The following is a 131,646-nucleotide window of genomic DNA, read 5'->3' as shown; positions in this document are numbered from 1 at the left end:
ACCATTTATTGAAGAGACTGTCTTTTTCCACTGTATATTTTTTCCTGTTTTGTCAAGATTATTTGCCCATAGAGTTGAGGGTCCATATCTGGGCTCTCTACTCTGTTCCACTGGTCTATGTGTCTGTTTTTATGCCAGTACCATGCTGTCTTGGTGATCACAGCTTTGTAAAAAAGCTTGAAGTCGGGTAATGTGAAGCGCCCCAGCTTTATTTTTTTGTTTTTCAACATTTCCTTAGCGATTCGGGGCCTCTTCTGATTCCATACAAATTTTTTGATTCTTTGCTCCAGCTCTTTGAAGAATACTGGTGGAATTTTGATCGGAATGGCATTAAAAGTATATATTGCTCTAGGCAGTATAGACATTTTAACAATGTTTATTCTTCCGATCCAAGAGCAGGAATGGTCTTCCATCTTTTTGTGTCTTCTTCAATTTCTTTCATGAGTGTTCTGTAGTTCCTCGAGTACAGATCCTTTACCTCTTTGGTTAGGTTTATTCCCAGGTATCTTATGGTTCTTGGTGCTATAGTAAATGCAATCGATTCTCAAATTTCCCTTTCTGTATTTTCATTGTTAGTGTTTAAGAAAGCCACTGATTTCTGCACATTGACTTTGTATCCTGCCACGTTGCTGAATTGCTGTATGAGTTCTAATAGTTTGGGGGTGGAGTCTTTTGGATTTTCCATATAGAGAATCATGTCATCTGCGAATAAAGAGAGAGTTTGACTTCTTCAATGCCAATTTGGATATCTTTTATTTCTCTTTGTTGTCTGATTGCTGTTGCTAGGATTTCTAATACTATGTTGAACAAGAGTGGTGAAAGTGGGCATCCTTGTCTTGTTCCTGATCTCAATGGGAAGGATGCAAGCTTTTTCCCATTGAGGATGATATTTGCTGTGGGTCATTCATAGATAGATTTGATGAGGTTCAGGAATGTTCCCTCTATCCCTATACTTTGAAGCGTTTTAATCAGCAACGGATGCTGGATTTTGTTAAATGCTTTTTCTGCATCAATTGAGAGGACCATGTGGTTCTTCTCTCTTCTCATATTTATTTGTTGTATCACATTGATTGATTTTTGAATGTGAACCATCCTTGTAGCCCAGGGATGAATGCCACCTGATCATGGTGGATAATATTTTTAATGTGCTGTTGGATCCTGTTGGCTAGGATCTTGTTGAGAATCTTAGCATCCATATTCATCAGTGGTATTGGTCTGAAATTCTCCTTTTTCGTAAGGTCTTTGCCTGGTTTGGGGATCAGGGTAACGCTGGCTTCATAGAAAGAATCTGGAAGTTTTCCTTCTGCTTCAATTTTTTGAAACAGCTTCAGGAGAATAGGTGTTATTTCTTCTTTGAAAGTTTGGTAGAATTCCCCAGGGAATCCTTCAAGTCCTGGGCTCTTGTTTTTTGGGAGGTTTTTGATCACTGCTCCAATCTCGTTATTAGATATTGGTCTATTCAGGTTGTCAATTTCTTCCTGGTTCAATTTTGGTAGTTTATAGTTTTTCAGGAATGCATCCATTTCATCTAGGTTGCTAAGCTTATTGGCATATAACTGTTGATAATAACTTCTGATGATTGTTTCTACTTCCTTGGTGTTAGTTGTGCTCTCTCCCTTTTCATTCATAATTTTATGAATTTGGGCTTTCTCTCTTTTCTTTTGGATTAGTGTGGCCAATGATTTATCGATCTTATTGATTCTTTCAAAAAAACCAGCTTCTAGTTTCATACGTTCTACTGTATCTCTGGTGTCTACCTCATTGATCTCAGCTCTAATCTTGATGATTTCCCTTCTTATGTGTGGAGTTGGTTTGATTTGTTGTTGATTCTCCAGTTCTTTAAGGTGTAGAGATAGCTGGTGTATTCTTGATTTTTCAATTTTTCTGAGGGAGGCTTGGATGGCTATGTATTTCCCCCTTAGGACCGCCTTTGCTGTATCCCATAGGTTTGGGGCCAAAGTGTCTTCATTCTTATTGGTTTCCATGAATTGTTTCAGTTCTTCTTTGATCTCCTGGTTGATCCAACCATTCTTAAGCAAGGGGGTCTTTCGCTTCCAGGTGTTTGAGTTCCTTCTGAACTTTTCCTTGTGATTGAGCTCCAGTTTCAAAGCATTGTGATCTGAGAATATGCAGGGAATAATCTCAGTCTTTTGGTATCCGTTGAGTCCCGATTTGTGACCCAGTATGTGGTCTATTCTGGAGAAAGTTCCGTGTGCACTTGAGAAGAATGAGTATTCTGTTGTTTTAGGGTGGAATGTTCTGTATATATCTATGAGGTCCATCTGGTCCAATGTGTCATTCAATGCTCTTGTTTCTTTATTGATTTTCTGCTTCGATGATCTGTCTATTTCTGAGAGAGGTGTGTTAAGATCTCCTACGATTAGTGTACTCATATCAATATGACTCTTTATCTTGATAAACAGTTTTCTTAAGTAATTGGCTGCTCCCATTTTGGGAGCATAGATATTTACAATTGTTAGATCATCTTGGTGGATAGTCCCTTTAAGGATTAGGTAGTGTCCTTCTGTATCTCTGACCACAGTCTTTAGTTTGAAGTCTAATTTATCTGATATGAGAATCATTACCCCAGCCTTCTTTTGAGGCCCATTGGCATGAAAGATGCTTCTCCATCCCTTCACTTTCAGTCTGGGTGTATCTTTAGGTTCAAAATGGGTCTCTTGTAGACAACATATGGATGGGTCCTGTCGTTTTATCCTATCTGCAACCCTGTGCCATTTTATGGGTGCATTTAGGCCATTCATATTGAGAGTGATTATTGATAGATACGTTTTTATTGACATCGAGTTACCTTTGAAGTCTTTCTTTCTGTAGACTGTCTCTATATTTCTGTTCAATGCTATTCTTGGGATTTTTCCTCTTTTATAGAACCCCCCTTAATATTTCCTGCAGTGTCAGCTTGGTGGTTGCATAGTCTTTTAAGCCTTGCCGGTCTTGAAAACTCTTTATCTCTCCATCCATTTTGAATGTCAGTCTTGCTGGATAAAGTATTCTTGGCTGCATGTTCTTCTCATTTAGTGCCCTGAATATATCTTGCCAGCCTCTTCTGGCTTGCCAGGTGTCTGTGGACAGGTCTGACGTTATTCTGATGGGCTTCCCTCTGTAAGTAAGGACCTTTCTTTGCCCTGGCAGCTTTCAAGAGATTATACCTACAATTATAATTCCTCAATTTGACTATCAGTGTCGTGATTTTTTTTTGGAATGTATAATCTTGGGTGGAGACCGTTCAGCCTCTAGTACATGAACGCTGGTTCCATTCACAAGATTGGGAAAATTTTCATGAAGGACTTGTTCCACTATATCTTCTAGACTTCTTTCTTTCTCCTCCCCTTCAGGGATTCCAATAATTCTGACGTTGGAAGGCTTCATGGCATCATTTATTTCCCTGATTCTGTTTTCGTGGTTTCTAAGCTGTTTGTTCCAGGCTTCCTCCTGATCCTTTCTCTCTATCTGTTTGTCTTCCAGATCACTAATTCTATCTTCTGTCTCAGTTACCCTAGCTTTGAGAGAGTTTAGATTAGATTGGAACTCATTGAGAGCATTGTGAACCTCACCCTGGTAGCTTTAAGCTCCGCCCTAACATTGTGAACATCCTGTCTGGTCGCTTTCAGTTCGGCCCTAATCAATTCCGTTTGGTCATCCATGGCTTTCTCCAACCTAGCTATTGCCTGGATAATTGTTAGTCTGAATTCTCTTTCCACATATTGTCTATGTTGATAGCCGTTAGATCTGTTGCAGAAGGTCCATCCTCTGTATTTTTCTTCTGTTGGGCGTTCCCCCTCCTAGTCATTTTGGTGGGAGATGACTAAACAGATGTAGCTGGATGTATCAACTGTGGTGCAGTCAAGGTGCACCCTGGAACACTTCTGAGCAATCAGGATTCCCCACCCAAAGGAGAGACAAAAGAAAAGAAAAAGAAAAAGAAAAAAAGAAAAGAAGAAAAACAGAGAGAGAAAGAGACAGGAAAGAAAGAGAAGATGAAAAAGAAGGTTCAGCCCAGATGGGCCCCAAGGTAAGATTTATGAAGTAGACAAATAAAAAGAGATAAAAAGTCTGATACAAGTATATGACAAGAGAAAATATATATATATATATATATATATATATATATATATATGCAAATAAACAAAGAACCTCGTCAAAAAGAACCCCAAGTGTAAAATTTATATGCTATCAGGACAAACACAACAAACACAGAAACACTGGTGGAAGAAGATGGGAGAGTTCTTATAAATTCTCAGTGTGTGTGAGGAATGTTGTTTTGATTCTTCCTGGGTGTATCTTGATATCTTTGTTAAAGGACTCAACTTTCCTAAGATAAAGGGGATTAAAAATTGGTTTACCTATAGGGGTAGTATTGATTGGGGAAAGGGGATTACTTTGAAGTTTAACTCTATATGAATATTAGAGGATAAAAATAAAAAGGAATAAACTAGACTAAACTAAACTAAAATTTAAAAAAAGGAATTCAAAAAATAAAAATGCAAAAGTATAACATAGGTGTATGTATCAAAAAGTTCAGGTTAGAAAGGTATTATGGAATTTGATGTACTGTACAGCTCCCTGTAATGGTAAATAGGTTAAAAAAATTACCTATGTGTAAAAAAAAAAAAAAAATGAACCGGAATAGTGGTAACGAGTAAACAATACAGGTTTTCCTATGAAGTAGTGGTTGTTCTCTTGTAGTCCTTTTTTCTTTCTTTCTCTCTCTTTTTTTTTTTTTTCTTTCTTGGTTGGATTTCTGGGGGAGGGGCCTGCCACGTGGGTTGTCAGTCAATGATGTTTCCTGAGTTAAGTCCTCCCGCCCCCCTCAAGGGGTGGGCTCTGAGGAAACTGCTTTTTTTCAGGCTTTTGTTCTCTGGCAGTTTTTATGTTTGTTCACTTTTATTTTTCTCTCACCTTGACCGCCTCTGATGGTTTTTGTAGTTTTAGAGGAAAACAAACCGCACCCTGATCTCCCTCTCAGAGAGAAGCCTCAGTCTGGGTGCAGAGCCTAAATAAGTTCCCCCTTGGCCGCTGGCAGAGCAGGTTCCAAGTTGCAGACCCTGGGGGCGCAGGATCTTTTGCTTGTACCCAAAGCCAAGGCAGTGGCGGCTGTCTGGGAGCTCCCAACCACCAGAGAGGTTCCAAGTAGCAATCGCACACTGAGATTTTGCCGCTGGCCTGGGCTGGGAGTGCCCGGCTTGCGCGCACCTCTTTCAGGGGCGGCTATGGGTCGCGTGCATGTTTCAGGCACTGAGAACGGGGCACAGGTCCGAAAGGACCAGGCTGGGCTTTTGCACACCTCTGTCAGGGGAGAGTTTGGGGCGCGTGGCTTAGGCTTTGAAACAATGGCGCGGGTCAAAGAGCGCCGGCCTGGCCTTTGTTACTCTCTCAAGGGAGCATGAAGGACGTGCGCGCGTATCTCAAGCTTTGTAGTAGGGCTCCCACGTTCTGCCCACCGGCGTGGCTCCCATCCCCTCACAGGAGCCAGAACCCACGTATTCCCTGGCGCGCTGGCGGCTTAGGGACCAAGACCTGGTTTCTCCGCCGCACTCATTCTGCCTTAGCGCAGGGGAGGCTGTCCTGGGACCAGGGACTTAAGCTCCTGTCCCTAGCCGCCCCGATTCCCATAATTTACCCCCGTGATCCTTTGCTCTTTTGGAGTGTTTTCAACCAGTCTCCGAGTTAATGCTGGTCCCCAGATGCAGGGCACTCTCGCTCATATTGGGGTATTACTTTCCAACCGGTCATCTCTGGTGGCTCCCTCCCCCTTTTGTTTATCTTCTGATATCAGTCCGCAGTTCCCACTCCGCTTTACCTGCCCACTGGCGTCTTCTGCCCCGTAGAGATCCAGACGTGTATAATTCTGATCTCAGGCTGATTTCATGGGTGATCGGAGTTCTTTGGTAGGTAATCAGCTCACTTTGGGGTGCCGGCTGAAAAGGCGCCTCCTCCTACTCCCCCGCCATCTTGTCCTATCTATTTTATATCTCTTAATAAGACTCTGTGTTTTTCATTTAGATCCCGCCCATTTTTGTTACATTTTTTCCTAGTTACTTGATACTAACCAGTTCAGCTATCATACAGGAAAACCAGCTACTAGCATTGTAATTTTACTTTGTAACTGATAATCCAAAGGCTGAATCCAAACTAAAAGAAGATATTTTATTTTGAATTTTTTTTAATTTCAAAAACACTAATTAGCAAGGTTTTAACTTCTTTTGAAAAATTAAGAGATCTGTCCTATTCCCGCTAGTTACTGATTGGCTGCAGTTACATTGCTGCATCCCTTTTCCATAGAGAATAACCTTTCCAAGTTAGTTTCATCTCCACTATTCTTTTTATTGAAAAACTAAGGCTGAGTACGAAGAGACAAACATGACTGTTCTTGTTGAAAGGCTGGTGTATTTACCCACATCAGCAGGGGGCTGCACCTAGGGACGCTTCTGACCCACCCTCACCCCCCAACTCTAGGGCAGAATCCCAGGCTGCCAGGGCTTTAGGTAAATAAAAGAGCTAACGGATACAGATGGCACTTGAAGTGGGAATCAAGGGATCTCCACTAGATCACAGCCAAAATCAAAGGTGGACAGAGAGGAAGTGGCTAGAGGCACGTATGGCATTTCCCAAAGCATTTCTTTGTCAAAAGTGGGAAAATAAAGAAAAAATCCAAATGGAATGCATATTTGAATAAAGCATCTCTGTGTCAAAAAAGATACAACTTAAGACTCCATTATGAAATGAACCATAATGACAGCTACAACTGTGGTACAAAAATATCCAAGTTATAAAAGTTAATGTACCAGGAAAAAGACCGAAATTGCCACTGTTTTTAAAATGCAAATAAAATATGTGATATTGCTATAAAACGGAGTGATTAATTAAATGAAACATTGTCCCAGGTTCAGAATCCTTTTACAGACAGTAAATTGGTTTTAAAAAGTGCCAGGAAGTACAGCAGAAATTGGATGCCCCGAATGAAGACAAGCATTCATCAAGATAGTCCTCTTGGAAACACTGGTGCTTAGATTATTGAACGCAAGGAGGTTAAATCACAAAACACCTTTCAGTTCACATAAAAACAAATAGTAAATCATTTATGTCTTCTAATGCGGTTAATGAGCATTCAGTTATAAATCAGAGCACTTGGTGACCTATAGCTATTTGTGGTGTCAATGTGTACTTTGATATGACTAAAGGCATTTAGGGCATACTGTTCAAAACAATTAAAAGAAAGTAGTTTTATAGGTTTATTTTTGTGCTGAGAAAATTCTGAACATCTCAATATAGTCTGTGCAAAAGTAGTACAAAGGATTACAAATGATGTTGCTACAACTGTTGGGGTTAACACTGAGCTAGTTAGAAGACAAAATAGAGAACAATTATATACCACTCTATGCTAGGCATTTTACTGAGCAATGTGTGTGTGCATATGTGTGTATACATATATTTAGATCTATTCATTTTATATCTTTTCAATGTATACAGCCCTATGGGGTAGTTACCATTATTACTCAGTTTTACAGACAAGGAAAATGAGATCCTTGCTCCTGATTACCTAAATTGTAGAGCCTGGGTCCCGTCTAGTCATTTTTTTCTCCAGACCTCATGACCTTAACTATTAATACATTTGTCTTTGTTCATTCTACAAGTATCTAATAAACATACCATACAGTTAAACTTTGTTTTATTATATGATCCCAATTGCTTACAAATTCTGTTTACCATTCTTTCAATCATGGTGGGATTATTTTGATCTGAAGTAATGACTCTGACTTTGTCTCAGAGACTACGTTTTATATACCTCATCTCTTTTCTGGAATTCACCCTTAACCCCCTTCCCTTCTTTTTGTCATTCTATCTAATCTATCCATTATTGTCCTTCTTGATCGCATGCTAGTCTAGACCCATTCTTTTTCATTCTGAGTCAATCAATCTTAATGCTATCACGGAAAGCGTATGAGTTCAGGTATAAGTTCCTGACCTTACCATTTATAATCTGTGTAGTTTGGCAGGCTCAGTGTGTTCATGTTCATAACGTAGATTTTACCCCTGGAGTTGAATCATTCTTTTCCATCTTTCTCTGCCCTAATCTATGCCCCAGTAGGCTGACATCAACGGTCTGCATCCAGAGACTTTCCTCGTAGTGTAACCTAACGATAGAAGATCAGAGGGCAGGAAAAGAGAGATGTTGGAGTATTTCTTCCCTATCTCTCCCGCATTTGTATCAGGAAGTTCAGGCAGTCACCAAATCTCTCAGGACTTCAGCTTCTGCCAGTTGCACCTTCTTGTATGGCTCCGGCTCTCCTTGGACTCTGGGGATATCCCCTTTTCCCTTCTAGCCTCCTCAACTCATAACCATTTACCACTGTTGCTGGGCTACCAACCCCCTCAGCACCATGCATTAGTTCCCTTAACCCTGTCCCCACCCTTGTTAAAGTCTTTTCAGTAGAATTATCTAGGTGGAATTCTATTTTCCATCAAGACTCTCACTGATACAGGACGATTAACTATAACAAAAGCATATAACATGTAGCTATTAGTAACAGCTATTATCATGGAAAGCTATTATATCACCTTTCCAAAGTTTTCAGTAGAGCCAAATATTTACCCAGAAGTAGGCTTTGAAACTCACTCTCTTCCTGCAGAGTTGAAATACACTTGCCACATCAGAAGTAACTAGATGCAGCCCTAATAGTTCATGGTAGTTAGCTATTTTTAATACACACTTCTAAGATGACATCTAGGTCAGTTTAATGGGACTATATACACACAGCACTTTAGCACTGAGATAAATATTATTTACAAAAGCTTTTAGGATAAGAAAAAGGTTAGATGTCTTTTATTCTACTGGAATATAAAAATTTGAATGGCATTTATTAGAATATTAGTTGTGAAGCAAGCTAAAGTTAAATAAACACATCCTCCAAATATTTACTGTGGTTTCCCAGTGATTGAGTGCCCTAAATTACACAGTTTTGCAAGTCTTAAGAATGCCAGTTAGTTGAACAAACTGCTGCATGACCTCTGGTTGATAATAATCCCACATAACCATCCAGTACATCTAATGTACAAAACTGAAAATCACTTCCCATGTGTTCTAACTTACCATATCCCGTTTTACTTCTTTCTCTCACTCTATGGCTTACCACACTCCTCACTCACCCCAGCCTTCATGTGTGCATGAGCATGTGTGCAAACATACACGGTGACTATTTAGATGAGGTACCCAACACAGAATAGCGAGATAGTAAGAATCTGGAAGGCTGTTGAGTGACAGAATACCTGGGTGTCTCAGTTGTGTAAGCGTCTGACTCTTGGTTTCGACTCAGGTCATGATCTCAAGGTCTTGGGAATAAGCCCACATCAGGCTCTGTTGAATGCCATGAGATTTTTTTTTTTTTAACTGCTTGTGTTAACTCTGTAACTATACCAAGCACAATCTTTTTGGACAAACCAATGAATATGCTGATATTTACGAAGTACCTACTATGTTTGGGGCACATTCTATGCCACACACGTAGTTTTGTTTAGTTCCATGAAAATCCAAAGTGGCAAGAATTAGTCTACTTACCTCACAGATGAAGAGATCAGCTCACAGAAGTCAACAGAGCATATGTCTGCTGCCCATTCATCTGTTCAACTTCTGCATCACAAATGAATTAAGCTCTAAGCCCAAATGTTCAGAACTTTATAAAAGAACATTTGTGATAAAACTGTACTTGCCTAGCATTGAGGCCACGTGGTCAAGTCTAAACTCTCCTCCTGCTGCCATTTCTCCTCAAAAGTGCTACACTTTGTCCAATAATCAATTCTTGATGGAATTGGTTCAAGGTCATGGCATATTAAGCGCAGGCTGCCTTTATTGCTGACTTTTCCAGCTGAATTCACTGTGTGTTTGTATTCCTCTGACTAGATATATTAGTGTACTCACATGTACTAAGGTGAGTATAAATTATGTTTTAGGTTAAATTCTGGCCAAAATATTGAAATGCCTCCAGCAGTATCAGTTGGATGATGGGAGTTGGACATGATTTTCTGTTTAAATAACAAGTTTATAAACAAAATAAATTTGAACTCAAGCAAAATACTTGAGTATTTTCATAATACTCAAAACAGGCTGTCGGGCTTGTTTTTATGAAATATAACTTATATCCCTTCATTCAGCAAATACTTCTGAACTTGTAAGGGCCAGCTGTGCTTCTGGCCACCAGGGATACAACAGAACAAAGTTCCTGTTCTAATGGGACCTAACTTTTAGAGTGATGAACTGATGTGGGAAAAGCAAACGAACTAATAAACAAGACAGCAGAGGAATAAGTTCCATGGCAATACTAAACAACACGTCTGACCGCACAGAGGCACGAGAGTGGGTGGACAACAGTATTTCAGTCAGACTGATCAAGGAAGTCCTGTCTGGGAAGGGGGCATTTAACCAGAGATCTGATTTAAGAAAACTAAAACAACTCTCACTTACAGATCTGGGAAACGGTCCTTCCAGGAGAGAGCCAAGCCACTGGAACTAACAAGTCTGGCTTGTTTAAGCGACAGAAAGGCGGCCAGTGCCGCTCAATATGGTGAGCTGAGGTCAGAGGATACATCAGGGGGGCCTTGTTAGGACTGTAATTATCCTTTTAAAAAGAATATTTTCACATATTTTTGGATTTGTGGCCATGTTCCGGAAGGTTTGGAATATGGGAAGTCTAACTATCAAGCAATAGAAAATTCCTGACCTAGTTATTTGGGGAATTTTTTTTTTTTTTTTGGTTGTTGTTCTTATTTATTTATTTATTTATTTGAGAAAGGGGGAGAGAGAGAGAGAAAGATAGAGCGAGCACAAGTGGTGGGAGGTGGGAAGCAGAGAGAGAAGCAGGCTGAGCAGCGAGCCTTACATGGGGCTTAAACCCAGGACCCTGGGATCATGACATGAGCCAAAGGCAGATGCTTAATCAACTGAGCCATCCAGGTGCCCATACCTGTAGTATGTTATTCATTGTGATACACACGATCTATTTATTTTTTTCTGGGTAAGGGAACAACTTCCTGGTGAGATCTCATTTTTATCCACACATAAAAGGTTGATTCATCCATGCCCTCTCCATTGCTTCAACTTTCTGAAAAGTAAATCTTGATTACCTCCAAGGAAGACGCAATCCTTTGACACAGCTCCTCCTCAGGGCAAAATATCTTTTGTGACTCAGAAGTGATTTGTACTCCCAAAGGCAACAGGAAGGTTACCAGGAGTTGTCACTGATTGGACCCAAAATGGAGCACACTATTGTAAGGTTCCCTAAAACATCCCACTACATGCAAATACCATGTGCTTGGCATTCTTGCAGAAAAATGAGAAGCCAGAGTGCTCCACCTTCTTCCAGTAGCATTATAATGGATTGTTCCATGAGGAGAGCATTCACGATTTGCTCTATGAAGTCTAGAATCTCTGCAGGCAGGGAGTGGGGGAGGTGGTTTTTGTTTTTGATTTTGGTTTTGTTTTGTTTTGTGAGCAATAAAACCCCAGTACCTAAAATAGTGCCTTACCACAGAATGGATGCATACTAAATATTTGAATGAAAGTTGACAGGGTACTCTGCTACTTATATTCAGATTAGATTAGTTATTTGTATACAAATTAGAAATTCCCATTCAAGATTTTAACATGAACTGAAAAAAATTTTTATGATCAACATATCTCTGGATCTCTTCACTGCATTTGAATTGCTAAGTTTTGCTAATCAGTCTTGGTATGAAAATTCCAAAATGCCTATTTGTTTTGAATGTGCACTAAGAATAGCGAGCCATGCTGAGCTAGCAGCACTAAAGCAATTTGCAGGAAAAGAAAACTCAGTTTCTCCAGATGAATGCAGAGGAAAGTTTCTGTAAGTGTTGAAACTCAAACTTTATATCAGAGTTCTTAATGCATAATGAATCATTGAAAAGCTATTTGAAGCTGGAATGGTTTGCACAAAATGATTTATCATGAGACTCAAGTTATTATCATTTGCTCTTCTTGCAAAGGATCCATTGATGTTTTAACAGCCACAAGAACACAGTTGTTGATTTGTCAACAGCCCTACCATCTCCCCAACTGCTGAACAGCACCTTCGAGTGGTAAGAACCAATTCAACATGGGGGTGATAGGCACGACTTCTGCAGCCACACTACTTCCTTACCAAGCTCAGAAACTTGTATGAGGCTCTCCATGCTTCGGTTTACTAATCTCTAAAAATGTAAATAATAGTGCACATTGCTCTTATTGGGAGTCTGCACCCAAAGTTCATTTTCTTTCATTAAGAGCCAATTTACAGAAAACTTTGTTTTTAAATCTTACATTAAAACAATTCATAAAATCATCCTAATGTTTTATATACTTCAAATAATTTCTTCTTTGCTACTGAATTGAAACTGCTTCATTTGTTGGCCATTTGTTCATAAAAAGCTTCAGTTAATCTGAATATCTGAAGATTAATTCCAGTAAATGACTACTATTAAAGCATCCCCCTGAGTCTCAATGATTAAACCAAAAGAAGTTTATTCTCGGCTCATGTAACAGTCCAGTACATAGTAGCGGGGGGACTGGAGGAAGAGTGTCCCTCTACTAAGCAGTCATGCAGGCGCCCAAGCTGGCAAAGCCTCGGCCATCTTCAACACATGGCTCCTAAGGTTGCCCTTAAAATAGGCACTCCCAGCACTTGAGGAAGAAAGACACACAGCATTATATGAGAGGTTTTAGGAGCCAACCTTGGAAGAGTATATGTAGCTTCCAGCTACATTTCATTTATTCCATTGCCAGAATGTATTTTCCACTCCTAACTGCAATGGTTAAAAATCTAGTCTTTGGTTGAAAAATCTAGTCTTCCCCTAATGGCCAGGACAAAATGAAATAAATGTAATGAACATGTAGCATTGTAATTACCATAATGTCCTTTCAGGGCCTCTACTATCTTGCTATGATGTTATGATCTATATCTTGATGTGACTGTAAAGAAATATGGCTGGGGGAAGTTGCTACCCTCACGTTCTCGATAGCATTTCAAAATGTAAAAAGCTCTTGTTACTCTGTCAACAGGAAGAATAAATAGTATTTAAAATATGGTCAGTAAAACAGTCGAGGTAGAAAACAAATATAGCAAAAATCTTCAGTGAAAACTAAAATTTACAAACCACTAAAAGTAGTACAATCCATGAGCTGGCACCACAGCAGTTTTGGCTAGTAAGTTTTTTCCTACATGGAAAATAGTTAAGACCTTCAAATGAAAATAAAAATGAACCTCGGGGCACCTGGGTAGCTCAGTCAGTTAAGTGCCTGCCTTCAGCTCAGGTCATGATCTCAAAGTCTCAGGATCAGAGCCCCGCAGAGGGCTCTCTGCTTGGCAGTGGGTCTCCTTGTCCCTCTCCCCTCCCTTTGTGTGAGCTCTCTCTCTCTTTCTCTCTGCCTCAAATAAATAAAATCTTTAAACTATTAAAAATTAAAATGATCCCTAAGTGTGTATACCACCCTTGGTTCCTTTGTTTCCCCTATGTTTTATCTTCAATACATACAAAAGCACTAAAATAGAATTTTAAATTTCATGGTTTTTTTTTTTTTTTCCCCTTCTGGACTATCAGTGAAAAGAAGCTAAGCGATTTTAATTAGATTTTATAATTTTTGTCCAGTAAGTCTCTATGTTAAAAATTATTAAGAATTTCAAAACTGACAGCAGAGCATAAGCCAAGCATGGAATTTTCTGAAGGCAGGGACCTGTCTAACACCCATAAAGCCAGCCCTGTATACATGTGTATTTTCTCACTCATACCACACCACCCAGTCTTCTTTACTGTCACTTTACACTAATTACATCAGCAAGTCTTAAATTCACATCATGTTAGTCCTTCAACTATGATCTTGTTCTTCAGAACTGTTTGGCCACTCTAATTCCTTCACTTTTCCATGTAATTTTAAAATTAATTTGTCAATTTCTATAAGATGGCTGGCTAGGACTTTGTTTAGTATTACACTGAATCTATAGAGCAAATTGCAAAGAATTGACATCTTAATAATATTGAGTCTCCAATCCATGAACACATGGTATCTCTCCATTAATTTAAATCTTCTTTTATTTATTTTCATTAATGTTTGTAGTTTTCAGCATACAAATTGTGTTGATTTTTGTTAGCTTTTTACCTAAAGGTTAATGGTACAATTGTGAATAGTATATATTATTTTCTATGTGGAAGGCATTTTCTTTCTTTTTTTATTAATTTAAATTCTTTTTTATTTCAAATTCTAGTTGTTCATTGCCAGTATATAGAAATATTATTGACTTTTGTGTATACATTTTATATTCTGTGACCCTGCTAAATTCACCTTTTGCTTCTAAAGATTTTTTGGTATACTCTTTGGGATTTTCTATGTAGACATTCATGTCACCTGAAAATAATGGTTGTTTTATTTCTTCCTTTCCAATTTTAAATTAATATGTCCAACTATACTCCACAGGTGTTTAACTCTGTGTAGGATTTTCGCACATTATTGAAATAAAGATTGTGTCCAATATACTGCCATTCAGAACTTTAACCCATATAATTATGCTCTTCTTAAGGAAGTTAGTGATGATATTAAAGCATATTAGACTTCAACAGGTATCTGCATCTTTGCAATCCAGGTCTTAGCTCTATTTTTTTTTTAAGATTTTATTTATTTATTTGACAGAGAAAGAGAGAGAGATCATAAGTAGGCAGAGAGGCAGGCAGAGAGAGGGGGAAGCAGGCTCCCTGCTGAGCAGAGAGCCTGATGTGGGGCTCAATCCCAGGACGCTGAGATCATGACCTGAGCAGAGGCAGAGGCTTAACCCACTGAGCCACCCAGGTGCCCCAACTCTATTTTAATATAGCACTAGTCTTCTTTTTTTATATATATTTATACAATAGTCAATAAATTTTAATGTCCTTCTTCATATCCAAATTTTTATTTAATTAAATTTTTTAAATCATGAGGTTAGCTCCCAATTAGACATTGAAATTGTCCCTATAAATCTTTATATTGTTTGAAGAAACCAGATAGCTTCCTAATAACCAGCCATAATTTGCAATAGGAACCCCTAGTTGTATCTTCTAACTGAATGGGATTTTCCACCTCTTTTGTTGTTGCTAATACAAGTTTACATAAACCCAGCCATCCATATCTCCAGGTGAGTTATCATTTTAATGGATAAATAATAAGAGAAGTGATCGATTTCTTTCAGGTTGACCTGATGACCAGTTCACCAGGTAGCTGGTTAGCAATTCTTCCCAGACCTGGCCTCCCTGAACCTAACTAAGAATAAAAGCACACTACTTAGATTATGCTATAAGAGTAAGTTATAGAGAACTTGAGAGGGAACTAACTGTCTGAGTTCCCTTCCTCCTCTGCAAGTCTCTTTCAATTGAACTAGTCATATAATTGAAATAGAAGTGGTTATGTTGGCCTGATGATCAAGAAACTGTCTCGGTTCTCCATTTAATTTGCTTCCTCAGAAGATCATCTATATTTCATTTAGCCTCCTAGATCTTTTGTTAATTTTTATTATCATGACTACCACCAATGGTATTTGATGATGTTGAAAATCCAAATTGGGTTGCTTGGCTTGTTTGTTCACAGCTTCTCTTGAAATGGTTTCAGTTAGATGAGAAGAATGTAGAATCACTTGGGGGATCAATGATAAAATCTCAGGTTTGTAGATTGTTGTCAAGTAAAAAAAAGGCAAGTGAGTCAATGCCCTAGCTGAGTAAACTAATGTAAAACAAAGGAAAATCAAAATGTTAAACACTATTGAGTGCATGGTATTGCATCACTATATGAAGGAAGCTTTTCAGTATAAAGAACTCACTCTTCTGGTTGTCATAAAATTATAAATATATTAGAGATCATAAATGCACTGGAAAATCCCTCACACCCACTCTCAGCCCATGAGGGTTGAGAGGACAATGTAAGTCTTACCTATCTTCTAATCAATTTCCTGACTCAGTCATTAATTACTCAGCAGTTTCTGATCAAGCCATTTCAAACGGTATCTGAGGCTAATGTTTTGTCCGATAGCTTACATCATTTGCAAGAGATGCTCTGAATTGATGTTGCTGTTCTTTTGGTGCCAAAAATATAAACAAAGACTGTAATAAAGGGACAAAAACAAGCCAAAACATAATATGGTGCTTCAGAAGGAGTAATCAAATGAATGCTTTTTTAACCTAGCAATTAATTATGAGACTCGTTTCTAATATTTAGAAAAACATTTTGTTATTTTTCATTAAAATATGGTCACTCCCTCTATCACCTCTTTTCCCATCTGTAATTTAATGTTAATCCTGACCTCTCATTTAGGAAAAACAAAACAAAACAAATCTCTCTTAAAGGTAATAGTCACCATTTTTTTCTATCCAAACTCAAGTCTTGTTCATGATATCTACCTTTCAGAAATCTCTCTTTCTATCCTTATCATCTTCTGGTTCAACATTCTCAAGAGTCAGATAATCTACATACCTTTTGTACAATATTAATAAAAGTGGAAATTTTTTTGTCATTTGTAAGATAGGATTTGTCACCACATATTTGGCTTCTGATTAAAATTATCCAGAATAAAAGAATGATCGAGGTGGGGGAGCAACTTTATACATTTCTCTTTCTTTACTGCGCTCAATAAATATTTATTGAATGAGTGAAATCTATCTTTAAAAATATGTTTAAATTCCAAGAAAGTATTAGAAATCAGTTTGTCTCTTCCTCCCCAGATTACTTGGATAACAAGTAAGTCAGCTTTGTAGGAAATGAACTTGAGTCCCTGCTAAAGCTTAGACCTTCAAAAGAGAGAAGAAATCTGTGTGGGGGGAAAAAAATCCACGTGGCAAAGGAGTCAACAAGAAAACACGTATGACTCCCCTGCAGTTGCAGGTGGGAAAAATAAAAGCCATCTGTAGAGTATTCCAGGAACAGCAAGTGTAGAAGAACTTAGCGTTTTCAAGGAGCAAGGAGGTCGAGATGAATATAGGTGGTCAGGATAGAATTCACCTTGAGATACAGCAGTGCTGTGACCCCCTGCTACGAAGCAAATTCCCCTGGGTCAAAAGGGACATATTCACACATACCAAAATACAGTGTTGATGGTTCAGTTGCGTATTAGAAAGCCAACAATTTCCCAGGTCCAGTAGAACAAATGAAACATAACAGGAGAAGGAAGAGAGAAGTGAAAAGTGGGACAAGGGAGGGAGCTTAAAGGACTCATTCCCAAGTACAGGAAAATAATAGTGAAAAGGTGAGGGCCCTGAAAAGGTAGACCCTAAGAACAAGGCTCACTTGACTGAAACACCAAATGGCCAGAGGGCAAGAGCACCATCCTGAGCGCAGAGATGCCTGAGGCGGGCCTGTGTGTCTACGGGTGCTTCGCTTCGCTCTCTGCAGCTCCATTTTCTTACCTGTAAAATGAGGGCATCAATTATTCCAGTATTTCATCATATCTAAGGATCATAAGTCTTTCTTTTTAAAATTTTATTTATTTTTTATTATTTCAGCGTTCCAGTATTCATCATATTTAAGGATCATAAGTCTTTCCTTGTTCTTTAAATTTTATTTTATTTCATATTATTTTAGTGTTCCAAAATTCATTGCTTAGGCACCACATCCACTGTTCCATGCAATATGTGCCCTCCTTAATACCCACCACCAGGCTCACCCAACCCCTCCCTTCCAAAAGCCTGTTCCTCAGAGTCCACAGTCTCTCATGGTTTGTCTCCCCACTCCATTTCCCCCAACTCACTTCTCCTCTCCATCTCCCAATGTCTTTCTTTTAAGCTGAAAACATTTCTCTTGCATCCACATGATACAGGAGTACTTTCATATACTCAATGACCAGGAAAATAAATAGCAAAAAGTTAATAATAGGAAATAATAATTTAAAATAAATTATCTTATTAGCCATTTGTCTAAACTTGGGGGCAAAAAAACTTTTTCAATATATAGAGGTATATTATGTATACTGCTGACAGAGTATGGATGAATTGTATGAATATAGATTTCTTCACACCTCCGCCTAGCCTTCCCAGAAATCAGAAAGCAGCTCCCATGTCACAAACCATAAGACAATCAGCCCATATTTGTTCTACGCTTTTTTCACCAGCCTTTGGGTGGATGACTTCTCTCTAAATTGAAATGAGATCATCCCAAGATAATAACAGAGTTGAATAATTTTTTTCAATAAATATTTTGGAAGTACGCCTTGCGATTATGATGATACACTATATCAGAATAAATTAATTTGAAGTCTTCAAGTAAAAGTCACAGTTAATTTCTTCACACAACAAAAATGGATATGCACATTTAAAAAAGAAAAGGAAAAAAACATTTATTATCTGAGCCATTCATCCATTTTGGTAAATCTGGAATGCTGAAATTGAACTTTGCGTTTTCACCTCAATAAGAAAGTTATTGAAAAGTAAAAAATATATATATAAAAGTACTATTGGGGGAGAAATGTAAGTGAAGTTAAAAAAAAATAAGGGCCAGGGCACCTGGATGGCTCAGTGGGTTAAGCCTCTGACCTCCGGCTCAGGTCATGATCTCAGGGTCCTGGGATCGAGCCCCACATCGAGCCCCACATCGGGCTTTCTGCTCGGTGGGGAGCCTGCTTCTCCCTCTCTCTCTGCCTTCCTTTCTGCCTATCTGTGATCTCTCTCTATCAAATAAATAAATAAAATCTTTTAAAAAAAATAAGGGCCGCTTTCTGCAATATTACTAACCATATCAGAGTAGGAAGCAATCTAACATTTGCATATATGATGACTGTCTGGAACTGACGTGACTCACGGAAACAAGTGAGTGGAGACAGCATGCAGGCAAGTAATCAGTAAACCTAGCCTCTCTTAATCGCCAGCTATAATGACAGACTTGGGCCCTTGAACAAACATTTAACTTGTCTGGGTCCCTACATAGTACCAGTAAAGAATAGTCTTTGCCCTACTTAGTTCAGGCTTATTGTCTATATTGCTTCTGTTGTCATCCTCAGTCACCTTTCATTCAGTAAACACATACTGAGCTTTAAGGGGTCGGTGCTATGAAGAACCAAAGACAAATAAAGCAAGACGCTTGCCTCCAGGAGGAAAGATTCTAAAATGTATATAAACAACCAGCAAGAAAATGCAATAGATAAGCAATGAAATGATAATGTCAAGCACCGTAGGCATTCGAAGGATGGAGAACTTACACCTGTAAGTGGGCATTGTAAGGGACTTCAAGGCGATGGTTGTGCCACCTGGAGAATGCATAGGCTTTAAATGGGTGGAAAAGCGAAGACGAAGTTTGAGGTAAAAGGAAGTGCTTGGGCAAAATCACAGTGATAATAAAATTTTTGTTGTGTTTGGCAAGTTTAAGAAATGGTGACTAAACAAATTTACTCAGATATGTAAGGAAGACAGGTGAGGAAACACCCTCAAATGGTTGAAAACCACGTTCCACAGACTTGCCAGGTCCTGAGTGAACTAGAGAGCCCATGTGCCATGTAAAGGCTCACAGATTTAATTCTAAAAAGAAAAAAGAAGTACAGCGTGACCTAACTCAACTACCCACAATCTATATCGACTTCACAGAATTTTCCGAGTTAGAAAGCAAAGGCTGGTGGAGGGCTGCCTGGGTGGCGCAGTCAGTTATGTGTCTGCCTTCAGCTCCAGGCCATGATCTCAGCGTCCTGGGATGGAGCCCCATGTTGGGCTCCCTGCTCAGCAGGGGGTCTGTTTCTTTCTCTTTCTCTCTCTCATTCAAATAAATCTTTTTTAAAAATGAATGAATGAAAAGGCAGTTGAGGAGATATTAAAGCAGAAAGGAAGAGAATTTGTGCAATCCCACACAAACTTGAGTGGCATATTGAGGAATTTTCTGCTTAAACAACCTCTTAGAATGGGAGAAGCAGTTAATCCCCTATCAGTCAGGTCGTACCTACTATATGCCAAAGACTGCTCCGGGTACTGGGGATACAGTAGTGAACAAAACCTCTGAAGTCTTTGTCCTTGTGGAGCTCCCATTCAAATGGGCAGAGAAAAGTGACAAGTATACAACGCCAGTAGCATGATGAAGGAAACTAAAGCCACATGAGGAGCTGGAAGTATTGAGGGGAGAGACTGTTTTGGGTTAAGTGGTTCTGGAAGGTATCTTAGATGAGGTGACATTTGAACAGAGATGGGAAAGCAAGCAGTGAAAATACCTATGGGAAGAATTCATGAAGCGGAAGAAACATCAAGAGCAAAAGTCCTGGGGCAGCATCTTGCACAGACAGTGACTGAATAGCAAAGAAGGCAGTACTGCACCATCTGTGCAGAGAAGCACAGATGAGGGGGAAGAAATAGCCAGGGTCCATGCCAGGCAGAGCCTTGTAGGTCACGGTAAAGACTGGGGTTTATTCAGTAAGCAGATGCTCATTGAAGGGTTTAGGGCCAGTGAGTGACATTTTCAAATACTCATTTTACTTGCTATGTGGGATAATGAATGATGGTAGGAATGATGACAGTGGAAGCAGAGGGGCAGTGAGGTACTATTGTACTATTCCAGGTAAGTTGGTTTTTTTTTTTTTTTAAGTATTATTTATTTCTTTTGAGAGAGTGATTCAGGGAGGGGCAGAGGGAGAAAACCTATCATGCACCCTCCCCACTAAGTGAGGAGCCCAAGACAAGTCTCCATTCCACAGCCCATGAGATCATGACCTGAGTAAAAACCAAGAGCTGGTTGCTTAACTGACTGAGCCACTCAGGTGTCCCTGCAGGTGAGTTTAAAAGCAACTATTAAGCCCATATGTCTATATGATAGACAGTGCAAGCCTAAAGACTTTAAAATGAAAAAATAATAATAAAAAAGTGTTTCTGGCCTCTAAAGCAGGACTTTGGGATAGAGTACAGATGACAAAAAAGATGTCACACAGATGGGGAAAAATCATAATACTTAAACCCTTTCCATCTTGAGAGGATAAAATTATAGGGTCAGTGAAAATTATAAAAAGGGAGGTTATGAAGAGATTTCATTGGATAGAGCTCTACTATGTGTCCCATATCTCCAAAAGGCAGTACTTTCTTTTTTACTTCAAGCCTAGCGACATGGTTTTTGTTATGGTCTGAAAGTGTGTATCCCTATAAAATTCATATGTTGAAGCCCTAACCCCCAACGTGCTCTTATGTATTAGGAATTGTTACATCGTAGTAGAAGGTGGGAATTTTGGGAGTTGATTAGTTTTAAATGAAGTCATGAAGGTGGAGCCCCCATGATGGGATTAGTATCTTTGTAAGAAGAGGAGGAGTCACCAGATTCCCCTTCTCCCTCTCTCTGATTCTCCCCCCCACCTTCTTCTCTCTTCCCTCCTCTCTCTATCCCTTTCCCTCTCCCTCTCTCTTCCCCCTTCTCCCGTCATGTGAGGATACACTGAGATGGAGGACCTCTACAAGCGAGGAACGGGGCCCTCACCAAAGACTGAATTTGCAGACACCTTGATCTTGGACTTCCCAGCCTCCAGGACTGTGAAAAATAATTGTCTGTTGTTTAGTCCACTTGGTGTTTTGTTATTGTAGCTCAAGTTATGACAGTTTTCAGTCTCCTCTGGGAACTTAATTTGTTTCTCTGGCAATTAGGAGGTATAATAGAGTGATGCCTGATGTCTTACAATTTTAAGACAAAGGAAAACTGATTAAATCTGGTAGAAAATTCAAAGGAGAAGTGGGTCATTGGTAATGGCTGGGTGTTGTCAGGGGCAAAGTTTGCTTAAGTGTTCATGGTGACCAGATGGAGGCCCTGTAAGAGTGAGCCTGTGTGAAACCATATTTAGAATTAGAGGGGGGAAACCCTCAGAAAAAAAGAAGTCTTGCTTAAATTTCACTTCTAATGGCCCCAAATTGTTTCCATCAACTCTCAGTGCAGATATTTTGAGGAATAATAGTGTATAACATGTCCTCTTCAATTATTCTGTGTCATTGTTGTATGAATCTTAGGTCAGCAAAATTAGACTGATACAACCTGTCCTCAGTTCACAACATATTTCTCAATTTGTCTAGACCTGGTCCCTCATCTTTGGTCTCCTTTATCTTCCCTTGTCTTCCTCTCCACCACCTCTCATGCCCACCCAGTGTAGTGAATTTACTCTTTCCCTCAAAAACTATGCTTTTGAAATGTTGATATCTTTCAGTTTTGTTCAACCATTCCCTATTCTATTCATTGGAATAGTTGTTTCTAAATCTTCGTTATTTCAAACATTCCTATGTGTGTCTCTTTAGGCATATATGAAAGAATTTCTCTGGTAATGTGCCCAGTCAGAGAACTTCTGGGTCTTTAGAGTATGAACCTGCTTATACTGTTAAACAATTTCTCGCTGTCTCCAGATTTTTAAAAAATTCAAAAATTTTGCTTCACACTAACAGTTTAGAGTTCTCATTTCCCTCATATTGTTGCCTCTACTTGGTATTATTAACTTTTTATTTTTGTTGTTTTAGTAGGTATAACACTCTAGCTCACCACCTCTTGCTGGGGATATACAAATGCATCTTAATAGTCTTTGAAAATAGCCAATTCTCAAGCTACAGAAGAGGAAATAATGGTGTCTACCACGTACGAGGCACTCTACAACGAACTTGTCTTATTCATCACTCACTTAAAACTTAAAATCCATGAAAATAGTTTCTGATTTTTATCTCTATCTTTTAGGTGACGAAACAGAGACTGAAATTGTTATACAAAAATATGACAGCACAAAATAGTGAAACGGGATTCAAACTCTTGCTTTGTTTACAAACGCATGCTTTCCTCCCAACTGCCTCTAAACATGAATATACACAAAGCAGGAAAGAGGATGCAATGTATGTGATTTTTTGTTTTGTTCACTTTTAAAGTTGCAAGCTCATTTACCACAGTAAAAACGAAGCATTCTTTATGAGCTTACTTTAGAACTAAGCTCAAGCTATTTTAGACCATGAAAAAGGAACACTCTGGGTTAAATCAGTTCTCTAAAACGGAAGGTACAAACAAAACGATAAAAGGGAAAGATAAATCATCACGAAGTGCTCACAACAATCTGAGGAAGCAATGACCCGTTTTCCTGGCAACATCAGCCGTTCATCCTTCAGTTATTATTCATAAAAGGACTGGTGGATTTGGATAAAATGCGAAAGCATGGTACACATCTTGAGAAGACCCTTAATTTCTGGCCCGAGTACTTATTTCACCCTCCTGGAGTTCCAGTAATCCTTCACGCAGCGCCTATGCCAAGTAGCCCAGTGAGTGTAGGGCTCTTAGAGGAGTAGTGGGAAAGAAGTTTCCCAGATAGGCTTTTTCCCTAAACACCAGATCAGGAGTGCGCATGTGCGTTCCCATGTTCCTGATTGGGAATGTCACTCTGCCGGGGCCTGAGAGGCTGGTTCACTCTCTACTTCCTATCCAGGAAAGCACATGCTTAACTCTTTGAAGACCTTGGAAGGCAAACTATCGTCAATCTCTTTAATTCACGCCAGTAAATTTTCTGGATGTTTTGCAATCTCTTTAATATTGAGGAAAACAAGCTCTCTCTTTTTCTGGGTGGAGGCAAGATAGCATACTTGTGATGGAAGTGGGACCTGGCGTCACAGCGCCGAGGGCCCCTTGCTCACTCAATTTCTCATTGGTGGACTAAAGACAACAGGAACACTGACTTCATAAGTTTGCTATGAAGATTTGATGAGATAATAGATGTAAAAATTTGCTAGCAGTAGGAAAACAAAGAACCACAAAGCGGGGGATGGGGGAGGTGTTATACAACATTATTTTCTCACAGTTCTGGAACCTACAACTCCAGAATCAGGGTGGTCCCTTCTGAAGGCTTTGAGGGAAGGATCTGTCCCAGGACCCTCTCTGCGGCTTTATAGATGGCTGTCTTCTCCCTGGGTCTTCACATCATCCTCTTTCTATAGATGTCTCTTCCTGCCCATGTGGCATTCTTTTTAGAAGGATGCTAGTTCTATTGCATTAGGGGACCATCCAGAATGACCTCGTCTTAATTAATTACATCTGCAATGGCCCTATCTTTAAGTAAGGTCACATTTTGAAGTACTGGGGTTTAGAACTTCAACGTACAGATTTGGAGGAGATAAAATTCAACTCACAGCAATGTATATAAAGTGCCTGATTCATAATTAAACCCCATTAAACATTAGGTACTTAAACTTTTAGTATCTCTCTCTAGCCAATAGGTTCTGTAAAGTGTGGGTTATAAAAGCTATCAGCATTCCTCATTACTCTTCTTTGAGGTCTACAGGACATCGATTCTTCTCTCCAGTAGATTCTCAGTCAGCAATTGAGAAAGTAAGAACTAAAAAAGTTTGAATCTAATCATAATATTTTATCAGTTGCTCTGAAGTCAGGTAATTGAGAAAAAAAGTGTAGGGCACTGTACTCTCTCTGTAGACTACAGATGTGTGTGTGTATCTATACATATATACGTAGTGTGCATGTGCGTCCATGTTGTATGGACAATGTGTTGGGTTCACCAGCAGGCTAACCTGTGCTCAAATCCTGGTTACCCGATTTTTAACTTTTTTCAGTGTCAGGTTCATCTCTGTAAACTGCTCAACAATCCCCATCTCAGGGTGTTGCTTTAAGTATTAAATGAAATAAAATATCTAAAATACCAGCAAAGTTCTGGTGAAGATGAAGCCACTCATTAAATGGAACCTACACTAAGATAATTATTAATATTATTTCAATGGGAGCACCTAGGTGGCTCAGTCTGTGAAGCTTCTGACTCTTGATTTCAGTTCAGTCACGATCTCAGGGTCACAAAATCACATCCCTGCATCAGGCTCCAAGCTGGGCGTGAAGCCTGCTTAAAATTCTCTCTCTCTCTCCCTCTCCTTATGCCCCCACCATAAATAAACAAATAAATAAAATAGTATTTAATTTGAAAAGTTAACCTGAGATTGAACTGCCTGCTTGGTAAAAAAAAAAAAAAAAGGAAAAAGTGTGTAAATAGCGATGAGGATTGTTCTGCCTATTAGTCTTCTTTATTCTGAAGTTCTATATTCATTATGTATACATATTACACTGTATTATTGTATACACAAAACCTCATATACTGGGCTTCATAAATGATACAACACTTTGTCAGGAATAATTCTCCCTCATTACCACATGTGCTGACTTCAGAAACTAACCAGCCCTTCCCAAGCCACCACTTCATGTTATTACCATCATGATATCAGACTCTATGCCATTGTTTGCCAAGTCTCTGAGTTTTCTCCCCATTTGAGAGTAAACACTTGAAGAAATAAGGAATAATCCTGGGCTTGGTTTTGCTCACTCCTGCCTTTCACTGGAGTCTTAAATATCATCAAATTTGGTGAAAGCCCTGGATTAACATAATCCCCAACACTGGCTGAGGTAAGGCACTCTCCTTTCCTGCTTCAAGTCCTATTTCTCTCACCTTCATTAATTCATGCTGGGGGTGGGGGGGTGTCCTCATCACTCCTTCTGGGGCCCAGACTGTCCTCCCAGAGCACAAATAGGTTGAATTCTTTAATCTGCTGGATTTATGAAATTTTCCACATAATTGAATTTGATACATTTCTGTGTTAATTTCAGAGATGGTTCCAGTTCTAGCTTTGCAGACACAAGATCCTAACCATAGTTTAAGATTTAATAAATACTTATGTTTATCCAAACAGCTTGAGTTTCTCCCAACTGCAACAGCATCCCTGGCCTAAACTGTTAAATAATTATTATTCTTTGGTTTTTATTTATCTTATCAATGCACAAGACTGCCAGTTTGTAAATAAAAAGCATATTTCAAATGAATTTGCTGCCTTCAATCCCACTTTTAAGATTTTCCACATTGATTTCTAAAGTTCTCAGTATAATACTTTCTACCTAGTGAGTTCTATAATGCACTGGGATGATTAATTGATATTGGAGAGGTACACACCAACAAGATTGGGTTGATTTTTTTACTGATTAATGTACTCAGTTACTCTGTAAAGCATACACCTGCTGGGACCCTGGTATTTTTAAAACTTCTTCAAAACATCACTAGCATAGTCAATATCTCAAAAATACCAACAACTGTGATTCCAAGAACATATTACTGAGACATTTAACAGATGAGTGGCCAATGACTAAAAATCTTTAACAAAATATCCTTCATAACAGATTTTATTTAGCCAACTCCAGGGACACAAGGGAGAAAAAATAAAATCTTCTGTTTGCTAAAAGCACCTCATAAAGTCAATTGCCTTAGAAGTTCATGATAAAAACTGTAAGACTAAAGCAGATTTTCTTCAAATATTACTTGCAGGATAAACAGGCTGTAAGAGTTGAAGAAATAACATGTTTAACCACACATTGCAGTTTTTTTCTTTCTCCTAGCAGTGTACATTATCTGAGGATTCAACCAAGACCAAAAAAGGTATCTTAAGGAAAATGAAGAACAAGGATATAAAAAAGAAAGATACAAAAAGAGAACAAGGAGGCACTTTTGTTTTTCTTCTAGAGTTGGAGGGGGTAAAGAGAGCAGAAAGGCTGAAAAGTTGGAAATAGGTAATGGGCAGACCAAAGTCGTCAGAACGGAGCCCCTCACCATGCAAGTCAAAAAGGTCAGGCCTAAAGCAACATTCTCACTACAGCCCAGCTTCAATCCTGGAATCTTGTAAATCTGAAATTTTTTTCATCCTTTGTTTTTACTTCACTTGATATTCTATCAACCTTCTTACTTCACTGGTTTTTCCAGTATCTTTGACAAGTACCAGGCTTTTTTCCTCAAACTATGAATATCTTTTGGAACAAAAGCAGATCTCTGGAGAGAGATCAAGCTTTTTTTTTTTAAATTTTTTATTTAATATTTTATTTTTTATAAACATATATTTTTATCCCCAGGGGTACAGGTCTGTGAATCGCCAGGTTTACACACTTCACAGCACTCACCAAAGCACATAACCTTCCCAATGTCCATAACCCAGCCCCCCCTTCTCCCAACCCCCCTCCCCCCAGCAACCCTCAGTTTGTTTTGTGAGATTAAGAGTCACTTATAGTTTGTCTCCCTCCCAATCCCATCTTGTTTCATTGATTCTTCTTCTACCCACTTAAGCCCCCATGTTGCATCACCACTTCCTCATATCAGGGAGATCACATGATAGTTGTCTTTCTCTGCTTGACTTATTTCGCTAAGCATGATACGCTCTAGTTCCATCCATGTTGTCGCAAATGGCAAGATTTCATTTCTTTGGATGGCTGCATAGTATTCCATTGTGTATATATACCACATCTTCTTTATCCATTCATCTGTTGATGGACATCTAGGTTCTTTCCATAGTTTGCCTATTGTGGACATTGCTGCTATAAACATTTGGGTGCACGTGCCCCTTTGGATCACTACGTTTGTATGAAAATCTTTTGAATGGTATATTTGATTTCTGTGAATTTATTTTTCAGCAAATGCATTTGATCCATATTCTTTCTAGAAAGAGGAAAAAAATTACTAGTTTGTTGATACTATTTAATCTTCTGGTAAATATCTCTGCCCAGACACCTGGTGCCTTGAAGGTCCATGCAGACGTTTTGTTTTCTACTTCACGGGAGGCATGGGAACAACATGATACCTAATCGTGTTTCCAGGACAATTCTGAAACCCTAACTCAGAATCTTTCAATCCATGGAGGACTATCTTGTGTTTTAGCAAAGATATGCTGCACCTGCAGTTTCTCCTTTGCGAATTCCCATGACCGATACAACAACGCAAAATTGCGGCTATAGTCACCCTGCACCCTACTAACCAGACATGACTCTAGTTGGAATCTTTGTTTGAAATATGGGTTAAGTTGTGTTTAAAAATGTTCTGTCATGAGTCAATAAAGTCACTATTCCTTCAAAATTCCTCTGTGACTCGTATTGAGTGACAGCAGGGTGAGGTACTGTGGAATTACTGGTAGACCACCACAACTACGAAGACAAACGCCCTTGTCTTTCAGTCACAAAGAAACCTACTCCGATAGTTGACTGAAATTTCCCACTGGGCAGGGAAAAAATTTTCTCATCTTCAGTCATCATTGGACTAGTGGCCCGCTTCTGAAACTCTCAGTCGCATGGGTTTACCCATCAATGTGATGACGACACTGTATCCATTCCCATTTTCTCTTTCTGCTTCAGCCTCATAGAGCAGAGTCAGTGATTAAGTCAGAAACAGCAATAACCATTTCTAGGAAACAGTACAGAACTTCCTTCAAAAACCTCGAGTGATAAAATAGGCTCCAATCCACCATTCTACGGCTCTAAGTAACTGACATAGCAACATGACAAATTACAATCAAGATGGAGATTTTATTTTGTCTGCTCTAGATGATTTTCACACATTTCCAACATCCTGTAAAATTTAATCTGCAGTATCTCCAGGGGTTCATATCCTAAAAGAAATCAAATAGATTTATAAGAGAAACCAGTTAGCCTGAGAGAAACATATTACACCCAAAATGCTCTTCCCATTCCCTTTGTTCTACTTGCTATTTTATTGGTTAAAGACACATTGAATACCCTGCACCTTTCTGCTGGGCTATCCTTGATTATGACTAATCTTAGGAACCTAATTTCATGGACTAATTCTACATTTCTCACTGCTAACTAATGCTTGCATTTACTTTGCTGTAGGAAGAACACTGGAAGAATTAGGGATGGCTAAGAGTCAACCATGGATTGTACAGATTTGGTACTGGATGAAAGTGTGCTACAGGCCAGAAGAAATTTCTTAAAATCCATGTCAAACTTTTCCTTCTCAGCTAACTTCTATTTAACACCTTCTCACTTAGTTAATAACTGTCGGAGACATTAAAGAATGAAACCACATCAAACATTGCTTTGGAATGTGAGAGCAGAAATATTTCTATCTTGGAACAAGCAAGTAAACACTGGAAAATAAGGCAACAATGTAAGCATTACTTCATCTAGTCCCAAGGGACTACACTTGATCCTTTCTAGTCATCTTCTTTTACAATAAATATGAATGTTCAGAAGGCAGTAAGCCATCTGATTTATTATACAAAAGATCAAGAATACATAGTGGTCAGGCTCTGTGTTCTCTACTTGAGAATCCTCCTCTCTCTCTCTCTTCATGTCTGCCCCTCCTCCTGCATGCACAATCATGTTCTCTCTAAAAATAAATAAATAAATCTTTTTTTTTTTTTAAAGAGAGAATACATAGTAGTATTGATGATTCTTGGAATTTTTATTTTATGGCTTTCTGCTCTAGAATTTTCCATATAAAGCTAATAGTACTCAGAGGAAGTTCACGAAGTATAGCTAAGAATAGCAAGAAACTGTGTTCTTCTTATCAAGAACCGTGCTTTTCAAAATGGTTTCAAGGGGTTCCTGTAAGGTTCCATGCAGTTTTTGTCCTAGTTAATACATTTTAAAAACCATTAAACTAATTAAATAGGTTTTTAATCTTATTGTAGATTTTGGCATGCCTACTAATTAAATAGGTTTTTAATCTTATTGTAGATTTTGGCATGCCTTGGAAAAGATTTAGAGTAGGTTTCTCAAATGCATTCTACCAAGGAAAACTTTGTTTAAGCAACATCAATTAACAGTTGATCTGTTATACATTACAGTTTTGAAAGAAGTTGGTATAGAAACACGGAAATCCTGAAGGTACAAAATACCAAAGTCAAAGAGAAAACATAACCATTGCACCACACCCCTATTCTAGTGTACCAAAAACTTCCCAAATGTATAGCATGGAGTGATTTCCTGCAGCTATATCTTCTGCTGCCTGCCCCAGTACAGAACTAATCCCTTCTTCCTGATTTTTCCTTAGATGACCTTCTTTATCTACACCAGAAAAAGAAAGTGATACAGATAACTGGTAAAACTGAGGGTTTAACAATTTCTAGGATCACATTTGCTTGCTACAGATTGGCAATTCTCGGAGTAAAGTCATTTCACATTCCCATGACCAAATGAAACTTAGATCTCACCGGAGAGATGGACTGTCTTAGATTTTCTCTTCTCCTGCCAACCAAAACCCTATCAGAGCAATTGTCCTAACAGATTTTTTTTTAGATTTGGGTGGAACTTTTTTCCCCGACATAATCCTCTACAACATTTAATATTTAACAGTATGGTTGTGATATGATAAACAAAGCCTTTTAGAAACCTACAAAGTACTTTTTCTTTACTTCAGTTTCATTGTAAAATAATGAAAATAGTACATGCCTCATGGAGTTTCTTGAAGATTCAGAAATGTGTATCAAGTACAATGACTAGGATAGAGTACACTCAAAAAATGTATTTCTCCTTTTCTGCCCTATTGACGCATATATTCCTCCTTTCCCAGCTGGTCTTTTGCAACTGGTGTAGAAATACATGAGCATCAGGAATGCCAAGTGACTGTATTGCCTCCTAATTTTTTAAACCCAATTATCAATTGGAAATAAATATTTCTTTTAAAAATTTACATTCATTCTGAGTATTCATTTATTAAATATACTCAAAATCAAAATAAAAATGGTTAGGCATAGTTCTGGAAAAACAGAAAATTTATTTTTTTAAGATTTATTTATTTTAGAGAGGGGGAGAGAGCTTGTGCATGCATGCGTGAGCAGGGGAAGGGACAGAGGAAGAGGAAGAGAGAATCTTCAAGTAGACTTCCTGCTGAGTGTGGAGCCTGACATAGGGCTTGATCTCATGACCCTCAGATCATGACCTGAGCCAAAACCAAGAGTCCAGACACCCAACCAACTGAGCCACCCAAGTTTCCCAAAACAAAAATTTAATGAGTAGTATTTGAGATAGATATACAAAACATAGAATTTTTTTTACTGTTTTTCAAAATTTTGTTATTTTAAGTTTTTATTTTAATTCCAGTTAGTTCACATACAGTGTTATATTAGTTTCAGGTGTACAATATGGCGACTCAACCCTTCCATACAATATCCAGAGCTCATCGCAGCAAGTGCCCTCCTTTATCCCCATCACCTATTCCATACATCCTCCCACCCCCCTCCTCTCTCCAAACCATCTAATTAAGAGTCTGTTTCTTGTTTTCTCTCTCTCTCTCTTTCTCTCTCATGTTTTACCCCTTTGCTCATTTGTTTTGTTTCTTAAATTCCACATACTTATTTCACTTAGCATTATACTCTTTAGCTCCATCTGTGTCATCTCAAATAGCAAGATTTTATTCTTCCTATGGCTGGGTAATATTCTATTGTGTATGTATATACACATCTTCTTTATCCATTCATCAATCAGTGAATACTTCAGCTGCCTCCATATCTTGGTTACTGTAAATAATGCTGTTATAAACATAAGGGTGCATGCATCCCTTAGGATTAGTGATTTTGTATTTTTTGGGTAAATACCCAGTAGTGTGATTGCCAGATCATAGAGTAGGTCTATTTTTAATTTTTTGAGGAACCCCCATACTAGTTCCTCAGTGACTACACTAGTTTGTATACCACCAACAACGTAAGAGGGTTCCTTTTTCTCCACATTCTCACCAATACTTCTTGTTTCTTGCATTTTTATTTTAACCATTCTAACAGGGGTGAAGTGATATCCCATTGTGATTTGATTTGCATTTCCCTGATGTTGAGTGATCTTGAGCATCTTTCATGTGTCTGTTGGCCATCTGGATGTCTTCTTTGGAGAAATATCTGTTCATGTTCCTTTAACCATTGTTAAATAACATTAGACAAATGGCATCCTCACTAACGATTCTTATGTCCAGTCTTTCAAATTAGGTAATCTATGTAGCATTGTAATTATACAAATGCATTTAAAATTTTTCTCATGGCAGCAATGTAACCTGGATTATAAGAGACCGGTGTTTTAATCTTCTCTATGAGCTTTTTTTTTAATTTAAGATTTTAGTTATTTATTTGTCAGAGAGAGAGAGACAGAGGCAGGCAAGGGGAGAAGTAGGCTCCCTGCCAAACAAGGAGCTTGATGGGGGACTCAGTCCCAGGACCCTGGGATCATGACCTGAGCCGAAAGTGGACACTTAACCAGCTGAGCCACCCAGGAATCCCTGTCTATGGGCTTTTAAGCAAACAGCTTCTTCAAACTATAGATTGTGTCTATTTAAAATAATATAATAATATAATGGAATAATAATATCACAGTAAGGATCAAATTATATAATTAATAAGCTCCATGAATCTAAAAATTCCACTCAAAAGAATCTGACTTTCACAACTTGATAAAGAGAACTACTCATGATGAAATACAGTAGTTCTTAAGATACAAACATAGTTATTGGTAAATAAGTGCCCTTGATAATGATAGAAAGAGATTTAGAAATTTCGAGAAGGGATGATAGAATGCTGCTCAGACTTTCGAGAGAGGATCCACCACAGACAAGACAATGAAGAACTTTGTCATGCTGAATAGTTTGGATCTGATTTTGTTTTTTTGTTTTTGTTTTTGTATTATGTTAGTCACCATACAGTACATCATTAGTTTTTTTTTTATTTTTTTATTTTTTATAAACATATATTTTTATCCCCAGGGGTACAGGTCTGTGAATCACCAGGTTTACACACTTCACAGCACTATATGCCCTCCTTAATATCCATCAACAGACTCACCCTTCCTCCCACCCCCCTTCCCTTCTAAAACTCTCAGTTTGTTTTCCCTCAGTCCATAGTCTCTCATGGTTCCTCTCCCATTCCATTTTCCACCCCCTACATTTTTCCCTTCCTTCTCCTGATGTCCTCCATGTTATTCCTTATGTTCCACAAATAAGTGAAACCATGTGATAATTTACTTCCTCTGTTTGACTTATTTCACTCAGCATTATCTCCTCCAGTCCCACACATGTTGATACAAAAGTTGGGTATTCAATCTTTTTTTTTTAAGATTTTATTTATTTATTTGACAGACAGAGATCAAACGTAGACAAGAGAGGCTGGACGGGGATGGGAGGAGGCTCCCTGCTGAGCAGAGAGCCCGATGCAGGGCTCAATCCCAGGACCCTGGGATCATGACCTGAGCTGAAGGCAGAGGCCTCAACCAACTGAGCCACCCAGGCGTCCCGGGTATTCCACCTTTCTGATGGCTGAGTAATAGTCCATTGTGTATACAGACCACATCTTCTTTATCCATTCATCCAATGAAAGGCATCTCGCCTCTTTCCATAGTTTGGCTATTGTGGACATTGCTGCTATGAACATTGGGGCGCCTATGTCCCTTCTTTTCACTACATCTGTATCTTTGGGGTAAATACCCAGTAGTGCAATTGCTGGGTCATAGGGTAACTCAATTTTTAATTTTTTGAGGAACATCCACACTATTTTCCAAAGTAGTTGTACCAACCTGAATTCCCACCAACAGTGTAAGAGGGTTCCCCTTTTGCCACCACTTCTTCAACACTTGTTGTTTCTTGCCTTGTCAATTTTTGCTTTTCTAACTGGTGTAAGATAGTATCTCAATGTGGTTTGATTTGAATTTCCCTTAATGCTAATGATAATAAACTTTTTTCTCATATGTTATTATTGACAGCTATACAACAATAAATTTAGCAACCTGGAAGAAATGGATGCATTCCTGGAAACCTATAAACTACCAAGTCTGAAACAGGAAAAAATTGACAACCTGAATAGACCAATAGCCAGTAATGAGATTGAAGCAGTGATCAAAAACCTCCCAAAAAACTAGAGTCCAGGGCCTGATGGATTCCCTGAAGAATTCTACCAAACATTCAAAGAAGAAATAATACCTATTCTTCTGAAACTGTTTCAAAAAATAGAAATAGGAAGGAAACTTCCAGACTCTTTCTATGAGGCCAGCATTATCTTGATCCCCAAACCAGGCAAAGACCCCATCAAAAAGGAGCACTTCATACCAATATCCATGATGAATGTGGATGCCAAAATTCTCAACAAGATCTTGGCTAATAGGATCTAACAGTAAATTAAAAGGATTATTCACAACGACCAGGTGGGATTTATCCCTGGGATTGCAAGAGTGGTTCAACATTCACAAATCAATCTGTGTGATAGAAGACATAAATAAGAGAAGAGACAAGAACCACATGGTCCTTTCAACTGATGCAGAAAAATCATTTGACAAAATATAGCATCTTTTCCTGATTAAAACTCTTCAGAGTATAGGGATAGAGGGAACAGTCCTCAATATCATAAAATCCATCTATGAAAAACCCACAGTGAATATCATTCTCAATGAGGAAAGGTGAGAGCCTTTCCCTTAAGATCAGGAACATGACAAAGATGATCCCCTCACCACTATTGTTCAACATAGAACTGATTTTGGAAAGGAATAATTTGAAAGCAGTTACATAAATTCATCATAATTATTTTTTAGGAAGAAAATTACAAATTCATTATGAAGAGGCAAAATGTGACCCTTTGCTAAACAAAGTGATGAAAAAGAAAAACACTTAAGCAGGTACACATCAGGAAAAGCTGATGGTGCTTGACCTGCAGTGGCAATTACAAAGAAAGCAAAATCATTAAGTTTACACACTGGGACTCAACAGCCATGTGCCATCTCTTAATCATCAGAGCAAGAAATGACTTCTATTCCATTAAAAAAAAAATGTGTCTTATTTCGCTAAGCATGATACGCTCTAGTTCCATCCACGTCGTTGCAAATGGCAAGATTTCATTTCTTTTGATGGCTGCATAGTATTCCATTGTGTATATATACCACATCTTCTTGATCCATTCATCTGTTGATGGACATCTAGGTTCTTTCCATAAGTCAAGCAGAGAAAGACAACTATCATATGATCTCCCTGATATGAGGAAGTGGTGATGCAACATGGAGGCTTAAGTGGGTAGAAGAAGAATAAATGAAACAAGATGGGATTGGGAGGGAGACAAACCATAAGTGACTCTTAATCTCACAAAACAAACTGAGGGTTGCCGGGGGGAGGGGGTTTGGGAGAAGGGGGTGGGATTATGGACATTGGGGAGGGTATGTGATCTGGTGAGTGCTGTGAAGTGTGTAAACCTGGTGATTCACAGACCTGTACCCCTGGGGATAAAAATATATGTTTATAAAAAATAAAAAATTAAAAAAAAAAAAAAGTGTCATTAGGCAACTGAAGGTCAAACCACAAGCTTTTGCTCAGATGGTAGTAAGAGTTACAAATTTAATAATGACACTCTTACCTACTTGCAAAACTTACTCAGAAATCCAACTGAAATGTGGAATTTCAGAGTGTGGTTATAATCTTGTAAGGAATTACTGGTAATTCTTATAAGAGTTGAAGTATTTCCAAGAGCAATACTGTAGTGTGATGGTACATCATCTTCCATCCTTGAAATCTGCAGAGATTTTTCTTCTGAGGCTAGAGATGCTAAAATCATTCCCTCTTAATACCACTCCATGATTACTCCTCACAAATCAGGAATGTGGAAAGTTCTTAAATACATGTACAAGTGAATGACAGAAGTGCCAGCCCATAGGCTACTCTTGATAATGCTTCATTAGGTCAATATTAACTGCTGCCTCCATTCTGGACTGAATCATGATCCACAATGGGTTCTTTTCACACATAAAGGCGAACTGGTCTAAAATACATTTATATTTTTGTTGGACATAAGCAATAATGGGCTTATAGGGGACCAACAACCTATCTTCACAGGCCTGAAGGATGGGCTAGTGTGTTGAGGGAATGTAGGAGACAGTAATCAGCTGATACCTGTTTATTATTTAGCACAAAACCACAACCACCACAAAAATTAAGCTCCTTTTTACCTCAAAACCTTGGCACATGGGGTTCTTTTAGAAAATTCTTCCCAGTGATTATAAGTTGATGATTAGTGCAATTAATAAAGGCTTAGGGGGTATGTACCACAAATCAGAAAAAGGGTAAAATCCAAAGAGCTATACCTAAATCTTCTGGAGAATTCTACTTCATGGAAAATGCCATTATTTTCCAAGGCATCACTAGAAACATCACTACAGGACAATTTTAATATCAGCCTAACCACAATTAGAAAGCAAATAGCTATGTAGTACTTCTAATTTTAGCTTCTTTAATTCTCAGAACATTTTTGAGCTCTCTGTTTTGCATTTTCTTGTGAGTATTGCTTTGAGGAAATCACTAATCTTATAAAACCATAATCATAAGTGATGACAAATATGACAATCATCAGGAAACTATATCCTGTTTCTGTTTTCAACTCTTCTAATAGTTGAAATTTTACAAACTGATATATTTTACTCTGAGATTTTGGAACGATATATTTAAGTAATTGACTACTTGGGTGCTGGGTGGCTCAGTTGGTTAAGTGCCTGTCTTCAGCTCAGTTCAAGATCCAAGAAGGAGCCCTGCATTGTGCCCCCTGCTTAGTGGGGAGTCTGCTTCTCCCTCTGACCCAACCCCCTCTCATGCTCTCTCTCACTCATTCTCTCTCAAATAAATAAAATCTTTGATTAAAAAAATGATCAACTACTTACAACATTTTTATCTGTGTTTATGTTTGATATCCTTTGTAAGCTTCCCAGAGAACAACAACACACTCTTCATAAAAGGGAAAAGAATTTTCCTGAGTGGAACCATGTCTTTAAAAACCTCAGCCTGGGCTTTTTCTTCTGTAATTTTTCCCCCCCTGAACTTAGAAATGCCACTTACTTGGATTTATACAAATGATGCTGTATTTTTAATGTCTTTAAGAATGAAATTTTGAGTTCAAGTATTTTTATTTAGTTTGGGTCCTTTTATTCTCTACTGTCATTCTAATTGTTTTGAATAAAATCCACTATAATAATTTACTTTTCCCAAAAGTATTAGTATTACATTTTATTTGGAAACTGAAAAAGTTGCATTATTCCCTCCTCCCCTTGGAAGCCAACAACCGACTCAAGATTTATTTTACTGAAGTAGGAAATTATTTTAAGACAAAGTAGGCTCAAATAAGAATGGAAAACATAATCAAAGAAGATTACAAATATTGGAAATATAAGGGAGGAAAATGTAAAGTTAATCCAAATAGCCTTGTTCTTTTTCTAGAAAAAAAAAAGAGGGGGGTTGGTTAATGGTAAGACATCAGCAGTATTTCCAGATGACCATAGGAATGTTGTCGGTCTATATGACAACAAAAGTCTTTTAGACATCAGTAAGAGGTATGTGACCAGCTAAACTCGAATTTCACTTACATCTGTTTTGTCTTTTTGTATGTGACTCTTACTGTCATTCTATAACATCCTGCATTCTAGTGTCTTCCTGCACAGCTCTGACATTTTTCAGGTCCAATTTGTTTCAGGTCAGAGCAAAAACAGTCCTTAGGGAAGGAATTAAATTGCCAATACCAAAATAGTGGTACAATTTTGCATAGTCTAAAAGTTGCACTTTTCTTTGTATGTTTCATATCATGCCATCTGTAGCTGGTTAACATGGTTGATTAATGGTTCTCAAAGTGTGTTCCTCAGATTGGCAGTGCCTGGGACCTTCCCTGGGACCTTGTTAGAAATACGAATTTTCCAACCCTACTAAGGACTGACTGACTCACTCCCTGCGGTGGGGCCCAGCAGCAATCTCATTTAGTAAGTCTTTCATGTAAAACAGATGCATGGTAATATTTTTTTTTTTTTATTTGACAGATAGAGATCACAAGTAGGCAGAGAGGCAGGCAAAGAGAGAGGAAGCAGGCTCCCTGCTGAGCAGAGAGCCCGATGCGGAGCTGATCCCAGGACCCTGGGATCATGACCTGAGCCAAAGGCAGAGGCTTTAACCCACTGAGCCACCCAGGCGCCCCTGCATGGTAATATTTGAGAACCGCTGGATAATAATAAACCTGTGATAATAAGCTCAATCCCCAAGTGGGTCAGTTACTTTAACTGTATCTCAGTATTTATCTCAGTATTGCAGACTACACTCTTGTTAGGGCTGAATCATGTCTCTCCAAAATTAATATGTTCAAGTCCTAATCCCCCAGTTCCACTGAAGGCCACTGGATTAGAGATAGGGTCTTCAAGGGGCAATTAGCGTTAAAGGAGGTCACCCCTTTAACTCTTGTTATCACAACTCTTGGGCCTTCGTCCAGTGTAACTGGTGTCCTTATAAGAAGATGAGATTAGATATTGATGAAAGGCCAATTGAAGACAAAGGGAGAAGACAGTCGCCTACAGACAGGGAGAAGGGCCTCAGAAGAAATCAACCTTACCACCATCTTGATTTCAGACTTCCAGCCTCCAGAATCGTGAGGAAATAAATCTGTTTTTTAAGCCACCTAGTCTGTGGTACTTTGTTACAGCAGCCCTAGCAGATTAATACAACTCGTAATTAACCCATTTAACCATCTGGAAACTGTTGGTCACAGCAGACATCAAGCAGACATCAGCAGGCAAAAAGGGAAATAGCATTCCATAAAATTATGTGGCATACACATAAAATTTCTTTACTAAAAAAAAGCATTTCAAATCCAATGTCCTACTGGTGATAGGTCTTAGGGTCATTGGTGATCCCAGGAGTAGTATTACTTTTATAATTGTGTGGTGTAGATTAGTATTACCAAACTGAATTAGTAACAGGCCAGGTGAGCTAAGCTCAATATTTCAAAAAGCCTAATATAGAGGTACCCCAGATAAGGTTCCAAGAATATAATGAAAAAAACTTTTTTGTAAAACTGCTGTCATGATGTTGGGTCTATTTGTTACACATTCAATATTTAAAAAAAAAAAAAAATGTTAGGTCCTTATCTTACATGGTACCAAAAAATAAATAAACTCTATGACAGCTACAACATCTAAAGTTAAAAAACAAAACTCTAAGTGTAGAAAATGACATAGGGGGATATATTTGTAATCTTTGAAGACAGAAAGTCTTTCTAAACAAGAAACAAAATAAAGAACCCATTCAAAGTTATTTCTGCCTAAGTAAAAAAGTAGAACTCATCTAATATGGTGAAAGACACCTTCAGCATAGAAGAAAATGGCAGCCTTGGAAGAAAATTATTTGTAACATTCATAAAAAATAAAGTCTGGTATGGACTAAATTGTGTCCCTCCTCAAAATTCATGTGTTTAAGCCCTATTCCTCAGTGTGATGGTATTTGAAGATGGGATCTTTGGGAAGTAACTAGATTTAGATGATGTCTTGAGGGCTGAGATCTTCGTGATGGGATTTGTGCCTTTGGGATGAAAGAGAGTTCTCTCTCCCATTCTTTCTCCTTTCCCTTCTATCTTTTCCCCCTTCTCCACCCCCCATCCCCCATCTCTTTCTCCACCATGTGAGGAAACATCTAGAAGAGGGCTATGAAGAGAGCTCCCACCAGGTCCCTAATTGGCTGACACCTTGATCTTGGACTTCGAACCTCCAGAACTTTGAAGCATCAATTTCTCTTGTTTAAGCACCCAGTCTGTGGTATTTTTTGATAGCTGCCCAAGCTAACTAAGACAATATCCTTAATATACACAGTCCTCCTGAAAGTCAGTAAGAAAAAATTAACATTAAAAATAGATAAAGGTCAGGAACAGAAAATTTACAAAGGAAGTGGAAATGACTAATAAAGGTATAAAAAGTTGCTTGGCCTCATTACTGATGGGAAATACAAGTAACATAACAAAGCTAATATTAAATACAATTTATTTTGCCAATCATGTGGCTCACAATAAAAAGATTGCTGAAATAAACATAGGAATAGGGCCTTTTCTTAAGAAGAGAAGCCAAGTATACATGTAACAGTGGGGCAGTTTCTATGGATATTGAAAATGTGCGTGCCCTTAACCCAACAATCCCACAGAACACAAGAAGGGATAAGGATGTGTATATTGAAATAACATAATTGGAAAGAGAGAAATGACCAAAAACAAAACCAGCTCTGTTTCAGTAAGAAAATTATTATTTAAATTATAGTATACTTCTTATATGTAAGAGTATTTAGTTGTTAAAAGGAATGCTCTGCATGTACCAACATGGGTTATTGAAGAACGAAAGTTTTACAACACAACAGTATGTCTAGTAGAATCTCCTTTTCTTAAACTAAAATTATTTCTGTGTATACTGGTATAGGATCGCCTTATTTAACACGGGAAAGTTAGCACTACGCCAACAGAAAGCATTTTGTTAATTTGGGGTTTTACCAATTGGATATGTAAAGAACTCAAATAGTATTAAATACAAAACTCTAGGAGCACCTGCGTGGCTCAGTGGTTTGGGGCCTCTGCCTTCGGCTCAGGTCATGATCCCAGGGTCCTGGGATCAAGCCCCACATCAGACTCTCTGCTCAGCAGGGAGCCTGCTTCCTCCTCTCTCTGCCTGCCTCTCTGCCTACTTGTGATCTCTGTCTGTCCAATAAATAAATAAAATCTTTTAAATAAATAAATACAAAACTCTAAGAGTTCATATGCTTGTATAAGTGAAAATGTAAAGCACACTTTATTTTTTTAAAAGATTTTATTTATTTATTTGAGAGAGAAAGAGAGTGAGAAAGAGTATGAAAAGGAAGAAGGTCAGAGAGAGAAGCAGACTCCCCACGGAGCTGGGAGCCCAATGAGGGACTCGATTCCCAGACTCCAGGATCATGAGCTGAGTTGAAGGCAGTTGCTTAACCAACTGAGCCACCCAGGAGCCAGTAAAGCACACTTTAAAGCCAAAACACAGTTTCTTTATATTTCGGCCATTCTGCCTCTACTTTGCTATGAATAAGGATATACATAAAATGGTATTTTCGGGACACCTGGGTGGCATAGTTTAAGCATCCAACTCTTAGCTTCAGCTCAAGTCATGATCTCAGGGTTGTGAGATTGAGCCCCATGTCGGGCTCGGTATGGGAGCAGAGGCGGCTTGGGATCCTCCCCCTCTGCCCCTTCCCCTGCTCATGTGTGCACATGCTCTCTCCCCCTCCCTCTCTCAAATTAAAAAAAAAAAGAAAGAAAAAAGAGAACAAGTTTTTTCACTTCTTATTCTATATTGACTTTTTAATCTTCCAAAATTCCTATTAATTGCAAACAGCGTATGTGGCATTTATTCTGTCTTATAATCTTACTGATTATAGGCTAGTTAGAAGAATGAATTCTAAATGCTTTCATTCCATGATTTTCTTAAATAAATAAAAACTTTAAAAGAAAGAGTTCTAGTTTGAATTATGTTAGAAAGGCAAGCACAAAAATATTTGACCTAATAGGGAAATCTTTCATGCTGTCCAATTATTTTCAATTCTCCTCAAAGGCATATCATAGTATTATACTAGCCTGCTTCCTTGAAGGTAGTAGGCCATTCGATTGCTTTGGCCAGAGATGTGTGAGCAAAAAGAATATGTCTTAACTCCAGGTGGAAGCTCTAAGAGCCAGTTCATGATTTACCATGCTTTTTTCCCTGTAGCAAGGCAAAAAGCAACATAGAAGACGGTGGGGGCTTTGTCACCTAAAGTCTGAGTGATTACAAGGGGCAGAGCTCCCCTTCTGAGTGGACATGAGCCATGGGTGAGATGTAAGCCCTTTGAGGGTTCACGGCATGAAGACTTGGGCGGCCATTTGTTATCACAGATATGTCTCTGCTATCCTGACACATCTAGGCCAGTGTGTTTTGGAAATTATCAGATTCCCATTAAAATTTATGACCTGCCTAGGTGACCCACAACAACAAGAAAAAGAATCAGGAAACAGATACCAAAGGTAATAAAAGAAAACAAGTGGAAATTTTTCCCACCGAAGATATAAAAATGGAAGTTTAGGTTCAAGTTCCAAGCTTTATACGACCTTCCTAAAAACAGCCACTCTTGGTTAACACTAGTCCAAGTTTATTGTAAATCATTTGTTGGAAGTTTTAAACTAGTCAAAACACTAAAATTCCATGAGTTGCACATTGATACAAGCCACAAAATATACATATCACTGTTTAATTTCATACAGTCCAGCAAGTATGAAGAACACAAAATATATTTATTCACATAACACATTGTATCTACCATTAAAATACCTCAGTAATAAGCTGAAGTCCAACATTATTTACCACGTGGTAAAATATTTGACACCCAGATGAAGAAGTGAGAAAATGTGTATACCCATCCCATGTTTCATATTCTGACCTTTGTTTATTAATTTGTAGCAATGGTGGTGATACAGGCAAAGCTAGCAGCAAGTTTCAAAAAGTTCATCTATGTGTTTAGCAAGTGCTCTTACCTGGGGTCTAAATTCAGATTAGACACAAAACTAAAGCAAGTTTTTCTTTTAAAGACTGAAAATGAGCAAACAAGACTATTTATTTCATAAGACAGATGCGTATGTGTGTGTGTGTGTGTGTGCGTGTGTGTGTGTATGTGTGAGTTAACTTTTAGGTATTTTGTACTTCAGCAATGCAAATAATTACACGGAACTTTCAGCCTTTAGGAAAAAATTTAGAATATTTGTGTCACTTAGTTAAATCCTCAGGAAAAAGTGTGAAACAGTAGGAAGTACCTACAACTAATTATGAGTCAGCATTTCCTGTCTTTGTTTATAATTCGAAAAAACCCATTTGCTGTTAGCTTTTGTCTCAGTTTTTAAATTCACCAACAAAAGAAAAAAAACCTGCATTTACAAGTCATTTGCTTAGAATAATCAATTTCCCCAGAAGTAATATGATCAGATAGTATGTGAAGTTGCTCAGATACTACTTTACTCAATGAGAAGGATAATTCAGTTGCTCTGATGGTCTAATTATAAATTTTAAAACAGACCTTAAAATTCCAAAATTGGTTAACCTGGTGAACACTATTTGTGCTACTCATTTCTAATAATCGGAACAAAGTAATTTTCACTTTAAACATTTCTGTGAAATATGTTGCTGGCAGCTACACTCTATTATTCAACATACAAGATGCCAAACTACGCTGAGATATATATAATAACAGAAATAAAATTCTGAAGTCAGATGTATGTATATTGTGTTCACTTTATTTTCCTTGGACAAAAGGTCTAACACAATGTAAACACATATTCTTCTATTACATTTTTTTTTTTCAATTTTTGGTGTCTACTTCTTGGGTTTAACCTCATTATAAAACCACCTTAGTTGCCCTAAACCTGTGCTCAGATAATGAAGTGAATCCCTCCAGGACATGCAGAGACTGACTGTCCTGTCGTTCCCTAATACCTCACATGCCCATGCATTCCCACATACGGTAAGGTCACAGTATCTCCTCGATATAGATGCTCATGGCCAGAGTGACGTCTTAAAAACCATGACATCAGAAAAACCATGATGCTATTTACCTAAAAGCCTCAAGGAGAAGAGGTCTGGAGCCCTGAATGAGAGTTTCTCTGCACACCTCTCCCACGTCACAGTACATGGAAATTTTGCTGCAATATCCTATCCAGTCTAAGGAGAAAGGATGAAGCTATGGTTCCTTGTGCCTCAGCTCCCAGGACACCAACACTCCCTTAAGTAGCTGTGGGAAATAAATGTCTCCTCTAAGCCAACTAAATGTTCTGGGTTTTAAGTGCCTTTGAAACACATGAGAGCATTCATGTAATGTAACAGCAATCAGAAATTGCAATGGCTTTTTTTAAAAGTATATACATTGGATATTTAAATATACATATACACACATATACATATCAAAATAACCAATATGTAATTGCCATTTTAAATAAAAATGCAAAAGACTTTGCAATTCCATGCTCATTTTGCACCAAAAAAAAAAAAAAAAAAAAAAATCTTGTCTGTAACTCAATTTGGCAAGTATATCATGAGCATCCACTATGTGTTCTATATATGAGAATAGCCTAACTTTGTGTGACTCATCATTTACTGTTCTTAAATTAAGAATATCATGTGTCCCTGTGTGTGTGTGCTCTTTAAATTCACTGGGAAAAGTGTTTCCTTTAAAATCTTCAATGAGGTTATTTGCTTAACTTCTTTTTATTTGTTCATAAGAATTTACCAAAATTCACAAAAGTGGACAACTTCCAATGTGTATTACCAGTCAAAAGCAAAAATTTGTGAATGTAATAATTTAAGTCTAGCTGAAACACAGAGATTTCCTGAAGAATGTGAAATCAGTCTCACAGAGAAGGTTAATTTTTTAAAATGGACCACAGGTAATGAAAGCAAAAATTCTTTGACAGAGGCAGAACTACCTACCCTATGTTCTGATGGCCCCGGAACATTTTCAATGATCATGAAAATTGGGCGGTTGGATTATACAAAGAAGCAAAGAAGTCTAAAGTATTACTGGAAATTTGGGGAGAGATCATTATCCCCTGATCTCTTGTACCCATAATAATGATCGCCAAGTGCCTGACTAATTGCCAATTTTCCCCTTGACACAGGTAGCATAGGCTCTAGAAGATGATATCATACAGATTTAATGAACTAGCTTTCAATAGAAATTTTTGATATGTGTATGTGTCTATGCATGTGTGTGTATGCATGTGTGAAGAAAGCACAAACACACTAGCTACAGATAGTCTTGGAATATTATATATAGACTGTGTTTCTTTTGTTCTCTAATACAGCAATGGCAGTTCAGAGTAGAGCTCCTTTGCCAACATGCTTTGTACCTATCACGGGGGTTTAAGCTCTGTCTGTTCGCATTATCCTTGGCATGCTTCACAGGAACTGCTACCAGGCAAATTCCCCTATGTAGTAGAGTCTTGGTTTCTCTAAAAATCGTTTACTGAATTTTCAGAGGAAGATATTATGTGAGAACGGTAAATCTATGACTCACACAAGGAAACCTTCAAACAATCTGCCATCACAATAATACAAGCAAGAAGTCATATTTGTCAAAATGACAAGAATAGGCTCATTCTAAGGAGGCTCGTGAGGTCAGGCAACCTGATGTCCACATCTGGTGTCATGGAGGTCATTGTAACAAGCCACAGTGAACCCCATGAGACAGGACCATTCATACATTGATTGAAGGCACATACTGAGCGGTGTAATAGACCAGACCCAACAGTGAGGCCGCTCCCCTTCACTGAGCCTCGTTTATCAGGAACAGTTGCAGGGCAATGACCCCCAAACAGCTATTTCATGTGCAGGTTAAGTATTAAGATGCTGTTGGACAAATAAGACACACAAAGGCTTTAGGCCTCAACAGAGTCACTCATTGCAAAAGCGTGAATAACACAAAGAAGCCCAAAACACTTTTTCAGTGTGACTCCCATGGCATTATCATACTATGTTTACCTCCAGTTGAAATAATAATAATAATAAGGGAAAATAGAATTGCACAGCGAATTTCACAAATATCAACAGCTGAATCCGACAAAAGTGCCTCCAAACTAACTGCTGAGGTCTGAATTTTCCAGTTAGGCTGTCTCCATCCAATTAACTGAAATATTGACAAAACTTTCCTAAATGTTGCCCTAGACCTACACTGCCTTACTGTCCTATTAAACCAGGTGCTGGCTGATTTATTTTCTCTGCAACTGGGGACTCAGAAATAGCAGCAACCTTTAAGGAATTTTTAATGGAGCTAAGCTCCCACATGTGCAAGCTAATGACATGGACCCCACAGCAGCGCCGGGAGAGTTTGTAGAGATTCTTCAAGACCGCCTTCCGCAGCAGAATATACACCCAGGGATCTAAGATTTGATTCCACGTTGCCATTCGGAGAGCGAAAATTGTTGTTTCACAGGTCTCCCGAGAATGATCTCCGTTTATTCCAATGTTGGCCATTGTCACCTGCAGAACAAGCAAAATAACAAAATCCATTGATACAGATAATTTCTCAGTGCCAGAGTTGTTTAACTTAACTAGCTAGGCTACAAGGTATCCATTTCACTTTCCACAAAGTGATGTTATTTTGCAAAACACTGACATAAAGAAATGAACAGTAGCAGCAACAATGACGTAGATATCTGATTCCTTTGAGTTTATATTGACATTAAAACTACAAAAATTATAACTTACATGGCAAGTCAAATGTGCACAAATAGAATGACCCAAGAGAGGACAAACACTGATATAAGTAACTGACTTTTTCTTACTTTTGGGAATGGTAAATTGAAAGCCAACACATGTGTGTGTTTCCATGAAAAAAACACTTAAGTTTATTTGTAAATAAAAGTACAGATAAACTATAGATAAGAGGTTTTTAGAATGAATTCAGAGCATCTGATACAACTTGCACATAGAAATGGTATTGTTCCAGAATGTCACTTTTAGAGTTTTCTGCTTGGTAACTACAATACCAATTTCTTCTTATTTCATAGTCCCTTCTCAGCATCCCTCACCCTTGCCTCAACTTGCCTAGAATATTCCAAAAATGCAATGGAATTTTCTAAGGGTTTTGAGGAAATGATTCCCCTTTACAGTACCCTGGAGTTAACAATAACAATGCATATTTTGGTCCCATGTATCCATTTCCTGATCACTCATGATGTTAAAAAGGAATAATTTTGTGGAATAAGTTCCGTAAGAGGTCCCAGCTACAACTTAAAACTGGCCTAATCACTGAGCCTAGCTTTGTGAAAACAAACAGTTGCAGAACAGACATACAAGAAGGCTTTGAAAACACCTTGGCTATAAATAAATAAATAAATAAATGAAAAGTAAGAATAAATGAACAAAAGGTGAAACTGAAAAATTAAGGGAGGTTTGGACCATTACACCACCAGCCTTAAGAGAGGATATAACGAAGCCTAAAATCCAAATGAAAAGAAAATCAAGTCTTTCTTGTCTTCTTAATGGACCATTATGAGAAGGAAATGTCTTAATTTGGCCTGTTGATATTAGTGGCTGAAGGATGAAGGTCCCTTATCAAAACCTTCATTATCTACAGAACAAAGTACCAGCTCCTTAGCTGGTTCCTGGATGATACATCTGAGGTCTGCCACAATCTCATCTCCCCTGCACATACCCGATGCTCCAGCCTGCCCTGAAGGCCCTCACCTGTCCCAGATGCACTGTGCCCTTCTCAGCTTCGGCTTTATTTTGAATGCCTATTCCCCCTTCCTCTGCCTGGTAAATGCCTGTCCACACCTCAAGCCCCATGTAAAAATGGGCTCATCACCATGAAAGTTTCCCCAGCTTTACCAACAGGGATTAGCAAGTTGCTCTCTCCTCTGTGTCACCACAGCCCCCTGTCCACAGCCAGTTACATCACATCCCACACTGTATGATAATTATGCATTTGTCTCTATATCTATACGCATCTCTTTTTTTTTTAACATCCAGTACAAAAGTTGACACCTAAGATGTACTCAATAAGTGTTGGAATGAATAAAACTATATTATTTTCTATTCATTGAGACCATTTCTAGAAGCATAGGAACTAGTCATCAGAGGAACATCTGATCATCCACCATAACTGTCTAATATTTTGAGGCTTAAAATGTTTCTGAAAGCTTTAATACAATGCCACCCACTAGTAAAGGATTCCAAAGTTGTTTATTATCACTCAAAAAAACAAAACAAAACAAAACAAAGGATCTTGCAATCCATGCAAGAAATGGTTGGGAAATGGTTCTTTGCTTCAGGGTTCATTTCCTAGGGAAATAATGTATCAAACTGCAAGTCTAAACATTCTGAGCTCAGTAAAACCAACCAAGTTTCAACACAGAAAAAAACAAACAAACAAACAAACAAAAAACGCAGTCCTCACCCAATAGTACCTGGGTCAGGTATAGACACTATGTCCCTGTTCCCCAAGTTAACCATTAGGATAGAATAAATAAACCTATATAGCCCAGTTTCTCTTAGAAGAAAGCACCCAATGAGATATTTTCATTTTATATTTTTCTTTACTCATCAAATTTACTCATCAAATATATATTATCTATTCTTTTATTCTGAATGATTGTCTTGCTGGATGGAGTATTCTTTATTTATTTATTTATTTTCAGCATAACAGTATCATTATTTTTTCACCACACCCAGTGCTCCATGCAATTGATGCCCTCTCTAATACCTACCACCTGGTTCCCCAATCTCCCACCCCCCACCCCCGCCACTTCAAACCCCTCAGATTGTTTTTCAGAGTCCATAGTCTCTCATGATTCACCTCCCCTTCCAATTTCCCCCAATTCCCTTCTCCTCTCTAACTCCCCTTGTCCTCCATGCTATTTGTTATGCTCCACAAATAAGTGAAACCATATGATAATTGACTCTCTCTGCTTGACTTATTTCACTCAGCATAATCTCTTCCAGTCCCGTCCATGTTGCTACAAAAGTTGGGTATTCATCCTTTCTGATGGAGGCATAATACTCCATAGTGTATATGGACCACATCATCCTTATCCATTCGTCCGTTGAAGGGCATCTTGGTTCTTTCCACAGTTTGGCGACTGTGGCCATTGCTGCTATAAACATTGGGGTACAGATAGCCCTTCTTTTCACTACATCTGTATCTTTGGGGTAAATACCCAGGAGTGCAATGGCAGGGTCATAGGGAAGTTCTATTTTTAATTTCTTGAGGAATCTCCACACTGTTCTCCAAAGAGGCTGCACCAACTTGCATTCCCACCAACAGTGGAAGAGGGTTCCCCTTTCTCCACATCCCCTCCAACACATGTTGTTTCTTGTCTTGCTAATTTTGGCCATTCTAACTGGTGTAAGGTGATATCTCAATGTAGTCATTTTGTTTTTTTAAGGAACTTATGTATTCATTTGAGAGAGAGAGAGCACATGAGCAAGGAGGTGGGGGCAGAAGAGGCAGAAGGAGAGGCAGACTCCCCGCTGAGCAGGGAGCATAATCTGGGACTCAGTCCCAGGACCCTGAGATGATGACCTGAGCCAAAGGCAGATGCTTAACCAACTGAGCCACCCAGGAGCCCTGAGAAATTCCATTTTAATTGAATTGCAATGGCAGTTTTAGAAAAGGAATCTTATGTAAGTTACTGAATCCATCCCCAATAAACAGGTGACTTTTAGAGTCAAATATATTTGTGGTGATTGAACCGTACAGCATTTGTGAAATAGAATATTTTATCTCTGCAATAGTGACTGCAAAAAAACTTCAGGAGGAAAAAATTACTCTTATGCAAATCCAAAAATATAGGTTTAAAAAAAATGTAAAAATTGAAATATAGAGGCTCTAAGAGGATACTTCTTTATAACTATTTTTCCATATTTAAATTATATAAATGTCTAATCCATTAAATATAAGCGGTAACAATATTTCAGTCATTTTCCACTTACTGACTACTCATTAAGATTTTTAAAACAGCATTTTGAGCATGGTAGATGATTTAGAGATAAGTAAGACAAAAATACTACAATGGGAGGAAGACAAGAGCGTATGGTATTTCTTTTTTCTTTTTTTCTTTTTTTTTTTTTTTTTGTATGGTATTTCTTATACCCCAGCTGTAGAAAAGCTGCAAAATATTGCCACAAAATACAAACATTTGTACAGAGTAACTTTTTATTTTCTACTGGGTATATTGATAGAAGACTAACCAATGACCCAATTGACAGCACATTCCTGCCTCTGCTGAAAGACTCTGAGTTGCAAAGAAATGAGAAAAGTTGAAAGAAATGAGAAAATGGGACATGCTGGGTAGATTCCTTCCCCTTTGGAATGGGACAATACCAACCATATGTGCATCTTTGCTCCTTCACACCAGCTGAAGAAATGATGTGTAAAACAAGCAGTGGGGAAAATTTTAAACTAAATAGCACATAGAGAAGAAAAAATGTATTATACCTGAAAAATCAAAAAGTTCACCAGGATCAAGAAGGTTCATTCGTAGAATCCATGTATTTTCATTTGCTAATCCAGTCTCTTCCCCCCAGGATGGCATTGTTTTTGTTTTTGGGTTTGGGTTTTTTTTTTTTTTTTTAAGTCTTTTTAGTGAGAAGATTTATGCCAGAACTCGTAGGAATAACCGTTCATATGGTTCTCAGCTACTAGACTTACCAAATAATGGCATAACTTCCTTTTCTGACACTTTTTAAGGCAATAAAATATAGCCATTTATTCTGAGATACCAAATATAACAAAATGTAAAATAAATAAAATGTATATATGCTATGTCACATGTGATCACTTCTTTAAGAAAAACTACAGAAAATGTAAAATAAATACAATCAAAAGATATACACTAGAGACCAAGTAGAGAAAGTACTAAGTCACAATAAAGATAAATTATTCCTAACTGAATGAGCAACTACACAATTAAGAAAACATCCTTATGACAAACCACAGACCCCTCAAAGAACTTGATCTCTATGAAAACACAGGCCAGCATGAGTCCAGAGAACTGGTCATTCCCGTAGTTATGGGATCCTGAGTCATGTGAAAGGCAGAAAGTCTCCTGTAAACCAGAACGTGCCACATGGGAGTGAGACACAGCCAATAATACTAACAACAGAAAATAGAGCTGAGTATTCCCTGTGCTAGGAAGCCCCTTCCTACCTGTAGGTCAAATAATCATCCTAGCAACTCTGGGACATTTGCCTTGTTATCTGCATCTTACAGATAAGCAAAGTCTGGTTCAGCAAGATAAGGGACCAGTCCATAGGAAACATCAGAGCCTGTCCAGGGCCTGTCCTTCTAATGACCTCTCTACTGCCTCTAGGCCCTGAGGTGCTCAAACTGCCTACCAAATGACACCCAGAAAGAGTAGAGAAAGCCTTCTGAGGAGTGGGAGATACGATGGGAAGCAGTTGCCTGAAGGAACAGAGACTTCAACAGCAACCACACCGAGGGAAGGACACCTTTAGAATCTGTTTCAGCACAAGAAATGGGCATTTCCTGGCCCTGTGTTCTTGCCACTTCTCCTGCCAACATCCCCACCCACCCTGAGGCAATGCTGGGATGGAAAGTGAAAACAATGCAGAATGGAGGCCCTGTTCCTACCATAAAAATGCCTGAAGAAGCCTTTCTCTTTCTCCCTTTAGATTAACACAGATACACACCCCTCACCCCTAAGACAGGCCAAGGATGACAAGACAGGGGCAACTAACCAGGATTTAGGACTGATGTCTCCTAGTCAGGGGGACCCAGGGAATTCTGTTCAAGTTTCTTAGCCCAAAGCTAGAGATGATATCAAGTAAACAATTATGTGTTCATGTGATCACTACTACCAAGATACAAGTTCATACCTCAGAAAGTGAAGCAGGAATGTAACTAAACAGATTCTAAGAGCAAAGAGAGACAAAATATGATTCACTGATCATAAACACACAGAAGTCCACATCGCCTCACATGAGAAGACAGGATCACCATATATCTTAGAGAAAGCAAGGAAGTTTCCATTACCCAGTCCAGTCCTCTTTATAAAACAGAATTCCTTACAGCTGTCTTTGTGTATCTGATGGAAAAGATTCAGCACGATCCATGGGACAATCTCTTCCATTTAAACTGTGTGAGTTATTGGGGCTCCTGGATGGCCCCACCAGTTAAGCATCCAACTCTTGATTTCAGGTCCAGTCATGATCTCAGGGTCATGAGATCAAGCCCTGAGTAGACTTCATGCTGATCATGGAGCCTGCTTAATATTCTCCCTCTTCCTCTTCGCTGCCCCTCCCCTCCCCATGTCTGCAAACGCACTCTCTCTCTCTAAAAATAACTTAAAAACTGTGTGAGTGGTTGAACATTCTCTTGTATCATGAGCTGAAATTTACATATTCTAGTTTTGGCCTCCAGAGCATCCTGGATTAAGTGCTGTAAGCTTTTCACATACTTTAAAAATAACACTAACTTCTATCTATTTCTCCATTTCTTCTACTGCTTGTCATAAAACATGGCTTGCAAATGCCTGGCTGTCCACTGGTTTCTTGATCTTCCTTTAAAAAATGCACTTGTCGGAAATAAAATTTACACTCTCTATATAGTCAATTAAGGACAGAGCTCAGTGTATAAATCATTGCTTAAAACCCATTCAAACCACTTCTATCTGTGCCTCCAGGATTACCTCAGGTAGTTTCTCCTTTGAATAAATCCTAACTCCTAAGACATTATAGGAAATAAGCTTCTCACTTATGAGATGTACTTCTAGTGAAGCGAGACAGCCTTCACATTTCCCTGCTTTTTTCCAAAATTTTTTTCCAAATTATTTACTTCCAAATAATTTCCAAATTATTCAGAATTATATGTATGGATATATAAATATTTAGACATAACTATGCATGGTTAAAGTCCCATATCTGTGATTCGATCTTAATTGATTTGCATTGTGGTATAAATATCCAATTCTGGGGGCGCCTGGGTGGCTTAGTGGGCTAAGCCTCTGCCTTCAGCTCAGGTCGTGATCTCAGGGTACTGGGATCAAGCCTCACGGCGGCCTCTCTGCTCAGTGGGGAGCCTGCTTCCCCATTGCTCCCTGCCTGCCTGCCTCTCTGCCTACGGTGATCTCTCTCTCTCTCTCTCTATCTGTCAAATAAATAAATAAAATCTCTTAAATAAATAAATAAATAAATATCCAATTCTGGAGCCTCAGATATGGAACCAAGGGCAGGACCTTGTACACTGGATCCACTCGCAGGATGTCTCTTAAACCCACACCCTGTCCACCCAAGTTTGCTGTCTTATCACTTAAAAACCAGATCATTCTATTATGGGCTCCTAATTGTCCTCCAGACACGATTCACTTATTCACTTATCTTATTTCAACTTGTTCATTGTATTTGTCAAACATTTCATAGGTGCCACAACATGTCATTTTCCCTGTCCTTTCCTCTCCAGGAAGGACCTGTCTAAATCCTCTACCATTCCCACCCTTTCTTCCTCAGGAGGCCTTCCCTAACCTCTCTGTAGCTCATAATCTCTCATTCTACACTTCCATCACACTTGCCACCACTCCACTAGCATTGATAGACACCATATCAGTACCGTGTGCAAAATACATTATAAGAAAAATGTCAGCATAATAGTTCTTCAATTATATTATGCCTTCTGTCTTTACCTTCTTCAGATCTTTCTCCTCTACTTTTGACAGGATAATTGGGAAAAGACTCCCACAGCTGACATGAGAAAGACAAGAACTAACATTTACTTTCAAGCACAGAATTTTGGAGGGTTAAGCAGAAAGTAGGACAGACAGCCCCAGATTCAAGAAGTCAGGAATTCAAGGTGAAAAACAAGAGAAGTAAATGAAAGTTTATGTGAACTCCTGTTTCAAAGACAGCCTCTGACTCTGAGACCATTCATCTCTAGCCTTCCCAGAGAGCGTAAGTACTTAAGATTAAAGGAGCCTGCTGCAATTAAAATTAGTTTAAAATTTTTAGTTTTTTAAGGTGAGAAACATGTATTTTTACTGTTTACAGAAAAGGGTCCCTAGTCTCTGGTCAAAACTGAGAATCCTTGTGAATGATAAAGAACAAAGGCACAGAGGCAGAGATTCTTACCTGGCCAGATCCCAGCAGGGCTTGGGGGCCTGGAAAGGGCAGGGGGCAGGGAAGAATAAGTCAAAATGCTACAACAGAGATTTCTCTGCCTTAGCGGTCCTAATCTCAGCTAAAGAGTTTCTGTCATCCCTGGACCTTTTGCGTAAGAAGTTGTTAGACTCAACAGGTAACACTGATTAGTCAATGTGTTCGATTTGACTCTAGAAGAGTTTTGGCCTAGCTACAGTTGGCCATTGACTATTCCTGTTAGTGTGTGACAGGTTCAGCCACAGAAGAGAGGCAGGAAGACCAGACCAGTCCACTGGGGCGACTTAGGCCCCGGAGGAACAATGGAATTCCTTTGCCCCAATGAGTCTTTAAGAAAGGAGAAAGGGAGGGAGAATTTCATATCCTTTAACTATTTCATCCTCACAAAACTCCCAGGGGGAGTTACTATTTTTCTGATACTGCAGATAAGAAAACACAATCACAAAGACATTAACTTGCCCAAGTTCCCACTGCTGGTAAGTGGCAACCCATCTATCTAGCTTCAGAGCTTCTGATCTTAATGGTTTACTAAACCATTCCCAGTAATGAGACCAATAATCTTATGTTAGATTTATGAACAAGATAACAAGCAGAGAATAATAACAAGCATTTATGAGTACTTCGTATGTTCCAGAGGCTGTTTTATTTATTTTTTAAAGATTTTATTTATTTATTTGACAGACAGAAAGAGCAAGCACAAGCAGGGGGAGAGACAAAGGGAGAGGCAGAAGCAAGCTTCCCTCTGAGCAGGGAGCCCCATGCAAGACTCAACCCCAGGACCCTGGGATCATGACCTGAGCCAAAGGCAAACACTTAACAGACGGAGCCACCCAGGTGCCCCCAGACACTATTTTAATATTTTACATCTATTATCATATTTAATTCTGTTAACAACTCTTCGAGGAAAGCAGTACTTTGCCTCTGTCAAAAAGAAGGAGCTGAAGCATGGAGAAAGAAGTTAAGTAATTTTCCCGAGGTCATGGAACAAAAAGTGGTGGGGTCAGGAGTTGAAGAGCTGGAGACGGTGAGTGAGGGTGCATGTATTGGCCTCTTTGGCATTAGTAGATCTCATTTTTAACTCACTAGGTTTTGTTTTTTGTTCTCGGTTTTTTATTGCTTGTTTGTTTGTTTGTTTGTTTTAGATTGTATTTATTTATTTTTTTTAATATAATTTTTTATTTTTTATAAACATGTATTTTTATCCCCAGTGGTACAGGTCTGTGAATCACCAGGTTTACACACTTCACAGCACTCACCAAAGCACATACCCTCCCCAATGTCCATAATGGAATACTATGCAGCCATCAAAAGAAATGAAATCTTGCCATTTGCGACAACATGGATGGAACTAGAGCGTATCATGCTTAGCGAAATAAGTCAGGCGGAGAAAGACAACTATCATATGATCTCCCTGATATGAGGAAGTGGTGTTGCAACATGGGGGCTTAAGTGGGTACGAGAAGTATTTATTTTTTTGACACACAGAGAGAGAGAGATCACAAGTAGGCAGAGAGGCAGGCAGAGAGAGAGGGGAAGCAGGCTCCCTGCGGAGCAGAGAGCCCAAAGCGGGGCTTGATCCCAGGACCCCGAGATCATGGACCTGAGCTGAAAGCAGAGGCTTATCCCACTGAGCCACCCAGGCACCCCAACTCACTAGGTTTTTGTTTCTTTCTGCCTATATCTGGTGTTCTTTCTAGCTGATTCTAGCACTTTTTCACCCAGTATTTCTATTAATGCACTTTCACTAAAATCTTTTGTTAAAATCAGGAATGTATGCTATTAAATATGTTGCTCCAAATCTCTCGTGTCCATAACAATAGACTTAAGTGACCGGTGAGTCAGTTGGGTCAAGTACCGCCCAGCTGAGGGGTCCTTCAGAAGCATGGCTGTCACAAAGACACAAGGGTAAAGGAAACCTACCTGTCCTGGAAGGGAAGGATTTCTTTATATTTACTAAAAGATAAAAAGTGATGCAGACAATAAGACAAAACTCAGAATCCTATTTCTTTCTTCATATCTATCCCATGAGGAATGGCATAATTTTCCTTTTAGTATCCACTTTTATCATTTGACTGGTCTTTAGATGTCCTATTGGATCCTGTTTAATTCTTTTAACCCCCACTTGTAATTGTTACCCTTATTCCGTCCTTTCTGTTCTGATGAAAATAAAAAATCAATAGGCAGAATTGTTAGATTTTACAAGAAAACATGTGTATGAGAATATATGTGTTTGTTTATATGTCCTGCCTTGTTACAAAATAGTTTGAGGCATTTTACTTTGAACTATGCTTTTAACAGTACTATAACCTCTAGTTCTTTCTAGTTGTGATTATCTATCACAAACCCATAGTTAAGCTAACAAAACACGGATTATGCCTTAAGCATTGGCAATGATAGATGCAGAAGACATTTTCATCCTAATCAAGAATTTTAACTAACATGTCATATCTAAAGTAATTATTTGCAACTCTAGGAGTTAGAGAGAAAAGAGTTAGTTGGAAATTAGTTATGGTATTTGGGTCACCCTGCTTCAGGAACAAAAGACTACTTTGTTGATGACACTGTTTCAACAGCAAAAGGAGACTGGGGAAGGTGTTTCAGTAAAACATCTGCTCTGAAACATACTATGTTTTTCCAAAGAGAAACTTCTTTAACTGGCAAAGTTCATTTATTATTACAAAAGTTCAGAAAGAATTTCTCAAGTATTCTCTCCATTCTAGGACAATAATTCATTAGTTAATGAGAATCTTCAATGAAATGAGTGTCCCTTTAAAAATAAAAAGATAACCATGATCCATTCTTCAACAGTCTCAGCAGCTGATACCACACTCCATCAACCCCATCAAGACTTTGTCTTATGGCCTCCTTTATCCTCAGTGCCGCGCTTCATACTTGGGACATAATAGACACTCAATAAATACCAAGTGAAGAAATAAATCAGTAAGAAGGAGTTTTAGGGTCCATGGAGGCCACAAACCATGGCTATTGTTTTATACTGTGCAGGGCACATGGTGGGTGCCTAACTATTAATCGGCATACAACCTTCTCTATAATGCATAAAACTATCCCAATTTACTTCAGTGGCCAATAGTCATCATAAATGAATAGCTTTCATCAAGTTCATGATACCATTATGTTCAACATCCAATAGAAGACAGATTAAGTGGGTTGTGGGATCTTAGGTGGGAGTAAGGACATCTTTTTAAATTTATTTTACTTTAATTATTTACTTCTTTATTTTCGGTAAGAGACTAAGTTATTTAAAGTGGTGAACTTGGACCTTGAAAGTTTAGCATAGGCATGCCACCAGTGTATGTTTCTGGTATGATTTTAGGGATGCAATTATGATGGCATTTTTGCATTCCTTTAATCATCACTTCCCTCAGGCTTCAAAAAGTCAATCAGATACTGTCATATCAGCATAATAATAATAATTTTAAGGATTTTTTTATTTATTCATTTGGCAGAAAGAGATCACAAGCAGGCAGAGAGGCAGGCAGAGAGAGAGGAAGGGAAACAGGCTCCCCGCTGAGCAAAGATCCCGATGCGGGGTTCAATTCCAGGACCCTGGGATCATGACCCGAGCCGAAGGCAGAGGCTTTAACCCACTGAGTCACCCAGGTGCCCCAATAATTTTAAAATAATAATAATAATAAGTTGCACTAAATTCTTTTGTTAATTAGAGTTAAGACTGAAAGACCAGCGATCATTGCCTAAAAATCAATTTTATTAGAATATAAAAACTTACAACTTTATGCCATCCAAATTTCTAAATAAAGATCCCCATATCTTTTTATAAAATGATAAAAATCAGAGTACCTGGGTGGCTCAGTGGGTTAAAGCCTCTGCCTTCGGCTCAGGTCATGATCCCAGGGTCCTGGGATCAAGCCCCACATCAGACTCTCTGCTCAGCAGGGAGCCTGCTTCCTCCTCTCTCTCTCTCTGCCTGCCTCTCTGCCTACTTGTGATCTCTGTCTGTCAAATAAAATAAATAAAATCTTTAAATAAATAAATAAAATGATAAAAATCCAATTTTAAAATAAAAAGAGAATTTCTATAATGCGAATATATAGTTATTAGGTAGAGCTGATGTTCTTTATGTAGAAAGTACTAATTGTCAGATTTCTTTCACCTAAGAACTGACAGTTGCTAATATGAATTATATCTGCTGTCAATGTAGCTGAAGCCTAGGCTTAGAGTACAGCATAAGAAAACTTCTGAGAATGTTTCAAATGGTCCACTAGAAAGGATACATCAGCCATGCTGTCACTTATCCTTAACAAGGGGTTCATGGTCCTGCCAGATCTGGCTTTTATGAAGCAGACTGAGTCCTCCATGTATTTTATGGATAAGTCGTGGTTATTTCTACAAAGAACACAAGTTCACTCCATCCCTTTTAATGAGTTACTGTAACCCATCTATGAAATGTCCTCTGACTCACTACTGACCCCATACTTTTGCTTCACAGAAGGCACCTCATTCCCATTCCTCTCACAGGTCATGATGCCGATCATGAGTACTTCCTTGTCATGCTCCTGACTGAGCTATTGCTCATTGCCTCACGCGAAGCTTGCTGAACAATATGTGGTGATCCCATTCTTTTTTTTTTTGTCCAATCTTGAGGAGCTCTATTACAAAAACCAGTGGCCTGGCTTCCTTCCAAGTAATCACTGGTGTTCTTGTTCTGCACCTTGATGTTCTGGAAGATCTGCAGGTGAAACTGTTTGGGACCCTGGATATCTGGGGCAAAGGGAGTGTTCGGGCTATATAAGTTATACATGTCAATTGACACCACACATGTCAATCACTCCTGCTGACAAATGACATCAAATAAAACAAAAGGCAAAAACACCAGCACATGCTTAATGAGCTTCAATCATCTCCTGCCGACCATCTTTAGAAAGATTTATACCTATAGAGGAGGTTCAGGAATGCTCCTGCCCCCTGGGACTTCAGTAAGGTGTTGAATTTGATGCTACATTAACCCTATACTTCAGTAGGCTCTCAGAAAAAAAAGCCTTCCATTTTCTGTCACTGAATAGGATATCACTGTGAAATAAAGGTCTAGAAATAACTTTTTAGCTCCAATGAGTAACTTAAATTGTGTATAGTTCTTGCTAGTTCTTGCAGTACAGTGGAGGACCTCGGTGGGTTTTGTTTTGTTTTGTTTTTTTAATTTTTGTTTTTTAAAGGCAAATTATCCATCTGGTATAAACAAGTTTTATTATCAGGGCACTTGGGTGGCTCAGTCTGTCAAGCACTGGACTCTTGATTGTGACTCAGGTCATGATCTCAGGGTTGTGAGATTGAGCCCCATATTAAGTTCTGTGCTATCCACCCACCCCTCTCTTTAAAACTACTACTAATAATAATAGTCTCAGTAACAAACCAACATCAACTACAGTTCTCTTCATATAATAATTATGTGACAAACTATTATATAAGCATATTACCAATTCCAGAAGACTGCTTCCAATTTTTAACAATTGAATTGGAACAGTTTCTAAGATTTCAAAGCAACACACAAAATATTGTTATATGACTTTTTATATTGTGATAGAATAAGGAATTTGGCTGGCCCTTGTCCCTGATTCCTGGGAGGGAAATTGTAAACCCTTGGAATTTCTTAAATGATAGATATGTCTTTATTACTCATGGTGGGCCCCTGGAATCACGGGCATTTGTGCTAATGAGGTGATTTCTGGTAAACCCCTAGGTAATTTCAGGATGGGGGCAGGCCAAGGTGGAAAAACCAGTCATATAATTACAGATGGTCCCTAACTTACAATGGTTCAACTTGGGATTCTTCAACTTTATGATAATATAAAAGCTGTACATTCAGCGGAAACCATACTTCAAATTTCGAATGCTAATCTTTTCCCAGGCCAGCCATATGCAGTAGGATCCTGTCCCATGTTGCTGGGCAGCAAGTGGCAATGAGACGAAGTTCCCAGGCAACTGGTCAATCACCAAGGTAAACAAATGATACATTTATAACTACCCATACAACTGTTCTGCTTTTCACTTTCAATATGGTAGTCAATAAACTACATGAGACATTGAACACTTGATTATAAAATAGGCTATGTATTAGATGATTCTACCCAACTGTAGGCTAATGTAAGTATTCTGAGCATGTTTAAGGTAGGTTGGGCCAGTTAGGTCAGTAGGTTAGATGTATTAAAAGCATCATTGACTTGTGATAGTCTCAACTTAACAGTGGGTTTATCAGGACCTAATCCCATCATGAAGTCAGGAAGATGTGTGATGGGTTGGGGTTTTGAGTCAGGAGGTGTTGGCATGAACTCCTGGAGACTGACACGGTCAACAATTCAATCAATTGAACGTAGGTAATGAAACCCAATAAAAACTCTGGGACACTCAAAGCTACTCAAAGCTCAGGTGAGCTTTCCTGGATGCTGCTACAGACGGATGAACTGGGAGGGTGAAAACATCTTGAAGACATGGAAGCTTAGTATTGGGGACCCTGCCAGGTCTCACCCCAAGGGTCTCTTCTTTTGGCTAGCCTGATGGGTATCTTTTATAATAAAGCTGTAAGCATAAGGACAGCATTTTCCTGCATCCTGAGAGTCATTCTAGAGAATTAACAAACATGAAGAAGTAGCGGGAACTCCTGATTTTGTAGCCAGTTGATCAGAAAAGCAAGGATCCTGGGAATCCTCAGGCTTGCAGTTAGAGTCTGGAGTGAGGGCAGTCTTGAGACGGTGCCCCTAATCTGTGAAATGTGAAATAACTCCAGGCATGTAGCATCGGAATTGCATTGCAGGTGGCTTGCTACATCTTTGAACATGTCAGAGTGATAGAGGTAACGTAAGGCTGGAAGTACTGCCGTAGCCCTGGATAGCTTCAGTTTAGGCATCCTGATACTGATCTTGCATGGTGGGACTGGATGCTATTTTCATACTACTAAGAAGCAGTTGGGAGGATAGACATGAACTTTTCAATTAAGCGTGATGGTTATCCCAGGTATAATGAGCAGTAGAGAATTTTCAGCGTTTTGTTCTAAGTGTAGAGTTTTGAATGGAGTTATAACACAATTCCGCCTATTGACATTGAAAACAAATATTCTATTATAGAAAAGATTAAATGTTGGAACTGGAAACGACCTTAAAAATCATGACGCCTAATTTGTTCCTATCACAGGGAAGAAAACAACCAAGGCCAGGAAGAACAGTGATTTGCCCAATAGCTACTTAACATCTGAGCTGGGACAAGAGAAGATCTGTAATATCTAAAATCATACTGTGATTCTCATGCTCCTTGTGGTAAGAACTGCTCAGGAACTAAAGCAGATAAATTCCAGTCAGGCTGTCTTGCCACTGACAGAGACAGCAAAAAATGGCCTGCTTCCTCCTCTCTCTCTGTCTGCCTCTCTGCCTACTTGTGATCTTTCTCTATCAAATAAATAAATAAAATCTTGAAAAAAAATGGCATTCAGGATATGATCAAATGTCTTGTCTTCTATTGATCATTACAGTAACACTTTCAATGTCTTCTTACATTTCTGCTGACAAAACATAATAAAAGAGGTAGCCAATGCAGATATTCATCATTCTAGAAGCATTTATAAAGCATCTATTATAAATCAGTACAGGGCATTGAGAGATGTCAAGATGAACTATTAGGCCCCCCTTTTCTAGTGGAAGGATCTTCATCCTTCATAAAAACATAAATGCAGCTGTTTGAGTTCTATGATCAAGGCCACCAGGGAGCACTGTGAAGAAAGCTGTGAGTATTGTGGAAGGGACTTCTCTGCCTAACTAAGGAATCTGGACCTTATTCTGCAGACATGTCAAGTCATTAAAAGTTTTTAGGTAATGAAAGGAAACCAAACTTCCCTGTTACATACATGGGACATGACCTTGCCAACTTGCTTGAAGCTCTTGAAAGGAAAGTTTATCCTGTTGCTTTTCTCTCTATGTGGCTCCATGCCAATAGTGACTTTTCCAAAGCTATGAAGAAGGTATACCCCTAACTTTGTATTCTTCAGCCTTTATGATAGAAGTCTTGTGATAAAGAATGTAGAATTGATTCTTCATCTGAACAATGAAAACTCAGTTCTGTCATTCCTGGCTCAAGTGATGAGCATGAAGAAACTTGAACCACAGAGAAAGAATCGGGCACCCACAGCTGAGATGTAAGCACATTCAAGGACAACGCCTCACACCTCCAGCCCCTTGAGTGGCCAAGGCACTGTCTGGAAGGAAAAGCAAGTAAGAGACCCTGGCTGCAGAAGTCTTTCCAACACGAGGCTCTCTGATTCTATAAGGAACAGCAGAGGGTGATGCTGTTGCTTGTACAAACTTCTGCTTCTCAGGATTCCAGGGACTCAAACTGATATACTCCATCAAAACATGCAAATGTAAACTAATCATACAAAAATAATATCTTCATCTAGAAGATACAACAAAATCTTTGTTGAGAGGTCTGGCAGTTAAAATATCAGTTTTATTTTCAGACAAAGCCAGACTGAGGGGCATCCTACAAAATAAAGCAAGAAGCGTCAAGGTCATGACAGACAAGGAAAGACCAAGGAGACATGACAATGACTGCTGTCATGACCATATAAAGCCGGATCTTGAACTGGACACTGGAACAGGAAAAAAGACATAAGTAGAGAAGCTGGTGATCTAAATAAAGTCTTTACCTAGGTTAATTACCTTGTTCTAACGTGATCTTTTCATTTTGATCTTCGTACTACGGTAAGACATTAAAATGTTAGTATGAGAGGAAAGTGAGTGAAGGATATCTGGGAACTCTCCACAGTAATTCTGCAAACTCTTTGGTACATCTAAAATTGCTTTTTAAAAAATTTAAAACATACTTTTTTTTTAAAGAAATACAGATTTTAGAGTCAGAATCCTGGGTTTAAAACATGGTTCTATCAGTTTCTAGCCATATAACCTTGGCAAATTCCTTAATCTCTCTGTGCCTTACTTTCTGCCAGTAAAATGAGAATTTAAAACAATTTTATAAATGAGTAAGATAGAGGAAAATATTGTCTCTAAATCCTCAGTATTGTGTCAGATACATAATAAGTCCCTAAAAAATTATATCTAGTATTTGCTTATGAACATTACTGTAATTATTATAGTTGTCATTACTATAGCTATTATTATTATTATTAGGATTTTCTGGTTCTGCAGTCACTTCAAGAACTAATAATAGCTCAACACTACTGTAGATAGTATGCATTTATCCTTTTCTTCGTTTCGTTAGAGACAGACGGAGTAACCCTGCTCCAGTACATTTTGGGACTAACTAAATCAACCAGTCTTGGGTGTGTACAGTTTGCTGAGTGTGGGGTGAGTGGGGTGGAAACCAAAAGGGACAAGTACAGAGGTGGAGAATTTTTATTAGCCTTGAAAAAGTATCCTCATCAAGTTATATCATTCTCTCTTAATGAGTAGACAATTATATACCAGCAGCAGCAAGACATCACCAACATCAAGCAACGCATACACTGCTGATTTACTGTCAGTTAGAACCAGATCTCTGTGTGCCAGAGATTTGCTCTTCAGAAATCTGGTACTGATACTTTTTCTGGATTGTATGCCACTTTTAGATATCTTAGGTAAACTTAACTATACAGTTCCCAAGAGTTAGGAATGTATCAGGACAATATGTGAACTAATGAATTACCATGAATGAAATAAATGAAATGAATCAATGAAAACCCTCTAGGTCTCTTTTTTAAACAATAACAGACAGTCCCCGATATACAAACTTTTGAAATATCACTCATTTATAAGTTACCGTCTAGAGTGCAGAATAAAGCTCACCATAATGTAGCATCTACTTATGGTGTAAACTAATTTAAAATATTGTACCACTGACATAAAAAAGTTAACTGAAGTGAAATAATTCTGTTGCAATATTAGTAAACCTCACAAAAAAAAAAGTTGTTTTCTAAATTGAACTTTATATCACATCTGAATGCTATGTAGAGTTCCAATTTCTGGAATACCTATTTCCTTGTTAGTCCAAAGGTACTCACACTTCTCTTTCACATTCTCCTTTACCCCAAAACCTGTTCTCCAAATCAGACTTCTAATCATGACCACTCCCCATGAGTTTTGAATCGAACTATTTCTCCTCCTTCCGCTGCTCTAACAGACTTACCCCTAGGACTCACCCTCAAATAGCATTATTGCATAATTTAAAAAGTGAAATTTCTGGGAGAGAGTTCAATCTTTTTGCAGGGCAATGTGGTAAAATATATCTCAAGCTTGCATCAGGTAGTTGCTCTTCAAAGTACCAATTCCATGTCTATGAATCGATTCTCATCAAGTAAACAGAAATAGTGGGCAAAAATCCACAGGACGTTCATCTCAGTGTTGTTTATAAAACAGGAAGTAGAAGCAACCCCTAACAATATTGGTTATAGTATACCTACACAACGGAATAGGGGACCTCAGATCCTCAGGATTCTGCCAACAACCTTAGTAAATGTTGAAAGGATTCTTCCCCCAAACCTCTAGGTTAGGGCCCCCGCCTGCTCATACTTTGTTTTCATTTACCTGAGCAGAGAACCCAGCTGAACACACCCGGACTTCTGACCTACAAAACTATGATATTTTATTATTTTTTTAAGATTTTATTTATTTGAGAGAAAGAGAACACCAACAAGGTGAGGGACAGAGGGAGAAGCAGACTCCCCTGCTGAGCAGGGAGCCCGACTCCCCCATCAGCCTTGATCCTGGGATTCCAGGTTTATGACCTGAGCTGAAGGCAGACACTTAACTGACTGAGCCAATCAGGTACCCCAGATCGATGATATTTTAAAGTGGGTGCTGTTTCACCCACTTTAAAATATTAGAATTTGTTATGTGTAATAAAAAGCTAACAGTATTTATGAAGGGCTTAAAATTAAGAAAAGTTCTTTATCCGATTTCAGAAGTCTACAACAGCCATTACACGTAATGGAGAAAATATAGATACATTTTAAGGTCTGGAACAAGACACGGATACCCATTAATACTACTACTGCCTAACATAACATGGCAATTCCTGGCAAATGCTTTGAGGAGAAAATGAGGCATATAAGAATCAGAAGAAAAGAGATAAACTTTTGTTATCTAGAAATGGTTAGAATCAATAAATGATTAAAACCAATCGAAGAGTTCAACAAGTTACTGAATATATGACCAACTTAGACAAACCAGACACTTCTCTAACTAACATTACCAACCATAGAACATAATAAACATACCATTCAAAACAGCATATGGGGCGCCTTCGGCTCGGGTCATGATCTCAGGGTCCTGGGATCAAGTCCCGCATCGGGCTCTCTGCTCAGCAGGCAGCCTGCTTCCTCCTCTATCTCTCTCTCTCTACCTGCCTCTCTGCCTACTTGTGATCTTTCTCTGTCAAATAAATAAATAAAATCTTTTAAAAAAATCGCATAGAGGGTGCCTGGGTGGCTCAGTGGGTTGGGCCGCTGCCTTCGGCTCAGGTCATGATCTCAGGGTCCTGGGATCGAGTCCCGCATCAGGCTCTCTGCTCAGCAGGGAGCTTGCTTCCTCCTCTCTCTCTCTCTGCCTGCCTCTCCATCTACTTGTGATTTCTCTCTGTCAAATAAATAAATAAAATCTTTAAAAAAAAATCGCATAGAAATTACAAAGGGTCGAGGAATTTACTTAAGAAATAAACAAGACCTTCTAGAAGCTATTTTTAATTTGTCTTTTTCTGTATTTTTCCAATTTAATATAATAAACATATATTACTTTGCTAATAAAAATATACCATATCAATGATGATATTCAAAATAGGTAAACCATTGGAACCAATAAATCAGAATGGCACTGTCAATAAATAAGCAGTTCAGCTTTGTACCTTATAATTGCTAATTAAGTGATTATTATATTTCTATCTCTGAATTAACTGGAAAGACAGAATACAGGCTTCTACCTTCTCCAAGGTTTTTTCTCTCAATTATTTCTCCTATAATCAGGAAAAGGGAACAGAGCACAATTAGATCAAGAAGGCAAGATAGTTTACTGAAAAGATTGCAAGCAGCAAAAAACAGCTGGCATAGAAAGGAGGGCTTGTCTCTTAGGCTGGAGGATAGAAAAGCAAAGGGAATTAGCCCATGTGATCTGCACCTGACCATTCCAGCCTGCCTGAGGAGACAGAACAAAAAAGTACGTGTAGCTCAGACTACATATCTCTGCATGATCTCTGTTCTTCCAAGAATGAGAATGCTGGGCACCCAGCCATCACCTGCTTTCAAATTATGAAATGAGGAGGTTAAATGTCAAGGTTATGACATGGCAAGTTTAAAAATCCCTCATGGAGTTGGATTCTCAGATACCACGGATAATTCAAAGATAATGATTAATGCACAACATACTTAATAAGTACCTTTATAAAATCCACCAGAGCACTGTGTAAATTTAATATTTAAAAAAACAGCTCAAGATGTTAAATTATTTCCACTTTGTAAACATAATCAATGTAAGCAATGGAGACACCATCTGTATACTTTAACCATGATCAATCCCACATTGGAGGCAAATCATCACAAATTGCACGAATGATTCACGCACATCACTAAGAAAGGTCTAAGTAAGTGAGTTGGTCTGAAAATAATCACCAAAAGCACCAAGACTATTCTCCTTCCCCTAGGAGACCATCAGCAAATGCCCAGGAAATTTCTTCCTTGCATACGATAAAACTGTGGCTCCAATTCCACTTCCTTTTTCCAGTATAAATCATGTTATTTTTCCATCAAACCATCAAGTCCTGTGCTATTGTTTGCAATACCAGAAAGCCAAGTCTTCCTCCATGGTTGTTACAGAAGACATTGTATTCTTAAAAGGTTTCACACATAATACTACAAAAATGGCCTCACTGAAAAGAACATGATTTTTCCCAGAAATAAATAAGAAGTAACAAAATAGGTAATCAACAAGAAATTAAGTTTTGCATTCAGGTGAGTGACTTGATAAAGGAAATGGGCTTACTAGCCTTCAGATTTCCCCGGTTGGATTAACCAGTGAAAGATAGAAGAGCCAAGACCTCTCTAGCCCTGAAGGTAAAGGATCAAAATCCCCAAAGGTAAAAAAGTGTCTGGCTTTAAGTTCTTCTTAAAGAAGAACTGCCCTTATTAAACACATTCATATGAAGAGGCATATCATGAAAAGAAAGGCAGAGGTATAAACCTAAAAGGGCATTTATTACAAGTCTATGGAAAAGAAATTAGTGAGGAAAAAGATGGCGCCATTTAATCCAAGGAAGAAAAGAAAACATAAAGTTTATAAACCAACAATTAAATCAAAAGACAAGAAATGCATTCCTAGGCGAGAACTCAGTCTCATGACTTATGGTTAAGAGCCTATTTCACTAAACCCAAAGACCATCAGAGACCACAATGAACCTCAACTCAAGGGGGCTTTGGTCAAGAACTCACTGCCTTTCGTCTCCTGGTGGAGACTAAACACAGACAAAGCTTCTCAGCAAAGCTGCTCCTTGGAAGGCCATGGGCACTTGCTCGCACTAGTTCTTTTGTAATAGAGCTGGTTCTACTCATGCCTCCCCAAATAAACTACAAATTCCTTGGAAGTTAAGATCCCATTTTAGTCATGTTTATATACCCATGTAGCACATGCACAAATGCCCATGCTAGGCACTCAATAAACGTTTTTCAAATTGCCACTGGGTTTTACTATGGTACCAAATAGAACAATGGTCATAACCGTAATTATAACCATCACAGCGTTTTACTAGATGCTTACCAGGTATCATGCGAAAATTCATGTTACTTGATTCAATCAGTGATGTAGTCAGTATTATTATTCATATTTTACAGAAGTTGAAAGGAGGCACACAAAGATTCTTAGTAATTTTATAAAGGACATGTGGCTGGTCTGTCCAAACTCAGTGAGAAATGCCTGCACCACACCGGGCTACAGGAGCTCCCCTAATTAGAAGTAGAGACTCAAGGAGAGGCTAAGGAACTTCAGTAGAGTCATATGCTGTGGAGACAATGCTGATGAAGATACTCATTGGTACAGACAACGTAAACTGATAGATCTTTGCATGTAATGGGTACTTGCTAAATATCTGGTCGGCAGGGGTGCCTGGGTGGCTCAGTGGGTTAAGCCTCTGCCTTTGGCTTAGGTAATGATCTCAGGGTCCTGGGATCGAGCCTCGCATCAGGCTCTCTGCTCATCACGGAGCCTGCTCCCCCCACCCCTCTGCCTGCCTCTCTGCCTACTTGTCATCTCTCTCTCTGTCAAATAAATAAATAAAATCTTAAAAAAAAAAAAAAAACCGGATCCGTGAGTGCAGCCCTGAAGTTGGAAACTCCACCAGTTTTCCAAGTTAGGGAATCCTACTGAGATCCTAATTATGCCATTCAGCTGGAAACGAAGGCTGATTCTTCCTTCCAAGTAACAGAAGGTAGAGAATAGTAGTTAAGCACCTTGACTCAGAAAGCACAGCCTCTTCTCAAGTCAGGATTTGCTAAAGTTTGTTATTTGGGGCCAGCTGTCTTTCTCTTCCCAGCAAGATTCACTTCTGCAGGGTACTCAAGGTTTAAAATATTTTAGGACCCTACAGAAAAACTCTGTAGAATAAAATCATAGGCCTTTTTCATACTTGATACAGTTTAAATGGTGGGAACCATCGTATTAAAATCAATAGCAAAAAAAAAAAAAAGGCTTTTATTCCAAAATCAAACCCTAAACCCTAAATAAACCCCAAAAATGGGATATATAAACTCTTGGTACATGGTCCATGTGGCACGTAATATACACTTTCCTATAAATGTATGTGTGTGTGTGTTCGTATTATAATCACATATGCAGTGAGTCAAGAAACAGAAAACCATTTGTAACTAAAACCTGAAGCTACCTAATCTTGTGTGCATGTGTGTGTGATGCTATGCAAAACCAGAACCAAAAATTAATAATAATAAAAGGAATTAAAAGGGAGCCAAATAACTTCATCTCAAGAACAAAATGCAGATGGATAACTACATATTCTCAGCCAAATTAATGCCCATCAAAGTGCTCTTTGCTAAACCAGCAGAGAAGATATATTGAAGTTATTAATCAAGCAAAATAGATATGGTATAATTAAATGTTTCCTTTATACTTTAAGCCTTAAGGAGAATTACTTTGAAAGTGTTTCCTTTGTTGCTCACAAGTTAATTTTATTTAATAGTGATTTATTATTTGCTTTACTTCCCCATATAAATTCTAGAAAAGTAATTTATCTATTACTTATGTGTCAAATGAAATTTCAAGCCAACAACTTTCTGCTATAGTTCTTCTCTATTGCGATCTATTTTTCATCTGGCAGCCGAAGTCGTCTTTTTAAACCATGTGTCAGATCATACCTTTCCCTTGTTAAAAAACTCTCCAAAGGGGGCATCCGGGTGGCTTAGTCTTAAGCATCTGCCTTCGGCTCAGGTCATGATCTCAGGTCTTGGAATCCAGCCACACATTGGGCTTCCTGCTCAGCAGGGAGTCTGCTTCTTCCTGTCCCTCTGCTGCCCGCCCCCACCCTTGTATTCCTCCCTCACTGTCTCTGTCAAATAAATAAATAAAATCTTAAGGAAAAAAAAAAAAAACTCTCCAAAGGTTTCCCACTGAATTTCAATCTAAAGCCAACGTGGTCCATAAGACAATCTGACCCCTGCCTTCCTCTCCATCCTCAAATCCTACCACCTTCACCAGCGCTCCCTTGGTCCAGGGAATGACCTTTGTTTTGTCCCTCATTACCACAGCTCAACCCCACCACTGGGTTTTTGTGCTGACTGTTCCCTCTGCCTGACCACCGTGCTCACATAGCTCCCCGTTCCTGGCTCCTTTTTTTCACTCAGGGCTAACCTCAGAGCAAGGCCTTCCTTAACCATCCAACCTAAGAGTCCTAGCCTCCACGTCAGTGACAGGACTTACCACTATTTGAAATCATCGCATTAATTTATATACTTATTATCTCTCCCTCTTTCTCTCTCTCTCCAAACAGCCCCTAACCTTTGGCAACCACCACTGCAAAAGAATATAACCTTCATGAGAGAGGGAATATTGCTTGTCATGTCCAACACCATAGTCTACTATCCGGAGCAGTATGTGACACTTGAAAGGCACTAAGAAAAATATTTATTGAATAAATGAATGAGCATTTCTAAACATATTATATTTATAGATGTGTTTTGATTGCTCTTTTATAGCAAATTCTCACGAAGGCTGTATCTTTGGCTCTCTTCAAAAATCAAGGACTATGGCATTCTCCGGCTACAAACATGCCTGGGTATGATTGCAAACAGTAGTGTCCTGATACCAAAACCATCAGATTTTGCAAGACATTTGGAATAAACAGGCTGTTCAGTGAAAGACGAACATATTTTCAACATAAAAGTTTGTTTTGTTGTAATCCTCATGTCACCCTCTGGTTTTAATCAAAGCCTCACTGGTCCCTCAAACATTCAGCAAAGATTTCTTTATCCTGGAAGGGGCTTTACCCTTTCAATGACAGAAGAGAAGAAAAAGAACACTTCTCAAAGGGTAAAAAAATTTCTGCCAAAATCCAGGTTATTTTTAATACTCAGTATCAACTAACAAAGCTGCCATATTTGTTTTCATTCGGAATTTTTAATTTACACAGATTAAATTAGGATGCCTTTAGGTTAGGGACAGGGACAGGTAGGAGATTAAGGACATTGTCAATGCTCTAGAAAGGAGAAGAGAAGCAAAAAAAAAGTTTTTTCAATTTTTTGAAGGCAGTCTTTTTAGCAAATTTGTTCAAAGATTTACTTTCAATTAGGTCTATGTCAGTACAAAAATAAGAGTACAAAAATAATCCTCCTTTTAATCATGTTTATGTTTTCTCCACAAATCAAGTAGAGACATTAAGACATTAAGGACATCACCTTAATGTCTTTGAATGGTCTTCCTATCAGAGCTCCTTCCCATGAATCTTGACTTAAATCTGAAGACATTTTGATTTTAACTAAAATTTCGGTTATCATGCACAACCAAGGCAGTTGTGTAACTGCTTTGGATCCTAAATGCAAGTAACATCAAGCCTTCTATGATTGCATCCTTTGGGTGAACCCACTGCACATGCAGAGTTATGTCTGAGAAAATATGCAAGCGAAAATTTAATAAGGTTTCAATGGGTTAAGATTGGTAGAATACTGAGAGCATTGCATCTGGCATATGGTAGGAATTACCGATGAAATTTTTAAATTAATTAATCCTTATACTACAAAACAAAATTTCTAAGCAAGAATGAACTTTACATTTAAAATGATCATCATGGGTGGCTCAGTTGGCTAAGTGGCTGCCTTAGGCTCAGATCATGATTCCAGGGTCCTGGGATCAAGCCCTGCATGGGCTCCCTGTTCAGCAGGGAGCCTGCTTCTCTCTCTCGCTCTGCCTGCCTCTCTGCTTACTTGAGCTCTCTCTCTATCTTTGTGCCAGATAAATAAATAAAATATTTTAAAAATAAAATGAAATAAAATAAAATGATCATCACAATTAGAGTTGTATAGTTATATTTCCAAAACTTAACTCATTTTTTAAATAACATTTAAAAAATGAAATCCTTCTGTGACATTGATACGTATTTAATAACCATAGCTATAAAGATGTTGTTTCATCACTAATTTCATTTGTGATTAAAGAATTCTAAAGATGAGTTGCATTTTCCTTGAGCCTTTCCAAGAAGTATACCAGACATCACAGGAAACAGAGCAGAAACACATGACATTGACTCTGTCACTAATGAGCTCCCTATCCAGTTAAGAGATTAGACAATCACAAAACAAACAGTGGGAATTTTATGATTATATAGAATTAGATGCTGTATTTTATCCATAGAAAGAGAGACAAATGTGGACTAGAATAATCAGAATGGATCTCCTGGGGACAATTATTACAAATGTAAACAAAACAATGAATTTCAGAATTATAATTCCTCTAATAAAAAGAAAATCAGATTTGAATCAGTGTAATGTGCTACAGTAACATATTCCTACAGAGATCATTTTAGCCACCAGGCACACACACATTTGACTACACTTTATGCTAAACTATGTAACTTTGGCAGTTTTTTTATGAAACAGCCTTTTTCAAGCCAGTTTGGAAGGAAAAATACTCAGTTACTCAATTAGCCTTTCTATATGAACATTCTGACTTTAATTATAAAACATTATTCAATGAACAGTGTGTACCTATTACTAAAGCCACAGCACATCCATCCCTCCCTCCCCTCCTCAGGCTGGGTGGGATAGTAGGTCTGTCACTGAGCAGGAAGGCCTAAGGCTGCATTTGTTCCTCCATCCACCACAAAGAGGGGCCTTCAGTAGACAGGAAAAATGAAGGTCGTTCCAAAGTAGAGATCTCCCTCTTCCAAGCTAAAATGTTTTTTAGTGTTTTGGCCTGACCAGGGAAGGGGGTAGGGAAGGGAGGCGAGCAGAAACTCCTCAGGACTCTTTGGGTTCTATTATTTTGCTCAGTACCTGAATACACAGGGCATCCCTCCCACCTTCACTGTGAGGCGTGATTTTTAATTGACTGCTTGGTTGCCCTTTTATACTCTTCTGCAGATAAATAATCCTTGCTCAAGTCAGGCAGGTTTGAACTTGAGATTTTGGCAACCATATAAAACAAACTAAGAAATTCAAAAGAAGGATAGCACCAACACTATGGCTTACATCCTAAAGTTAATTCATACACGGCGGGGGGCGGGAAAGTGTTGGAGGCAAGGGCGCCAATATAGGTAAAAGAGTTTATCCATTCATCTTTCTGGCCAAATATAAATGGTGTGCTAAATGGACCGTGTGGAAATCCACATCAATCTGAAACTATCTAAATAAGCAGAATGGCTTTGTATTACTATCATTTAGCTTATACATATAAAGCTAAAGAATGCAATTAGGAGAATGTCAATAGCACACAGAGGAAATTATTCCTAGAGAGACTACTGGATTTGCCAACATTCAGGAAACATTTAGCAAATTGGCTTCAGCACCTGTATCCACAAATCAGCCTGCTATAAGCTTTGAGGGATGAACTAAAATAACTAAGATATCTTCCAACTGCCATACATTTAGAACTGCTTGGTATGTTTCTTCTTTTGTCTCAGCAATTCTTCATACTCCTTTGAAATGAGAAACAGTCTGCCTTAGCTATCTTTGGTCTTTTCAGGAGAGAAAAGAATCATCACACACTTAGAATTATTTCAAAACCCCTCACACTATCAAAAAAAACCCTCACACTCTGGAACTGGGGCGCCTGGGTGGCTCAGTGGGTTAAAGCCTCTGCCTTCAGCTCAGGTCATGATCCCAGGGTCCTGGGATCCAGACCCGCATCAGGCTCTCTGTTCAGTGGGGAGCCTGCTTCCTCCTCTCTCTCTGCCTGCCTCTCTGCCTACTTGTGATCTCTGTCTGTCAAATAAATAAAAATAAAATCTTTAAAAAAAAAAAAAAAACGACTCTGGAACTTTAAAAAAATTTTCAGTATTTCAGGTAGTTTTTCAATTCAGAAATAGTATACAAGAGAAATACTGCAAGTGTCTGTGGCAAAAATATGTAGTTATAAAAGCACATAAAGATTAAACTATATCAGAAACTAATTCTCCATGCACCCAATGAACAAAGCATAATGATAAACATATCTGCTGCTACTTTTGTGTTACAATTTGGAAACAAACTTTTATGTTAGGAAATAAGGAGTAAGAAGGCATTCACACAGTTCTTTCTTTCTATATGCAGTTCTAGTCCAGCTTTTCTCCAAAGAATGCATCTGTAGTGTCAACAGACCCAGAGAGCATGCTAGGTTGCAGGATCATTCTCCGAAGTTTCTTCCTGGTGCATGGTGTTGGCCAATTCTAAATGGAAACCTCAAGCAGAACTGGATGAAGGATAGCCCCATTACAGATGCTGGTGACCAGGATTGTCAGGAGCAAATTCCCTGAACTAATCAGAATCAATCTGCTTTCTAAGCTGCAAATTTAACCATGTTCTTCCATTCCTTGCCTCCCTTCTGGTTTAACTTCATACTTCCTGTATCAGCAAAACTAAAGCTGCTATCAAAATACTAGTAGCCAAATATAAGAAGAAAATGTACTTCTCACATTTTTTTTTCAATATCAGAATTCTGGAGCCCAACCAAGAGGTATGAGGGTATGACAGAGAAGGGAAAAAAAATTCTATCCATTTTGTTTGACTGTTATGATGATGCTGTATTCTAATCATAAGAATGGCACTAAAAGTTCCTTAGACTGCATCAATAATAGTAAATGCACAATGAAATCCAGAATATTCAAAAAGTCTATTGCTCTTACTGTAATAATAATTGCTTATCTTAAGAAAATAGAATTGTATAAACAATAATCTTGATTCAATGCCTATGTATTGAACTTTATCACTTAAAGAAAAAGAACATAGATTGTTTTCAAATGCCCAAGAAGCATTTAAAGAATCTTATAGTAAGAAGTTAACTAATTTGAAAACATTAAGATTTACAAGTTGGTATAAGAAATTTTTAAACTATTAAACAAGACAGCTCTTGGGGCACCTGGGTGGCTTGGTGGGTTAAACTAGACAGCCCTCTAAAAATGCTAATTTAAAAAGAAAAAATGCAAATATTATAAAAATATTGATAAAATAAACAGATATAAATGTATACTTATTTTATATGCATGATAAATATAAATAAGTAATAATATCTTTAATTATAAATTCCCAGTACAAAAATGTGCTACTAAATTCATACTCTCAATGAAATTGGTTAAATTATACTAAAATATCAATGTTGGCTCAAGACAAAGTAGAAAACTCAAACCAAAAATCAGAAAATAAAACCCTGAGGCACATGTACCCCAATGTTTGTAGCAGCACTATCCACAATAGCCAAAACATGGAAAGAGCCCAAATACTCCTCAACTGATGAACGGATAAAGAAGATGTGGTGTGTATATATATAATGGAATATGTGGGGGAATATTATACAACAATCAAAAAGAATGAAATCTTGCCATTTGCAATGACATGGATGGAACTAGAGTATATCAACTAAGCAACCAGAGTATATCACTAAGCAAAGTATGTCGGAGAAAGACAGACACCATATGATTTCACTCATTTGTGAAATTTAAGAAACAAAACAGAGGAACATAGCGTAAAGAAAGGAAAAATCAAATAAGATAAAGACAGGGAAAGAGGCAAACCATAAGAGACTCTTAAATATAAGGAACAAACTGGGGGTTGCTGGAGGGGAGGTGTAAGGGGGATGGGGTAGTGGGTGATGGGCATTAAGGAGGGCACTAGATGGAATGAGCACTGGGTGTTAAAGGCAACTGATGAATCACTAAATTCTACTCCTCCTGAAACTAATACTGCACAATATGTGAACTAACTTGAATATAAATAAAATCTTGAAAGAAAGAAAAAATAAACCTCTGAAGCTCTATCAAAAAACACTGAAATGATGCCAAATCATCACAAAACAGTTCACATCCATATTATTTAAATTACTGAAGTACATAGAGATAGAACTTCCCTGTTTTTTTTAAAGTAGCACAATTCTAATATTAAAAGCAGAATACAATAAAAGAAGGAAATTATAGACCCATATAACTTTTTTAGATATAAAAATACACACAAAAGACTTCCCTGCAAAATACACAAACGCTCAATATCATTAATCAGAAAGGAAATGCAAATCAAAACTATAATGAACTACCACTGGATATCCACTGAAACAGTCATAATACAAAAAAATGTTCCAGAAGAAAATAACAAGTGTTGGCAAAAATAAAGAGATATTGGAACCTTCATACATTGCTGATGGGAAGGTATAATGGTGCAGCCATTATGGAAAGCAGATTGGTGTTACCACAAAAAGCTAGACATAATATTACTATGTGACCCAGCAAACTTCACTCCTAGTTATACACCCACAAGAATTGAAAACAGTGTTAGAACAAAACTTTGTATACAAATGTTCATAGCAGCACTTTTCACAATAGCCAAAGGTGGAAACAACCCAAATATCCAACAACTAATGAGTATATAAACAAAAGGAGCTGTATCCATAGAAATGAATATTATTCAACTACAAAAAAAAAGAATGATGTATGGATACATACCACTACATACATGAACCCTGAAAACATTATGCTAAGTGAAAGAAGCCAAACACAAAAGGCCACATATTTTAAGATTCCATTTATATGAAATACCCAACATAAGCAAATCCATAAAGACAAGAGACTAGTGGTTGCCAGGGACCTCAGGGAGTGGGAAGCAGGGAATGGGGGATGATTGCTTAATGGGTGTGGGGTTTCCTTTTAGGATGATGAAAATGTTCTAGACAAGACAGTGGTGATGGTTACACAACATTTTGAATGTAAAAAGCGTCATGGAATTGTACCCTTTAAAATGGTTAAATCACAAATTTTATGTTGTGTGAATTTTGTCACAATAAAAATAAATTATTACTCAAAAAAATGATTTAAATTATGGGAAAGCATGATAGGCATGAAAGGGAACGCTCTACATTGTAACTGATAGACTGATGCACGTCTAAATAAAATGTGAAGAAGATGGTAGTTGTACATAAAGTTAAAGACAGATCAGTAGGGTGAAATAAAAGGTCCAGAAAGAGAGGTGCCTGGGTGGCTCAGTGGGTTAAAGCCTCTGCCTTTGGCTCAGGTCATGATTTCAAGAGTCCTGGGATAGAGTCCTGGGATTGAGCCCTGCATCGGGCTCTCTGCCAGCAGGAGCCTGCTTCCTCGCCTCTCTGCCTACTTGTGATCTCTGTCTGTCAAATAAATAAATAAAATCTTTAAAAAAGAAAAAAAAAGGTCCAGAAGGAGCCAAACACACTTAACAATTTCATACATACAAAGTTACAGAAAGATCATTCGATAAACTATTTTGGGCCAGCTAGCTAACCATTCAAAAGAAAATTCGTATTATTAACTTGCAAACAAAATAAACTATAAATGTATTAAAAACATAAATACAAAAAATGAAAAAGCAAAAGTGCTAGGCAAAAAGAGAGGAATACCAATATCATCTCAGCCTGAGAAAAGTATTTCTGTACATGAAAGCAGTAACCACAAAAAAACTTATTGATTCATTCACTACTTTTATAAATTAAAATACTAAATAAAAAGGCTAATGATGAACATGGAAAAATAATTGCTTTTATAACAACTGATTTTATAGCTGTTTTTATATATTAGCATTATCTGTTCTTTGTTATCCAAAGAGTTCTTGAAAATCATTTACAAAAAACCTACATATTCACAAAAAAAGAAGATAATGCCTAATTATATAAGAAAAAAAAGTTTATTCTATTAATCAAAGAAATTAAACCAATATATTTTCCCTATCAGATGAGTAAAAGTATGCACTCAGAATGCTAATAGTGGTTATCTCCAGAGAGTGGGATTTGGAAGATATTTTTCCCAATTTGAATGTGTAGTTTACTGTATCTTTTTTACAGTACAATTTTCTACTTAGAGAAAACATTGCATTTTGTAAAGTAGCTCGAGAGGACAGGATACACAAAATTTAATGTTCCTTCATAAGGAAAAGATACCTGTGGAAATAAAGAGAGGCCCTCCTTTCCAGTGGAGTTCCTAGGACACAGGAGTGTCTCTCTCCTCACGTGTTACTCCTACACCTGGCTTCCTGCTTTCCACTTCCGCCCTTGCCTTGTTCCCGCTCCTCCCTGCTCTCCACTCCTGGATGTCTCCCAGTCCTTCCTGGGCATTCCTGTGGGTTTTATTTTCCTTGTTTTCCCTCACTATTTACCAAAGAAATTCATACAGCAGTTAACACTTTGCCCTGCTCCCAGACAAGGCCAAAATATGCAAACAGTTATATTTATTCCACATTAAAAGTGGAAAGAGAGGGGTGCCTGGATGGCTGAGTTGGTTAAGCATCCACTCATTTTATCCATGGATAAAATGAAGAAGCTAAAAACGATGATTGCTAGAAGGTGCCTCAGGAATATTTCCCCAGGTCAAGACTCTGTCTCTGCTTCACTGTCCACCTAGAGAAACACCAAATGTTCTATCCAACAGAAATCTGCCAAATAACTAAATCAATGAGTAAATTAGCAAGTACATCTAAGCACAAGTGATTTTATTTTCTTCATTTCTATTATCAATGTTCATGGTAATCTGTTTTTCTCTATTTTCAGTCCTTTCCAACACTTTCTTAAATAAATTCTTGGAAAGACTTGGTGGTTCTTGTAATTCTTCATTTCACCCACATTTATTTCTCTTCTATATCCTGAGTCACTTTTCTTACCAACAGACAGACAAAATACTGATTTGAATTATTAAATTATCTTATGATTTAATTTTTCTGCTACTCATGTGTCATTATTTGAAAATTCTCCTAGCTTTTAATATTAATTTATCACGACCTGCTGTGTTCTGATATGGTAAAAAGTCTGTTCTAAATACTAAGTCTCTTATTCGTACATTTTTGTATCTCTAGAAATTATATACATTATTATCTCTTTACTCTTGGTTTTTATATTACTTCACTTAGGATCCCATTTATTTCCAGTAATTTTTCCTCCTAAATAAGGTACTATAGAAATTTTTCACTTTTATGTTATCAAAAGTCATCTCATCCACATATATTCACAAAAGAATACCTGTTATTCTCTTATAACATAAATGTAATCAAATATCTTCGTATTTCAATTTCCTACACATGCCTTCCCTTGTCTTCTATGAGTATCGTTTCTTACAGCATAGATATTGTGAACACTTAAATCAGTGATTGTTACTGTAGTATCTAAAACTCTGCCTTGCACAATAGTAGGATGCTCAATAAATATTTGTCAAACCTATAGACAAGTAATAATTGTGGGCCACCAAATCAGAAGGGACTGCCATCTACTAGAGCATCCATTACTCCTTTAATAACTAATTAAAAAGTGCGTTCAATTGTCTCATTGACAAAGGTATTGTCTGGCAGGAGTAATATTTAATAGTAACAGTGACAAAGATGATAATGTATAATCACTGACGCATACGATACTACATCAGGCACTATTTTAACTTACATATATGAATTTATTCAGTCCTCCCAACAACCCAATGAAGCATTACAATAGTTATCTTACATAAGAAGAGACAGGCACAGAGTGGTTATGGTCACAGAGCCGGGAGGTGGAATAAATGGGATTCTTTTTAGCTCTCAGGCAGGGTATGCCTTTCACTTCCACTAAGTTACAAGCTCTTTGAGGGAAGAGCTTTATCTCACTCCCTGGGAACTTCTCACAACCCAAGCATAGCGCAGTGTATGTAACAGTCTCAATAACTGGGAGCTAATTTTAACCTGATCCTGTAATTTATAGATTAATACCTTATGAATGATTATCATTATAAAATTTGGAGTATTTGAATTCAAATTATGCAGATCAGCAGACAACATCTTTATTACTGGCGAGTGACAGCGAAATAAGGAAGGGTAACCCGAAACTTCGGGTGGAAATGTCCAAGAAAAGTTTTCTGAAGCTTCAAGCTCCCTCTGCTCCTTTCCACAGCAACCAAACCTTCTTAATAGAGGAGGACACGTTAAACACCTGACTAAACACAGATGACTGATTTTCTAACTGAGATGGTGGGTAGTGGTAAAAGCAATAGACTTTTTGAGGATGTTGGATTTTAGATTTACTACCGGCCACCCACTGTATTATGAGATGTAGGGAGGTCAGATCATTTTTTCTGATAGTACTTTTAGGTAAGTCGTAGTATTATAATCCGTTCACAAATGTAAAAAATTGGCTTAGAGTCACTCCCTGTTACAGCCAAGAGGTGGTTGGGCTGGGACCCTATCTCCCTGCCTGTACTTGAATAATTATAGCATCTTCAAGAGAAGGCTAGATTTGGAACTGTGCCCAAAATCTAAAATAAATCCTTTTATGTTACTCAATTGACTGTCTCCTCATCGTCACACTACAGCCATTCCATGTTGGTGTTCTACCATCAGGAGGAGTGAGAAAAAACAGCCTCCCTGTCTGTATGAAACCACAATTGTACCCACTCTTCTGCGGCATTACCACCCTTACACTCAGGGGAGGATGGACAGAAAGACAGGTTTACACAAGCTTTGAAAAGTAATACTTGCAAGAGCATTTTCCCTATTGGGTGAAGTCTTCTCTAAATGTAGAAAAATGGCATTGATGTACCAGGTAAAATTTGGTGTGGCTAGAAATGCCTTCCAAAGCAAGTACAATGGAAGTTAATTTATATACCTCCTTTAAGAATAAGGCTAAACAAAGTCGGAGTGCCTGGATGGCTCAGTCAGGCCATCTGTATCTGCCTTCGGCTCGGGTCATAATCCTGGGATCCTGGGATCAAACCCCAAGTTGGACTCCCTGCTCAGTGAGAAGCCTGCTTCTCCCTCTCCCTGTGCTGCTCCCCCTGCTTGTGCGCTCGCTCTCTCTCTCTCTCTCTCTCTCTCTGTGTGTGTGTCTGTCAAATAAGTAAGAAAAACTAAACAAAGTTAAAACTGGCAACCTTGAGAGATTCTGGGCACATTAACATCTTGAATTGTTCTTTAAATATTTTGGAGCTTAATAAAAACCTCAAGACACATTAAGCCAGAAGATTTTTATATCCAAGAGGGTATAAATCTAATCCACATGTTTCTGATTCATTTACTTTTGAATCATTCAAGCAATGTTTTTAAGTGCCCTCCCAATGTCTATGGTATCTTTGGGCATTTTTATAACTCTTTTGCCTTAAAAACAGGAAATCTTGTTTTGCCAAGAGTAAATTAACTTAAAATACCAAAAGTATTCCACACCACTATACACATCTAAAGCAACAGAATTTTACGAAAATTCTCAGCTTAGCAATGTCTCTTTTAATTGACGTTTGCTAGACCAATCTTACACCATACACTTTCATGGAGTGACATAATAAACGCAAAGGAATTCAACTCCAAAGGTCTGTATGTAGCTCAATATGTTCATCAAATCACATCTATCTGTAATATAGTTTATATTTTGATAATGTATAAATGACTGGACTTCTGAGAGACTGTTCTAAGCTGTAGGAAAGAGATTTGTATCTCCACATCTACCCATCACTGCACACAGAGTGACCAAAAGCGGGGAGCCATGGTCAAGGCAGTTTCCTTTAGGAGAGTAAATTCCCCAAGAGCAAGGCTCTCATCATTTGCCAAAGCCCTCTAAGACCTGTTCATTTTGATGCCAATACCTGTAGTAATTCAGTCAAACTTCAATCGGCTACCCAACTTTTTAAATTATCGCTGACAAACATCTTAGTGACTAAATGTTTAACTACACTGGCTAGAAACACTAGCATTAGGAGTAAATAATCTTTTTAAAAAATCAAGTTCAAATTTTATATATGCAAAGGAACACATTTCTTGGATAAACTCATTTACATAAGAAATCTATTTACTTTTCATAGGATTTACTCTTCTTTTCCCAAATCAAAATTATCCTCTGCCCCTGAAGTAAAAGCGAACAAATGTATGTCCTTCTAGTAAAAGATTGCTGAAGTTTAATAGTGTCTACAGGTGCTGACTTAGGGAACAGATTAAAAATTACCATTTGGTTTCAGCATTTGCCTAATTAACTCTTACTTACAAAACCGAGAATCCACATTCTGGTCAATCATTTGCAATCTCTGGACATTCATACTACGTAAGTTACAGTCAACCAGTCAACAACTATTTATCGCTCTGCTAAACTGATGAAATAAGCATAGCAATAATAATAAGTTTCTTTCAGGGTTACGTATTCTAGAACGGAACATTAAAAAGAATAATTACTTGTATAAAAACAAAAATAATATCAAGCAAATGTTACTTGAAAAGCTGGTAAATGGACTTTTTTCCTCTCACCATAGAAACATCAAAAGAATGTCTTCAAGATTTACTTATTAAGGAATGGTGACTCACCTAGGATACAGAGAAGACAATTGTATAATTGCCATTTGTCTCTTAAAGATTATTGTATTAATTTGTTGCTAAATGAAATTGTAAACTAGTCAGTGACCCTTGTAGTTTCCTGTATTTTTCAGTTGGGATTATAATTGGATGAATTTATATGAGTCCCCAGGTTTAAAACTATAAAATCCAGATATTGTAAAAGTTTAAATTTTATTGAGCTATAGTTTAAATTAATATTACATTTGTACTACATTTCTAAATCTTAATTCCTGAAAACACAGATTTCCTCCTTTGGAAAAGTAACACATTATATTTTAAAAATTTTTTAAGAACACCACAGGGGGTTTTTAGGGCAATGAAATTATTCTGTATGATACTCCAATGATGGACACATGTCCATATTCATTTATCCAAGCTCACACAATGTACAACATTATGGAAAAGCACTACAGACTTCAGTCAGTAAGAATGGGGCATGAATTGTGATAAATGTACCACATCAAAGCAGGACTTACTAATAAGGAAGGGTAACAAAGAGGTTGGGGGAACATGAGAGAATGTAAATGTAAAATCTGTGCTTGTCACTCATTTCTCTGTAAACCTAAAACTACTCAAGAAAAAATAAAGTCTACTAAATAGAGGAGAAAACTCAAACAACATGATCATCTCACCTGTGTATTGGTTGAACTAGATCATTGAAACTAATAAAGCATTCCCTTTGTCATCGGTTACAAATTTAAATAGTTTTAGAAATTATGCCTCTATTGCCAAGTTTCAACACAATGAATCTTAAGAAGCACAACCACTGTCATCTGCATTATTTGTCTGCTCCATTTCGTGTGTTCACCTGTAACTTTGTTCCAGTTTGAGGCTTGAAACTGACAGTGAAAACAGGTCAAAAATTGGGCACAAATGTTCAACCAGATTATAAATCCAACAATTTATATTCATCAGTCAAAGAAAGAGGGCACATGATGTAAAGTGGGGGAAAGCTATCAATATTATAGGACAATTATGGGAATCCAGAAGCTTGATTTTAGAGATATTTTTAAAACTTCTTAGTTTTTAAAAATACAGGGTGGAGAGTGATGGCTCAGTCATTAACACCCATGCAATTTTTCCTAAGCATTTAAGGAAAAAATGGACAAATGTTTCAAATGAGATGCTAGCACTGGGTGTTATTTGGCATTCCCAAACCTGAGTTTTTTGTTTTTTTTTTTTAACTAGGGTTCCATTTAGAGCTGACTGGTGGCCTTACCCTAATGACAAAGGCACGTGTGTCCAGACCACAGAAGTCATAAATCTTTTAGTCAGAATTTGCTTTAAAGACCTAAGTCTTCACAAGTGAAACCAAGAATGCAAAGAATGCTTCAAATAAAATATCAATCCATCAGCAAGTGTCGGTGGCATATCCATTATGCATCTAACAGAGAAATAATTCTTACGCTAAGAGGCATTTTAGAAATATTGATCCACTGGTGTCATAGGTGTGTTGATAATTCATAAACAGAACATAGACCTGGAAAATGTTGCACAAAAATAAAACTGTGCTCCCAGTAGAAATATGTTCAAAATAGGAACTAAATTGTCATATCTATTTTCAACAGTGAAGGAAACCAAAAATTCAGGAAGAGAAATTAGAGAAAAGCATAAATTCAAAATATCCATGATGAGCATGAAATCTTGCTATCTTCCACAGTCTCACAGCAGTCAACCTATCTGTCACTCCACTCTCTCAGTCAAAAGCCATAACTAAGCAGAATTTTAAAGGTGACTGAGAACAAACAGAAACGAAGGCACCAGTGATCACCTTGGTTGCCCTGACCACCTGTCTCTCCTTGCACACCGTATCCCATTGTTTACAGGTTGTCTCCAGAGCTACGACTTCATTTAAAATGTTTCTTTAACTATTTTCAGGTACCTCTTTTCTCACCTTCCTCATATTCTCTTTCCAACCCTCAATTAATTTCAGTGCTACTCACACTCACTTCTGATTTTGAAAAAGCTGCTCTATTTCGAAGTTTAAGGGGAAAAAAGGAGTCTCCTTTGAAGGGAATCCCCTTTGTCAAGTGGCATAAATTAAACTTCAAGAATGAACGCTGAAGTGATTCCAAGTATTAACAGAACTGCTTCAGGTTCAATAACTAGACTATGAGCACAGATCAAATCCTGGCTTGGTTTCACCTCAGGCCTACTAAAATGATAACAGGCAGGTCTCAAAAGGTTGACTTACCACTGACAGACCCAACCTAGCCTCCCTGGGCTTGGGCTCTGAGGACCAATTCAAGATAATTCAAGAAAGCTAAACTGAGACTGTGAGGACATAATATAAATAAAGAAATCTTCAAAAAGTAGAAATCCTTTGTAAAATAAAATCAGCTGTCAGGGGATCTGTCTGCAACAGCAGGTCTCACAAACTTTCTTGTGCATCAGGATCATCAAGATTGTTTATTAAAACTCCACTGGCAACAATGTTTAGACATGGGCCTGCTAGGGGTTAGGAAAACTGCATCAGTAACAAGCACCTTTATAGGACCAGGTAAGGGGATGATCACGTTTGCATTCCATCTACCTTCATCTCCCCTACCTGTGGCTCCCCTGTATTACTATCTCTAGCCCATTTGTTCACCAGTGCCGAAAAAGGAATGAAAATCATCTTTACGGCCATCACTAGCTGTGTATGGAGGATTTTTTTCTAATTCATGGCATGTTGTTACTCTTTCCATCATAAAGTAAAATGATGAAGGGAGTTATGGCCATACTTAAAAATCATAAGTATTTTTTTCTTCTATCTGGAAGATACTATAAATGACTGATGTTTGTTGTTAATTCCTTAACCTCAGTTTTCATTTCCAAATAAAAATCAAACATAGCTACTGGCTACATTTAAAATTTTTTTTTTCTTAAAGGAATGGAATGATCCCTGGTTTTCCTACCAGTCACACCTCTCCCTGAACTATGAGCATTGTTCTTGGGTTGGTGAACTAGTGATTTCTTCACCTAACCTACCCATAGAGATCACCTCAACTATCCAACTATCTCAACTCATCACCTCCCTTTGTAAGCCAAGACCTAGTCCTGTGTGTTTAGAAGAAAGCAGGAGCTAATATGCCTTTTAGATAAATTAAAAGTCTGTGTGACTTTCTACTAAGACTTATGTTGAGTCCATTACAATACTGTATTATAGTTGATCGGTTTTTTTTCACATTTTGACACTAATCCTATTAAGTATATTAAAACTATGTTGCTCTGTTAAAATTACTTTATCTTCTTCTGCAAGCAGGTTACACTATAGTTAGAACTGTTTAGCAAGACATTTCTTTCAACTCAGGACTTGTAGGAAAATAACCATGTGTACCATAAATAGCTTAATCCTAAGCCAGAGCTGGGTGTTAAAGTAAGTTTTGAGTAGGAGTAAACTCCAGCATTTAAAAGACTGAACAGTGCTGCCTCAAGACCACAACTTTGAGAAAAACGACAAACCTCATATTCAACAGGGAAAAACAAAAGAAAGCAGAAATTGTCAAAATGTTAGGCTCTTACCAGAAATGGACTCCAGCAAATGCAGGAGACACACATAATAGCCAGGAGCTGGATGACCATTTCAAAATGATGAGACCTGCCTTGTCTGTGCTGCTGACTTTTAAATTTAACTCTTAAAAGTGTAATTCCTGTGATGGCATTGCACAAGAATGAAACGCCAAGGGCTAAGAGCCCCAGAAAAGAAAAAAGTAGAAGGTAAAACCTATCTTCCCAGTCTTTGATGTGCTCTGTTTTGTAGAAACACCAGGTCCTCGAAGCTTGAATTTTATAGTTTCGATGCCCAAGGATGGGTAGCAAAGCTATGAAAACAGCAAACAAGCACACTCCACTCAACATCATTTTCACATGTTTGGATGTGATTTTCGTTGAATGAAATATTGGCTTGGTGACTCCAATACATCGCTCAATGGCCATCACACTGCCTAGAAAAAGCGGACATAGACCAGAGAATACCATGCAGATACCAAAAATACTGCAAAGGATGTTCGACTGGTCAAAGCGGATCCAGTCTTTATCAGAAGCGTACACAAAGACTGCTATAGCTCCATTGATGAGGTGGCCAAAGAAGTCTGTGATTACCAGGGCACTGGCCAAAAGTAGAAATGATGCCTTGGACTTCTGTCTAAATCTTTGATAGGCCTTCATGAGAATAGCAATGGCAAGGCTGTTTGATAAAATTCCCACTGTCATGAAGATGATTGAAAAAAATACCGAAAACCGGTTGTCCGTCTGGCAAGTTGTATTGGAAAGGAGCCCCGCTGCAGGAGATACTGGCTGTTTGGAATTGTTCATAGACATTGTTGTGGAGATTTAAAAAAAAATGCGGGCCACTCAAGTCATCTCTCTCTCAGCACGGTGCAGGCTTGCAGTCCGGACATCTGTAGCATAAAGACAGAGGAAGTGTGAGCACAGCATAAACGGCTCATCTGGCTTTTAAGACTGACGCGCCCCAGCACCCCGTGGTGGGACTCAGATACATCTGGCCTATCGTAAGCAAGGTTGCATCATACCACAGCAGCACACATCTGCCTGCCTTTCCACATTTCACTTCCAAGGTAAAGAAGCTGCCAAAATTGAGACCCCTTCGGTTCACTCTGTGGCTCCTCTGCAAATGGGTACCCGCAAAATCTCCCCCTGACGCCTCACAGGCACCTTAAAACTTGTAAAGTTGACAAAATCCCTACTAAGATTCGATTTAAACCCCATGAAGTTTTTTGTGTTTTTTTTTTAAAGCATACTCGTCTATTTAAATAACGAGGTGACATTTAGAGTTTCCACTTTTTTCTTGGATGGGCTTTGTCCCCAAACTGCGGATTGTTCTTTAAGTGAGCCACCTGTTTGTCAGGAAGATGAGACAATCTTCTTCAAGAGGACAAGAGTGGACCAGCAAGCTCACTGATGTTAAATGGGGCTTCTCTCAATACGTTCTAAAACCGTTCGATTTAGATCAAATTTCAGCAAACCACACGCCTGTGGGACCCACGGAAGGTGGAGGGGTGAGTCTCTAAGAAGCGTCTCCGGTCCAGCGAGCACGAGCCCCGGTGCAGAAATCCCGGCTCGCGATAATAAGGAGGCAGTTCGTCGCCCTCCCCGCGACATCTGCCTATACGCTGTTGACCAAGTCACAGCTGCAGGGTAGCAACGTCTCACACGAAGTATTCACTTGTGTTCGTTTATCGTTCTCTCCGGGGTGTGTTGAGGCCTGAGTCACAGACCCTCCGTACCCACGACCACTGCCACACGCCTCGAGCTAATTCGATTGAGGTTTCCCCGGAGCAGCTTTCCAGGAGGCTGGGAATTACCGAGCCAGCCTTTCCTGGGCCGGGCCGGAGTGGAGCCGTCCGGGCTGCCCGAGGACGGCTCCTGCTCCGGGTCTTAGAGCGCAGAGTTCGCCCTTACTGTCCCATGGCCCCTCTAAGCCTCTGCTTGCAACATCCTTCCCAAACCTAACTTGCTGAAACTTTCTGCTATTGCTCAAAGGCCCCGGGGCCGATTTCCCCCCTTCTCTGGGGGGCGCCAAAGGCCTGCGCTGGCCCGGGTGCGGGACTCCCAGAGTCGCCGGCCGGAAACCACCGGACCGGCAGAGATCTCTGAGCGGTCCGATTCCCTCCCCGGGGAGCCTTTCTACACGCTCCCTACGCGCGCAGCTCAGAATCCCTTCGGGTCAGCAGAACTAGCTCCCCCGCTCGGGCATCTGGTCCAAACTTGCCAAGCTCAGACTAAGGTGCCCTCCAGTACGGCCGGGGAGATTCCACCTCGGTGGGGTGGAGCATCCCGAGACCGACCCGTGGGAAAGCAGCCGCTGGAGGGCTGGTTACCTTGGCATCCCCGGCCGCCTGCAGGGCTGTCCGGGGAGAAGGGCGCCCCGTTCCGAGTGCCATCGTGCTCCCGGCTCCGCTCCGCCGCCAACGCGGGCTCCTCCCGCGCAGCTCAGCGCCGCGCCCCCGCTCCTGCTCGGGCTCCGCTGGGCCCAGCCGCGCGTCCCTCCGCGCGCTCTCCCAGCTCGGACCTGCGGGCGCGCTGGGCTCCTCCAGTCGCCCAGCACCCCTGGGCGGGATGGAGAGCGCGGGTGACCTCCGCCCCCAACCCCCGCCCTCTCCTCTCTCTTCTCCGCCCCCTTTGCCAGGAGCCCAGAGCCGGACCAGGAGAGACCAGGCTCCGCGCTCTCGGATGCTGCGGCATCTGCATCAGCACCGGAGCGGGGGCCCCACCACCTGGGGAAAAGTTTTGTTTCAAACTCAAGTTTAGTGCGCCATCCCTAGAGCTGCAAAATAGGAATCCGCGGAGCTGAGGAAAGACGTGCTGGACTGTCCCATTGTAGTCTGCAGACGGAATCCGCCCCAAATCCAGCTTGAGAAGGAGAAAGTAATCAGGCAGAAAGAAAGAGACAGTGTATTTGAGGAAAGGGCTTAGCGGCCAATATCCCCAGGGAGTTAAAAACAAGCATTTAAGCCGCATATTGTAAATCAGAGTCACTGCCTGGGGGTCACTATCAGAGGACGGGACTATGCTTCTAACTTTCTGAGGAATGAGAAGGCAGAGGGACAAGAAGTATTCTTGAAGGACACCCGCAAATAAGATGTTAGTAACATTTTAATGATTTTTTAAAAGCCCAATGTTGACAGCATTCCTAATGGTGTGTTTACTCAGAGTTGTGAATCTTAAATTTGGGGGAGATCATTCATTATCAGGTGAAGAAATACCCACTACTTCATTAGGAATTGTGATTTGGGTCATTTTATTACCGTAACTGATTTTTGCTGATATTGTTTTAATCCATACCTATTGTGTCTCATTCTTCCAGCTAAATGCTTACAGGAATCTATTAGTGACCTTTGTTCTTTTTATTTTAGTAGTTTTGCCACCACCTATGTGAAAAAATCAGTACCACATAGAAATAAACCCTCTTTACTCTGTTCTAAAGTCAGAAGGGGCCTCTAAATTCCTGGAAATTGAAAAGGATCGTAAAATGCTAAAGTGAGATAAAATAAATTAGCCATTAACTATAGACAAGAATGATTGCACAGTTTTTCCCTGTGGTAAATATTGAGGGATTTTTTTTTTTAATGATATGATCGTGACCTATAAAATAAACTGTTACTCAGGTATGGTCAGGGAATTGAACAATTTGATTAATCAAATATTCTGGTTAGTAAAGGAATATTATATCTGGAGGAGCCAGTATCCAAAGAACAACTGTATAATAAACTACACAGAAAATGTGAACGCCATAAAGTACTATCCTTTCCCTCAACAATTAAGAAGACTTAATCACATTACATTGCAATTACCTGCTTATTTATGTCTCTCACTGAAATGAATTACTGCAGAGGTCTTGTTCCTTTCTCCACCCTCACCTAGGACTGTGCCTGGTCACTTATCAAATGTTGTTTGAATTCATCAATGGTAACATCAACATTGCCAGTTTTATAGTTTGAGATTTTGAAAATTCTCCATCTCTCACTTGAGCACCTAACATCAGCTTCTCTATCTACTGGGAGAAAGGAAGGAAGGAAGGAAGGAAGGAAGGAAGGAAGGAAAAAGAAAGAAACCTCATTAATGTAATGTTAAATCATAACATGCATTTGTAATACATTCAAAACAACAGTAATTTATGTTTCAAAATACTACATAAATCCCATTTTTTTCTTTTTTTTTTTTTTAAGAGATAGACATGGAGAGCACAAGCAGGGGGAGGGGCAGAAGGAGAGAAACAAGCAGACTCCCCGCTGAGCAGGGAGTCCAATGCAGGGCTCAGTCCCATGACCCTGAGATCATGACCTGAGCCAAAGGAAGATGCTTAACCGACTGAGCCACCCAGGTGCCCCGTAAATCCCATTTTAAAAAATTATCTACTTTGTTTGTATTCCTCGAGTTTCTTTTTTGGAATCCACTCCTCAATCAAGAGGTATTCCACTTGAAGATCAATAAAAGATTCTAAAGCTCTCTTCTCCTCAAGATAGAAAGAATATGTTACTATTAGCAGAGCAAGTTACTAATAGGTATGAAAGATTAGACAACTAACTCATAAAAGAAAAAAAATTACACACACACGTGTGTGTGTTTGTGTGCATGGGTCTGGCCTTAAGGGACCCAAATCTGATCATTTTGATCAATGATCAATCTGATCATAATCTGTTTCTTCAAAGTTCCCAAAGGCAGCTTTAACTGCTTATATACAGAAGAAGAAGACCTGGTGATTCCACAGATAAGGGCAAAAAACTGATCAAAAAAAAAAAAAACTTTCCGGGAACCTGGGGCACGGCTCATAAACTCTTCTGAAATGTGGTAGTTGCTATTGGTACTTCTCCTGAGAAGTGGACACTGTCATAAAACTATTCATTGATATATTCATTCATCAAATTTTTTTGAGCACCTACATCATATAAGGCAGTTTCTCAGTGGCAGTGACACAGCGGTGTGAACAAAGCACACAAAGCCCCTGGTCTGGTGTGACTTCTAGGGTAAGGGAAGGTACTGTGGGGGCATGTGTGCTGGAAACCTTGCAGTGATTTTAGATGTCCAGGATTCCCTTGTGTTCAATGGAGGTAAAGCTGACGTCAGCCAGTCTACAAGAAGCAAACATACCATGACAGGTGTGTGCTTGGCAATCACCTTCGCTCAGATTTAGACAAAGTGTCCTCACTTTGCTCAGAAGATGTGCGCACTGTAATTAAAGTCAGAGAAACAGGACTCAGTGACACTGAGGTTGCAATAAAAATTCCATAAAAATTAAAGGGAGTGTTGGAAGTTGAATTTTATGGTTTTAATAAAACTGTCTAGAAAAGCTTTTCTGGAATTTGCCATTGAGATTAATAGTAGAAACATGCCCTGATTTGGTAGTGATGAAAATAATAACATCTTTTGTCTTTTTATTTTTATTCTATAACTATTGGATGCATGAAAAGTAGCAGATGTCACACATTTAAAAATTGTGAATTATTAAAAAAAAAAAAACAACACCTCTGCACCTACTACCTAATATAAGGACAGCATTAGTTTCCTAGGGCCCCTCTAACAAAGTACCACAAAGTGGGTGGCTTAAACAACAGAAACATCTCCGCTCAGTCTGGAGGCTAGAAGTTCCAAATCAAGGTGTTGGCAGCTTAGTTCCTTCTGAGGACTGTGAGGGAGAATCTGTTCCATGTCCCATGCCTACCTTGTGGGGATTTGCTGGTATTCTTTAATGTTTTTTGGATTGTGGATGCATTACTCCAGTCTCTGCCATCATCATCATATGCCATCCTCCCTGTGTCTCTGATCTCATATGAGGTCTTTTAAGGATACTAATCACATTGAGTTAGGGGTCCACCCTACTCCAGTATGACTTGATCATCATCAATTACATCTGCAACAACCCTATTTCCAAATAAGATCACACTCTGAGATATTGGGGGTTAGGACATCAATATATCTTTTGGGAGGGGGGGAGCAATTCATTCCACCAAGAACTATACTACAACATCAATAAAAGTGCTACATCTATCTGTATGTTTCTGCTTCCGTTCCAATCCTCTGTCTCCCTCCCAATCCCATCTTGTTTCATTTATTCTTCTCCTACCCCCCAAGCCCCCCAAGTTGCATCTCCATTTCCTCATATCAGGGAGATCATGTGATAGTTGTCTTTCTCTGCTTGACTTATTTCACCAAGCATGATACCCTCTAGTTCCATTCCACATCATCACAAATGGTAAGATTTCATTTCTTTTGATGGCTGCATAGTATTCTGTTGTGTATATATACCACCTCTTCTTTATCCATTCATCTGCTGATGAACATCTAGGTTCTTACCATACTTTGGCTATTTTAGACACTGCTGCTATAAACATTCAGATGCACGTGCCCCTTCGGATCACTACATTTGTATCTTTAGGGTAAATACCCAGTAGTGCAATTGCTGGGTCATAGGGTAGCTCTATTTTCAACATTTTGAGGAAACTCCATGCTGTTTTCCAGAGTGACTGCACCAGCTTGCATTCCCACCAACAGTGTAGGCGGGTTCCCCTTTCTCTGCATCCTTGCCAGCATCGGTCATTTCTTGACTTGTTAATTTTAGCCATTCTGACTGGTGTGAGGTGATATCTCATTGTAGTTTTGATTTGTATTTCCCTGATGCCGAGTGATGCTGAGCACTTTTTCATGTGTCTGTTGGCCATCTGGATGTCTTCTTTGCAGAAATGTCTGTTCATGTCTTCTGCCCATTTCTCAATTGGATTATTTGTTCTTTGGGTGTTGAGTTTGCTAAGTTCTTTATAGATTCTGGACACTAGTCCTTTATCTGATATGTCGTTTGCAAATATCTTCTCCCATTCTGTCAGTTGTCTTTTGATTTTGTTAACTGTTTCCTTTGCTGTGCAAAAGCTTTTGATCTTGATGAAGTCCCAATAGTTAATTTTTGCCCTTGCTTCCCTTGCCTTTGGCGATGTTCCTAGGAAGATGTTGCTGTGGCTGAGGTCGAAGAGGTTGCTGCCTGTGTTCTCCTCAAGGATTTTGATGGATTCTTTTCTCACATTGAGGTCCTTCATCCATTTTGAGTCTATTTTCGTGTGTGGTGTAAGGAAATGGTCCAATTTCATTTTTCTGCATGTGGCCGTCCAATTTTCCCAACACCATTTATTGAAGAGGCTGTCTTTTTTCCATTGGACATTCTTTCCTGCTTTGTTAAAGATTAGTTGACCATAGAGTTGAAGGTCTATTTCTGGGCTCTCTATTCTGTTCCATTGATCTATGTGTCTGTTTTTGTGCCAGTACCATGCTGTCTTGATGATGACAGCTTTGTAATAGAGCTTGAAGTCGGAATTGTGATGCCACCAACTTTGGCTTTCTTTTTCAATATTCCTTTGGCTATTCGAGGTCTTTTCTGGCTCCATATAAATTTTAGGATTATTTGTTCCATTTCTTTAAAAAAATGGATGGTATTTTGATAGGGATTGCATTAAATGCTTTAGGTAGCATAGACATTTTCACAATATTTATTCCTCCAATCCAGGCACATGGAACATTTTTCCATTTCTTTGTGTCTTCCTCAATTTCTTTCATGAGTACTTTATAGTTTTCTGAGTATATGTACTGTTGAATCCTATTGGCTAGTATTTTGATGAGAATTTTTGCATCTGTGTTCATTAAGGATATTGGTCTGTAATTCTCTTTTTTGATGGGATCCTTGTCTGGTTTTGGGATCAAGGTGATACTGGCCTCAGAAAATGAGTTTGGAAGTTTTCCTTCCATTTCTATTTTTTGGAACAGTTTCAGGAGAAGAGGAATTAGTTCTTCTTTAAAAGTTTGGTAGAATTCCCCTGGGAAGCCATCTGGCCCTGGACTTTTGTTTGCTTGGAGATTTTTGATGACTGTTTCAATCTCTTTACTGGTTATGGGTAATTGTCTAGCATTTTAATTATTACCAGCCAGATGGTAGTAAAATGATATTACATTGTGGACCTAAATTGTTTCCCTTTTCATATATGTTTATTTTTCTGTGAAATACCTATTTATCTCTTTTCTAGGATTTTTTTTATTGGGTTGTCTTCTCATTAACTCTTTTGCATTCTAGATACTAACCTCTATCAGTTAGGTGTTTTGAAAACATCCTTTTTTTCCAAATCACATCTTGCCTTTTCATTCTCTTTATGTTATCATTTTTTATGAGCAGTTAATTCTTTGCATTTTTTAATTTTTATTATTTTGTACTTTTAATTGAAGTATAGGTAACATAATAATATAGTATTTTCAGTCATACAATATAGAATTACCACACGATTCAGGAATTCCACCTCTGTGTATTTACCTAAAGAAAACTAAAACACTAATTCAAAGATATATACACTCCTATGTTTATTGCAGCATTATTAAAATTGCTAATATATAGAAGCAACCTAAATATCCACCACTAGATGAATGGATAAAAAAAAAGATGCGGTGTATATGCACAATGGAATATTACTCCACCCTAAATAAAGAATAAAATCTAAAATACCTAGAGGGTATTATGCTAAGTCAAATTAGTCAGACAAAGAAAGAAAAATATATATGATTTTACTTATAGTGAACTCTAAAAAATAAAACTAACAAAAAACAGCAACAACAAAAAAGAGAAACAGACTGATAAATACAGAGAAAATTCAAATGGTTGCCAGAGGGGATAGGCAAAATAGGCAAAGGGGATTAAAAGCTACAAACTTCCAGTTATAATATAAAATAAGTAAGTCGTGGGGATGAAAAGTACAGTATAGAGAATATCATCAATAATACTTTAATAATTTTATACAATGACAGATGGTAACTATACTTACCCTGTTAAGCATTTTGTAAACTATATAATTGTCAAATCTGTTTTTAATCTTAATATGACCAAATTGAAATATTTTAAATCATATCTTCTGTGTTGTATTCTAGCATTTTTGTGTCACTTTTTGTTTTATTTTAATTCCAGTATAGTTAACATACAGTGTCATATTAGTGTCAGGTATACAATATAGTGATTCAACAATTCTATACATGATTCAGTGTTCATCGAGATGAGTTTATCTTAATCCTCATCACTTCTTTCATCCATCCTCTCTCCCACCTCCCCACTATTAACCTTCTGTTTCTCTATAGTTAAGAGTCTGGTTTTTGGTTTGTCTCCTTGTTTCCCTTTGTTTTTCTTGAATTCCACATACGAGTGAAATCGTATGGTATTTGTCTTTCTCTGACTGATTTCTCTTAGCATTATGCTCTCTACCTCCATTTATGTTGTTGCAAATGGCAAGATTTCATTCTTTTTATGGCTGAATAATATGCCACCTCTTCTTTATCCATTCATCTATTGATGGACACTTAGCCTGTTTCCATGGTAAATAATGCTGCAATAAACATAGGGGTTCATCAATCCTTTCAAATTAGTGTTTCTGTGTTCTTTGGGGAAATACCCTGTACCATGATTACTGGATGACAGAGTATTTCTATTTTTTAATTTTTTAAGAAATTTCCCTTCTGTTTCCACAGGCTGTACGAGTTTGCATTCTTACTAAAAGTGCAAAATAGTTCCTTTTTCTCCATGTCCTCACCAACACTAATTTATTTATTAGTTCTAATAGTTTTTTGGTGGAGTCATTAAGGTTTTCTACATGTGGTATCATGTCATCTGCAAATAGTGAAAGTTTCAATTCTACCTTACCAATTTGGATGCTTTTTATTCCTTTTTCTTGTCTGATTGCCGTGGCTAGGATTTCCAGTACTATGTTGAATAACAGTGGTGAAAGTGGACATCTTTTTCTTGTTCCTGACCTCAAAGAAAAGCTCTCAGGTTTTTTTCCTATTGAGTATAATGTTAGCTGTGATTTTTCATATAAAGGCGTTTATTATGTCAAAGTATATTCCCTCTAAACCTACTTTGTTGGGGTTTTTATCATGAAAGAATATTGTACTTTGTCAAATGTTTTTTCCAGGGGCACCTGGGTGGCTCAGTGGGTTAGAGCCTCTGCCTTCAGTTCAGGTCATGATCCCAGGGTCCTGGGATCAAACCCCACATTGGGGTCTCTGCTCGGCAGGAAGCCTACTTCCCTCTCTCTCTCTCTGCCTGCCTCTCTGCCTACTTGTGATCTCTGTCTGTCAAATAAATAAATAAAATCTTTTTAAAAATTGGTTTTTTCCAAATTGATTGAAATTATCATATGGTTTTTATCCTTTCTCTTATTGATATGATGTATCATGTTGATTGATGTATGAATACTGAACCACCCATGCATCCTAGGAATAAATTCCACTTGATTGTGGTAAATGACTTTTTTAAATATATTGTTGGATTCAATTTGTTACTATTTTGTTGGGGATTTTTACATCTATATTCATCAGAGATATGAGCCTGTAGTTTTCTTTTTTTCTGGTGTCTTTATCTGGCTTTGGTATACAAGCCTCATAGAATGAATATGGAAGTTTTTCTTCCTTTTCTATTTTTTGGAATAGTTTGAGAAGAATGGGTATTAACCCTTCTTTAAATGTTTGGTTGAGGAGGAGTCAAGATGGCGGAGAAGTAGCAGACTGAGACTACTTCAACTAGCAGGAGATCAGCTAGATAGCTTATCTAAAGATTGCAAACATCTGCAAATCCATCGGCAGATCGAAGAGAAGAAGAACAGCAATTCTAGAAACAGAAAAACAACCACTTTCTGAAAGGTAGGACTGGCAAGAAGTGAATCCAAAACGACGGGAAGATAGACCCCAGGGGGAGGGGCCGGCTCCCGGCAAGTGGTGGAGCAACGGAGCACAAAATCAGGACTTTTAAAAGTCTGTTCCGCTGAGGGACATCGCTCCAGAGGCTAAACCAGGGTGAAGCCCACGCGGGGGCAGCGTGGCCCTAGGTCCCGCAGGGTCACAGAAGGATCGGGGGTGTCTGAGTGTCGCAGAGCTTGTGGGAATTAGAAAGGGAAAGCCGGCTACAGAGACAGAGCTGACAGTAAGATCACAGCTCGGGGTTACCTTGAACGAGCCGCAGGCTCGGTGAGCTCAGAGCACAGCCAGAAGTCAGGCAGACGGGAGTTACTGGGCGCTGTTCTCTGAGGGCGCACTGAGGAGTGGGGCCCTGGGCTCTCGGCTCCTCCGGGCCAGAGACCAGGAGGCCGCCATTTGTATTCCCGTCCTCCGGAACTCTACGGAAAGCGCTCAGGGAACAAAAGCTCCTGAAAGCAAACCCGAGCATATTACTCAGCCCGGCCCCTGGTAAGGGCGGTGCAATTCTGCCTGGGGCAAAGACACTTGAAGAATCACTACACCAGGCCCCTCCCCCAGAAGATCAACAAGAAATACAGCCAAGACCAAGTTCACCTACCAGGGAGTGCCGTTTCAATACCAAGGAGAGCAGCAGAATTCCAGAGGAGGAGAAAGCAAAGCAAGGAACTCATGGCTTACTCCATGTGATTTTTTAGTCTTGCAGTTAATTTAATTTTTTTCTTTTTCATTTTTTTTCTCTTATTCTGCTGAAATTTTTTTAACTTTTACCCTTTTCTTTTTTAACGTTTTTTAACTAGTATATCTAATATATATATTTTTTATTTTTATACTTTTCTTTATTCGTTTTCTCTTTTAAATTCTTTTCTTTTTTTTTCTTTCTTTTTTTCTTTCTTTATTTTTGAACCTCTTTTTATCCCCTTTGGGATCTCTTCTGATTTGATTAAAGCATATTTTCCTGGGGTTGTTGCCAGTATTTTACTTGCTCCTTCATATACTCTTATCTGGATAAAATGACAAGGTGGAAGAATTCACCACAAAAAAAAAGAACAAGAGGCAGTACCAAAGGCTAGGGACCTAATCAATACAGACATTGGTAATATGTCAGATCTAGAGTTCAGAATGACAATTCTCAAGGTTCTAGCTGGGCTCGAAAAAGGCATGGAAGATATTAGAGAAACCCTCTCAGGAGATATAAAAGCCCTTTCTGGAGAAATAAACAAACGAAAATCTAACCAAGTTGAAATTAAAAAGGCTATTAATGAGGTGCAATGAAAAATGGAGGCTCTCACTGCTAGGATAAACGAGGCAGAAGAAAGAATTAGCGATATAGAAGACCAAATGACGGAGAATAAAGAAGCTGAGCAAAAGAGGGACAAACAGCTACTGGACCACAAGGGGAGAATTTGAGAGATAAGTGACACCATAAGACGAAACAATATTAGAATAATTGGGATTCCAGAAGAAGGAGAAAGAGAGAAGGGAGTATAAGGTATACTGGAGAGAATTATTGGGGAGAATTTCCCCAATATGGCAAAGGGAACGCGCATCAAAATTCAGGAGGTTCAGAGAACGCCCCTCAAAATCAATAAGAATAGGCCCACACCCCATCACCTAATAGTAAAATTTACAAGTCTTAGTGACAAAGAGAAAATCCTGAAAGCAGCCCAGGAAAAGAAGTCTGTAACATACAATGGTAAAAATATTAGATTGGCAGCTGACTTATCCACAGAGACCTGGCAGGTCAGAAAGAGCTGGCATGATATTTTCAGAGCACTAAACGAGAAAAACATGCAGCCAAGAATACTATATCCAGCTAGGCTATCATTGAAAATAGAAGGAGAAATTAAAAGCTTCCAGGACAAACAAAAACTGAAAGAATTTGCAAACACCAAAGCAGCTCTACAGGAAATATTGAAAGGGGTCCTCTAATCAAAGAGAGAGCCTACAGGTGGTAGATCAGAAAGGAACAGAGACCATATACACTAACAGTAACCTTACAGGCAATACAATGGCACTAAATTCATATCTCTCAATAGTTACCCTGAATGTTAATGGGCTAAATGCCCCAATCAAAAGACACAGGGTATCAGAATGGACAAAAAAAAAAAAAAACCATCTATATGTTGCCTCCAAGAAACTCATTTTAAGCCCGAAGACACCTCCAGAATTAAAGTGAGGGGGTGGAAAAGAATTTACCATGCTAATGGACATCAGAAGAAAGCAGGAGTGGCAATCCTTATATCAGATCAATTAGATTTTAAGCCAAAGACTATAATAAGAGATGAGGAAGGACACTATATCATACTCAAAGGGTTGTCCAACAAGAAGATCTAACAATTTTAAATATCTATGCGCCCAACGTGGGAGCAGCCAACTATATAAACCAATTAATAACAAAATCAAAGAAACACATAAACAATAATACAATAACAGTAGGGGACTTTAACACTCCCCTCACAGAAATGGACAGATAATCCAAGCAAAAGATCAACAAGGAAATCATCACAGATATATTCAGAACATTTCATCCCAAAGCAACAGAATACACATTCTTCTCTAGTTCACATGGAACATTCTCCAGAATAGATCACATCCTCGGTCCTAAAGCAGGACTCAATTGGTATCAAAAGATTGGGATCATTCCCTGCATATTTTCAGACCACAATGCTCTGAAGCTAGAACTCAACCACAAGAGGAAGTTTGGAAAGAACCCAAATACATGGAGACTAAACAGCATCCTTCTAAAGAATGAATGGGTCAACCGGGAAATTAAAGAAGAATTGAAAAAAATCATGGAAACAAATGATAATGAAAATACAAAGGTTCAAAATCTGTGGGACACAACAAAGGCAGTCCTGAGAGGAAAATATATAGTGGTGCAAGCCTTTCTCAAGAAACAAGAATGGTCTCAGTTACACAACCTAACCCTACACCTAAAGGAGCTGGAGAAAGAACAAGAAAGAAACCCTAAGCCCAGCAGGAGAAGAAAAATCATAAAGATCAGAGCAGAAATCAATGAAATAGAAACCAAAATAACAATATAACAAATCAATAAAACTAGGAGCTGGTTCTTTGAAAGAATTAATAAAGTTGATAGACCCCTGGCCCGACTTATCAAAAAGAAAAGAGAAAGGACCCAAATAAATAAAATCATGAATTAAAGAGGAGAGATCACAACTAACACCAAAGAAATACAAACTATTTTAAGAACATACTATGAGCAACTCTACACCAACAAATTTGACAATCTGGAAGAAATGGATGCATTCCTAGAAACATATAAACTATCACAACTGAACCAGGAAGAAATAGAAAGCCTGAACAGACCCATAACCAGTAAGGAGATTGAAACAGTCATTAAAAATCCCCAAACAAACAAAAGCCCAGGGCCAGATGGCTTCCCAGGGGAATTCTACCAAACATTTAAAGAAGAACTAATTCCTATTCTCCTGAAACTGTTCCAAAAAATAGAAATGGAAGGAAAACTTCCAAACTCATTTTATGAAGCCAGCATCACCTTGATCCCAAAACCAGACAAGGATCCCATCAAAAAAGAGAGCTATAGACCAATATCCTTGATGAACACAGATGCTAAAATTCTCACCAAAATACTAGCCAATAGGATTCAACAGTACATTAAAAGGATTATTCACCACGACCAAGTGGGATTTATTCCAGGGCTGCAAGGTTGGTTCAACATCCGCATATCAGTCAATGTGATACAACACATCAATAAAACAAAGAACAAGAACCATATGATACTCTCAATAGATGCTGAAAAAGCATTTGACAAAGTACAGCATCCCTTCCTGATCAAAACTCTTCAAAGTGTAGGGATAGAGGGCACATACCTCAATATCATCAAAGCCATCTATGAAAAACCCACCGCAAATATCATTCTCAATGGAGAAAAACTGAAAGCTTTTCCGCTAAGGTCAGGAACACGGCAGGGATGTCCATTATCACCACTGCTATTCAGCATAGTACTAGAGGTCCTAGCCTCAGCAATCAGACAACAAAAGGAAATTAAAGGCATCCAAATCAGCAAAGAAGAAGTCAAATTATCACTCTTTGCAGATGATATGATACTATATGTGGAAAACCCAAAAGACTCCACTCCAAAACTGCTAGAATGTGTACAGGAATTCAGTAAAGTGTCAGGATATAAAATCAATGCACAGAAATCAGTTGCATTTCTCTACACCAACAAGACAGAAGAAAGAGAAATTAAGGAGTCAATCCCATTTACAATTGCACCCCACACCATAAGATACCTAGTAATACACCTAACCAAAGAGACTAAGAATCTATACTCAGAAAACTATAAAGTACTCATGAAAGAAATTGAGGAAGACACAAAGAAATGGAAAAATGTTCCATGCGCCTGGATTGGAAGAATAAATATTGTGAAAATGTCTATGCTACCTAAAGCAATCGACACATTTAATGCAATTCCTATCAAAGTACCATCCTTCTTTTTCAAAGAAATGGAACAAATAATTCTAAAATTTATATGGAACCAGAAAAGACCTCGAATAGCCAAAGGAATATTGAAAAAGAAAGCCAAAGTTGGTGGCATCACAATTCCGACTTCAAGCTCTATTACAAAGCTGTCATCATCAAGACAGCATGGTACTGGCACAAAAACAGACACATAGATCAATGGAACAGAATAGAGAGCCCAGAAATAGACCCTCAACTCTATGGTCAACTAATCTTTAACAAAGCAGGAAAGAATGTCCAATGGAAAAAAGACAGCCTCTTCAATAAATGGTGTTGGGAAAATTGGACGGCCACATGCAGAAAAATGAAATTGGACCATTTCCTTACACCACACACGAAAATAGACTCAAAATGGATGAAGGACCTCAATGTGAGAAAAGAATCCATCAAAATCCTTGAGGAGAACACAGGCAGCAACCTCTTCGACCTCAGCCACAGCAACATCTTCCTAGGAACATCGCCAAAGGCAAGGGAAGCAAGGGCAAAAATTAACTATTGGGACTTCATCAAGATCAAAAGCTTTTGCACAGCAAAGGAAACAGTTAACAAAATCAAAAGACAACTGACAGAATGGGAGAAGATATTTGCAAACGACATATCAGATAAAGGACTAGTGTCCAGAATCTATAAAGAACTTAGCAAACTCAACACCCAAAGAACAAATAATCCAATCAAGAAATGGGCAGAGGACATGAACAGACATTTCTGCAAAGAAGACATCCAGATGGCCAACAGACACGTGGAAAAGTGCTCAGCATCACTCGGCATCATGGAAATACAAATCAAAACCACAATGAGATATCACCTCACACCAGTCAGAATGGCTAAAATCAACAAGTCAGGAAATGACAGATGCTGGCGAGGATGTGGAGAAAGGGGAACCCTCCTACACTGTTGGTGGGAATGCAAGCTGGTGCTACCACTCTGGAAAACAGCATGGAGGTTCCTCAAAATGTTGAAAATAGAACTGCCCTATGACCCAGCAATTGCACTACTGGGTATTTACCCTAAAAATACAAACGTAGTGATCCGAAGGGGCAAGTGCACCCGAATGTTTATAGCAGCAATGTCCACAATAGCCAAACTATGGAAAGAACCTAGATGTTCATCAACAGATGAATGGATCAAGAAGATGTGGTATATATACACAATGGAATACTATGCAGCCATCAAAAGAAATGAAATCTTGCCATTTGCTACAACATGGATGGAACTAGAGCGTATTATGCTTAGAGAAATAAGTCAAGTGGAGAAAGACAACTATCAGATGATCTCCCTGATATAAGGAAGTGGTGATGAAACATGGGGGCTTAAGTGGGTAGGAGAAGAATAAATGAAACAAGATGGGATTGGGAGGGAGACAAACCATAAGTGACTCTTAATCTCACAAAACAAACTGAGGGTTGTTGGAGGGAGGGGACTTGGGAGAAGGAGGGTGGGGTTATGGACATTGGGGAGGGTATGTGCTTTGGTGAGTGCTGTGGGGTGTGTGGACCTGGCAATTCACGGACCTGTACCCCTGGGGATAAAAATATATGTTTATAAAAAATAAAAAATTAAAAAAAAATGTTTGGTTGAATTCACCTGTGAAGCTATCTGGACTTTTGTTTGTTGGAAGTTTTTTTTTTTTTTTTTCATTACTGATTTAATTTCATTGCTGGTAATTGGTCTGTTCAAATTTTCTATTTCTTCCTAATTCAGTTTTGGAAGGTTATATGTTTCTAGGAATTTACCTAGTTCTTATAGGTCATCCAATTTGTCGACATACAATTTTTCCTAGTATTCTCTTTTTTTTTTTAAAGATTTTATTTATATATTTGACAGAGATCAAAAGTAGGCAGGGGGCGCGGTGGGGGGGCGGAGCAGGCTTGCCACTGAGCAGGGAGCCCAATACCGGGCTCGATCCCAGGACCCTGGGATCATGACCTGAGCTGAAGGCAGAGGCTTTAACCCACCTAGTATTCTCTTATAATCCTTTGTATTTCTGTGGTGTCAGTTGTTATTTCTCCTCTTTAATTTATGTTTTTTTTTTATTTGAGTCTACCCTTCCTTTGTTTTGTTGTTGTTGTTGTTTGGTTGGTTTTTTTTGGTTTTTTTCTTGTTGAGCTTGGCTAAAGATTTATCAGTTTTGTTGATCTTTTCAAAAAATCAGCTCCTTGTCTTGTCAATCTGTTCTATAGGGTTTTTTTTTTTTTTTTGGTTCCTATTTCATTTATTTCTGTTCTAATCCTTATTATTTCCTTCCTTCTTTTGGTTTTGCAGTTTTTTGACATTCTCTTTCTAGTTCCTTTAGGTGTAAGGTCAGGTTGTTTACTTGAGATTTTTCTTGCTTCTTGAGGCAGGCCTATAAACTTCCTTCTTGGAACTTCTTTTACTGCATCACAAAGATTTTGGACCATTCTGTTTAGACTTTCATTTGTCAGCATGTATTTTTTATTTCCTCTTTGAATTTTTGGTAGCATGTTATTTAGTAACATATTATTTAACCTCCATTTGTTTGTGCTCTTTCCATATTTTTCCTTGTGTTTGATTTCTAGTTTTATAGTATTATAGTCAGAAAAGATGCATGGTATGATTTCAATCTTTTAAATTTATTGAGATTTGTTTGTGGCCTAATATGTGATCTATTATGGAGAATGTTTCATGTGCCCTTGAAAAGAAAGTGTATTCTTCTGTTTTAGGATGGAATGTTCTGAATATATCTATTAAATCCATGTGGTCCAATGTGTCATTCAAAGCCTCTGTTTCCTTGTTGATTTTCTATTTGAATGATCTATTCATTAATGTAACTGGGGTGTTAAAATCCCCTACTATTTTTGTACTACTCCCAGTTACTTTCTTTATATTTGCTATTAAGTATTTAAGTATAGGTGCGTAAATATTTGCAATTGTTATACTTTTTTGTTAGATTATCTCCTTATGGTTTTATAGCATCCATCTTTGTCTCTTGTTATAGTCTTTGTTTTAAAGTCTAGTTTTTCCAATGTAAGTATTGCAATCCCAGCTTCCTTTCCACAACCATTTGCATGATAAGTGTTTCTCCAGCTCCTCACTTTCAATCTGCAGTGTCTTTAGGTCTAAAGTGAGTCTCTTATAGGCAGTATATAGATGGATCTTGTTTTCTTACCCATTCCATCATCCTATGCCTTTTGACTGGAGCATGTAATCAATTTACATTCAAAGTAATTATGGATAAGTGTGTACTTATTGGCATTTCCTTACTTGTATGGTTGTTTTTGTAGTTCTTCTCTGTTCCATTCGTCTCTTTATCTCTTCTATCACAATAAGTTGACTTTCTTTAGTGACGTGCTTGGATTCATTTCTCTATTTTTTGCATACTTATTAGTGGTTTTTGATTTGTGGTTACCCTTGGGTTAGTGTATAACATCTTACACATATAGCAGTCTATATGAAGTAGATGATTGCATAAATTTGAACCTGTTCTTTACTCTTCTCCTTCCACCCCTTCCCCCCATTTTAGGTATATGGTTTCATACTTTACATCCTTTTGTGAGTCCCTTGACTGATTTTCATAGCTATCTTTATTTTTACTGTTTTTGTGCTTCCTAATTTTCTTACTCTTATTATTTTTCTTTTCCACTTAAAGAATCCCCTTTAACATTTCTTGTAGGGCTGGCTTAGTGGTCATGAATTCCTTTAACTTTTGTATGTCTGGGAAACTCTTTATCTATTCATTTATTCTGAATGATTGTCTTGCTGAATGGAGTATTCTTTTATTTTTTATTTATTTTCAGCATAACAGTATTCATTATTTTTGCACCACACTCAGTGCTCCATGCAATCCGTGCCCTCTCTAATACCCACCACCTGGTTCCCCCAACCTCCCATCCCCTGCTGCTTCAAACCCCTCAGAATGTTTTTCAGAGTCCATAGTCTCTCATGGTTCACCTCCCCTTCCAATTTCCCCCAACTCCCTTCTCCTTTCTAACTCCCCTTGTCCTCCATGATATTTGTTATGCTCCACAAATAAGTGAAACCATATGATAATTGAATCTCTCTGCTTGACTTATTTCACTCAGCATAATCTCTTCCAGCCCGTCCATGTTGCTACAAAAGTTGGGTATTCATCCTTTCTGATGGAGGCATAATAATCCATAGTGTATGTGGACCACATCTTCCTTATCCATTCATCCGTTGAAGGGCATCTTGGTTCTTTCCACAGTTTGGCGACTGTGGCCATTGCTGCTATAAACATTGGGGTACAGATGGCCCTTCTTTTCACTACATCTGTATCTTTGGGGTATGTGAAGGCCCAGACTGGTGGATGGAGTATTCTTGACTGCAGATCATTTCCTTTCAGCACTGAATATATCATGGTACTCCTTTCTGGTCTGCAAAGTTTCTGCTAAATATTCTGCTGATAGCCTGAGGTGGTTTGCTTTGTATGTAACTATTTCTTTTCTTTAGCTGCTTTTAAAATTCTCGTTGTCATGAATTTTTGCCATTTTTATTTCTATGCATCTTGGTGTGGACCTTCTTGAGTTGATCTTATTAGGGCCTCTCTGCCTCTTGGCTCTGGATTTTTGTTTCATTCCCTAGGTTAGGGAAGTTTTTCAGCTATTATGTCTTCAAATTTTCTCCCCCCTTTTCTCTCTCTTCTCCTTCTGAGAGTCCTATAATGTAAATGTTATTACACTCAATGATGTCTCTGAGTCCCCTAATTTGATTCTCATTTTGCATAATTTTTTTTTCTCTAAACTGCTTGGTGTGAATATTATCCATTACTCTGTCCTCCAGGTCACTGATTTGTTCTTCTGTTTCCTCTAGTCTGCTATTTATACCATCTAGTGTATTTTTAATTTCATTTACTGTGTTCTTCATCTCTGATTGGTCTTTTTTTCATCTCTTTTTTAAGGGTTTCACTGATGTCCTCCACTCTTTTCTCAAGCCCAGTGAGTATCCTTATGATCATTACTTTAAATTTTCTATCAGGCACATTACATAACTCTATCTTTCTTAGGTCTCTTGCTGTGATTTTATCCTGTTCTTTCATTTGGGACATATTCCTTTATCTCCTTATTTTGTATAACTCTCTGCTTCTGTGTGTTAGGAAAGTCAACTATGATTCCTGTTCTTGAAAGTAATGATCTTATGAAGATGATGTCCTGTAGTGCTCTGTAGTGCAGTGTCCCCCATTCACCAGAACCTGGCACTTCCAAGGTGTCTCCTGTGTGTTTTGCATATGCCCTGCTATTGTGACTGAGCTGATTTTTCATTCAAGTCTGTTTATCTCAGTGGCTGTCTTTGCCTGTTGTCATCAGTATTTTGTCCCTGTGGTGTTAATGGACTAGTCTAGGCTGCCTTGGGTTGAGTTCGATCAGATCAGGCATTTGCTAGAGATGCAGTCACACCAAACTGCAGGGTGCTTTCCCTGTGTTGTCCCCTGAGAAGCATTCATTGGTGGGTGGGGCCTGCCATCAGACCAGCTGTCTTGCCCCAGCCCACTGCTGGGACCTCAGTCTGAGTGGTGTGTGTGTGTGGTTATCTTTCCTTCTCTCTGGAGCATGAGTCACTTTCAAGTGGTGCTGGCCTCTGTTGGTGCCACTTGCACACTGCCAAGCTTGTAGCCCTTGTTTGAACGCACTCCAGCCAAGAGCAAGAGGGGACCTGCCACTGCAACTGCCAAGACTGAGTTCAGTCAGGTTGGAAGAGGCAGATCCATAAAGTGCACATATCAGAAGATGCATTAGAAAGGTTTGCATTGGTCTTCTGAGAGAAGGGATCCATAGCAGTGGGACCAAGACAGGCCTGGCTGGAGGGGACAGACCCACTGAAGTACAGCATGGGACACGGAGCATGGTGTCAGCAAGTTAGGTAGGGAATGTCAGTGCCACACTGGTTCCCTTATGTGTATGTATGTTTATGCTAGGCAGGGGGAGGGAAATGACACCTGCCAGCTCCTTTGTTCCCAAAGGAGTCTCCCAATGATCTCTGTCCTTCTGGGACATGCTCTGAGATTAGTAAGTAACTCTCTTTCCCCTATGTCTTAGGCATTTTTCAAGCTGTTGCTTCTGTGCTTTATCTCCAGGGTCTATTGTACTGTCTTTTTAAGGGCAGGGACTCAGTTTCCTCTTGCCTCCCCTCTCACTCAAAGCCAAGTCCATGGATATCTAAAATTCCAGGCTTTATGTCCTGCTGGTTGTAAGCGTTCATGAAATTCAGTCCCTCTGGCTTTCAATGCCAAATGTTATAGGGATTCATCTTCCCTATTCAAGCTCCCCAGTGTGGTAGTCTCTCTCTCTCCCCTCTCTGTGTCCACGGGTCTCTCCCCACCTCACCTTCCCCTTCCTACTGTCTTTGATGTGGCCTTTTCTCTACATTAAGTTGTGAGGTTTGTTCTGCCAGTCTACAGGTTGTTTTCTGGATTATTTACATTTTCATGGATGTTATCCAGTTGTACCCATGAGATAAGGTTAGCTTAGGGTCTTCCTATTCTACCATCTTCCCAGCAATTCACCCCTGTATCACATTTTAAAAGTTTTTCCAGATTATAAAGATAATTATACTATATGTTTTCTAAACATTTTAGCATTCTTTCCTTTCATATTTAAGTCCTCAATCCTTCAGATAATGATTTTTGAGTATTATGTGAAATAGGAATCCAGGGGCTTTCTCCATATAGATAACTGATTTTCATGGTGTTACTGCTAAATCATCCCTCTATTATGGACTGAATTATATGCCCCCCTAAATTCATATGCTGAAGCCCTAAACCCCACTACTTCAGAATGTGACCTTATTTAGAGATAAGGACTTTACAGAGGTAGTAAAGTTAAAGTGAGGTCATCAGGATGGGCCCTAATCCAATATGATTGGTGTCCTAATAAAAAAAGGGAAATTTGGATAGACACACATACAAGGAAAACACAATGTGACCATGAAGATGGTCAACTGCACGCCAAGGAAAGAGAATGGAATCTCTCCTCACAACCCTCAGAAAGAACCAACCCTGCTAACACCTTGATTTTAGACTTCTAGCCTCCAGAACTGGAAGACAATAAATTTTTGTTATTTAATCCACCCAGTTTGTGGTATATTGTTGTGGCAGCCCTAGCAAATTTAAATACCCTCCCTTCATCACTATTTTGGAGTTTATATCTCTCATGAATTAAGTTTCCATATATTCATGGGAAAACTATTATTTGTTGACTGCCTACCATATAGTAAAAACTATCGTAGATACTTTAATTATGTTATAATTCTTAATCTTCTAAACAAATGTAGGAAGTCCAAGTACGCATCATCTCTCATCTGTATTATGGAAATAACCTCCTCCTAATGGGCTCCAGTCTTGTTTGACTCTAATGCATTACCCTATGCAGTCAGATTCATCTGTTGAGTACAGGTTCCAACCAGTTCCAGAATGGCCAAGTTCATGTTCAATGGCTTTCTATTTCTCATCATTTCTCCTCAAGCAGGTTCTCTGGGGTTTCAGTTTATAAGAGGTTAATTTCTTAAAAACACTAATTAGGTTTGGGAAAGCTATTAAACAAATGTGAAACAGAACAGTTTATTGAAGAACATTAATAGATACTAATGAACATTGTGAATCTTCTAAAAGGGATAGAACACTCAGCAGTTCCCCTGAACTCTGGCTCCAATGGGAAGTACTGTTTGGGAAATGCTATTGTCACTCTTAGGATACACAAAACGCTTTAATATGGTTTTCAAGGCCCTTCGTAATCTACTCAGCTAATTCTTCCCAATGCTTAACTTTCATTCCTCAGCCCAAGAACTCAACCCCTCAATACCACTGAAATTCTCAGGTCCCAAACCCTGTCCCTTGGCCTTCATTCACCCTCTATCTTTTTTTTTTTTTTTTTAAGATTTTATTCATTTATCCGACAGACAGAGATCACAAGTAGGCAGAGAGGCAGGCAGAGAGAGGTGGGGGAAGCAGGCTCCCTACTGAGCCGAGAGCCCGATGCGGGGCTCAATCCCAGGACCCTGAGATCATGACCTGAGCCGAAGGCAGAGGCCTAACCCACTGAGCCACCCAGGCAGCCCCATTCATTCTCCATCTTAAGAATCTTCCTTCAACCCCTCATACGTTGCCTGTCTCCTATGTAGGCTGCAGGGCTCAGCACCCTAGAAGTGAGTGTGCTCTCTGTGTCTTATGCCAACTGCCCATCATCACCACCACTGTGTTTTCAGCATCTTGCCCATGCTGAGGAGATGCTCAGGAATGAATGAATGAATGAGCATGAATGCTGCATGAGTGAACAAATGAATGAATAAACAAATAAAATATGTGTACTACAGATGTGGAAACCCAAGCACAAAAAATAACTTGCCTGAATAGAATGCCAAACAAGTATAACAAAAACCAAGTCTATCTAACCACACAACCCACACTCTGACCAACTCTTCACATTGTCTCCAGGTTTAATAAAGCATAAAGTGCTGTCCTTTATGCACAAGGTTTGTTGCTACTAATGCTACCACCGGAAGGACAGATGCCTGTATTGTTTTCTTTCGGTGCAAAAAGTTTTTCAGTAATCCACCTACATTCTTTTACAATGTCCAAGACCCAACAGTGGCACATTTTTAGCACTAATGTGTGTGTTGACTCTTTATGACAGGAGCAGAATAGAAAGTCCATTAGGTAAAAAGAAGGGATGATTGGAAGGAACATCTGGTTCCTGCACAACCCCACCTTCCTGAGATGGACCTCTTTAAGACCAGTTCTCCATGACCTATTCCCCTTTCCCGCATCCCAGCCAGCCTCCCCCACTCTATCCTTATCTGTAACTGCTGTCACTCTTCACCTACACAGGGGCTGGACCATAAACTTGGGTAGGGTTGGGGTCACGCACACAGCCTGTGGCATCTTAGACATAGCTGTTGCCATTCCTATTTCAGATGAGATCTCTCTGGGGCCAGGATAGGGGCAAACCTCTGTACCTCACCCAGGCACTGAACATATCCTGGCACAGAGGTTTAAGATCTTTAGGGTTTGTCCATCTACCAGGGGTTGGGGTAGTAGGTATGGAAATAAGGAACCCCTGACTTGATTCCCATGACCTCAGCCCCTCACTGGGATGCTGCTTATAGGTTCTCTGGCTAATGGGAGGAGGAACCCGGTAGTAACCATCAAGCCCAAGCAAATGCACACACACTCCAAATCATAGAGTAGGACCCCTGGATGCCTGTGAGAGTCTACTCAGCCCCATGAGTATCCTTGTGCCCTGAGTGATCCCTCAGCCAGCTCCATATCTGGAGGATATGCTCTTCTTCCCTCCTACTGTCTTCATTCGGTCTTGAGTTTATCTCTGACCAGCTAGAGGCACCTTCCAACGACAAGCCACAAAACAAAAATTGTGTAATTTTGGTGACTCCACACAAAAGAAATGTTCTGATATTTGCTTTCAAATGGGCATTGCACAATAAAGAGACGAACAATAAAGTTCATCATAATAACTTAATATTTTGAGCTTTATTTACTTAGAACATCAACTAGTAAATAAACACCACCATGACAAGCTGAGAGAAAACACCACAAAAGGAATGAAAAAATTTTATATTCTAGTACTTTTCCCCTGTTATTGGCATTTCTTTCTCAGCTTCCACGCTGAACAATGGATCTTAATCGTCTGTATACCCTCTGTCATAGTGCCTAACGCAATGAGTAAATATGTGCTAAGGGAGCGAATAAATTCCTGTAACAATTTCTTCCTTATGGAACTAAAACCTTTCTACCTGCTAATCCGACAAAGAGGCCGTATTCTTGTATCTTCCATAAAACAGCACAATTCCTTTAGTGTTATCCATTGAGGTATATTGAATAATTATATACATTTGTGTTTTTCGCTTGTCTCAATGACTACATCTCTCCAGACAACACGAAGTGAACAAAAATTATAGACTGAGTAAGTTAAAAAAAATACTCTCAAATTATCCAACACACAGGCAGAAAAAGAAATAAAGAGGAAAAGTCATTCTCGGCTAAATCGTGCAACTGATTACGCACATTTTCCCCAGTACATCGCATGTCCAGGCAGAGATGAAGATTCCCATCTCATTTTCTAAGAGCTCATTATAATGTACTCTCACATGGTTGACATTTTTTTCATCTATTGTAAAATTTTTAAAAATCAAATTGAAAACCCTGCATGGTCCTGAATTTCTGTTTTAAAGTTCAAAAAAAAAAAAAAAATGCTGGCTTTCAGAGTTTGACTTGTCTGACCATAAGAGAAGCTCATTCCGTGAGTGTCAGTCAGAGCCAGTCCTCACTAAACAAAGGGAACAAAACTGCTGTTAGAACACTGTGTCCTTGACAAATAAAAACTTTGCTGTTTTCACACGTGTTGGCTGTTTGCTCTTTCACATAATCGAATCTTTATTCATAATAGGGTAATCATCGGACAGAAATGTCTCCCTTTCCAGAGTGCCTCTCTTGCACACTGAACACTTCTGCACGTCTCTGCCACAGTAGGTGGTTAAAAAACAACTGAATGGAGGTAAAACTTTGTCTCAAAATATGTACATTCTCTTGGCATCTTTATTCCTCTAAACACTTCCTGGTATCCGGCTGGTCATTGTCTTAGTCATCACTGATGCTATCCCTTACCCACCCTGTCAACGATTAACATGCCAACTCAATCACCAATCAGCTGATTACCTCGGACAAGTCCCTGGACCCCTCTGAGCTTCGGATGCCCCATCTACACTCCGGAGAACAACAGGCAAAAGAAAGAAAAAGAGGAGAAATGGCCAGGCTAGAATGGTCTTTAGGATTCTGTATTGGCCCAAAGTTTTCCAAAAAAAACAGAGAGGGTGTGTGTGTGTGTGTGTGTGTGTGTGTGTGTGTGTACATAATATACATAGTAAGAGATAGAGAAAGAGATTTTATATATATATATATATATATATTACATGTTATATTATATATATATCCTATCCTTGGAGAAGCCCGTGTTTTTATTCTACTCAGCTGTTCCTATATATATTCTAATAGCTCTGTTTCTCTGGAGGACCTAGATACAAACCCTTGATCACACTCTGGTCCATTAAGTGAAACTGGCGCTCCATATACCTGCAGGTGATCTGGGGACCAGCCAGTTGGAGTAGCATTCCACACAGAGAATCAGTCATACAAGGAACTAGAGCATAAAATAAGAAACCAAGGGAGAAGCCTGTTTATAAAGATTAGATATAGTGGCATTAGTGGAAGATTCAGTTCACTGGGCATACGAGTGCCTGGGACTCATCCCAAGTACCCCATAAGCAAGGTCGGCTCCAGTTCCTCTTGGATGATGGTCTGAGTCTGCTGATGCAACTAATCCATCTAATATCATAACAGGTCCAGGAGTCTGCAAAAATTTAAAAGTTAAGAGTAGCCAGTGAAGGCAAGGACAGACACTCCCTGCTAATTCAAACATTGGTTTATTCATTTTTTCTACAAACACTTATTTGTTTAGCTTGAACAAAACTCTGATGCAATGATTCTAGATTGTTTCAGGAGTAGGTTTGCCATGAAGTTATATAGCCAAGATTTAAGTGGGCAAGAGGCCTTTGATAGAACTGGCATGGTAAACATAATCCAAATATAACATGTGAAGAAGAAAGAGAAATTGAGCTCATAACCATACCACATCTGTAGGTGATTTTAGAATTTAACCACATCAGGGTGTGGAATGGAAAACACATTGGGTGAACCTTGTTCCCATTGAAAGGCTGAAGGTGTCTGGAGTATTAAATGAACCACTGGGCCAGGACAAGGCTGGCCATCATCGTGTCATGATGCCTTCAACTTGCCAAGACAGCTGCTCAAAGCAGTCAGTCCAGGCTGTTCTGCCATGTGGCTGACCCATACCACTAAACGTTAGCCACTAGTCTTTGACGCCCCTGCCTCGCACACAGACCCTGCCACGGTTTCCCATACACTGAATCCAGATACAGACTGCACGAAGTGGATGCTGTAATCCAAAACCATTTCTTTTACTAAGACATTATTTCATCAAAATTACAAAAGTTGGACCTTAGAATTATCAAAAATTTCTAAAATAGCAGTGATTCTAGCTGAAACGCAGTTGGTTTTAAGGAGAGTCCTTGTATATTTACACTCAAAAGCAATGGGAAACATCTATCTCACATACATAATCGGCTGATTGATTTCATGCTTCTGATCTGGTTTGGTGCTTTGAAACTAGTGAAGGAGATGGCTCTGTGTCGGTGGTCTTCCTCTAGCTTATCCTATCAATAATTGTTTTTCGATCGAAAACGATTTCACCGAATTGACCAGCTGTGTGTTATTTTCTAGAAAAGAACTTCTGGTAAATCCGTAGGATGGTTTCCTCTTCCTGACAGTAGGCTCTACAGGGCCGACCAGAGCTCAGCTCATCAGCCAGCAACCACACCTCTCTGCTCTCCCTGCTCCTCTTCACCCCCGTTTCATCACCTGGCCCGTTTCCTTAAAAGCACTGGCAGACTCTGGCCTTATGGCACTTGCACTCTTGCTCTCTCCACCTGGAATATTTCCGATGTGTATCCACTGAACTAATTTCTCTACCAACTCACATCTTCTTTCATATTTCACCTTCTCAATGAGGTCCATTCTGCCACCTCCACTTATACTGTCAATCTTGCCCCATGGCTCCCCAGCACCCCTGCACTACCGTTCCTCTTTTTCATACTACTTAATTACCTTCTAACATACTATACGATTTGTTTACTGTCATTATTAGTTACTGTCTGTCTCCTCCTCTAGAATGAAACTTCCATGAATGCATTAGTTTCCCATGGCTGCTCTAAGAAATTACTATAGATTTGAAGGCTTAAAACAACATAAATTTGTTCTATTAGAGTCTGGAGGTCAGAAGCCCAAAATCAGTTTCACTGAGTCAAAGTCAAGGTGTTAGCAAAAGTCCCTAAGGGGAGAATCTGTTTCCTTCCTGTTTTCAACTTCTAACATCCATCCACACTTCTTGGCTTGTGCCCTTTCCTACATCTTCAAAGCACATCACCCCAATCTCTGTTTACATAATCATATTGCATTTTCCTCTTATGAAGGAAATCCTCTGTGCCTCCTTCTCATAAAGATATTTCAGGCTCACTGAGATAATCCTGGATAATCTCTCATCCCAAGATTCTTAATTATACATGCAAAGTCTCTTTAGTCACATAATGTAACATATTCTATTCTTAGCCTGTCACGCTAAGAATAGAATATTTGTTCATTTTTCCCCCCAGGTATCTCAAGCCGAAATGCAGAACACATAGGGAATCAATAAATATTTGTTGGATTAGTAAAGTTAAACTGCCATAAAGTTTAAACCATATAAGTAGTTTAAAACATAGTTCAGAATGTGAATGCATCATATCTGGGGGTGCCTGGGTGGCTCAGTCAGTTAAGGGTCTGACTCTTGATTTCAGCTCAGGTCATGATCTCAGGGTGTTAAACCAACCCCTCATCAGGCTCCACGCTGTTTGGAGAGCCTGTTTAAAGTTCTCTTTCTCCGTCTCCCTCTGCCCATCCCCCACACACTCTCTCTCCCACTCTCTAAATAAATAAATAAATAAAATCTGTTTGAATGCATCGTATCTGATCTTTAGAACAATTCACAGAGAATTTCACTATCTGGTAAAGGCATTCAAAGAACCCATATGATCTGTCTAGTGTTAGTCACATAATTACCTCTGCCACATCTTAGCACATTTCTTTTTCCAGAAGAAATGAATTCACTATTAAAGTAAATCTCCCTTGAATGATTAGACTGAAATGTGACTCCTCCACCTCATTTACATTTTTTTAAGTTATTATCCACCTTACTGGGGTTTTGGATGGGCCTGAGTCTTTTTTAATATTTATTCATTTAAGAAAGAGAGAGCCTGTGTGGACACACAGTGGGGGTAAGGGCAGAGGAAGAGAGAGAATCTCAAGCAGAATCCTGGCTAAGTGCAGAGATCTCAGAATCCTGAGATCATGACCTGAGCCAAAATCAAGAGTCAGGTGTTTAGGGCACCTGGGTGGCTCAGTGGGTTAAGCCCCTACCTTCGGCTCAGGTCATGATCTCAGGGTTTGAGGATTGAGCCCCGCATCCAGCTCTCTGCTCAGCAGGAAGCCTGCTTCCTTCTCTATCTCCGCCTGTCTCTCTGCCTACTTGTGATCTCTCTCTCTCTGTGTCAAACAAATAAATAAAATCTTTAAAAAAAAAAAAAAAAAAGAGTCGGGTGTTTAACCAACTAAGCCATCCAGGCACCCCTCCACCTTTCTGTTTTATCTATGTGCTATAAAATACCAATGAAGGACTACCTCACAGGATACATACATTTAAAGGTATTAATTCAGAATATTTAGCTAGCCAGTCAACAGTTATTGAATAGCATACTAGACTTGGCCACTCTTAAAGATGTTTATTACCTTACAGAGGTAATCTACAATATTGACTCTCAATAAAACTTGGGGAAACAACGGGAAGCATGTGTGCTCTCAAATAATACCTACTGGGTCCTTAATCCGTCTTGAGCAATTTATCAAACTATGCAAATAGGCTTTTTTTAATTTGTTCATTCGCTTGTCTTGTTCCACAAAAGAACTGACTATGGCTTAAAAGGGGCTATTTTAATAAACAGATGGTTGAATAAAAAGACAAGTTGAAAAACAACAATGAAGACTGGGTGAAACATAAGTAAGAGAACAGGATAGCATTATCAGAAAAGCTTAAACATGCAGTTCATCAGCATTATAGAATCACTATATTTGAGCCACCAAATTGGCCCTAAGCTTCCTTATAAAACAACATATGAAGGAAGAAACAGCCATATAGTTGTTGTAGACAAAGATGGGAGGGAAAATACCAATTCTTTGTGGCAGGAAGCAGTTGGGGGGTGGGGAATGTCCTTAGCAGGAGTGAGAGATACATTATTGGAATATACATTACATGACATGACAGGTAATATGCAATGGTGACTAAGAACACTGGAGTCATAAACATCTGGGTTTGAAAATCAGCCCCAGTACTTCACCTCTAAAAGCCTCCATTTTCTTATCTGTTAATAGGGATTAAAAATACTTACCTAATATTATTATTATAGAGAGTAAATAAGGTGATATATACAATGCAATTAAACATGGATAGCAATATCTACCTTCAAGGGTTGCTGTACAGAGTAAGTGATGCACAGGATGTATAGCAATGCACCACTGTCAGGTCCAGCAACAGACATGGCACCAAGAGAATCAAGCAGTGTTGGCTATTATTAAGGTTCACTAACATTTTATATCTAAAATAAATGTCCTACATGGGAACCTAACTGGAGGCTTAAAGTTAAAAGTATAACTCTAGTGTACTGGCGTGCTGCTTTGTATAAATAACAATGGGATGGAATTAATGTAAAAATTTCCAAAATATACTACCAACTTTACCATATATCACAATAATATCTAATATTTATTGAGTGCCTCCATTGAACCAGATATTGTCCCTTGTAACTTATACATTGTTTATCTCTGAATCTTCACTACAACCCTAAAAGGTAAATACTATTCTGCTGTTCATCATATAAATTTAAAAAACTGAAGTTCCTAGAGTCTAAATAGCTTGCTTAACCAAGCCCAGCAAGTAAGTCACTGATAACTCCAGTTCCCTCCAAATTTGACTGAACTAATGTCACAAGCTCCTAATAATAACAGCCTGGGAAAGTTCAAATCAAGAACATCTCATGGAACTCCTCATTTTAAAGATAAAGAAACAAGGCTCAGAAAAGGCTAGGATTTGCCATGATCCTCTGGTTGTTATGGCAAAATTAACACGGGAAGCTCTCCTCTCTGAGGGAGAGAAAGGTGGGATGACACCAATAACTCTCCATGGTTGAAAGAGCTGGGGGTTCACTCACATTTACCCTCAGAATGGTTCCAATACTGCTCTGCTGGAGCATACACTTTACATTCGGAAAAATTCTGTGAGAAGAATTCATTAAAACTGTTTGACTGGATCTGACAGTTCTGTTGTAGTAGTTCATCTGATCACCTCATGCAGAGACAATGTTTTCTTCTCACAAACTCAGTAATGAAGCATGGCCTTGATCATCAGAAGCAGAGTAAGATGGGCCTCTCTTTTGTGACTTTGTCTTGATTTCCTACTTTGTAATTGACAAGATGAGGAGATCTCATTAAATGAGAGCAGCCTATTTCTTTCTCTCAATCATTCCCAGACATCTAATGATGGTTCTTGTGGAATATTGCACACTTTGAAAATTCTTGATATTTCCTATTTTCATAAATAAACTTTAGTTCACCATCACCATACTTAGATTTTCCAAGATACTCAACATTTTTTAGCACATTCTATGGACCCAAGAACTTTCTTAAATACTTTACATAGATTAATTCACTAAAAGATTTCATTCTCAGGATAGTATTAAAGGCATATCTACTCAGGTTATCCTAGTTTTGCAGGTGAGAAAATTGAGACACAGAAAGGATAAGTAACATGTCCATGGTTTCAAAGTAAATGGGGGGTTGAGAGTCAAACTCAAGCAGTAATGATCCAGATCCCACTATCTTAATCAAATTCTTCTGACTGACCCTACAGCAAAGAAGTTAAAAGAAAGTAGAATGTATTGTTACTGTCACTCTGTTCTAACAATACTGAAATGCTTAAAAAACAAAGACAATATATAAGTGCGGAACTCTTCTCATTAGAGAATTTGTACATTCCCTATGCCCCAGACAGTTAGGTCATATTCCTCTCTCTCCATCCCAAATCTTCAAACATTTGTACTTGGAACAAATATTCATAGAGCACCCATCAACTAGATGGTCTTGTTCTCTCACAACTGAGGACACTGCTTGGCCCTCACTCAGTTCTTGACCCAACATACAGCAGCTATTCTCTTATCCCTTCTAATAAAACCAGTGTGAGATCAAGGTTGACATAATATTCAGTCAGGAATAGTAGGAATTAAAGGATCTAACAAAACTTAGACACAACTACTGCACAATGTTACCCATTTTATGATATACCACACTTTATGAATTTATAACATTTTCTCATATAATTTTTATGCATTTCTTAGATAAAAGTATGTACTTAGAATATACATATTCATATTTGCATTTTATGTACTTTCATATTCATAACATTTTTCACATTACAATTTCATTAAATGCTTTTTAAAAGATTTTATTTATTTGTTTGACAGAGAGAGAGAGCACAAGCAGGCAGAGGGGCAGAGGGAGAGGGAGAAGCAGATTCCCTGATGAGCAAGGAGCCCAATGTTGGACTCAGTCCAGACTCTGAGATCATGACCTGAGCCAAAGGCAGACCCTTAACTAACTGAACCACCCAGGTGCCCTCATTAAACATTTTTTATAATCTTTTCTCATTTCTTTTTAAATCAACCTGCTTCTGTACAAAATATGTTAATTATATAAACAGTTCTCCATACTTCTGCAGATTAAAAAAAATCATATTCCAGAATTTTCTTCTTCATGGTTTCTGAAGGTCATTTCACGACAACTTTTTTTTTAAAGATTTTATTTATTTATTTGGCAGAGAGAGAGACAGCGAGTGAGGGAACACAAGCAGGGATAGTGGGAGAGTGGGGGAGTGGGGGGGGAATGGGAGAGGGGAATAAAAAGAGGGAGTGGGAGAGGAGGGGAGTGGGAGAGGGAGAAGCAGGCTTCCAGCTGAGCAGAAAGCCCCATACGGGGCTCGATTCCAGGACCCTGGGATCCTGACCTGAGCCCAAGGCAGACACTTAATGACTGAGCTATCCAGGCGCCCCTCATAACTGAATTTTTTTAAGATGTGTCATCAAGGATGAAGAAACGAGCAGCCCAGATGCTCACTTCAGAGTCCACTGGTCTCCCTTCCACTCAATCCCTACACCATTCATTGTAGCAGATGAGTAGGCACATCTCTATGAATTTATATTACACAATGATTAAGAGCACGTGTCCTCGCAGCAACATTCCAGGTTCAACTCCAACTTCATCACGTATTAGTTGTGACCTTAAGCAACTTACTTGATATAAATAAAATATATTTCACACTTATTATAGTAAATGATTAATGAATGTTTATTATTACTCTGATTGAAAATATTAGGAAATAGGCAGGAACAATCCCATGCACCACTTGAAAACATTACCCCTACACATTTCCCTGGTTATCGTGCAGCATCCATTCTTAAGGCTATTTGAAAGACAAAGCTAGTGCTTCTCAGACTAGTGAACATCAAGCAGTGAAAAGAATCCCTCTGAAAAAAAGTTCAATTGTAAATATGTGTGCTTATTAATAAAAATGAAACAAATTGCTTTTCTTAGAAAGACAAATTTGAAGGAGTTAAGAGTACATCCAATAACAAGTGTTTATGCTACATATGGATATAGTTACAATATTTCTTCCAGTGTAAAACATGGGTTTTTCTAATACACAAATGTCTTTTTAAAATGTCTCTTTTCTGGAATCCAATATGAACTTAATTAAATGGTAGGAGGTCTTTAGCAATGTTAGAAAACAGAAGCAAAGTTTCAAAATAATAGTACAGAGAGTTTTGGACTTTTTATTATTATTACTAGATTGAAAGTTTGAGCAATAAACTTGAATTCTACAGATCAAACCTTAAAAATATTTTAAAATCTCATGAAAAATTGAATTTTAAGCTGACACTTTTTTCTTTTCCCTAGTGATTCCCAGGGATCTAAGTTCAAAAACAGACTTTGCATATATGTGTGTGTGTATATGTACAGTGAGGGATGACGTAGGCTAAAACTGAATTAACCAACAGCGAATTAGAAGTCACAACCAATGGCTCAAATGATTTCACTTTCTTTTGAACCAAATAACAATTAAGAAAAAGATTTTTAATTACTGAAGCATTCACAATCTTAACTCTGAATGAGTTAGTACTTGACCCACCTGCATTTTCCCATACAAGCACTGAAGACAGGGTTTGTGATTCACAGCACTCAAAGTTCATCCTTCGTATTTCTTATGAGATTCAAGATGATTTTATAAAAACTGAAACCTAGATCCCGGACATCTTCCAGAATAGAGTTAGGAGTAACATGATAAATAATATTAGTCATCCACCACCATCACTGTAAAACCCAGGAAGGGAGACCAAGTGATTCAGAGGGATAGACAGCAGAGGTCTGAACACTGTATTTGGGAGGACCCCGAATTCAGACTTTCCCAGCAGCCACAGGCAGCTGGCCAGGCAGGGCAGAATTCTGGCACTGAACAGTCCTGCTCTCTCCAGACAGTGCCTTTGGCAAGAAGTGAGTATTAAACTACGTTGAACTGGCTAGGCAGAAGATTCCACATAAATGCTTGCTTGGGTCTTACTATCATTCTCCTTATTAAGAAAAAAGAAAGAGATAACAAGTTTTCATTTGAAAACCAGTCATTCTTCCTCATTTACGAAAGGAAAACTTGATAATATGTAAATTCCAATTAAACTTTCTTTTTGCTGTTTAAAGAACAGTTTATTGATGGCTACAGGGAAACTTAGGAGTTTAAACTAAGAGCAGTATTTTTAAATATTTTTGAGTAGAAATTCAAAAAATTTCAAAATAAAGAAATACATTATAATTAGACTGAAAATATTTCCCAGGAAATAAACAAGATAAATGTTCACAGAAAAAAAAATATGTTCCTGGATATAAATTATTATAATTTCCCATATTATGTTTAAATGAATATTTTAGATCTTAATATGCACATTTAAGAATAAAATACCAAAAAGAGAGAGAGAGAGAATAAAATACCAAGTTGCCAAAAAAAAAAAAAAGAAAAAATAGATCAAAAATGAGGTGCCTGGGGGCGCCTGGGTGGCTCAGTGGGTTAAGCCACTGCCTTGGGCTCAGGGTCCTGGGATTAAGCCCCACATCAGGCTCTCTGCTCAGCAGGGAGCCTGCTTCCTCCTTTCTCTCTGCCTGCCTCTCTGCCTGCTTGTCATCTCTCTCTGTCAAATAAATAAATAAAATCTTTAAAAAATAAAAATTAAAAAAAAAATGAGGTGCCTGGGTGGCTCCGTCTGCTAAGCATTCAACTCTTAATTTCAACTTAGGTCATGATCTCAGAGTCATGAAATCAAGCCCCACCTCGGGGTTCCATGTTGGAGGGAGAGTGTGCTTAAGATTCTCTCCCTCTTCCACTGTCCTTCACATGCACAATTAGATACCCAATCTCTCTCCAAAAAAAAAAAAAAAAATCACAAATAGCACTCTCCCCTTGCCCTCCCCTTCCTTTTTTGGAGTGAAAAATAGTTTGTAGAAAGATCTTAGAAATATAAAGCAAAACTAAATGGTGGAATAAAAAAGAATATGATGGTCAAGGCAGAAAGAAGAAACAGTGACAAAAATTATTATTATTTTCAAGATTTTTATATTTTTATAAAAAATAGTATACCAGAAATCCATAGGTTTCCTGTCACAAAATAACATTAAAAGGGCAAACTCATTTGCTTAACAAATAATTTTTAAGGCCTTGCTATTGCATTGGACAACACTCAGAAGATAGCAGTGAACAAAACAGACCAACATCCCTCGTGGAGCTTGTGTTCTAATGGGAGGACACACAGCCCTTGCACTAGCTATTCTCTCCATCACAACAGCTCTTAGTCTGTTCTTTGCTGATTCCCTCTCACATTTCACGCCTCTTATCAGGTGGTAATCACAGAGTCCAGGAATGATATGAAGGTAATCACATAGTCCAGAAAGGTCCTGGCTGGGACCAGGTTGTGGAAACTGAGAAACAGTTGAACACATTTGAGCAGTAGATCCAGTAAGATTTACTGATGGATTTGTCATGAGGTCAAAAGAAAGAGAAAAGTAATGCCTCCAAAGATGTTGGCCAAAGCAACCAAAGAATGGAATCTCTCTTAGCTGAGAAGGGTAAGACTAAAGATAGAGAAGGTTTGGTGAGAGAGAGCAATTCAGCTGTGCATATGGTAAATTTTAGATGCCTGTCAGAAATACACGCAGAGTGTTGATCAGGCAGTTGTAAACATAAGCCTGGAGATCAGACTGGAGATGTAAACTCAGGAACTATCCACCTATAGATGATATTTAATCTATAAGAGCAAGTAGGAAAAAAGCGGAGGGGCTCTTACTTTAAAAGAGTTTGGGTTGATAAAGAGGGAAGCAAAAAAGGTTAAGCAGCAGCATGTAGGTAGAAAGCAAACCAGACAGGTATGATATTCTGGGGGAAAAAAGTAAAGAAAGTATAAAAAATTGATCAACTGTGACAAATGCCACTGACAGGTCAAACATCGTTCTAAGAATTGCTATTTTAGGGGCATCTGGGTAGTGCAGTGGATTAAGTGTCTGACTCTTGATTTCAGTTCAGATCTTGATCTCAGGGTCATGAGTTCAAGCTCCACATTAAAAAAAGAGAGAGAGAGAGAGAGAGAATTGATGTTTTAAAAAGTGGACAAGTCTGGTGATTTTGATGATACCATACTAAATACTATATTAAATATTATAAACCATAGACTGAATGCTAAATAAAAATATAGTAAATACATAATTTTTCCTTGAACTGTTTTATGAGAAAGGTTGAAAGTGAGTTACGGAGTCAGATCTCAAACCTAGGTTTTTGGACTCCAACTTTTGCTTGTCTTCCTATGTACTATGTGTCTTCTGAAATTAAGCTTGTCTCCCAGGCTGGAGGCAGTCTTCATCACACCATCTCTCAAGAGAATACTCTATTTCTTGAATTGGATAGCAACTACTTTATCATAATTTACAAAAGTCTATGCTTAGAATTTTTGTTCCTCGGGGTGTATTTGTCAATTTTAAAAATTTACTGAAACTCAGTTTCTGGTTGCTGTGCGAAAAATGAATGAGCAGGAGCAACACTGGAAACTGGGACACTAACTAAACAATGTTCATTTGATTATGGATAATTTTCTAGTTCCCAAGATGGAACAAAGAAGAAATTTATTCCTCTAGCTGCTCTGGAGCTTACACAATTCAGACTCCCGAGAGCAGTAAATGAACAGCCAGCCTTAATGTCTCCCTCCTGTGCCCTTAGAACCAGTAATCAAGGAAGGAGAGGGGTTAGGGGAGAGCATGGGACAGTCCATACAGTTGGCGAATGGATAAACCTACAGTTTCCCAAAGAGCGTTTCTTTATGTGGTCAGGGGAAGACTAACAATTGATTCAGAGAGTCCAAGCAGGTGCAAAAGAAGCAATATGGTCAAGATAGATATCTTGTTGCCTCAGGCTGTCCCAGAAATAATGTCAAAAAAAGTTTTGCTTTTATGAGACCAGCTAGGTGTCATGCTGAGTCTTATAGACAAAAACCAGACATTCAGGGTCTGGCCTGCCAAAGCACTGGTAATCCAGAAAACCTTTTAAAATATCTTGCTGTGGGGCGCCTGGGTAGCTCAGTGGGTTAAGCCACTGCCTTCGGCTCGGGTCATGATCTAAGGGTCTTGGGATCGAGCCCCACATCGGTCTCTCTGCTCAGGAGAGACCTGCTTCCCCCTCTCTCTCTGCCTGCCTCTCTGCCTACTTGTGATCTTTCTCTCTGTCAAATAAATAAATAAAATCTTTTTAAAAAATTAAATTAAAAAAATAAAAAAATATTTTGCTGCATTCCAATAACATCCTTATATTGCAAACAGCATTTGCACCTAAATTCAAAGAAATCTGCCAAATTATTAATTTTCTAAGGCCCACATATCTACTGATATTCAAGCTCTGCAGAAATCCAGATGAGAGATGATTGACTGAAGTGATGGAAGTCATGACACAAAAGAATGGATGGATATAAAATAAATTTTGGCTATAGTAGTGACAGGATTGGATAGGAAATGGATAAAGAGAGAGGAAAAAATAATTCACAACTTTCTAGACTTCATAATGGAGCAGATAGCCGGGTACCAGTCATTAAAATAGTTAGGATAGGCCATGGACTTGGGCTCAAGAAGATCAAAGAACTCTGTCCTGGGCTTGGTAAGTTTGAGATGTCTATGAGAAGACACTCAAATGGAAATACCAGGTAGGCAGCTGGATGTCTGAGTCAGAAGGTCAAAAGAGAAGCCTGATACAGAGATACTCACGTGAAGACTGTTCGCATATAGTCAGCATTTAAAACCATATGTCGGAAAGGGATGAGCACTGAGTGTTATACGCAACTGATGGATAACTGAACTCTACATCTGAAATTAATGATGTGCTGTATGTTGGCTAATTGAATTTAAATTAAAAAAAAAGAAAAGAAAAACATGTCAGAGAGAAATAAACTTGGGAGAAATTAATGTAAATAAGAAAGGAAGGTCACTAAGATATTGAGCATGATAGAAACAAACATACATATATACAACACAGAGGTCACTGGTGAAATTAACAACACAGAGGTCACTGGTGAAATTAACAAGAGACGCTTCAGTGGGGATGATGTGGCTAGAAGCCAACTGGGGGTCGGTCTAAGAGGGATTAGAGTGAGGAAGAGGAAACAAGATCTATAAAAATGTCTTTCAAAGAGTGTTGTTTTACAAGTATTAACTCGTTTTGTTCTCTCACCAGCCTTATAAAACAGGTATGCTTATTGGCCTCACTTTACAGATAGAAGAAACTCAGGCCTAAAGAGGGTGGGTTAATTTGCCCAAGGTCACACAGCTACAAAGTGCCAGAATTGGGATTTGAACCCATACCACTCTAATTCCTAAACCCATGTTCTTGACTACTAAAGTATAGATCTTCCTCGACCTACAATGGGGTTACATGTCAATAAACCCATCATAAGTTAAAGATATCATAAATAAAAAATGCTTTCAATACACCTAACCTACCAAACACCATAGCTTAGTCTAACTTACCTTAAAGGTTCTCAGAACACTTACCTTAGCCTACAATGGGCAAAACTATCTAACACAAAGCCTATAAAGTATTCAATAGCTCATCTGATTTATTGAATACTGTACTAAAAGTGAAAACCAGAATGGTTGGAAGTGTATTAGCTGTTTACCCTGATGACTGCATGGCTGGCTGGTTGCTCCAACCTGCTGCTTCTACCCAGCATCACAGGAGAGGAGTATACTGCATATTGTTATCCAGGAAAAGATCAAAATTCAAAATCTAAAGCAAGGTTTCTACTGAATGCATGTTGCTATCACATCATTACAAAGTCAAAAACTCATAAGCCAAACTGCCGTATGTTGGGGACTGTCTGTACATGTTTTGGTACCCACTGATTCGTCTAATGTATAAGAGTTAAATTAGATAATAAATTCAGAGATATTCATCTAAAACAGAAGCAGGGCGCTTGGGTGGCTCAGTGGGTTAAAGCCTCTGCCTTCGGCTCAGGTCATGATCCCAGGGCCCTGGGATCGAGAACCACATTGGGCTCTCTGCTCTGTGGAAAGCCTGCTTTCCCCCACCCCTCTCTCTGCCTGCCTCTCTACCTACTTGTGATCTCTGTCTGTCAAATAAATAAATAAAATCTTTAAATAAATAAATAAAAATAAAACAGAAGCGATTTTAAAACCTGAAAAACTAGATTTTATGTTTGAAACAGGTGCTTATAATTGGGGACTGAAATGTTAACTAATTCATCAAAAATGCACTCATCATTTCCTATGCACTTAACACAGTGGTGAAATAACACCAAGTATAAAACTGTCTCAGTTTTTAGGGATGCCTGGATGGTTCAGTCAGTTAAAGGATCTGCCTTCAACTGAGGTCTTGATCCCAGGGTCCTCAGATCCAGTCCTGCACTGGACTCCCTGCTTAGAGAGGAGACTTCTCCCTATCCCCGCTCCCCACCACCCTTTGCTCATACTCTCTCTTACTCTCTCTCTCTCTCTCTCACAAGTAAATTTTTAAAATCTTAAAAAAAATAAAAATTGTCTCTGTTTTCTCTTAGCTGGGCCCTCGTAGCTACTACATTGATAAAGTGATAAACCAAACCCCTGATGCTTGTGTGCAATCTAGGTTGTACTGGCTGATTTTTCTACATGGAACAGTGGAAAGAGAGATTTGTAAGGTTTTCCTAAGCTCATTTTAAAATACTCAAGTCTAGTTTATTTTCCAGGCAACCTTATAACCATGAAAGTTTAATATTACAACACTCTTTACCCATTTTCTCTTATCATCAGATTACTTCAAAATCATATGTCTTATGTTACATACAAACACCCTACATGAAATATGAATATTAAATATTACACAGTACCAAATTCTTAAGACTACAATAATTCTTACCATCATTACATTACAATTTGGATTTCAAGAGGGGTACAATTGAGCGTTTTATTTCCATTTGTATGATCTTGAGAAGAATTTCCTTCAGGAGTAGATTGTTCTAACAATTGTCATACTATAATTTGTCCTTCTTCTACATCAGTCAAAATTCTAAAGTTTCATTATATTAAATAAATCTGTAAAGTTTTACATTCTTCCTTGTATTACTCTACTGTTTTTTCAGAACTTTTAATTTTATCATAGGATTTTTCCATGAGTTAACTTCAGCCAAATTCCTTTTGTTTTTAAAGATTTTATTTATTTATTTGACAGACAGAGATCACAAGTAGGCAGAGAGGCAGGCAGAGAGAGAGGAGGAAGCAGGATCTCTGCTGAGCAGAGAGCCTGATGTGGGGCTCGATCCCAGGGCCCCGGGATCATGACCTGAGCAGAAGGCAGAGGCTTTAACCCACTGAGCCATCCAGGTGCCTCAACTTCAGCCAAATTCCTAAGATTCATGCTTAGTTTTTATACTGCATTACTTCCCAAATTCTCCATAAGCAATATGTATTATGTATAAATAGGTATCATAAGTAATAAATATATTAATTTTTAAAATAAATATGTATTTAATAGAAATAGATAGTAATTGTATTCTACTTTGACTTACATTTTAGCTCTTGTCAATTCCATATTTGGATTATTTTCCAAGAATGTTTGTTATTTCCAAATAAGTGTCAGAGAACATGGTACCCATTGAGAGCCAGCTCTTTGTATCTTCTTTGACTGGGGATTGCTGTCAGACTTCATCAATCAACTGTATAGCAACTGAGCTTCTGCTAATGCTAGAGTCCACCCATACCAAAGGTTTCTAACTTAGATCCATTGTCATGGTCACTTAGATCCATTTAGTGAACACCATGCGCCTGAGATTATGCTCACCAAATAAAGGATAATTCATGATTCCACTGAGAGTTGGCAAGGGATCTCAGTTATCTTTGCATCCCTAGTTCCTGGCACACAAACTATCACACAAATGTTTGGGAATGAATAAGGATAATGAGTAAGAAGACGTGATTAACAGCATCTCTAATATTCCATTATAATTCAGTATCTCCTTTCTAGCAACTGAATATTTTGAAAACCACTCAGTTTCCTTAATTTTTCTATTTCCCCTATCCCCTTTATCTAATCCATTGGTACATTGAGTTGGTTCTACTTCCAGTATAAATCCTGAATCCCAACCCTTCTTCTCCTCTTCTCTGCCCCAAAACATAGCCCATAACTCTCTCCTGAAACACTACAACAGTCTTCCAATTAGTCTCTCTGTTTCCATTTTCATTTATCTCCAATGGTCCATGCAACTTCCAGGTGGTTTTTTTTAGGATATAAATTTGATTAATGTCACTGACTTACCTAACATGCATCAATGACTTCACAATATGCTTCAAATGAATAGCAACTATTTCCTCCCATGATGCTGCATGATGAGGCTTCCTCCCATTCCTCTGCATGATGAGGCTCTGTCTATATCCCCAATTTCTCCTTCTGCCATTCTTCCCTGAGCCCATTCATTTCCAAGCACATAAGCCCAACTCTGTTTTTCCACATACAGAAAAATCTTCAAGACATGCACACTCGTTCAAGATCATAAGAGAAAAACTTTTTCCTGAAAAAGGCTTGGTTCTTCAATGTCAGCAAGGATAGCTAGACATTTTCTGGTGAAATGTTTTAATTCCATAGTTGTAAAAAAAAACACTACATACTTACAAAAGTAACTTTTAAAAAATTATTGTCAAATGAAATAGAATCACATAGGTCTTAGACTTCTATCCTCTATTATTAAATATAAAAAGAAAAAGAGTAAATCTTTTAGCAGTTACTAGAAAAAACAGAATTCTAGAACTGTGACCCCATGAGTATTTATCAGATTAAGCAGAGAAAAATTAAATAAGATAACAGAGGACTAGAGTAACTTAATTTATTAGTATATCAAATTTTATATCTAATAAATCCTCATTTTTTCACACACCAGAAATGATATTGTAAACCTAAAAGAAATCATAATAGATTCCTAAAACTGGAAATAATACAGTGTGATTCACTGACCACACAGCTATAAAGCAGAGATTATCAACAAGCATCGTCCACATCCCCACCACCCAGTTAACCACTTGAAACTTTAAAAATCTTTCTCCAAGTAATTTAGATTGAATGGAAATTTATGCTGAGGTCATAGAATTTTTAAATGAAAGGCAATGATAACACACTCCAATTATAAGATGAAGTCAAGAGGTGTGCAATAAAAATAGTATTACCCCACATATATTTATTAGAAAATAAGGTATGTCAAATTCAAGTTAATTCAACATTCCTCTAAAGGAGCCAGTAAATAAATAAGGGAGGAAGCCAAAAAGAAGTCAAAATAAGGAATTCATAGAGATAGAAGCAGAAATTAATAAAGTAGAAATCTAACATTTGTAGAAATTGCAAAGCAACATTGAAATCTTTTCTAGTACAAATAAGACAGACAAATATCTACCCAAACAAAAAAAGGGCACCTGGGTGGCTCAGTCAGTTAAGCATCCAACTCTTGATTTCAACTCAGGCCATGATCTCAGGTTCATGAGACGAAGTCCCACGCAGAGTTCCACACTGGGCATGGAGCCTGCTTAAGATTCTGTCTCTCTCTCCCTTCACCCATCCTCCACCCCTCCCCCACCTAAAAAAAAAAAAAAGAGAGAAAGAAAAGATAATATGCAAAAATTATGAAGAAGAAAGCCAATATAATCACAGATACAGATGAAATTAGAAATCTAGATAAAATATATGATATTCTAGGGAAAATTTTATCAAAATTGACACAAGAAGAGGTAGATGACCTAAAAGGACTAATCTTAAAAAGTAAAATTAAAAAGTTGAGGGTTTTGGAAGGGAGGGAGATGGGGGTTGGGCAATCCCTATTAAGGAGGGCATGTATTGCATGGAGCACTGAGTATGGTGCCTAAACAATGAATACTGGAACACTGAAAAAATAAATTAAATTTTTAAAAAAAAAAGTTGTCAAATTTATGCCATCCTAAAAGTCACTAGGCTTTTAACAGCTCTTACTTAAGAGCTGTTAATATTTGGTAATAAGCAAGAGGCATTGCTAGCAGTTAGCAATTAGTGAATGACTGCTATTTGCCAGGTACTATACTGAGCATTTTACATTACTTAGTTAAATACTACCTTACTCTATTTTATGAAACAGGAAACTTACTTGTCAGTTTTCACACAGCTAACAAGTGGCAGGCCTACTATTGGAATACAGACTGTAGAGACCACAAAGTCCAACTTCTTAACCTCTATATTATATGCAAAACTGATTTCACATTAAAACAGAGCATTATTGGGGCACATGGGTTGCTCAGTCAGTTGTGCCTCTGACTCAGTTTCGGCTCAGGTAATGGTCTCAAGGCCATGGAAAATAGCCTGAGTCCAGGCTCCATGCTCAGCAGGGAGTCTGCTTCTCTCCCTCTCCCTCTGTCACTGGCCCCTCCATGCTTGCACACACTCACACACATTCTCTCTCTCAAAGTAAAGAAATACCTCTTTTTTAAAGAAATAAATAAATAAATAAATAAATAAATAAATAAAATGACATTCTTTTTAAGCGATAAAGAAGAAAAATTATATAATCATTTCAATAAGAGTAGAAAATTCTTTGGTAAAATGCAGTATCAATTCCTGAGTTCAAAAACAAAAACAAAAACTTCAACTTCCTTTACAGGATAAAAAAGTATTTCTCAGAAGCCAACAACAAACACCATACTCAAGGGTGAAACAGGAAAGCAGAGATCCTCAAACTGGTATTAAGGGAGGGGATGTCCACAGGTATGTTTAGAAAAAAAGTCTTCCAGAACAAATAAGTTTATTTGTTTAGCTATTAAGCAAATTAAACAGGTTTCTTTTATATTGGGTGACTTCTCAGGGGCTTTAATAAGCTAATGTGTTTGTTCTATGACTCCCCTACAAGGGGTGTGGGGCTGACTGGATTTAATGTGCTGTTTCCCAAGACTTTTTTGACTCCTGAACTCTTTGTTCTCCCCTCTGGGAACCAGTGCCCACAGTGACACAGCTTAGATAAGGTTACTCTATAGCACTAAAGGCAATGGCACTAAGATTAGTGACAAAAAAGGAGCCCCACTCTCACAGCTACTACTCACCATTATTCTTAGCCAATGCAATAAGAGGAAAAGAAAAGAGGTAAATATTGGAAAGGAAGAAAAAATATTATTTATAAATGATATGACTGCCTACACAGAAAATTCAAGATCAAGATGGTCAAAAAATCGAAACCTTCGAAAGACAGTAACTTCAATTGTTAAATAGAAAATAAGAATGCATATAAACTGGTCTCTATTCTCCATGAACTCACAACTTGTCCAGGCAAATTTACATGTAGTCAGGAAGAGGTGAAAAATAAGGATAAGAGAAGGAAAAAATTATTGAACATACACAAATCAGTTAATAATTCCCTCATCTTAAGGACAGCATCATTATTGGAGGAAAAGCACATTTCTCTCACTTCTGGATTTTGTATTCATGGAGAATTGTATCAATCCACATGTATAGGGGATAATACAAGTAGACATAAATCTGCTCATAATTAGTTGTATGACCTTTAACAAGGTATCTTTCCTGGGTCCAAGATTTTAGAGATTTCTAGTAACAGAATATCTTTAAAAATTCTTTTAAAAAACAATATCTTAAAAAAAAACAGTAAGAGCAAACAGGAATAGATAAATCATCCACACAGATTTGCAAAACCTACTTACTCATAAGGACACTTAAAATAAAATAATTAGACAGAAGAAAATAGAAGTAGAAAATTGAAATACAGGGTTTAGGAAAAAGTGGTAACATTCAAGCTAAAGGCTAAAACACGTGGCCACAGTTACATCTCTGGATGAAGGGTTGGGTGAAAGCCTTTGGAAGAAAAATAAAGAAAGCATAATAGTCCTCTCCCTCTCTGAGTCCCTTGACTTCCACTCCCTGAAATATGTTGGTGTATAAGCAAAGCTGACCTCCCAAAGCAATGACTCACGTTGTCTTCAGTTTCCTATAACAATTTTCTAGCTGAGAGGTTAAGAACACAGGATCTTCCTCAAACTATTTCTGCAGTAATGCCACTGTCCTGCATCGTCAATCTCTCCCCATCTCGTAGTCATCCTGAAGCATACAGACATATGTTAAGATCTTCCTTTCCAGACCCCACAATTCCTCTGGCTCTTGTCCCATATTCCTGCCCCATTTCTCAACAAAGCTTAACAAAAAGTCTTACTTTCCTCTTTTGACCTTGCTCTACTCACCATTCCTATTCTTCCCCAACATTTTTAATTTTTAATTGAGTAAATAAAACTATTCATTGTGCCTAGATAAGAAATGCAGTAGTGTACAGAAGCTTTATGGAAGGTAACCAATGTTAATGATATACTCTGTATTCAACCACATCCTCTTCCAAGTATGTAAACATATATGCATGTACAGAGGGATTTTGTTTTTATTGTTGTTTGTTCTTACAAAGGGAAATTATATGCCATAAAGTATTTGCTATTTCTTTACCAATTTGACAATTTGTGATAGAATGCACTTCCATCTGGCTTCTGTCCTATTGTGGCCCTGAAACTGCTTGTCAATATTAGTATATTATCAGGCTGTCAAGTACTTGATAACTTCCATAGTTTTCATCTTACTCTGGCCCCCAGCAGAGTGAGAGGAAACTACTCTTAACTTCTTAAAGTGCAATCCTCACTTGGTTTTGTGATGTCTTAATTCCTTGTATTCTTCATGGGGTGTCTTTGTGGTCTCCTTTGTTGGCCCCTCCTCTACTGACCCCTAAATGTTGGAAGTCTTGGGGCTCCATCCTAAGCCCTTTTCACTTTTCTACCTCTGCATCTTAACTTGAGATCTAATAGAAATTTCATATTTCTCATGTTCAATTTTGGATTGATCTTTACTTCCAACTATCCATTCACTCCAACAAACAACCAGGTGAATCACCTTGAAAGCAGTTGGACATGCGAGTTTGAAGATCAAGGAAGAGTTATGATATATGAGTCATCACTAAGAGATGGTATTTAAAGCCATGAGTATGAATGAGATAACCTAGAGAGAGATTATAGTCAGAGACTTTCCCAAGTCCTTTGAAGAAATCAGAGAAAGTAATGTTTTATTAATTTAAGGTTCGAATGTGTTTTTTTGAAAGGATAAAAGCAGCATGGAGACAGCAATGGATTACTTTGTGATCATGGTTCAGCCCCCCAGCCCTAATGAGGGACTCTCCTTGCAGCTATTTTAATGCTTCCATAGGACAAACAGGGACTGTAAAGGTCTATGGGACCCAACTGAGCCTCGAAGCTCCAAGCTAGGGCAGCACATAAAATGCCATGATCCTTTCCCTAATCAACTTTTACGTAAAACCCTTATTCCAACTGTACTTCTTCATCAAAAGTCAGAGTAGCTCTCTCTAACTGTACTTCTTCTCTCAAAAGTCAAAGAGTAGCCATTATCTCTTTATTAGCTTTAGAAGGTAGCTCATCCTACTAGACCTGAATTAG

General features: G+C 38.5%; 1 protein-coding gene across 1 annotated transcript; it reads right to left on the bottom strand.

The window, feature by feature from the left end:
• Window positions 1-41,673: 41,673 nt before the first annotated feature.
• Window positions 41,674-87,461, bottom strand: PTGFR (prostaglandin F receptor). The gene is made up of 3 exons (XM_004758136.3): window positions 86,990-87,461; window positions 84,672-85,549; window positions 41,674-45,562 (listed from the first exon to the last, which is right to left on the bottom strand). The coding sequence occupies exons 2-3, from the start codon at window positions 85,467-85,469 to the stop codon at window positions 45,260-45,262; spliced, it is 1,101 nt and encodes a 366-aa protein (XP_004758193.1). The 5' UTR covers window positions 85,470-85,549; window positions 86,990-87,461; the 3' UTR covers window positions 41,674-45,259.
• Between the last annotated feature and the right edge of the window lie 44,185 nt (window positions 87,462-131,646).

The sequence above is a fragment of the Mustela putorius genome, unplaced genomic scaffold (genome assembly GCF_011764305.1).
Source record: "Mustela putorius furo isolate JIRA1106 unplaced genomic scaffold, ASM1176430v1.1 tig00003853_pilon_pilon_pilon, whole genome shotgun sequence".
Lineage (NCBI taxonomy): Eukaryota > Metazoa > Chordata > Mammalia > Carnivora > Mustelidae > Mustela > Mustela putorius.
Note: the sequence above shows the minus strand (reverse complement) of the source record. Positions and strands in the feature narration are given on the sequence as shown.

Excerpts from the sequence above, each read along its gene's own strand:
- PTGFR (XM_004758136.3), bottom strand. The coding sequence starts at position 85,469 with ATGTCTATGAACAATTCCAAACAGCCAGTATCTCCTGCAGCGGGGCTC. Across the intron at positions 45,563-84,671 it reads TTTGCTGGAGTCCATTTCTG|GTGACAATGGCCAACATTGG; the intron begins GTAAGAGCCTAA and ends CTTGTTCTGCAG.